The sequence below is a fragment of the Anguilla rostrata genome, chromosome 5 (assembly GCF_018555375.3).
Source record: "Anguilla rostrata isolate EN2019 chromosome 5, ASM1855537v3, whole genome shotgun sequence".
Classification (NCBI taxonomy): Eukaryota; Metazoa; Chordata; class Actinopteri; order Anguilliformes; family Anguillidae; genus Anguilla; species Anguilla rostrata.
In genome coordinates this window covers 39,449,855-39,583,024 of record NC_057937.1, presented here as the reverse complement: position 1 = coordinate 39,583,024, position 133,170 = coordinate 39,449,855, and the positions used below count along the sequence as shown (strand labels likewise).

Genomic DNA, 133,170 nt, shown 5'->3' with positions numbered 1-133,170 from the left:
GAAAATGTAAAAAAAAACTATGAGCTTCCAGCAATTACATTTTTTCCCCTAGTAGATAGCAAGTGCAGAACATTTGAATTTCTGTATATTCCAAAACAAGAGAAATACTTTTTTAAATAACATAACAGTAGTAATTCATGAATATGTTAGTGTGTGTGTGTATATATATATATTTTATATATATATATATATTATATATATATATATATATATATATATATATATATATATTATTTTTATTTTTTTTCAATTATGTAAGGGGGATTGTGAAAGACAATGTATGTAACCAATTAAATATATTTTGTATTGTTTAAGATCATAGTTATTTTAAAGGGTGATGCACAAAATTAACCATGCTCTTCTTTTTTTATAAGTACTCTTCCTGATCTGACCTTGTGTCCTGTGAATGTTTTTCATGATCGGAAGGGGATCAGTTGGATCTTCTGCATGCCACGTTCACAAAGATCCAAATCTAAACTTTGGCCAAGAGCTGTAAATATTCAATGAATACTTTGCTTCTCTCTAGAGGATGTCCAATACAAAAAAATAATACTTTACTGGATTAAACTGTATGCATCCCACTGAGAAATACTAGAAGCATAGTCTGCTAATGTAAAGATTCAGAGCTACAAAACAATGCCAAGAACATAAAAGCTACAACGTCGTTTTGTGACAATGTCATGTCAAGTTTCAAGCAAAGGCTTCTTGGCATCCAACTGTATTTGTGTGGCTGCTGTTGTTCCAGAAATGCCACACAAAGAAAGACTGAAATGGGTTTTGTCAATATTGTGTATGCTGTGAAATAGTGGCTTTACCATATTTTGGAGGTTTACCATGCTCCAATCAGTATGAACCAGCTAGCTCATTCTCATATCCAAGAGTTGATGAGATCATTGCTAAGTGTTGGTTTAGATCAAATACAGGGTACTATAGGCACTACGAATAGGTATTACAAATCCCATTTCAGGAACTAGATTACCTTTGCAAAAGACTTCTATCCCCATTTATAGAATGTTAAATTATTCACAAAAGCATCTGACATTTGATGTGCGCATTTAATAATCATTATGAAGACACATGCACACACGCATGCGTGCACACACACACTCACACACATGGTACATTCATATTCTACAAAATGTACAAATTCACATGCACTCATGCCCAGACAAATTTAGTATTATTTCAGACAAAAGAAACCTCAAAAACCTTTTGTATTCATATGAATTATCATGAAATAAAATCTTTATTGAAGTGTATGTTCATTTTATATAGTATTGCCCTTTTAAAAATACTTGCCTGTCAAATGTCATAATATACACTACAATTAACTGATTTTTAACACTGAAAATAATGCTGATGTATGTTCTGTACTTACATTGTAGTTGCTCCTGTGATATGCCTGTAGCTTGCAATCCTGTTTGAATTCTGCAAACTGCTGCTATTTTGAGAAATTAATGGTTAGCTGGTCTTAATTATTTGAATTATAAATGTATTATTATAATTACAATAATTGTAACCTCATAAAATAAGTTCAATTTTAAGATTATGTCAACCTGGCTTTTTCACCTTCATTGCATGGTTTTTTATTGACATAAAAAAACGATTTTCAAAAGAAATAAATACATTAAATATATGTTTTCAGTAACTGAAAAAATATTGCTTGTATGGATTACTCTATAACTTTCATTTATTTATTTATTCGATTTCTGGCCATTTAAAATCCTGACTCGGCGCGTTCTGCATATTTACCTACTAATACTCAATAGCAGATCATGAGAAAAACTTGCAACTCCAAGCTGGTGGGAGGTGCATCCTGGGAAAGAAACCAATATGGGGACCTGATCCAAGTCGCACCATGCAGCACTAACACCATGACTGACTGAGGGACAGGAACAATAATAACCATAAAACAATAATCAGATATTAAGAGTCACTTTGCGGATCCCCCCTGAACTACCGCTCTGTGAGTCAGTGCTTCCAGATCTATGCTCCAAGACAATGTGATTTTTTCTGTCCGTCCCTTTGCTTGAATGTGTGCCTGCTTTAGAAAGCTATCGGGGAAGTGCATCACTCCCAATTTTGCCGGATGATGGACAGGAATTACCCGACTTCCAGCTTCGCAGATCAGTTGGCTCCACCAGCACAGACCGCAGCTTGGGCCTACGAGCGCAGCACCGCAAGCATTAAGCCAAGGTAGGAGATGACGGGGAGGGCGGGTCATCGTCCAAGAAAATTCCGGTGATGGAGGGCCTAGCACAACAAACAAAATATGCCGAGTTGTAAAGTTAACGCGCTGTTTTATAAGACATTGGGTTTGGAAAACTTCCTCACTTTCAATTATTCAGACGAACGAACAACTTAGCTGGTTTAAAAAGAAGTGGTGGACTTACTGAAATCGGGTGCTAGCTAGCGACATTGTGTCTCCAGCATCGCGATTCTTGCAACTTAATTGCCATTAAGCGAAATGGAAAGTGTGCATTTGGATATATATGAAACGGTGAAATGCGCCAGCTTGATTGCCCGACACTGATCTGATTTCCTGTCTGTTCTGTTGACACATTTTTACGGTTTAACGCTAATTGTGAACTATATTCATAAAACGTCATTCCAGTTAAGTAAATTATGAACAAGTTGTCAAATTGTAGTTTTTCAAAGCGCAACTCGGTAGTACGTATACAGCTGTTTCACCGTTGCCATTTGGTTGTGTGTGTGCAATAGCCGATATTTTGTAATTCGGACTTTAGAATGTTTTGTGATCTTATGGGTTTTGTTTACATTTTGCCGTTTTTAACTAACGCAGTCATACGATCCGTTGTTGTCCTCATCTGTTATTTGAGTCGTAATTTTTCCTGAAACAATAATTCCAGCTCAATGTCTGGATATTATTGAGGTGGAACGCCCTATTATTGTTCTAATTTAGAGAGTCTTTCTTATGGACTTTCTTATGGACGGATAATGAATGAAAAGTGAATGCATATCATAATCATATAATATCTGTTGTGTACCATCATCCCTTTTTTATTTGTGCTGACCTACCGAAGTTCAACCGCATGATTAACGATATCGCAGAGTTGTTACCAGTATCGTATTTGGAATAATATGTATTTATTAAATATGTAATTCTTATTTTTTCCCACCACTCCACAACCGTAATATTATGTAAAAGTATCATAAACTGCGAGTCTTTTCTGTTGTTTAGAAATGCACTGCACTGATACATGATTGTGCCATATTCTATAAACTGTTTATGCAATATTCTTCTGAGTTTGCACCATAAGAAACATAAATTGTTACAGGAATATTAAATTATATGCTACTTTCCTTTATAAAAACAGAAATTTAATTGTTGTGTAATTGAACTAGCTGATAAATTGCTTCACTTTGATAAATAGCATGAGCTGTCAATGTTAAAGCCAAACACGATGACCATTGGCTTTAGCTGGGAAACTGAACAGTATGGATCGATGCCAGCCAGAGTTTGAACTCAGAAGAGTATATGAGCCTGCTGCAACAGTAGATGTCATCCACTACAGTCAGCATGAAAGTGTGATTGACCCCCTTTGCTCAGAACCTGAGTCTTTAGCACTGCAAGTCAACAGTCTTTGTTGTTCCATATGGACAGCAAGGGGCCTTGGCTTACAAATTGCAGCCAACGTTCCTTTGCTGCATATGCTTGTTTATGTATGTACTGTGTAACTACATTGGTCTGGGATGCCCATGCACCCTGTAAATGTTTTACACAAACACATTTCTTCTTGTTGACTTGCATGGTGCATCAACAGATTTCCGTTGGTTTGATGCCAATCTACTTCTGAACTCTTAAATGTGAAAATAAAGTTTAATTTGGATTTTTACATTTTTTAAAATTAATTAGAATGTTGTATAGTACCTGTTGTAGAACAGACACTACCTTTTCAGAGTGATGCCCAGATTGCTGTTTCATCAAACCACTCTCAGTATAGATAGTTTTGGTCGTCCCTGCCTGAACGGTAGTGGCCAACAGGAAATGACGCTTGTGTCTAACAGAACAGTTGTTGGAGTACTTTGTACTCAAAGGTAGGTTTTGCATCTCTGTCTGTAAAACTCAGTCAAAATTGTATTGGTAACAGTGGTGTGTGATAATACTGATGGGAGACCGTGTGTTTGATTCTAGTCAAGCAACAAGATGTGAGCCACTTCAAGCAGCCTAGTTCTGTAGCATTTCAATTTTATGCTAGTAATTTATGGCTTTGCCAATAAAAAAACATCCACGTTTCATGTATCATGTTCAAGCATAGTTGAATTGTGAATTTAAGACATCACTGGAAATGTAGAACTCACAGTTTCAGTACAGGTTAGTTGGTTTTAGTTCCCTGTCCTACACTAGAGCTTTGAGAAGCTGTTATTTGTTATTATACACCTATGTATTGTTAAAAGTAAAACAAGCAAAAACAAGTTGAACCTTAGGCCAGCCTGCTTCATCATTTCTCATATTGATCATATCTGCTACACATTGCAAATGTATCATTTAATGACAGCAAAGGATTATTGGACCTAGGTGTCTGGGTTCTGTCAGCTTATAGGATCTTCATTTGTACTGGTTTGTGAATGAATTTTTTACCTGAGGACACGCTATCACTGTAATATCCAATGGTAAATATTGGGTATTCACCCAACCTTTTACATTGAACTTGTCAACGTTAATTGGTTATCAGAAGTATTTTTAGCAAGGTACATTTGTGATTGATTTAGTCATGAGTTGTATTGTCATAACAGAAAGAGCCTGCTTCCCTTTTTGGTTTGTTTGCTTCCACGTGTAGGCGATATGTACCATATGCCTCACCAAGGCCACATGAAATATTTTGAGATGCCTGTCATACATAAGATTTCCTCTTAAAATTAAGTTCAGCAAAGTTGAGAAATTATAAACAGGCTTAACTAGATTGAAAATATGGTTTCATACTGAGGAGTTCTAATGTTTTTAAAGCTGTCAAGCAAAATGCAAAATTGTTGCTATTCATCACTTATGTAAAACTGAACGTGCAGTTTTGGTCACTCTTTATTAATTATTAACATTGTCAAGTGATTCTGGTTATGTTTCTTCTTTTGCATTGTTTCTATGTCTTCCATATCCAATTAACCTGGTCAGCGATCACATCTGTATTAAATGGATAACATCTGCACATTTTCCATGCCTTTATCGAGTCAGCCATTTCGGTTTCACGAGGCTTACGCGTTGGCTTAAATAAGAGAAAGCAAATACAAATTTGGGTGACTGTCACAGGTGTTCGGAATTTCTCAGTAACAGACTGTTCTTACTTTCCAAACATTCCATGCTTGTAACATCCCAATATCCCAGTTGCATTCATTCATTCATAATTTTGTTGACTTCATTTAATTCTGAATTATCGTTCACCAAAATATTATGTTAGAACAAGTGAAAAATTGCTCCATGAAACATTTTCCAGTGCATTTCAATGAATATTGAAAATGATATTTGATGAGATATGTGCAGTGCAGCTGCCACTCTGTTAGTTTGTTTGAGAAATAACATCTGCCAAATTAAATGGTAGAATCTGATGAGGGGTGCTTGGCACCAAATTTCTCAACTAATTAAACTAATTAATTCTTTCTTGGAATTCTTTTTAGTATTATGTGAAATGTTGGTAAATACCCACTGTCGAGGCTTTGAAATAGCCAAACAGTTAGGCCTAATTGGACTGAAAACATCTGAAGTGTTTTGGATGTGACACATACTGGCTGACATCTCATATTAAACAGCTGTTTCATATGAAGCTGGAAGGATTTAAATCTGTCGGAATTTGATATAAATGAATCGCTTCTCACAGGGCATTCTCTCTGAGCATGTGTGTTTACTGGCAAACCGTTTCATACAGATCCCCTCAAGAAGCTGTTTACACACAAGTGTATGGAAGAAAGTCATCACCATTTGGCAGACAAGCCTTTCTGTGTTTGTTGTTCTGCCTTGTGTAAATGCCACATAGCAAGTTCAAGTGTAATCTGGGTAACAATTAAATTTAACAAGGGTCTAATATGTCATAGTCAGAAGGTCACCAGGAATGACAGTAGGTATGCCACACTAGTGGAAAATGATCTTTCAATTTGGTGAGAGCTGTTAAAAAAATTGCATGTACAGTATTTTAATATTATTTATTTAGTACTTTGGGGTCCCTTCTGGCTTCATATGTGCTTCTCTGGAACAAGTGTGCAAATAAATATTTAATACAATTTGCAGATATTTCAGTATATTGTTATGAACTCACAGTTGTATTCAATATAAAACGTATATGTTCCAGAGACAAAAACACGGCAATATGGAAATTGTACAGGGCAGTGTTTCTGGAGTTCCTCCTCTAATATGTCTCATGTCAACAATCCTACAGCTCAACATATGGAGCAGCACCTCCAGAATCAGAGCTTCTCCAGCGGCAGACCTACGCTTCCAATCATCAACCCTCAACATTCGCCACTGCGCATCATCCCACAGGTAAGGCAACCAAGTGGGGCCATATGCCACGCGACTCCGGACGGTCGGGAATCCGCATCCCTGTATTCACGCCGAGTGTTGTCTACTGCCTCTCAGGGCTGTCTGGAATCTTCGATGCTGGTTTGCACGCTGCTAACAGTAGCACTACTGAAGCGTCAGTCATGAGCTTCCTCTCTGCTGTCGAGTCCCGTACCCCTCAGGCTGGACCTGCCTCTGCATCCCTCCTCCCCCAGTTCAGGACTCCCTCATGGCAGACCGGTATGCAGAGTGGGAATGTGCCTGTTTTTGCGTCCGTGGGCGCATGTTGGCTTGCGTGTGCATGTTTGCACGTGTGTACGTTGCGCTTTTTGCATCTGTGTCTTGTCTGTTTTTGTGTCTGTTTCATAAATGTATCTAATTCTTTGTTTTTGTTTTGTTGGCTTGTTTATGTGTCCGTAGTTTGGTTTCTGTATGCCTTTGCATGACTTTGCCTGGGTTTGAATTGGTATTGATGCACCTGAGAATATGCATATCCTTACTACTGTTGTGTTTGGTTTGACTGTCCCTGCCAGGTATGAATTCATCTGCTGCTACAGAACTTTTTGTCGCTGGAGCCCTGCCCACGGGAACAATCCCCACCCCTTACCAGCACCACAACAGCTTCTCCACCCGCAGTTTCTCAACTGCCCCATCGCTGGCACTTCAGGACGCCAGCTTCACCTCCTCCACAAATGGGATACTGTCTCCTCAAGATCCTATGCTGCAGATCAAGCCCGCCCAGGGGTCGGTGCCACCGGCTCTGCCTTTTGATCGTTTCAGCAGCACCCCTTTGAGCGCCAGCGTTCCGCCGCAGTCCTCTACGTACCGTTCGGCCCAGGAGTCGGCTCCCCACCTCCTGCAGCCTCAGTTTAGCCTGTTGCCCTCTGCCCTGAGTGGGGCCCAGGCAACCCCCCAGACGTATGGCACCTCAGTCTTCGCGGGCTCCCTTGAGAGAGCACTCCAGCGGGAATGTAGTGTCATCAAGCACCATCAGCGGCCTTCCAGTACCCAGTCAATGCAGTCACAGCTTTCCGGCAGCACCCAGCATTCCCTGCAGGGCTACATGGCTGGCGGTGGGGGCGAGATCACCTTCCAGAGCTCCCCCCGTGAGCCAGCCGTGTTGCCCTGCAGCCCCGAGGGAGAATCTACTCAGGTCAGCGACAGCAGACTGCAGCAGAAAACATCTCAGTCCACACTGGAGCAAACTCAGGCCTATCCTTCTTCCATCTCCTCGCCAACATTTTCATCCCCATCTGGTACAAAGAACAAAGACTGTTCCTCCAGACACACCCAGCAGACCCCAGAGGCTAACGAGCCCCACGGAAGCTCCCCAGATCTGCGGCCTCAGGGTTACCCCTCTCCCATCCAGAGGCAGAGTCCTGTCATTGCTGGGCAGCCCCAAACCTACACATCAGCACAGCTACCTAGCCTGATGCCAGTCAGCCCCCTACAGCACTATGTCACTTCACCAACTGTGCCCAACCAAGGCCAGGTTTGCTCTTCCAGCCAGTTGGAGAAGTTGCCTTCTTTCTACAAGACTCTGACCACTTTCTCTGGACAGTCTGTAAATGTAACTCCTGCAAGCCAGTCACTTGTCTATTCTTCTGGTCAGCAACAGGGGCTGCTTTCTGTTGGACGCAGTGAGGAGTATGGGGCCCAGGCACAGGGCAACTGCCAGGGGAATACTGCTCAGAGTTTTTCTTCCAGCCACTCTCAGACCCTGCCAACTGCAAGCTATTCTGCACAGTCCCAGGGACTGGCTACCGTAAGTCTCTCTCAGAGCTACACTTCAGGACATTCCCTCGTCCTGACCTCAGAGGCCCTCTCCTTCTCTTCCACTCGTGCCCAGAATTTACCCACGTCGAGTCCCACCCAGGAGTACATCCTAATGCAGCCTTCTCCCAGCATCAAAACAGAAAACACATTATCACCACAGCCTCAGAAATACTTGCCTCCTGTTCAGTCCCCGACTTTCTCCTTAGCTTCTCATTCTCAAGCCTTACAGAACAACCAGTCCTCAGCTGACTTGAAGCTGCCCTACAGCAAAAGGAAATTGGATGCCAGCACGTTTATCATCTCCAAACAGGAGGGAGATGAGTTTCCTGTTCAGGATTTGCAAGGATTGCAACAGTCCTCCCAAGATCCCACCACTCAGACCCTGGCTGCCTGTGACACTGGAGAACAGAACAAAGCTGGGCATGCAAACTCCAAGGTGGATGACCGATACAACTCACAGAGCGTGATCCGGAGCAGCATGCAGCCCGAGGACCAGATAATGGGCCTAGCACTGTCCGAATCTAAAAAAGATGAAAGGATGGTTTCCTTGAACCACCACAAACAGCATATGACCGCTGCCAGCACCAGCCAAGTGACCACAGACTCAAAGAGGAACTCTCCTCTGTTACAGTCTTCCCACGTAACCATAGGCACAGAGGAGCTTAATAAGCAGCACTCACTCCTGCAGGTTGTGCCCGAGTCGCAGCTGTCGCTAAACCATCAGATACAGGGTGCTAGTGCTCATCAACAGAGTCAGAACCACATGGTACAGCAGACTCAGTACATCCGCTTGCCCAGTGCCCAGGTCCTGCTGGAGCCCTCTCGAGACCTGCAGAGGATTCTGCTTCAGCAGCCCTTGTTTCATTCGGGGTTTGACTCAACTAAGTTATCAACCCAGATGCAGCAGATCCCTGTGCACTACCTGCAAATGGACGATCAGGCTATAGGACACAGTGACAGCCATAGCCAGCAGCAGGTGGTTCTTTCACAGGGCTCAGATGTCCTGAAGATGGGCATTGCCGAAGCCTCCAAGTCTGTCCAGCAGCAGCACCCACTGCCAAAAGAAAACTTTGGCCAAACAAACCAGCATGATGCAAAGCATCATTTTGCCTTGAGTTCCATCTGCTTCCCTGACTCTGTTCTGCTGGGGGACGACAGGAACATCCTGTCCAACGTGGATGACATTTTGGCTGCCACCGCAGCTGCCTGTGGAGTCACCCCTCAGGATTTTGTCAAGGCCACCTCCTCAGAAGGAGAGATACCTTCACTGGCTAACCCCATAGACTCAAAGGGTCACTTCCAGTTTGTGGACACAAGGCATATTTCTCCAAGCTTCTCATCATCACACCCCATCACTGCTAGCACCCATACTGTGGCCATGACACAAAACAGTGCTCATTTGAATATAGGCATCCACCAGTTGCCTAAGAGTGGAAGCTTGGAGCACCAAGCAATTGAGGTGTCAAATGTCTCAATGCAGCACGAATTGACTGGCTCTGCCTTCAGTTCTGGGCAGGACATAGGAGAGAGGGTAGTGGGCTCTCTACATAGGTCCAGGAGCATCAGCCAGGTGCCGCAGGGGGAGAAGAAGACTCTAGTTGAGGATGGAACTGTGGGATACAGCAATGGTTCTTTCAACCCCTGTGGGAGAAGCCTTAATGATGAGAGCACAACCTCCGAGAATGACCTTCAGCAAACTGCTGAGGAGTGCGACCCCATGGGGATTATGAACAAAACCAACCTGCCCAAGGACAGGGATCATGCTCAGAACCTAGGGCAGAAGACTGTAAAATTGGACCAGGCTGGCTCGGAATGTTCCACTAATAGTTTCTCAAAAAAGAAGGCAAAGTCCAAGGGTTCAAATAAGCTTGTGGGTGAGGATGAAAATGGTTACCCCAAATCAGCAAAGAGGAGTGGCCAGGGTAAGCGGCAGAACTCCAGAGGGAGTGAGACCAGCTCACCCTCCACCTCAGATTCCTGCTATGATGGCTATCAGCAGCAGGAGCGGATGCGGCAGAAGATCAGGGAGGTGGAGGAGAAGCAGCCAGAGGTCAAAACAGGATTCATCGGGTCCTTTTTGGACTTCCTGAAATCAGGACCCAAGCAGCAGTTCTCCTCTCCTCCAATAAGAATGCCCAATCGTTCCCGGAAGGCGCCTGCATCCTTCAAAAGGCCCTCCGGTCCCCTTCCTCTGACCTCCAAGCCACAGCCCTTGCCAGCACCATTGACGTCACCAGAAGCTGATGCTGTCAGTACCTGCAAGAGGCTTGATGAGGAACTGAAGAGGAACCTGGAGGCCTTGCCTTCTTTCTCCTCTGATGAGGATGATTCTGTGGGAAAGAACCAAGATCTTCAAAAGAGCATCACTTCTGCCCTTTCTGCATTGGATGACCCTTCAGAGAAGAAGAGTCATTTTGGTAAGACTACTTTAATTCAAAGTGGAAGATTAGTCATTCTCCTTTAGACATTTAATTCCTTTTCTTATTCTTGAAGTGAATGCTATCCATCATCACTGTCAATCAGTGTGCTGTTATAGTGAATTGTAGTCTATGAATACAACTTGGCTTTGCAAATCAGGTCATAAATATTCAATAATTTTCTTTTAATTTATGTTAAAAAATATATTATCTAAGCAGCCTCTGAAAGTTGTGGTTCGTTCCAATTAGTAAGCCATAACACTGTATTGTTTTAGCACACTACTAATATTTGTTATATTTTCTGGTGATTAAGACAGAGAATGCTGTCAATGCATGACCACTTCCCCTGAACGTAATTCCAGGTGTGACAGAGAAAAATAATTCAGGACTCATCATAAAGCAGGAACAATCTCACAACGTGCCTTCGTCAGGGCTAAAGACTGAAAAGCAGGGTCCAGTCACGTCTGTTGAGATGTCTGCACCAGAACAGTTGAAGGAGTTCCCTCCTGACCAGCTGGCCACACAGCTGAACTCTGTAGCCATAGAGGGCCTGACGGACGAGGATCTTTCGGACAGTGGCGGTGAGGGGATGTACCGCGAGCGGGACGAGTTTGTGGTAAAAATCGAGGATATCGAATGCTTGAAGGTGAGACTCTGTCCGGATGCATATTTCTTTACATAAGCCCAGCCACTGAAATCTTTTCAATAAGATTGCACTCTCAGAAATTAATTTGATCATCTTGACATATTTTTCCTCTTTATTCTGTGCAATAATGCAAAAGAGATATTGTTATGCACAGTGCAGAATAGGTCGTTGAGACCCTGCAAGAATAGACTGCACAAATTTTGAATGCCATTATAAATATGTATGTCATTCACATAATATTTACAGGAAAACGCACCTCGCTTGCTGAAATCTGTGTGTTGTTACACCATTTCAATCTAAATGTACTGTAGCTTGATTTGTTGTCTTAAAGGGAACCTCCACTAGAAAAAACGTTCTCAAAAGTCCTTTGTTTATAAACACAACTGAGCAATGCACTATGGGATCGCTGGCCCTTTGGCTCCCTTTTTGGGAGAGCTGGCTGTCCTTGGTATGCCACTGTAGGTTTCATGTTCCTTGCTATTAATGTATTTGCATTCAAGTGAATTTCTTGCATTCACATCAGTCATCTTCCCCTTCCAAAAGGGAGACTTTGGAACCAGAGTGCCAACAATCGCATAGTGCCTGTACAAATTATTTAAAAATCACAAAGATAATGACATGTAGCCATGGGTAGGAATGCTGATGTCAATATACTTTTAGTATCAAATTGCTACAAGTTTTTCCCACTTATTTCATAAGGAATGATTGTTTAACTCTTTGGAGTTTGTCATGTCAGGTATTGGATGTCTGTATTATGGTCTACAGAATGAATAATATATATATATATAGTATATATGTATATATATATATATATATATATATATATATATATATAATATATATATATATATATATAATTATATATATTCTCCACTAGATTAGCGCAGTTACATGTATATGAATACTGGGGGAGAATGCTGGTGCTCTTTGAGCAGAATCAGATTGCTTGCAGTAGCATTTTACAATGTGGGACAGTTAAACCGTTGTCTGTTTCTACATTGCACTTATTCTTTTCTGTTGCAATGTGTCATATTTCATGTTGGCAGATGACATTAACAGCAGGGCATGAGCCCCCTGCCATCTGGAAGGTACAGAAAGCCTTACTGCAGAAATTTGTGCCTGAGCTGAGGGACGGAACCCGAGTGTTTTCAGCCACTAACAGCGTACGTACAAAATAATACCCATGATCCACAAGGCCCACACTGACAGCTCTTGGAATATTTTGTATTATATGCTGCTGTGCTTTCCCATTTTGCATAATAATTTAGAGGATGCCATCTATAAAAGAGATGCAATAACTGATATACACAATTGGTATCATAGATTAATTCTGAATTTATTTATAATTGGCATAAACAATAGAACCGAGTATGTCTGTTGTTGTGATTGATGAAATTGTATGAATGTTACTTAAATAACTAACTTTGAGCTCTTTGGGAATATGGATCTGCTGTCCACTCTGTCCTGTAGTATTTAGGGTACTTTGGGGATGCAAAGACCTTGTACAGGAGAGTGTACGTGAAGTTCATCGACACTGTAAATAAGAGGGAGTACGTTCGGGTCTGCAGCAGGAAACCAAGGTGCAAACCCATGCACTCCATGAGGTATGAATTCTGCCACCTGAACCTGTGTACTTGTACTTAGCCCCAGTGATGGCCGCTGGGATTGATCTGGCCTTAAAGGAATAGTTCATAATTTTCAGTTGTCATTTAGCAGAAACATTTGAGCAAAGCCACTTACAAAAATGACTTTCTTAGGTTTTTGGATATTATTTCTGTTTTATTGTGTTTTTATCAATTGGCCTCGACAGCGGTTTATGTGCAATGGAGGATATTTCAGATGCAGAAATTTTGGGCAGTCAGCCAGCTATACAGTGGCTGATATAGGGGCACATTTGTTGGCACTGTTGGGTATCTAGTATTTAGGTTAAGCTTTTGAGAGAGATACCATGTATTGCATGGACCATGAACAAGTTTGCCGTGTCAAATCATACCTCTGTCTCGAAAGCCGCAACCTAAAAACTAGTCAGTTATCTGACAGCACATAACTGACTAAGATATTTACATCCTGAGGCATGTTCTGTGCATACAATTACAAGTACTGCACATGCTCCGCTTCATTTCATAGTCTCTTTTTTATCCTGTACCAGCCATAGATTAGTATATTTGTAGGTATTTTTCTAGTTTTGTTGAAACAAAGTACTCAAGTTAAAAACAAAGTACTGTTAAAATCTTACATCCACGGATGTATGTAATGTTCTATGGGGTGGGGGTTATGTGTTGTGTTTTTTTCTTATTATGTGTCTTGACTGTTTTGCTGTGATTGTTTGCTGTTCTGTCATGAGCACACTGAGGCAAATACAACTAAGTTGTATGGCAATAAATTATTGAATCTTGAATCAAGTATTTCATTGCTGTTTGGGCCAGAGGTTCCCACGCTAAGGCCCTGCTCGGCCAGAGAGCGGCGTCCGCTGCGGTGACCGACCCCTGTGCGCCGAAGCCTGCGTCCAGCAAGCCCCCCGCCAAACCCAAAGCGAAGCAGCCCAAGGTCAAGGCAGAGCCGCCACCCAAAAAGAGGAAGAAGTGGAAGGAGTTCTCCTCTTCGCCCACCGTGTTGTCCCCGGAGGCTGTGAGCGAAGACGATGGTCAGGCACTCCTCCTGTTCAGAGAGATTAAACTCTAAGTAGTTTTCAGATAAGTGTCCTGTATGTGTTTTAAGCTTGTTTTAGTTGCCAAGTGCTTGACAGCCTTAACCTCTTTGATAAAATATATTTATGTGGTTGTTAAATACATTTGTGCTTGTAAGGTTTAAGTCAAGTGTGCCTGGGCTAATTTGTTACACTTTGTTATACTATTATTGTACTGTACTTAAAAAGAGAGTTCAGAGTTCACTTTTACTTGTGCTGTGCTTATCAGCATGTTTTGTAATTGCGTGTCATCGTCGAAGCCAGATTTCAAAAATCGTTCCAACATTTCACGTTTTCTGTCATGAGGCGTGATTGGTCTGTGAGATTTAACTCCACTCCTGGTTGGTTTTTTCCAGAGTTTACTCCTCCAGTCCCCTTTGCCACACGCTTCCTCAACACCAGGACCATGAAGGAGGCCTTCAGGAGCTACGTGGAGCTGCTCATCGGCGTGGCCCTGGACGGCAGTGTGATGGAGACATTGGAGAAGGAGAATGGTGAGCACTGACGTGTCAGTTTGTTTCGCTGGGTGATCTGGTAAAACTATCATGTTATATGTTATTGACAGTATGACGGGATAGAGAAGTAAGAAGTAAACTAAAAGCCTACCATGCCTGTAAAAAAATAAGGATCAATCAAAATAATGTAATTAAATGAAGAAGTATATACTTCTAGGTAAGACTGGGTGATATACCACATCCATGATTATCAAAAGTTTTTAAGTGTATAATAACAATCATTGCTGCCATATGGCCTGTCAGATGTGTTTCCTCTTTTTAAGTAATCATACCTTGGTGCCAACTCCATTATGAGTTTCCGCAAACTTCTCCGTGCCTGTTGTTTGCAAAGTCATGTTTTTTAATGAAATGGTCATTCAGTGGAGTTTCATTCAAACCAGACAATTCACATTAAGTTTGTGTCACAAAAATCATAGCCTACTGTTGCAATGTGCAATTTTTAAAATTCCTTGGATGAATAACAATGAAATACCGTTGACGATGGTGCTGCAGAACCACATACTGCTGCGTGAATTTATAGTGGTAGTTATAGTCTACATAAAAATAAGGCCTGAAGATAGTGATAAAAACTAACTGTGAAAAGTTGGCATGCTCCTTTGAGTGGTGTTTCTTCAGATGCTTTATCAAATGCATTGTGTTGTTAGAAACTGTGCTAATGGCACCTCTTGAAACACTGGCACTGCAGATGTTGCGAGTGGCTGTAGGGCTGTTTTTTGGATTCCACTCTATGTACGTTGCACACAGCAGACATCGTTCCACATACCAACTCATTTCATGAACAACAGCCTCATTCGTAATGGCAGATGGGTAGTGCTTGTTCACGGGAGCAATACCGCATCCAGACAATTGATGTAAACAGAGTAAATGGACAGTCAGAAAGTACGGAGGCAAAGCTTTGCTACAGGCAAGAATTAATATGTCCCTTTCTTTGAATCAAAATCCTGAATATGCTGCAGATGAGCTCCTCCTTCCTCACATGAAAAGAGTAGACGGGATGATCACAGACAACAGGAGGAGGCTGCTGCCCAAACTGCGTGTGGGGCAGCTGTTTAAGGTGAGTCCCTCTGTTGGTCTGTTTTACGCCTGAAATTGAATTTATTTTTTAAAAACAGCACCAGTTTTTCCTGGCTGGAAAATATACAAAGATTCTGTCGGTATTTTCCCCTCACTTCTCGCTTCTTTTGCTTGTGCTTGAAATGTATTGTGGAACCTTCTGGAAAGATGGGGCCCAAGAGTAGCTTTGATATAAAACCATGCAACCTGATGTTGAGTTGTATAAATGCTTGATGGATGCTTGGGATGTTTAACATCTTAAATATTAATTCCTATTCAGTACTTTTTTACCATTTTAGTTTCAAGTATCTTTTCAAATACCATGCTGTGCTTTTTTTTTTTGGTCTTTGCCTAGCCAGCCATATTTGGTTAATGAATTTTGTATCATTCCTCCAACAGAATGCACTGGACAGCTTCCCAGAGCTGTCCGTGGTGGCAGAGTTGACAAAAGATGGCGAAACCCCTACCTTTAAAGTGCGGTTGAGTGGAAAAGCCTACCACAAGAAAACTATGAGACCTTCAAAAGCCTCAAGCAAATTACCCCTGGTAGGATTCTCAGACTTGTGTCTTATCCATGTAAAGCTTTACTCTGTTTTAAATTAAAGGGAAAAGGGTTCAATATTTTCTTATTGTCTTGTAGTTATGTTTATCCTGACAGCCATCTAATGTGGGGTGAAATTATGAAAAGGGTTTAATACATATACCGTGGATGAACAAGTCCTGTCATTGCATAGGGAAAGAGCACCACAATCACATTGCTTGTCTGAGGCTGTCAGAAATAGCCCCAAAACTGCATACCTTTCAGACATAGACAGTAACCTCATCAGTATCAACACCAAAATTACCAGTTTGCATGGAGTGATATACTGACCTCAATTGGCTCTTTGTCCATTTTTTTTTTACCCGAATGTGAACAAAAATCACAGCTATACATCAGCAGTTACAAGGTTTGTTCACTAGAGGGCACCAACATGTTGTCGTGAGAGCCACTTTCTTGCACTTGTCTGAGTCTTATCACAAAGCGTTAGGAGTCTGCAGAAAATTGCCTCCCACTCTATACTTATGTAAATATGGTGTTTCGCAGTGAACGTTCTGTTCCTCTTCTGAATGCAGTCGTGCTCTGTCCTTAGACGTTTTCACATTTCCTTGAATTATCCTTCCGCTTAAAGCCTCGCTTCAGGGGTTTCATGCAGTTCTGTTTACAAAATAAGAGCGTATAGCTGGGCTGCTTCCTGAATGTGCTGCAGGTGTTGTAAAGGAAAAACAAAACCTCTGTGACCTTTGCTACTCCCTACAGGAATACACAGTAGAGAAGGAGAAAACGCAGTGGTTTTCGCTCTACCATTCTCTCCAGCATTACAAGTACCACACCTTCCTGATTTGTAAAGACGAGGTAAGACTCTTCCACCCTATCTGCATTCATCACTTAAATGGCATCTTAAGAATTTTGCCCTGCGTTCTCAAAAGGAAAAAAAACCCATGTGCCCTGCCACGGAATGCGGCAGAACAGGTTACGGAATTTTCACTCAGCTGTGCCATAGAGGTCACACATGCAGAGCGGTCACGTCGCCTTGTCTCCCCCCCACCCCTCCGTCCCCCCCCCCCCCAGATCGCATCTCTTCAGACACAGGGCCGGGACCTGGGGCAAGAGGAGATGGTGCAGCTGTGCATGGGCGACGGCAAGTGGGTGGAGGGCCTCTTCGACAAGTTCGGCGAGCTGCTGACGCAGGTGCAGCAGACCTGCCTGTTGTAGCCGGAGCACGTTAGCGGCTAGCGGCGGACGGCTAGCCGGCCCGACGGAACTGCTGACTCGTCATCAAATTTTGTTAAAGCACTAATCAACACACAGTAAAGACCAAATCATTCACTGGTATGCAGTGGTGCCAGGTCTCACAAGCTCTTTGCATTTTCTCTTCAGTAATGGAAATGCTCGATTGCAAGGTGCTAAAAAGGCAGAGTAGAGTGATTTCACTCTGTTTTAGTTTTGTATTTTTTTATTTTTTGCTTTTTTTTTTTGTTCTTTTCATAGCTGGCCAACAGTTCTTTTCCATTTTATTTTTATGTATTTTATTGAAAGAACCGTGATGGATTAAACTGTTAACCATGCGCTAGAACAGAGCAACTTGCATAGGAATCAGTATATTTTCAATCAGACAAAAGTACCTTGCTACTTATCACCTTATCACAGTGCCAGTGATTGCGGTGATGGTGGAGATGTTTATATAGATATATATATGTGTGTGTGTGTGTGTGTGTGGGTGTGGGTGTACGCGCGTACATGTTAGTGTGCGTGCATGCGCGCGCGCGTGTGTATGTGTGTAAAACATCCATTTTTTCAATGGAGTGCCAAATTTATATAGAGTATTGTACATTTTGTAAAGAAAAGTGTTTTGCCATTACATCCTTTTATGAAAGAAATTGACATAATATAGATATCTAAATCTTTTATGCTTCAAAGACTCCTTTTATTATAACAATGGTTATAAATCTAAGTATGGAGTTGGTGCAATTCTAATACTGCTTTTTGTTATGTATTGTAATAAAATGCAATGACCTTAACTATTTTCATTGAGGAAAAAAAGAAATTGCCTTTATACTTTTCTTTTTCAAATGTACATTTTATCTCACTAAATTTTTCACAAAAGGAAATATTGTGGTCAAATTTGTTCCATACATATTTGTAATACGCTTTTCATTGTTTTCAAAAAAGAAGCCCTATACATTTGTATGTTGATTACCTATTGTAAACTATATATCTTGAAAATCTTCCTTTATTAATACAAGTATGTCTCAATTTTAAGCCGGATATGCACACAGTACTGGACTAGTTTTGCTTCTCAAGTGTAGCTGTGTTACACATTGCAATTATTTTCAGATATGTGAAAATAAATTTCTTACTAAACAAGAATATATTTAGGTATTGCTCATTTTGTCTCGTCCCAAGTTGTATTATTGTGCATGTATACATACAAGCATGTTGTAAATGTCATTATCCTGGTTTTATTGGTTGTCTGATGACACATTTTCTCTTTAACCACTGCTAATGTGATTCGTGATCTTCGGGCAGTTCACAACCACCATTTCCTGGCTTCTCAATGTGTTAACGGCTGACAGTGTGATGAGAAGTGGTGTCAGAGGTATTGCTGTAGCGCTGTGCCCTTCGGCTGCTCCCGAAGCAAGATGGCGACATGATGAATAATGAAACCCGGCGTGACTGCAGAGTATGTGTGCATGAGTCAGCCAGCTCTGCAGTGTCAAAGTCACGGTACACACCATGTTCCACAAAACCCCCGTGTTATCACCTGCTCCTTATCAGCTGAAGTGTGTAGATAAAGAACAGGTTGCATTGTTTGGTGTGAGAATGGATGGTGGAATTTTACCGTGATGAATTCATGAGTCGGCCTCCGCTACTAATCTTGTCAACACGCGTTTGGAGATTCCTTGAGGCTTATGCCTGCATTGGACACGCTGGACACACAAGAGTCATGTGGACAGAAGCGGATGTATACTGCGCTGTTATGCCTACTGACTGAGGTTTGCTGAAACGATGCAGGCTATACAAGGTGGGGTTTGTTATGCTAATGCAAGGAATGGGCTTCCACTGGATACAAAGGTTACACAAGTCCTGGGTTTGGAAAATGACAACTTGAATTCTGTTTGCATAGCATGACCCGAGTCCTTTTTTCCCCCCAGGTTTTTGCCTGATTCCTCACTCCATATGGGCAGGGAAAATAGGTTGTGCATGATACAGTTTCATTGGATGAAGGCTGACTTTACATGAAAGCAGAATTCTAATGTAAACAGTTGCACCTGTCCATAGGGGAATCTGACATGACCGATCTGATCTCGCTGACCAACACTAGCCTCTTTATCTGCGCTAACATTTCTTTTTGGTTTTTCCAATGCTTCCAATTCTAACTTAATGTCAGAATTAGTCTTTATAACTGCAGCTACTGTTGTACCACGTTGAAAGGGCCTATCTTGTCGTTGGCTCTCCCAAAGGCTATATGTTCCTCGAATCTTGGAAACCGCATTTTCGACATTTTCAGTGGTGGCTCATTTCATGCAAACTGTGTTCTCTTCCGCGCTCAAGAGACGGTGGGCTGGCCAACCAAATTTGAATAAACACAATGAAGCGGACTTCTCCGTCTGCACAAAAGCACTCTTGTTATCTAACATTTCTGAACAAATGAGGCTGCTGTCGGGAATGACAATGTCTACTTCAGCTGGGAGCTCGGGCTCCGAGTACGTTTGTTACGAGGAGAAATGGATGTTTGTTAAACTTTTTTGTTAAAAAAAGGTCAAGGATACAGCTAAAATTTATGAATATTAATTTTGCACATAGTTTTGTAAGTGGGCTAGAAATTGGAAGCTCTTTGTTGCTTGAATTGCATTCAGAGTCCACTGTACATGTAATTTTCTCTACAAATGACTACAATGGGTAGCTTTTGAAATATTGATGATTTTTTTTTCTCCATTAAATGAAGCTAAACTTATTTGGTTTTACAGGAGAATTCTATCATTGCAAATTGCGGTTTTGTGTATTTCAATGAGATGACATCCCAATCCTCTGCCAATGTAAATGCACATAATGGTCCCTCATACATGGCATTATTACTGAGATATTGCATTTGATTATTGCATTATTACATTTCTACTGTTCAAAATATGGTTTTATTTTGCAACAAATTTCCCTTTCAAAATTCCCTTTCATTTTTGACCAGTGCATTAACAAAAAACCTTCATAGATGAATTACTGTTAACATCACTCAGATCTTCTACTGCCAGAAGTATAAAAGCAACCCTAGATAATCAGCTCAGCTCCTCTTTCCACGTAGTGGCATTGAGTGATGTATGCAGATTTCTTCTATACAACATCTATAGAATCTTCCTCAATTACAAGTCTCCCTGCTTGCACCACTAAGCCCCAGCAGGTAATGTAGAATGCAGCCACGCAACTTGTCTACAATTTACCCAAGCATGCTCATGTCTCCTCACCTCATGGTAGAGCTCCACCATACCTCCAATCAATCTTGCAACCCTACACTAAGGTGATGGGCTCTCCCCTTCCTGCATGGCTGCTTGTCTTAGTCATGATGCTTGCCTGTACTGGCCTCACAATGATGGAACGAGCTTCCCACATTGGTCAGGACAGAATAATCTTGGCCATCTTCACTTCTTGGTTCCCCTCCTATCCCCACCACCTAACACTTGCACCTTTTGTACCAGTTCAGGGTATGGTATTTTAATTTTTTTATTTAATGTTTTTTTTAATGTTTTTGAACACTGCACACTGACCTCCCCTGGCTGACTTATTTCCCCTCAATCACTGGACTGACTTTTTCATGTTAATTTTCAAAGACATATCACCAGATCCATCTCACTCTTCAGGAAGAGACAGCGGATCACCTGTGTCCGGTAGTAAGCATGGTGGTTTTGTGCGATCTTTGTAGATATGTAAGCAAAAGAAATGCCGGATTTTTAGAAACAACTTGCTGCTTCAAAGCTTGTTCTGGCCGCAACAGAATACAGTTGTGTTTCATTTACAGTCTAAGCCTGGATCAGATAATTTGCTATGTGAATGTTATGTAACGTAATGTAATATTTTGAGCATTAAAACCATTCTCCAAATTCTGCTTGACCGACAGCTGAAAAGAAATGGCACTCATTAAGTGGCCTAAAGCACTGCCTAAACATGTGTAGTGATATGTTTCTGAAGCTGTCTAACTAACAGTGAATTCATCATTAGTGCAGTGGTTAGCGTAGCCACCTCTCCCACTGGAGACCAAGCTTAGATCCATGCCATAGGATTCGTACACATAAGAACTATCCTTAGTGTACCCTGCTTCTTAATAATTAATAAATGGAGTGTGGAATAGCGTTTGGAATCTGTTTGTAAAATTCATGTTTTCTTGGCTTCAGTGAGCTATTTTCACTAACCCCAGAAGTGAAACTAGTTGTTTACAGTATATTGCCACTAGTAAATGGAGATTCTTAAAATAGCATTGTCCAAGGTAGGTTGGAGGGGAGGAGTTGTATAACCTGTTTGGAATCACACGGGCGCATCTAAAGGAAGACACAACTTTACTGGAGACTTAGGCGTACCTGCTTTTGGCTACAAATACGTCGTTTTATTTACGTCGGTGTGTAATATCTAATAATAGTAGTTGGTGAGTTATAAAGGTGAGTTATAAAAACTTAAATATGTATGTATGTGGAATATATTTTTATATATCAATATCACAAACCCTCTGAGGTGTTCCTCAGGTGTTTCTTCCTTACCCCAGGGGTAGGAAGTAATTTACCATATTTTCCACCCACTGGATCTGGATATTCTGCTTGTTCAATTTTCTCTGGAAACAACTTCGCTCTGTGCTTTGCATCGTTTTCTTGAAACATGTGATTTAGGCATACGATTGAATGATTCATGCCTTTAAGGAAACATAGTCTTTGTTTAAATATTACTCATACTATTCGTTTGGGGCTGGTGTACTGTAGTTAAGATGAAGCGTGTTGTGATGGCACTCTAAGCCATGGGCTTGAGTTGGAGGTGGGATCCAGCAGTTATACCCTTGACAAGGAGAAATTCTTTACATCACCACTACAAAATTAAATAAAGCGTTACAAACTGGTTTGTAAGCATTAGTAGGAAAGTGATTTTCGCTTAAGAAATGTATAATAATCTTAATCAATAATCTTCTGGCATAGTTGCATTTTCTTCATGGTTACATTTTCTTTATTTTTTCCTTGCTGTTCTAAAACAGCACGGAACACTCCTCTGTTTGAGGTCGCGATCAGACTCTGCATCGGCTGTATTTGATGAAGGCAGATTCGCAGTACATGTGCTTTCAGAGAACAACAGAAGATTTGAGCCCGACGGCAGACCTATACACTCCTCCCCAGTGCTGCATTCCTTTGACGCAGCACCTGGAGAAAATGAGATTACAGGAAATGATGTAGCGGATCACTTCCTGCTCAAGCACTTCTGTTTTTACTTTTGACTGGCATTTTATCTTAGGTCAATGTTAATGCAAACATTATTTATTTATTTATTTATTTATTTATTTCAATCAAACAGGATGCCTGTGGGTCCGTATGCCACTGCTTCTATAGTGGTGCCACTGTTATAATTAACCTGATAGCTCAATGACTTTGGATTGAATCAAATCAATTTTGACTGATTATTGCATGTCAGAAACAATTATAATGACATGGTTCAGATTTGTTAAAGGGCTGAGAGCTTACACTTACACAATTCACCTTTTCATTTATATGTGGAAGTCAGAGTAGGTGGAAAAAGAGGTACTCAAAAGGCAAATAAATATAAGAATACAGTAAAAGTGTGGCCTGCACAAAAACAAAATAATTGCATGGAAAGTTCTATAATAAATTGTAAAAAAAAAAAAAAAAAACACAGACCACATTATTCTGGTTATATTTGCTCTGAGGTGCTAATTTATTAATTATTCATGTTATAATTTTATATCTCCCTTTGTCTGTAGAGAACTTCATGCTGTATTGCTTTAAAGGTGCTTATAGAAATAAAATAATCATTATAATTATTATTATTATTATTATTATTATTATTATTATTATTATTATTATTATTCCCAGATAGCCCAATTCTGCACCAATTCTGGCCTGAGGTCAGTGCTGCTGACACGTCTCAAAGTTGCTGGCTATCTGGATTATTCTTCTTCTTCTTGCTCTTCCTCTTCTTCTTCTTCTTCTTCTTCTTATTATTATTGCTGTTGTTGTTGTTGCTGTTGTATAACAATGGGCCTCATTCACAAAGCATGCATACGATGACATTTGATTGCAAACTGTATGTGGGAACGTTTCCACAAACATTTTGGCAGTCATCATTTTTTTCTTATCTGTATTTGTTCATGGCTGTTTCCTTATGCAAATCTCATGAACAGGATTGTGCAATTTACAGGCAGTTAGCATTCATCATTTCCTACACCTGGGATATGTACAAAAACAAAGGTCTGCACATCTGCCATGAATCCCTTTTTTTTTTCGTAAGAACATTTTTAAGAACAAAAGAAAAGTTTGGTGAATGAGGCCCAATAAGTGGGTTTTCTGTCCTTTTGTGGTTGTACAGTGCACCATTTGGCCTGTATGTATTGCAAAGTCACTACAGACCGTGAGCTATTTTATGTGAGATGTACAGTAGTTATGGAGGGGGAGCTGGTGTGAAATATTGACATGAGAGAATTTTAAAAGTAGGTCACAGAAGTACTAAGGGTCATAACTCTGACTGGTTGACCTGACAGTACTTTTCACAAAACATTAAGATGTTTAACTGTGCAAACGTTTGATCTGGTCACTGATCTGGCTCTGTCCACATTCATCATATGGACAGAGCAATTACAGAATCATCTCATGAGTACAGAGTTGAATGAAACTGACATGGTTTTCACCCACAGCTCTTCAGTTACCCCAGTAATAATGATAATGGATAACTGATTACATCAGTGCAAGCTGTTCTTGGTATCAATCCAATGGGAAATCTCAGTCCATTGTAAAGAGAGGCATTTGATGTAAATCAGCATAATCTAAAATACTTCTTGAAGTGAAAAGATTACCGGAACCAACGAAAATAAATTTGGCTATAATTTGCTTGATGACTCGTTGGTTCAGGTAATCCTTTTACTGCAAGAAGTACGAGTCAGATTACATCTAAAGTACGTTAAACGCTCAAAAAAGCAGAATTCAATTAATGTGCTGGAATAAAACTTGGCGCGAAGTAGTAAGAAAAGTAAGGGGAAGGACTTCTTAGCCCGGCGGCATCTTCCCCCATCTTACACAATGTGATTTTTTTTTCACAATGCTGATTCGATTAGTATTTTCAAAGGCTGCGCGGTTTCGGCGATTGCTCGATCAAAGGATAACACTTTTAGGGGTTATTTGCTGTCACTTGCATGCGGTATCAGTAGCTGTTGTGAGAGAGTTGACTGGTGTTACGTCACGCCCGCACAAACTGAGAAGTTGCGACTAACCAGGCGTGCAGTCATATGGGCACAGTGAGGGAGGATGCGGCGGTGGCTTTGAATCTCTCTGGAACTAATTCATGCTTAATGCACCGACCACCAAGTAAGTAAAATACTTATTGTTTGCAGTGAGCTGGGTACTTATCTAGTAGATAATATACTGCACCAGACACTTTAATTTGTATTTTAGAGCCATGTTACGTCAGAACATTATAATCAACAGGCACAGATAGATTTCTCTATGGCAGCCATTTAGATACATATGTCTCAAATGCAGTTGCTGGATCTAAAAAACATTTCTGAATAGCCTACAATACTGTCAAATTGCGCCATTGTCTGCTATCCTGTGTTGTATGTGAATTGAAAAGCGATTGTCTCATCTTGTTACATTTTGAAGATGATCTTAATGCAAGGCACTAATGATACATGTGGTCTGACTATAGTTGATTGGCTTACGTTCTCACAAAAATATGGAGAACTACACAGAATTGTCATAGTCCTCTTTTAACCTTCTAAATTAACAGTTGTATGCTCATTTTGGTTTTCCTGCCCACAAGCACTAGTTCCAAGCGACATTAATTAAGCTATATCCTTCGTTTAACTTTTTTTTTTTTTACAGTGTAAGCGCAGTTGCAGCGAAATGCATGGGCTTACATGCGAAACATTTTTATAGCCACCTTGTGTAAAATGCTTAATCAGTCAAGCCAGTTTTTGTGCGGAGAACAAAGAAATTGCGAGAAAACATGCTATTCACGCACCTGATATTTATTAATTATGTGTGTTACTTAACGACGAAATGTCGTCGAGATTTGTTCTTCAAATATTGGCATGAAAGTAATTATTTAATCTGGTGTATCAATGCGCTAAACACCTGCGGTATCATTATCTGTATTTTTCAAGTTTCTTGAGGAAATGATGAAGGCGTCCTCCCTACTCCCGTCGCGATTATTTACATGTCTGTTGTGCAAACAAGCCTCTCTCACTGTTGCTCTGGGCTCAGGGAACCAACCCCCCAAGGAAATAGGTCATGAAGTTGCAGTATGAATTCCAGTAGGACAACTTTTGCAAACTACTTCCCCAAGCCAATCACAGCCAAACAGGAATAAATGGGTAAATGCTGGTATAGAGGAGCAGTTCGGTCATATCCTACTCAACTCCGTGAAAAATAACAAGGATAGCTTGCCTTTGAATGTTTGAAAACCAGAGACTTATTTTCATACCTGGCTGCCAATGATTTCTCCGAGGATCAGAATAAGCTTTGTAAGTTTTCTTTTTATATCAAAGTTTTTTTTAAGATGTATGGGTGTAACACATTGCGTTAACATTCAGCAGAGCAACTGCTCTCAACATCTGCTGTGAAGATTGTTATGCAATCTTTAGTACATGCAAATGGGTTCTTGTAGTACAGAACATTCTCTCAGCTGGATGAGAAGAATGAAATTATTCAGGACATAGGTCAGCCTATTAAAACATTACTTATCAAGATAAATGGAGATAATTTCTCTTCCGTTAACCTGTATCCTGGTTCATACATAAGCAATGAACATGAGCAAGGTCTGATTAAAACACAGTTCAAATGCAATGGCTCCTTCATGACTGATCTGGTATGTGAAGAGTATTCATTCATATGACATAAGAGTGACACAAACTGTGAAAAGGCAGCGTCTGCAAAATAAATGCTGAACTGCTTGATTTCAAGTCTTTTTGTATCTGTACCTGTTGGCATAAGAAGGGCCCTTTTTTCAAATCAACAGACTGTTAACTTGAAATAAGGGCATCCACAGGTGACAAGATTGTCTAATTATGTAGTGGGTCTGTATGATTCTCTATGCATATGCAGCGATTCTACAGAATGGGATCGAGTCCACAGTGGAGAGACACAATGAGCATTATGCTCACAATGGGCCTCATTCACAAAACGTTTCTTAAATTATCCTTACTTTTGTTCTTAAGTGTTCCTACAAAAAAAAAATGACACGTGGAGACCTTTGTTTCTGTGCATATCCCAGGTGTATGAGATGATGAATGCTGCCTATTTGTAAATTCTACTTGCAATCCTGTTTATGTGATTAGCATAAGGGAATGACCATGAACAAATGTAGATAAGAAAAAAAGATGAATGCCAAAATGTTCTTGGCAACGTTCTTACCCACAGTTTACGACCAAATGTGATTGTACATGTTTTGTGAATGAGGCCCAATGTCATCACCGTATCAAACGTGATGTAATTTAGGTGATGTAGTGGTATAATCGTGTGACTTGTTTGCTGTTGGTTTTTGCCAAGGATGGTTTTTTCTTTGGAATATGTTGCCCATCCCATCCTCTCTGTGCTTCTGGTTTCCTTAGCAAAACAGGTCACATGGCAGAATAGTTCTTTTTCTCACCAACCTCCCCATAACTGTTTCTAAACCAATGCTATTGACCCAAAATGCTCAGCAGAGGCTCATCATTGGCTCTGAGGGGCACCTGCGAGACACTAGCTGAGTAAAACTCATCTCATTTATTTCCTGATTTGCTCTCAGGTCACGGGATGGCCAGCAAGCCCTTCCGGGCCACCTACATATGGAGTAGCATCATCAACCACCTTCAGTCGCAGGTGGAGGTAAAACGGAGGCGCCACAACCTCAAGTCCTACGATGACTGCTTCCTGGGCTCGGAGGCAGTGGAAGTCATCCTGGAACACATTAATCAGAACAGGTTTTTTGGAAATGATGAGATTCCCAGGGCAAAGGTGGTGCGTGTATGCCAGGCCCTCATGGAATGCAAGGTGTTTGAACCCGTGGGCACCAAAGTGTTTGGCAAGGAAAAGAAACAAGCCATATTTGAAGACAGTAGCTGCAGCCTGTACAGGTTCCTGAATGGACAGAGCCATGCCAAGAACAATCAAGAAAATGGATGCATTTCCCCTGTTGATCCTAGGATTATATACAGAACACATGCAAGACGGTAAAGTATTCCTAATATCTACAAATGGTGTTCTAGCCTGAAGAATCGGTTGTTGTGGTACAAAACCCCAACAAAATATAATTCAGTATATATCACCCCACCACCAAGGGAATATGTCATTGAGGTCAAATGTGGGTGAGAAAGGACATTCAGTTTCCCTGTGAAGGTGTAACTATCTGAGGCTGAGTGGAATGGGCTAGACAGTGGGCTTGTCCTATTGGTCAGCAGAGGAACTTGGAGAAAACAAAGCGCTATAAAACTGCCTATATAGCAGCCTCACAAAGTGATACACATCCCATTTTAGGAACTGTTTTGTAAATCAGATGCCTGTGTTTCAAACGCTTAACATCAGTTGGATCAGTTGATATAGGTACTAATCTAATCCTTGTGTAATATAATTAGCTCCCGAATTTAATGTATCCCTGTATGAGGGGTGTAGATTTGGCTAAACACAGACAAGGATGCTTTTTAATGCAAAGTAAGCATGTTGTGATTATGATAAAACAATGGGTTATGAACTTTTTGACTTTTATACCAAATTCTAGTGCTTTATAAGTAGATGCAATGTTTCTGAAATAAAAAGGCATGTTCTGTTTAAACAGAATAAATATGACACATTTTCTATTGGCAGAATTTATTACGTGTTCACTTTAATACTCAGTACTGGATGTATGGCCTTTATTCATATTACTTAATTGTTTTGGAGAAGCAAAAATATTTTTTGAGCAGCATAATAGTTTCATGATTGTCATATGTTTGCTGTAATCATTGGTTCTGACTTGAATTAATTTCCCTGTGACTCAATGCAAACCTGACTGTTTAAGAATCACAGTGTTCAATACTGAAATAGTTTTGGTTGTGAATTGGCAGGCAAGAAGAGCCAGTATATTTGAAATCCACACCTGTCAAAACTAGCCAGTCTTTGGATGACCTCCTGGGAAACAATGTGAATCCATCAAACATCCAACAGATGAAGATGAACCCGGGATTATCACAACCATGTAAGTTTGTGCTTTTCAGAGCTAAAAAAATTAACCTTAATCTCCTGACTGGTCTCTATTATCATCACTTCATTGCAACAAAGCAAGTGGAAAAGTTGAGTTTGAAGCATTTACAAAACCACAAATTAGATTGTAATGGCCATTAGGGAATGTTCAAGGTGGATTAAAATGGAATAACCACAACTATAAATAACCTTCTGAAATATTACTTTCTCAGTTTCTTGAATATGTTATTTCAACGGATTTGCAAGGGCTTACCTGTCAGACTAATTTAGCCAATTATAATTATCAGTGATCACTGGTAGTGTGGTACTCGGAAAACCTTTATGGAAATCCTTGGGCTGACCTTTTGGCTGATGGCTACTTGATCTTTCCTTCCTGCCCTGCAGTGGTGAATGAAGTATGGTGGGAGCAGACCGTCCTGAGGCTACTGCAGCTGGTAGAGCTCCCCCTGCTGGACAGCCTCTTGGAGAGCAGGGAAAGCCTTCAGCCTCCACTGCGCAGTATGGACAGTGACCCCGACTTGCTCTACACCAGCAACTACCTGGACCGGGAAATCCTGAAGGCCTTCAGTGACTCGCAGTATGTGCCAATTAGTTTTTCGGTCAATTCTTTTTTGTTGCATGGAGGCATGCTAATTGGCCTCTGCACAATGGCAGCTCTCTCACTCCATACAATGGTACAAAAAATGCACCTTTGACCCCGTGGTCTCAGAGCCACCCGGCACAGCTCAGGTCTGAACGTGCGCGCATGTCACCGTTACAGGGCTGACGGCTGGCTCTCGGCCGCGGTGGACTGCCTGGAGTTCCTGCCGGATCAGCTGGTGGTGGAGGTCAGCCGGGGCCTGCCCAAATGCACAGAGACCCCTCAGTGTAAGCGCCTGCTCTTCGAGGTCCTGGAGAAGCACTACAGCCAGCCCCACCACCCAGCCCTGCTCTCAGCCCGCCTGTTCGACGTCCACACCGGCATCGCGGACCTGCTGGGTAAGGGACACATTGTGCACTGGATACCCTGTTCGTTTTTCGGGGGGAGGGGCATCAGCCAAATTAGTTTTGAAATGTACGGGTACTAAATTATCGAAACTGTCATTTTCATTGTTCTAAACGGCAATACATTTCGACTTTCATATTTGATTATTTAAAATTAGTGGACATCACAGAATGTCTTTCCAGGCCCCTTTTGTTGCAAGTTTTATAATAGCAGGACAAGCCACTAAAACTGCTGGACATGCTTATGTAAATGTTTATTATAGATCTGGCTCTATGCACTGTTTATGGGACTTAGGCAGAGTCTTTTAGTACAGACAAATTCTGAAAAATATTACATTCTGTTCCATCTAGAGTAATTGCCTGTATAGTATATGGTAATAACTGGGGCAGAAGTGGAATGAAAATTGGTTCCTGTCTTCCTGAATGTGCATTGGAGTTGTTAAGACCCTTGATTGAGTGGGACCTTGAAATATCAGCAAACTTGAGCTCCCTAAGGAATAGGGTTGTTTTTATATCTGTTCTTCTGTGGGGCATAGTGCAGTGTTTAATCACTGTTAATCACAAATGTGACTTGCATCTGAAAGCATGTTCACCAGATGAATTTCTTAAGAAGAAACCAAACTAGATGTTGCCCAGATCCATGAATGGCCTTGTGAGTTAAAATTCTGTTCAGCACACTTTTTAATGTTAGGACAAGATAGTGTCAGTTGATACAGTAAAACTTAGTGACCATTGCCTAAACGAGGAAGAGATTCGATCCAGGCAGAGAGATGGTGATGTGGGTGGTATAATGTAGCCTTGTTAATGTTACGTGTTTGTCTCATGTCTGTCAGTGGTGGGATATTAGGAAGTCTGACTGAGCTCCTCCCTCTCCACCCACAACTCTTTGTAGCCTTTCAAACAAGCATCCATGAATGAAGGGCTTGTCTGTGTCATATGTTCGCTCTCAATGACAGCATACAGAGAGATAGCCATTTCTACTTTCGATTGCAGTGTACAGAGATAACTGTGTCCACTTTTGATTGCGGTGAACAGAGATAACTGTCCACTTTTGATTGCAGTGAGCAGATAACTTTCTACTTTTAATTGCAGTGAACTGAGATAAACTGTGCGCTTTTCATTGCAGTGTGCAGAGATGACTGCCCACTTTTGATTGCAGTGAACAGAGATAATTGTCCACTTCTGATTCCAGGGAACAGAAAGATAACCGTGTCCGCTTTCAATTGCAGTGAATGGGAAGATGGAGCAGGCTCTGGAGGCCTTGCAGCTGTGCCTGAATCTGCTGCACTCGCGCAACCAGGAGGAGCTGCGCAGGCTGCTGTCTTTCATGGCAGCGGCTGCAGACACCCGCGAGGTCCGACTGCACAAAGAGGTGAGGCCATGCGTGCAAGGGGTTAGCCGCTAGGCCGCCCGAGCCACCTGGTCAGTTCTGGATTTACATTCACCCAGCCTAGCGTGCTATTCCAACAGCGCAGACCATAGCTCTGTATGGGTCTTTTTTTTATACTTCAGAGCAAATAAATAGGATTCTGAATTTACATTACATGGGAATGTAAAAAAGAAGTCGTTTTTGTACACAAAAACATTTACGCACTGTGCAGTAACCTATGTATTTAATAGAAGAATATAGAGCCGTAATGCATTCTGCGTCTATTTCAGATTGAGAACAGGATGGCGGTGAAAAGGGCTTTCTCCAGAGCGATCGTCCACAGAAAACACCTGGCAAAGGGTAAAGTGGACCTCCTGGTGCTCTTTATGATGGACAATCATCGCGACGTCTTCAAGGTACTCTCACTCATTTTAATTGTTGATATAAACACAGAATTAGGCCTGCGCTCTGATATTAACGCTCGACGCATGATTCGGACAAAGTCTAAATCATAGTTGAAATCTTGTCATGTGCTGACTTGATAAGGAATAAAGTAAATAGCTTATTTCTGGGATCTTTCGGACGGTGCTTTCCCATACATTATTTATTCTTCACTATGCATGTGAGAAAGGATTGATGTGCACATCCCATTTTAGGCAGCCCCTTGAAATTAACCCTTTAAGTGCCCTTGTTGGATATTTATTTCTTGCCTCCTTTTACCACATAATAGAACTGCACTGTTTACACTGCGGAGGCTGCAGAGCCCAAGTCAAACAGTGGGCTTGAACATCAATGGAACATCATAAAGGATGCTCTTCTAGAGCAGTCTCTTTGGTCTGTTTACAGTATTCTTCCATTAAATTCTGTGGGACAGCATTTGAAGACAGGCATCTTTCTGCTGCATAGCAGTTTGGGGTATAAACAAGTCGATTCCTCTCCTTCTGTCCAATTAAATTTACCTGCTGCCTTTGGGGCAAAGAATTAGTCCTGGTTTTAGGGTCAGGTGACACTTGATAGGTTTCATGCTAGTCATTTTCTAAAGTTCTTGTCTTATCTTTTGCTCCAGATTCCAGGGTCTTTGCACAAATTGGTCAGTGATAAACTACAAAACATCACGAATGGGAAAAACCCGGATGACGCAACAGGTACGGCCCTATGGAAACCAACTGGTTCATTTGCCATGCGTAAAGCAGAACCATCAGCTATGTATATTTTGTAATTTTAGTCAGCATCAACAATGCAAGAGTTGAAAAGAGCACAGTGTGTTAGGAGCTACTGTGGGTCACCCTATTAAAGCGCTGTTCCAGTGTGAGGATGGGCCCAACAGTCTTTTATCTAATCTGAGGAACTGGCAGTGCCAGCTGTAGCATTGTCTAGGAAGGGAGGGAATCAGTTGGCTGGGATCACTGCGTCTGCAACCCCTGCTGGTCAGTCAGGTGCCCACAGTCTGGATTCTGAAGCTGCACATGAAATGTCTTCCTCTGACTCATGTCTGTGCAACATGTGCATGGACTGCATTTTGACACTATGTCTCAAAGCCAAGCTGGTCAGTGCTCTCCCAAATCGATAGCCAATCGATAGGCAATGAGTGAAGTTAGTGAATACAATTAAAAATTTGGAGAAAAATTTGGGGAAATGGGGAATAAAAACATAAAAAAGTCAGAATTTCTCATGAATGACAAGTGTTTTATCTATGGTCTTTTCAAGGTCCTTCCTTCTGTCAGCGAGTCACAGGAAAAGCATGCAGGGATAGCATTCAGAAAACCACGGAGGCCGAGCTGTTGGCACTACTCAGGACGATCCGTGAAAACCCAACACTGTCCGCCAAAGAGAAAAAACGCTTACTAGGGCAGTTTTACAAAGGCCATCCAGAAATTCTTGTACAGTATTTAGAAAATAGAATGTCTACTGTTGATGTATAATTGTACATGTTGTATATGTTGTATTTGTACCTGCTGTAAATGTTGTAAAGTGTTTTATGCAAAGATGTTAATGTGAAAAGACTTGAATAAATGTGTTTTTACTTGATTTGTACCCTGTGGACAGTGATCTATGGTCGTCTGTACCAAAAATTGTTCATATATATATACATTTTGAGTATTTGAAATAGAGCACATATATTTATCAGTCTTATTGGACTATGGGGATTGATATATTTCACACTTTTAAGGAAAGGTATGCAGCCTGTAGGAATCCTTTGGGTGATAGTTTCTTTACAAATCTATAAGCCTGCACCATTCCAGATGGAAAGCATAGATATAGACGCAAAGACTATTCTGCTTCACGTCTGTACAAAACATAGCGGTGAATGCAAAGGTTAAATGCAGAATTTTCTAAATATCTCAGTTCATGTCTGGAACTCAATTTGAGAATGGCCTTATTGACAGGGAGAGAAGGTGCTCTGTATCGTGAGCTGTACTGCTTATACAGCGCAGCATGAACACATTAGCCTTTCAACCGAGTCGAATGTCAGACAAATCTCACAATTCTCAACATATCTCGGATGACGGAGTGCCTATGCAATGCACATCGCTTGTCAGTATCAGGCAATTTCTAACACTGCAGCTGCAAAAGTAATGACTCCTGCAGCAGTAGTATAATGTCACACCTCCCCAGTGATTTATTAGTCAAAACTGTTTTAGATGTGGACATAAATATTAGAAAACTTTAGAAAATATAGAAAACTAATGCAGTAGTTTACATTGCCAACCACAAAATGGTTTAGTTTTCTCAGTCCAGCAAGGCACATTGTTTTTATGTTTCTACAAGAAACACTTGAACTGTATTCAACGATTTTGCCAGTGTGAGTTTTGTACGATGCTTAAACCAGCTGCTTAATAATTCTCATCTGGTCATATATGCATACATCATGCGCTCTTGGGCTGTTTTCATTACAAAAATTACTCAGTGATGATGGGAAATGAAGTCTATAGACACAGTAAAACTCTGTCCAAAGAAGAACTAGCGTCAGAAGCATTGGGAAATGAGCTAGCAAATGTAGGGAAAAAATCGGACTTAAAAAGGAGAACATTGAGGTTGGGGTCCCACGGGGTATTTGAATCTTGCCTGTAATTTGCAACTCAATGGATCAGATTTTAAGAGAAGCCCTGCTTTCACATTTGATTCTACTTTCTAAAATCCCTCCTGTGATCATTTCAGGATCAAGGGCAGGAATGCTGGTGTGCTGTGGACTGGTTCTGAGGTGTAAATCTGCCTGGCTGCTCGGTGGAATGATCTAGTGTAATTTAGAGAGTAATAAATTCAAAGGCCCTACATTTCCCCCATGCAAAACACAGAAAGATTTAGCATTTCAGGGCTAGCATGTCAGGGATAGTTATGCCTTGCGTCTGTGTGTGTGCGTGCGCTCGTGTAAGTTAATACCCACTGTGCAAGCCCAAGAATGTGTGCAGACAATGAGATATTCTTCTACCATTCGCAGCATTTATACATTGGGTTTTGAGCACTAAAATGCTGCACTCTTGTCCTACGGCCTTAAGGTCATTATCGCTGTTCAGCCTGTTTCTGCATAAATAGGTACATAGAAAGAACCCACAATTAAAAAAATATGTATGCAAATGGACAGGTTGAGCTGTGCGTGCAAGCTGTAAGGAGGCTGTTTGAGTCTGTGCTGTTGCCCCTCAGCCAATCAATTTGCTCCACCATGCCCTAAGTCACCAGGCTCTTTTTCCTGTAGCCAAGATACTAGTCCGTTCTGCTGCAGGGCAAGATGCCGCTGAGCCCCGGAATGTTCCAGCAGTGGGCCCTGAGCATTGTCAAGGTAGCTGTATTTACCCCTGAAGTGATGGGCAAACCTTACATCCCTTATAGTCTGGTGTGCGATACCAGCTTGCCTTCAGAATGATTTCCATTTTAATCCTGCAATTGACATACGCAAATTCCTGAGGAGAGTTGTGGAGTTTACAAATACTTTCCGGGCCAACTGCATAACGCATTCTGTACATTATGTAAATTATGTTATGCTTTTTCAGTGTAGGGCTTGCTATAGTAACTGAACAGCTGAGTCAGGTTGCAACCACTTTCGGTGCCTGTCAGATGCCCAAGATTTCAAGTGGATTGGGGGGTTTTCTTTATGGTAATGTATACATGGTAATATATGAATTTATTTATTATAAGCCATGTTTAACCTGAAGAATAATTACAACTCAGTCAACTGGTCCACACACCTATATTCTAAATATAACTTGGTATAATGCCAGGGATATTGCTGACTGTGAATTTCTATGTCTCTAAAATGCCTAGTTATCGTATAAATCCACATTTAGTAAATCTGAACACCAACAAGCCACAAAAATGCATTTAAATATACCGGTCAGCTAAAGAAAAATTAATTCTCGCAGGATTCATGCACACGGAAAGTTCACCTGAAACCTACATTCAATCTGAAAAGCAATTTCTTAAAATAAATTTCATGAAATGGCAAGTGTTGATTGTCTAAACATGACGTGAATTTGTTTGCCATTACTGTTTGCACTGTATTCCTGTTTTAAGCAGTGTTTAACAGTGTTTTATAAGCAGAAAACGGCATAGGATGCTCACTGGGTAGTACAGATCTGGTTAATGTAAAAGTATCCCCCCTCTCTCTGTTCCTATGCTTCCCTGTCTCTGTTTCTCTATCTCTCTCCACTTACCTCAAAACCCATAGTAATGTTTAACAGACCTGGAATTATCATCTTCTTTTCAAAGATTTGTTTCAGCTATGGCTTTGAAACAAAGATGGCTTTTTCTTGCAGTGATATCAAATGCCTGATTAATTTTCGTGGGGTATATAAAGAAAAAGTTGTACTTTTTGTGTTATTTGCAAAACCAAAGCACCTTTTTTAATCTATACTAGACCTTAAAAATTAGCAGGGGGGCACTTTTACACAGTACTGTACATAAAGCAGCAATGCCCCCTTGTGGTAACTCCTACAACTGCACTCTTATCTTTGCCCAGTGTTGTGTCTTATTGAAAAAAATCTGTTTTCATTAATCAAAAAAACCTTTCTTTCCTTTTTTGAAAACTCATTTTGGGTACTGATTAAAACAATATTTACAGCAGAGTTGTTATGAGGTATATGATAATGATTTACATTCGTTTTCAGTAAGATGGTTCCAAAATACTGACACTGATAAATGGCCTTCAAATTGGAATGGATGCTGGCTTTCGGGAAAAAAATATTTGTGTCACAAAATCAGATTTGTCTCTAGCCCGAAGGAAGAATAATTTGGAATCCAGAACCAGCAGTTTGTCTAGTAGAATACATTCCTTGCTAATGTGAAATGTCCGGCAGACCAATGCCTTCATATGCTTCAAAGTTTTTCATTTGTCATGGAAAATTTACAGTGGCTCGTAGCGTCAAGTGAATTTTGTGGTTTGTGCTATGTTAATTGGTAGCATTCTAAGCGCTTTACAGTTACAGTTTAAAAATACTTGCTTGTTAGGAAATTCAGCGGGTCTGTGGATTTCTGGAAGTTAAGATGAGACTAAGATGAGATGAAACTAAGTTAAGATGATTTGCTCAACATATCGATACATAACTAATTCATGTTCTAGGGCTCCAAATTTAATAGCCCTATTTCAGAATGTCATCCAATGCCTTATGCTAATGGATGAATCGGTAATATAAAGGACATTGAGCATGCCCTTTATAGGTCCTCCTTGAATAAAAAATGCTAGAATACAGGGAATTCATTCCTTTGTAGAGCATAGTTCACTCTCTGATACTGATATATCTCAAGGGAAATATAGTTTTAGTTAGACACTATGTGTCACTTTTCAATGCACTTTACACATACATAGTGTACGATAATGTTGACCATTATTTTAATTTAATTTAATGTTATTTTAATGTATTAACTAGTTCCAATTATAGTTTAAATTGTTGATCTACAAAGTACATAATGGAAGGTTCCTTGACTGGAACCTGCTATATCATAAGATATAATGTATAATTCTTAGCCAACCTCAATGTGTTTTGAAATAAAGTACACACAAAGGACTTCACACAAATAAAAGTCAGCAGCCACCACAATTTCGCCCGTTTTATTAAAAGGAAATGCGCTTGACTGCAAAGCACGATGAATCAACTTTGCCACACGTATCAGAAATACCTATGGCAAATGTGCACCATTGAGTCAAATCGAGGTTTCGAATGGGAACGATGTTTTTCAGGCCACGCAGTTTATAAATGAGAATGTTTTCTAAGGACAAAAACAGCGAGACTGTCGATGTGCGGGCACGGGAACAGAGGCTGGATCAGGCTCACTCACAAGTTCGTGCGAACCTGTTATGACCTCTGCCTGCTGGAAGTGGGAGCCGTCGGCCCAGAGGACCGGCCGCAGAGAGCATGCTCATCACAGGGCGCGTCTGGCACTTTGGCACAGCGGAGCAGCTCTCATTAAGGAGGACTGGGTCTTGTGCGGATGATGATTCTCACGGGGGGGAGAGGGAGCGGTAGGTTCTTTCCAGTCACAGAGAGGGGCACTGCATGTTCTGGGCGCGTGGGGCTGGGTGGGGTGGGGCGGGTTTGGTTGGGTTCAAGGAGTGGGGGGGGGGCTCACCGGATCCTCTTCTGCTGCCGCGCCCGGTAGATGTCGTGCACGGGGGGCGCGATGGCGCTCTTGTCCTCCTCCTCGTCGGAGTCGGCGCTGGGCCTCTTCAGGGACTTGCTGGGCGCGCCGTTGTTCTCCGTCGGGCCGTTCCCCTCGCCGGCCGACTCCGGCTGCCTCCCCGCGATCATCTCCAAGGCAACGTCCATCGCTGCGTGCAACAGAGGGATGGGAGGGGGTGGATGGAGGGGGACAGGCACAGAAGCTTTACATAGCAGCTGCCCATTTAGAGTGGGCACAGTATAATATTCTGACTGAAACACATAGCTGACTATGTTCACCATAAGAACCATAAGAACAGTCTTCATAATGTTGTATAGTGGCTGTACAGTGCATCACATTTAATAAATGGTTTGGAAACTCACTTTCTGGAAGTGTGCACCTTCTGAAAGTCTCCATCAACTCATCCACCTGCACGAAGGGACCCTACAAAACAGGAACCCCCAACTTCCTTAGACATTCATATTACAGCCCTACGTATTTAGAGGGAAATGTGCGCTTCTCCTACAGGAGGCCATTTTGGGCAGGGGAAAGGTCCAGGACAGGACAGGGTGGGGGTACTGACCGTGAAGCAGGTGGGCGGGGGCAGCAGCTTCATGAGGACCACAGCAGCAGGGGGAACAGGGAATACCCCCCCTGGAACAGGGTGGAGTCCTGGAGCTGGGGGGGTGGGGGGGGGAGGGGGCGGGGCAAAAGTTTCATGTTACAGCAGGCCTGCGGTTACTGACATCAGCAGTTAGGAAAAGCGCGGTCGTGACTGACCTATGAGCTCATGATATTTGCGACACGGTGCTTACGGGCCAAGTGGCGGGGCTGGAAGGGGATCATCTGATTGGTGTCGGGTTTGGGGTACTCCGGCTTTCTGTCCGCCTCGTCTTTCAGCGCGGGCGCAGATGGGGCGACCACCGTCTCCGGGATTAGCGCCGCCAGTTTGGCCCGGGACACGTCCTACCGCGGCCACAACCAAGGGGGGGTTTCATCGCACACGAGAGACCATTCGGGAAGCATCATCGCTCAAATTCAGCCAGCTCGCTAAACTCTGAGCCAGTTAAAAGCGAGTGAAACAAAAGCCGGACGCGCAGAGCAAAACCGAAACGCGAAACGTTGCCGATCGGACGCGCCTCCGCTCTGCGCGCCCCTGCAAATGGACTGCCCTGTGACTGGAGTGCCCTGACCTTTGACCCCCCATCAATAACGTGTAACCTTGTCCGACGCGGCTACGGGACGTAAATAGCCTTCTCGCCCTTCGCTCCTCGGATACGTTGACGCATTCCTACCTTGTAGCCCAGGGCTTTGAGCTCGCTGCCGGAGCAGGGGTAGAGGTCCATGAACTTGTATCTGTCCACCAGCAGGGCCGTCTCCTTCCCTTCGTACTCCTCTTTGAAGGCCATGAACCTCCGCCTCTCCACTTTCAGGATGCTGGCCAGGTCGCCGATGTTGCTTTCAAAGGCCAGGAAGCGGGCCCAAATCTCCCTAGGAACCCAAAACGCGCAAATAAAGGCGATATCGCGCTGCCATAAAACGTCGCACATTCTCGATGACACTCAGGCGAGAAAAACCTCCTTAACGTGACACGTGGCAAATTTACTACGCAAACATGACTGTTACGAAGGCGAAGGGGAGATATTTTCGGGGGAACGGATCGAGTTTGGAGACGGTTTACGGATTTGCGTTTAAAAATAAACAGGTCGTGGAGACGGCCATAAATCACGTAGCTGGTATCGGTTCTCGCCCGCGCGTCCTTTTCAGCGCGAGCGCTGGGGGACGGCGCTTACCCGGATTTCTCCGGTGACAGGCTCCCCGATGTCAGAACCCTCTCGAACAGAACCCGGGTGTTGTTGTCCTCTGCGAGAGAGAGAGAGGGAAACAGAACGTGAAAATAAGCAGACCGTTCCATTTTTGCCATTCCTTCTGAATGATGCTATCCTGCCCCTTCGGCTAAACTGAAAACTGGGGATCCGTTACAAACGACCCGTTTCGTTTGCCGCAGAGTGTCTCCCTGCTGCCTGAATGTAAATCAGAGAACAGTCAGCTGTTCAATAACACTACCGCCACATCGAATTCAGTGAGCGCTTAACTCAACGAACCACCACGGATTTCTCGATGACACAACATTCATTCTATGCTCAATGGAGCAGAAATCCAATGCATATACACAGACATATATTTCTTAAGGGGCGAATAAGGCTCATGTCCTTAAGTAACACATTGCATTATCTATAATTACACATAACTAACAATGAAAATGCACTTACCATTAAGGTGAGAAAGATAATCAATGTATGCCAGTATATACTCTGGAACATCTCCGTATTTCTTTAGGCCAAGTTCAAATATCTTAAAGGCCACTGATTTGTCCTGTGTAACACAACAATGAAGTAAATATTTTTGTAAATATTGTTTTACATGACAAATATGAGATGCAGGTAAATGACTAGCTAAGGCATAATCAAGGTTGCTGTCAAATAATACACATTTCATGCCTTTTCATTGTTGAGTGGGAGGGAGCGCACTGGTTTTAACAGCAAGATTAAATATCAAAGGATCCCATCAGCCAATTTCCTTTTAATTAAACGATACAATTTAACAGCTTTTATCATAACTATCACAACACTATCTTTTCTCCATTAGAAGCAGCATTCATGCTCCTGTTTCTAACCTCTGCACTGTTTTTAACTACCGTTGCACAGCTGTCTCTTTCTCCATTTGATGTCCGTAACTTGTTTGTCTACGGGCTTCTGTAACTGTGTAACTTTGTGTAACTTCAGGTCCCAAGCAAAAGAGATCTCAATGGGGGTTTTCCTGGTTAAATAAAGGTTAGATAAACTCAGCTTGGTAGAAGGAACACCTATAGGAACCAGGCCACGCAGTCGTGACCCGTGCCGGACCGGAATGGCGGCTTTGGCGCGGCGCGGCGCGGACTTCCGCGGCTCTCTCACCTTGCTGCAGTAGTACTCCATCAGGGCGGCCGACACGTAGACGTGGTGGCGCGTCCGCGCGTCCTCCCGGGCCTTCTTGAAGATGGTCCGGCCCGACTTGATCCCCTCGGCTCTCCTCGCGAACTTCATGTACTGGATGTAAACCTGCGATGGCAAGTTACTCTGGGTCATTGGAAGATGTGTCACAAAATGGCACGTGGGAAAGAAAAAAGAATTTGACGCGTGTTCGACATTTTAAAGCAATCATATGAAACGCTGTATCTGTGGCATGCGCTGAGCTAGTTAATGCACACGCAACTGAATTAAAAAAATGCATTCTATTATGGAACATAGGCTTTATTTTGTAAAAGCGAAAATGCATTTGCTCATTAAGCAGCCACGGGCTCAGAAAATACTTCTGAAAAGAATCCTGTGTTTTCCCTCATTGAGTCTTGCACTATTCAGAGAACTAATCTTCATAATAGAAACAGGCCCCATAAAATCTAAATACCATTGCTCAAAATAAATAAAATATAATCCATGTCCCTCAAGGATTATAAAGCTATCTTGGCTTTATTAAGAAGAAAAATCGCCAAATTTCCTGAGCTTGGCGATGCAAAATTTTAAAAGTCATTAAAGGAGCACACACAATATGAAATGTACTACATTTTAACACTGCGAGAAAAGAAGCTGGCCGTAGCTATGAGTAGAGAAAGCTGTGGAGCACATGAGGCCTTACCAGCGTTGGGTCAATGTCTTCTATGGCCAGGAGACGGTTGTATATGCTGTGCACCTTCTCGTGCTTCATTCGACTCTGGAAAACAGCAGAGGTTCAGGTCGGTCGGTCGGGAGGGCACGCTGCATTGGACCGCAAGCCGCGAGCGACAGGAGCGGCTCCGCCCCCGCCCCGTTTCCGTGGCGCTCACCTCCTCGTAGTCGGCGAAGGAGAAGTGGAGCAGCATGTTCTTCCTCAGCAGGGTTCCGATGGCGCGCTCGTAGATGTTGGCCGCCTCGTCGCTGAACAGCTTGGCGTTGTTCATGTCCTGGACGCGAAGGACAAAGGCCCGTTCGTTTGTCGGCCTTCGAGAGCGAACACATCCCCGGCCGGAACCCTCCCTCCCCGGACCACGCTAAGGCCAATCGTGTGCTGCCCTGCCAGGCTGCTGGCCACTCAGACCAGGCATGGGCATGCCTCCATGCCAGCCTGTGGCGCACACCCATACGCCAGGAAAGTATCTTAACATAAGCCACCCAACAACCCACGTTATTTACCGTTGTTTAAACTTTATTTAACAAGGTTGTGTCAAGTGAGAACTCAATTCTCATTTGCAGTGCAGACCTGCAACTCAAAGGAGACAAGATATGCAAGGCACTGCAATGGACCCCCACCCTGTAATGTTAGGGGGGGCTCGGGACACGTACCCCCTTTTCAGCCAGCAGTTTGCTGGACTGCTCCAGGTACTGCGCGGCCTCGTACCAGACGTCAGGGTGATGTCCCAGGACCAGCAGGCACTGTTCGTAGGCAAACATGACTGCAAGACAACACACAGCACAGCTTACTAAACGCTCCGCTCAACAGCATTGTGTCCGCGCTTTCACACAATGATTAACTCACTCAGCAGATGAGCTTATCTTGGACGACCTACACGTGTTCATCCAGCTGGATATTTACTGAGGAAAGTGCGGTAAAGCACCCTGTTAAAATGTACTTCAAAGCTCGCAAACTATTGGGTTCAAGGTCAGGTATGAACGCCAACATCAATCTGAGGCCACAAGAAGGCTGGGTCTCTTTCTAAGTTTAAAAAACCTTTCAACAAATCCTTACATTTATATTCAGCTAAAACATGCACAAAAAGAAGACTTTCTGGATTTTCAAAACTGGAAGAATAAATTATAGCCAGGCCTGCCACTGTTCTCAATCTTATAACAAGGAATAAATATCAAATTTCTACAACACTGTGAGTAAATTCTACATTAGCCAGGTAGGGGGCAGCATTTGGTCTCCAACTTCAGCTTCAGCATTTGTGCTTATATTAAATCCATCTATCAACCACAGCACCAGCAGAACAACTGATTATGCACCTCTAGATGAAATCAGAGGCAATGAAGACACATTCACAGAGGAAGACACGTCCATTAGGAAACAACTCATGTCGAGTGTTTAATGAAACCCACGTCCGGGAACACAAACCAGGACCCATTTCCTTCTGCAGCAATGACCTCAGACCATGAGGCGCTGAACGCTGGTCAGAGATGGGGCCATTAGGGGGCGGTCTCACCTCTCTTGGTGATGAGGGTCTGGTCCTCCGTTCGCAGCGGGTTGCTCTTCTCCCACTGGATGTACTTCTTCCACATCTCCACCTGCTGCGCTTCCTGGGGGGAGTTCTGGGGGGGCACCGACGGGGCGTTCCTGTCCAGGCCCTTCATCACCGTCTCGTACTCCTGTAGGCGGGGCCAACACACTCTTAACACTCGCTCAACAGGCATCTTTTAAGGGAACTCAGTGTAAACTACTCGACCTGTAAATAATGAGTATGTTACTTTTATTAAATGATAAAATAAAAACAGAAAAATAATAGAAATAATATGGAAATCATAACCATAATCCTATATAACTACTAACATCATACATAATAGAGTCAAATCAATACTTTGACATCACTTATGGTCTCAAATAGAGGGCCAAAACCACCCACAATAGATAACACACACACACACACACACCCACTCACACACACTTAAAAGTCTCTCTATCATTCACTACGGACAGTTGGGCAATGGTTATGAAATCATACTGAGATCCAGAAATCTGTCACTGGCAGTACAGTTATAATTTACTAATGTAGTGTGAGTAGACTCATGTTACACATCAATAGATACCGATCCAGACGGTAGTTTGAGTTGAAGGGAAGAAGCCGTGTTGCGGGAAAAGGGGTGAGAGGCCTTGCCTTTGCCACTCTCCTGGCGTTCATGTAGTCCCTGCTGCGGTCTTCGATCATTTTCTTAGCCAGATGCACATTGATCCCCTACCACAAAACCACACTTTTATCATCATAACAGCTGCACATATAGCAATCCACCTCCTCCTAAAGACGGGGCTCATTTTGAAGAGATTTAGTACGGGTGTGCTACGAGTGCTCACGGCGAGGCTTGGCACTGTAGAAGCTCTTTAGGCAGTAGGCAAAATGGCTTCCCTAAATGGCCTGTTCATGTCATTGTGCGTTCTTCATCATGTATTCTCATGTATGCTATTACCACGCTGTTTGTAATATATCACTCCTATGGGATCATATACAAAGTTCACCATCCATTGTGAATTGCATATATAGCATATATTTAGTTTATAATATTAATGTATGTACAGCAGAGCTACTCAAGCGCTACAATAGCATCATCCTGCCCACTGAAAAAGTGACAGTGGTGTTAGAGAGCCCCCCCCCCATCCCCCTGGTCTCGCGTGTCTGGTTGTGTCTTTCCGGGCCTGAGCTCACACCTCCTCGTACTTGCTGTAGTCCCTCCACAGCTGCTCGATGTTGATCATGGGGTTGACGCAGCCCCTCTGGTAGACCCGGCGCACGGCTGTGATTCGCTGGTTCTCCGCGTACGAGCCCACCGCCTCGCTGGGGACGGAGAGAAAATATCAGTTGAGTCACTTCCTTTGGGAACAGCCTGGCTATAGCCTCGTCTGCACACTATATGGCAGGCACACTTACACTCCTTTTAGGAAGTTTATGTAGTCCACCCATATCTGGAAAAAAAGAGAACAGACACATTTTTCAAAGTGAGACTGGCCCTAAAGGAGAGGTCGTAGATCATGTCTATTTGTGGCCATTTACCTGATATGACATGATCTCCATACCGATCTTGTCCAAGGCGAAATCATAGGCTTGTGCCATCTTCTCTCTGAAACGTTCAAAGGAATAATATTTCTGCATTACACCCTTAAAAACAGGAGAACTGCCTTTTATATACTGTATATAATATACAGTGAGCTTCATAATATTTGGGACAGTATTTTTTCTTGATTTGGCTTTTTACTCCACAATTATAGATTTGTAATCAATCCACAAATTCACATTTCTTCCCATGTGCTTAAAGTGCAGATTTTAACTTTTAATAAAGAGTATTTGTATACATTTTAGTTACACCACATAGAAATTACAGCACTTTTAATACATAGTCCCTCCCATAGCACTATAATATTTGCGACATAGGTGTTTCTGATTAGTCGGGTGTGTTCAATTGCTTCAAGTGCAGGTTTAAGACAGCTTTCAGTATCTGGTCTTTATTCTAGGCTTTTATTTTGCCTTTGGAGTCTGTTATTGTCATTTGTCAAGATGAGGACCTGAGCTGTGCTAACTAAAGTCAAGGAAGCCATTATGAGTCTGAGACATAAGACAAAAACAGGCAGAGACATGGGCCAAACCTTAGGCCTAGCAAAATCAACTGTTTGGAAGATCATTAAAAACAAAGCAAGCACTGGTGAGCTTAGTAATCACCTGGTAGGCCAAGGGAGACCTCTACAGTTAATGACCAAACAATTCTCACCATAAAGAAGGAAAAACACCTGTTTGACAGATCAAAAACACACTTCAGGAGGCAGGTGTGGATATGTTAGTAACTATTGTCCACAGAAGACTTCATAAACACAACTACAGAGGTTACACTACAAGGTGCAAACCAATAGTTAGCTGCAAAAACAGTAGCAGTTTGCTAACAAGTACCTAAAATAGCATGTAGGGTTCTGGAAAAAGGTCTTGAGGACAGATGAGACCAAGATTCACTTGCATCAGTGTGATGGCAAAGTGTATGGCTGCCACAGATACAGGCTCACTTGTCTTCACTAACAATGTAACTGCTGATAGCAGCAGCAGAATGAATTCTGAAGTGTACAGAAGTGTCTTATCCGCTCAAGTTCAAGCAAATGCCTCCAAACTCATTGGACACTGCTCCATCCTACAAGGCAATGATCCCAAACATGCTGCTAAAGCAACAAAGAAGATTTTAAAAGCCAAAAACTGGAAAATGCTTGACTGGCAATGTCATTCACCTGATCTGAATTTAATTTAACATGTGTTTCATATTTTGAAGAAGAGTTAAGGTAACTAGCCCACGAAACAAGTTGGAGCTGAAGATGGCTGCAGTACAGGCCTGGCAAAGCATCACCAGAGAAGATATTGAGCACCTGGTGATGTCTACGGGTCACGGACTTCAAGCACTCAATGCATGCAAAGGATAAGAAAAAAAAAAACCAAACATGACTGCTTTCATTTACACAACATTAATATGTCCCAAACATTATGGTGCCTAGAAATGGGGGAGGGGGCTATGTAAAGAATGTGCTGTGATTTTTACATGGTGAAACAAAAGTGTATAAAAACACCTTTAAGTAAAAGTTGAGAATGTGTACCTTAACCACATGTGAATAGAGGACAGAATTCAATCAAGAAAAAATATGCCTTTGTCCCAAACATTATGGAGCTTTCAGTATATAACCTACAGTGTAGTCCATAGATATTTGGACAGTGACACAATTTCTGCCATTTTGTCTCTGTATTCTAGCATGTTGAATTTGAAGTGAAACAATAAATGTGAGATTAAAGTGCAAACTGTGCAAAAAGCTTTAATTTGGGGGTATTTACATCCATATGAAGTGAATAATGTGGTGATTACAGCCCTTTTTATACATGGCTCCCCCTAATTTCTACTTTTCAGAAACCAGCCATTATATGCATACAAACAAACTCAAATCAACAAATCAAAATTAATTTTATTTGCTGGTAGACAGCAAATGGTTTCACCAGGCCAACAGAGACTGTGCTACTGAACAACCAATATTAAAGGGACTGCAAATGTACCACCTCTCCTCTCTCCAAGTGGCAGTCCTGAGTAATGGTACACATTCATAATAAGAATACTGCACTCCAAGGGAAGAATGACCCATCTTACTTGTAGCTTGGCAGCTTGCCCTTGGTCTCGCGGACGTAAGAAAGGTAGCACTTCCACAGATCGATGTGAAGCACTTTCATGAGACACCTCTGAAACAGCTACAAGGGGAGAGAAATACTCATCCTAAGTCGTGGAAGCGGTGCATTTTGAGGGTGTTTATGACAACCAGTGTCTTTTGTGCCGGAGGTCATTTTGTTATCCTCCATTCCATAAACAACAAAACAAAAGTGAAAGTATAAAGGGGGAACTTTTCTATCACGGTCAGGCTCGCTAAAAGCAAGGATCGGGCGGTTATTTAAAAAAAAAAAAACTAACGGCTTAAACGTGTCAGTCATGACGGAGACCATTATCGTGATTGGAAAGCGGGACCGCCGAAGACTAATAGAGGATTTCATATCGTGACGTGTTTGCTGTTGACCCGCTTGGTGGTGGTGAGGGAGACAGAAATGTCTCATATGCATGAAAATGAGAGTGGGGGAGGAGGAGGCACTCCCCGGAGAGGCTGCAAACAGAGCATGAGTCAGAACGGCGTCGGGCCCGACTGACGTGGGTGACATGCACTCGAGAGGAGGGTACACTTTGTTGTCTGGAGACGAGCTGCTTACGTCAACAGGCGTCCCCCCCCCCCCCCCCCCCCCACTCAAGCCCTTTACAAGCGTACCATCCCCCTCCATGGTGACAGTAGTCACACACAGAGACACCAACACAACTAAGCTCTAGAAAGACAGGGACCCCACGTAGCACAAACTTACACCTGGCACTGTTGGGTTCATTTAAGGGCGTAGTTTCAAACTCACATCCACTGAATTATTAGATTACAGTTAAAACCCACAGTTAGTGGAGTACAGAGATATTGACAAGTAAAACTACTGCATAGAACATGGGATCAAAATGAAATGATTATTTCCATCTTTGAAAAGAAAATTTTACTTATATTCACAGAAGGTGTGAGGCTGTATAGTACATAACCTTTTTGGATTACAGTTTCTTTTTCCAATACAGTTTCTGACAGGGTCCTTAGCTCCTTGGCTTATTAAGAGGTAAACAGTAATGGGAGAGACAAACTGACCTAATACCGCAAAGGTATGGGGAATCGAAGAGCAAAACATTTACGTGGTGTGAATGTTCTGAATGTTTATGACAAGCAGTCCATTAGTCACTCACCTTTTCAACTTTGTCATAGTTTTTAGCCTTGATCTGTGAACAGATTTTAAACACAGTGTTAATTATACCAGTAACCGTCTCAGAATGTATAATAATGAAAAATAATGTACACACATAACACCCACAATCCCACTCAGGTCAACAAAGTGAAGTTCACACAGTTCTTGTCATTTTATTCCAAGCAGAAAAATTTGCCAATGGTCCACACAGGAAGTCATGTTTTGTTATATTTTAAAAAATCATTCATTGTAACTGTATTGCCATTTTTATCAACTGTTACATTTTATGTCAAGCTTCTTTTTGAAATTGTGTGATTTTGTTTAGCACCAGGGACAGACAATTTTTTTTCTAAAGCAGTCCTTCTAAAGCAAGGACTATCCAGTGACTCAGAAACTAACAATCACTTGCTGGCACTTATAACCTCACATATGAGACACAACTCACTACTCTTTAATATTTTAAAACTATTTTCCTTTTTTATACTGGAACTGCTAGTTGTGTCTGGACTCATTGTCCAAGCTGAAGTCTAGGCTATATAGGACAGCAGTGCTCTGCATTTCCTGCAAGAAGACTGCAATGTGTGGAGACTAAATTATGTTTTTGGGTGAAACAGTTCAAATTGGAATCCGAATACTCCATAGATCAGCTGAAGAGTAAAGCAAGTGCCAGAACATACGGACCCACATTAAGCTTCCATTTTTGACATTAAATTGTAGTGTGTACAAAGTATATTGTATTAAGTATAGTCCAGTCAAGCGTTCATTACAACCTGAATCATACCCACATGATTGTGAAATCTGTCACCGAAGCAACTCGCTTTATGGGAAAAAACAGAACTGTTATGGTCTGTGGCTGTCATCGGTGGGAAGAATAGCTCTATCAGTAAGAGTGCACTACTGGGCTCTGCTCCTCCTTAGTGACACGGCAAGATGTGAGAGGTGTGACATCACTAGCTGAGAGGTGCCATGGCCCCAGCCTGGCTGGGTAAGCACTGCCACAGGACAACAAGACAGGCCACAAGCCCTCAGCCAACTAGAAGCAACCAGGTACTGGCTGCTACAGTGCAGACAAAGAACAAGTCCATAAGCCTATCCGTAATACACAGCACATAACTGCCACCCGAATATCAGTAAAAAACCAGACCGTTCAAACATCCCTAATTCAGATATAGGACCAACATCATATGAAATAACTATGCTTAAAGAACTGTCTCCTTGGGCAAAATAAACAAATTCACTGAGGATGTGGCATGCTCTACAACCTAGCAAATAAGTCAGCGAGTTGGAGAATACAAGTGCTGCAGTATGATTAGTGAGACTTCATCCCAAGACCCATCGTGCCATCAACATTCACTTCGCCAGTTAATGAGGGATAGGACTTAATTTCCTTCTCTACACTGAAAAACTACTGACAAAAATTATGGATTTAAGATTTACTGTGACCAGATCTGGGAAATAAACATTGAACACAAGAAGACAGGGCCTAAAGAGAATGTAAATCATGGGTGGCCATTTTTTCTGAACACTTTAATTTTGAGTAACATCAAGTGTTACTCTTTAAATTCCTTACACGGTATTGTGATTTTGCCATTTGCAGCAATGTATACAGTACACTTTTAAAATAAGATATGGGAGGGAAAATAATCTGCTCAAAATTTGCTGATGTGACAATTTGAAGGTACTAGGAGTCTGTGGGGAATGACTTGCTGTAAACAAAATTATGAGGTATGACTCAGCTTGTCAAGTTGAATCAGAGACAAGATATGAGAGAAGAGTGGAGGTGGCTACAGTATGTGATTACCCTGTCTGCTGGGAATTTTGCTGTGAAGTCTGTAATGCCCCTCATTACACCGCAGATTTTGGGATCCATGAGGTTCGGATATTGGCTTAAAATTTAATTATCGTTTCAGATTTGGCGAAATGGAATTCAAAAGTTCTCATTACTGTCACAATTCACTGTCATAGCTGGCATCAGCATGAGCAGAAACTGCCAACGTTTGCACATGAATATTAGGAATGATGATGATTGATTTCAGAACATGAGGACTGCGGATATTACACAGCGCATAATATGGGAAGATCTCACAGTAAACAAAAAAGATGGAAGTAGTAAAAGAACTCAAAAATCAACAAAAATCCACCTTCAATGATTAATGATTAAAAATGTTTAATTGTTCTTGTCCACAATGAAGAAATAGTATTACCTTGAGCTGACACTATACCGCAGACATTGCTCTTTTCTACTAATTCAAGTGCCAATGGCAGCTGCCAGAGGATGCATAGGCCTCACTGTGCCTTTAACTGGAAAGAACAAAGCTAATTTTGTTGTGCAAAACACACTGAACTGCATAAACAGGCTAATATATGCGTAGTTTGTGAACCAAAATGGCTGGGCACTGGCTTAGGGGCAACCATACTGTAAGTACATACATAAGGAACATCAGTTAGACTGAATCAAGGTTAATACAAATGAAGCATACCAGGCAGTGTTGTCACAGAGGATTTCACCATTTCCTCAAAGAAGCGCCAACATCAATATTTTAACAGTGGTGGCCAAATCCAATTTAGGTCCAGTGAAGGACTGAGAATGTTAGTTGAGATTTTGAAGATGATACATTTGATCTTTAAAAGGAATACTGTTAACAAAACATAATTAAAGATAAATATTTCAGACTGCTTTGTATTGGTGGAATACAGTTTAACAAGTATGGCTTGGATTGTCAAACTAACCTGTGAGTGAGGTACAATCATGTCGAGGAAGAAATGCAAGTCAATAACACTGACAGTGTGAGGAGAGTGACAGTGAGCTAGAAATACAGAGGCAGAACAAAGTAATAATAAAATAAGTTCTCTTTCGGCTATCGATATGGCGGTTCTGTGTACATTACATCACAAGCATTTAACAGACACTCTTATCCAGAGCGACTAACTACATATTTATTACATAGCATGTGAACAGCTGTTCCAGTTTTCACTATGCCATTGACATCAAGAGAGCCTGTTATTAAATTTTAAATGAATAAATATGGCCTGCAGCAATACAACCACACTATTAGTAAACTATTTGCATAATTGTTGACATTAAATACAATGTTTAACACGTACTTAGCCTGCTATCTTACTCCAGTACTCACGTTAGTCAATACTCCTGAATAGGCCTATAATATCAATGAGAACACAATGGAAAATTTGTTCCATATTTTAATTTATCTGAAATAATATCACTTCAAATCAATATTTTCTGTCAAATTATTGACCGATTTCTTTCATAAGGCAATTAGCCATGTAATAAGTGGAATAATCTACTCCGAGGTGGTCAGCTATCAAAAAATAATGACCATCGAGGAGGCAACGCCCCTCCACTTCCCATCATTACTTTTCGATAGCTGACCACCTCGCCATGGATTATCCCTTACGTATTCAGTAACATAGCCCATAAATGCAATAATGGCACCAAGTCTACGACATCAGCAAACATTTGGTGTCTTCTGTGTAAATTCCTTTCCCAGGCTTTCATTGCAGCCGATTTCAGTTGATATTTTCTTTTGGGGGTTTCTCTTTGCAGTCTCCTCTTCAGCAAGCGAAATGCATGCTCAATTTAAATTAAGTTTCCACTTTTTCCCACTGAGGAAGACTTTGGTTGCATAGGCAGTGTGTTTGGGGTCATTGTCTTGCTGCAGGACGAAGCACCAGCCAATAAGGTTGGAGAAATATCTTTCTATACAGCCAAATCTGTACACTTCATCCAAGAGCCACCATCCTCTGTTACATCAACATCAACACAGACAAGTGAGCCTGTTCCAGAAGCAGCCATACATTCCCAAGCCATGGCACTACCCCCTCCATACTTCACAGATCAGGTGGTATGCTTTGGATCATGGGCTTTTCCTTCCTTTATCCACACTTTCAGCTTTCCATTGCTTTAGTAAGGGTTTATTTTGATCTCATCTCTCCATAAAACATTTTTCCAGAACATCCCTGGCTTGTCTCTGCATTTTTCAGCTAATTTTAATCTGGCCTTTTGATTCTTGCTGCTCACGAGAGGTTTGCATCTTGCAGTGCAGCCACGATAATTCTTCTCTCTAAGTCTTCTGCATACAGTGGCTTGTGATATTTTCACCCCTGCCCTCTGGAGAATGCTGATGATGTCATGACCATTCTTTTGTGGGCCTGTTCACAGCACTTAGGCTTGGTCTATCATCAGCTGCAATTGTCTTCCTTGGCTGACCAGTGTTTATTTCTTTTTCAAAATTTTCCAAACTGCTGTTGATAAGCCCAGATTCTGTGCTATGCTTCTTAGTTCTTCTTTTCTCTCAATTTAAAGATTATTTGTTTTGAACCATAGTTAGTTATCTGAGGTTGCATGGTGGTATATGCCTCTAACTCCAAATTCAAACTCCTTTAGAAACAAAGGCTAAAACCGAGACTAGGTAATCACTGCTCTTTGACACACCAACAGTCCATGCAACAAAGACACAAAAAAAACACATGAGCAACAGTTAACACTCGTCAGTCATCCATTAATTTTGGACAGCTGAAAATGATGGGACTAAACACAAAACAGCTGTTTCCATAAAATGGTAAAACATATACACACATAAATACCAAGACATAGAAGCTGATTGTCTTTTGTCCCATATTCGTCTTTGATCTCAAATCCAAATGCCTTAAGTATATAGTAAAAATAAATTTCACTCTACCGTTACTATACTTTTGGAGAGAACTGCATACTAAGTTATAGGCCTACATTTGCTTGATTTTTAATCAAAATGACCCGCAAATGGAAAACTTATTGTAGTTTAGTCCCACAATTTGACATTATTTCCTTTCCAATTCTCTCAATTTACCACTACGGCATCCACACCTGTACATGGAGTACTTTAGGTGAAGCATGTGCACATCTCCAGGAGGCTTGTAACACAGTGACTATTTTACAAACTCCAGGCCACATAATACTACAGGAGCGCAAGCATCAACTGGAGACAAGAATTTATTCACAGAAAACTCCTGACCCATCATTCAGAGAAAATTCTACAATGACCTTAGAAATATTATCAAGCATGTGATATCTAGGGCCCAATTTAAAAAACCAAAAGAAACCCCAAAAAAAACATGGGAAGTGGGTTGTCAGGGTTTTGCATTTTATGCAAAACGGCAATCGGATTTCAATCTGGCTGATCAAAGACACAAATAACTACCAAGTGTAAATACAATGTGGTTAAATCTTATCCACGTACAACCTAGATACAAGTCGCATGAAACAAACAGGCGTAAATGAGGTCTAGGAGTCTCGGACCCAGCCTGGGCTCGTGGCTTTACCAGCCAAGCCACACAGGAGCCCTTTTCTGATACATTTGCAAAGCCAGTCCATTACAGGGGCTGAAGCAATGTGAAACAGAATGGGTTATTCTAATGAAAATGAACTGTATCAGTTACGTCACCTGCTGTTAAACGCTGAAATTGTTTGTGGAAGCTTTTGCCAATGGCGCATGCTTAGAGTTCCTATAAAGACACACTCATAAGATTGAGCAGATGCACTCTGAAATTACTGGCATGTCGATTGCAATGCTATGTACCATCCTATATTATTTGTCCAGTACTAAGACATATACAGTCATTAGCTAAAATGAAGTTGAGTTGTCAGACACTTCAAGGTGAAAAGGGCAGGTAAGAATACAGATGGGGATATTATATATGCAAGTAGGATTCTATCAACATTATCCCTCTAAATTTCACAATTAAATGCAAGAGCTAGTTCTTATCTTTATTTTCATCACCTAGGTTTGGCTAGTTCAGGGACCACCTACATTCACCAAATTGATATGAAGTAAAGGACTTGCACTTCATTAATTTATTTATAAAATAATAAATTAAATTAAAGTTAATTAAACATGTTGATTGAATCCAGGCTTTTGTGTGAAGCTGATGGTGGTGATGAGAATGTAATGACTGTACATATATAGCACACACTAAATTCTGAACAAAATATTATCATAGGATTTCCCCTATATGCCACAAAGAAAAAAGCAAGATTCAATAATTCAAAGTACAGTATTGAACAGATTATACTTTATTTATTTTACTTTTGCTTCTCTGCAGAGGACACAACTGTACAGTGACCAAATCAAAATCATTGGGAGAGACAAGCAGAATGCACTTACTGATAACCCACACACATTTTTTATGCAATATCTAAAATGAATCAGCAAAAATTGGTTAATAGTTACGCCATGACAAGACAGTAAATACACTACGTTTAAAGTTTAATGAGCAAATCAGTGCGGGCTTTTCTATAGCTATTTCAAGGGTCTGGCCAGTATGTCTGTCTGCTTCTCCAAAACAGCCGTGCATTCCACATGAAAAGGAAGCTCAGTTGTATGACAAAGGTAAGCATGTGAGATAAAGTGAGATTGGAGTTGAAAGTGCAAGGGACTCCAGGAGCTATTTATGCAATGGCTGGGTGATGGTGTATTGCCCTGTGCAACAAGTTGCGCAGCACAGTTCCCTGTGCATGTGAAAACAGAAGGGGACCGAAGACGGAGCCGTGGATTCACGTGGTTGAAGTGCCACAGTCCGAGGGGTGGGGGTGGGGGTGCGGGCGGGGGCAAGGTTGGCGGTGCAAAAATATTTTTTGGGCATACTGAAAAAATATTTCACTTTAATAACTTAAGCATTTCACTAAGTCAAAACCTTAAATCAATAACTGCAGTGCTATCACTATGGGAAAACAATGCAACATTCTAAATACTGCCTAGATCTCACAGGTGTTAAAAATGTTCCCTGGCAGATATTTGGAAAAACTATAGTTTTTTCACAACATATGTACTTGCATTAACTCAATGCATTGTCTGTTCTTTCTTACTTAAAATATAGCTGTTCTAAGGTCAAATCTGATTTGTCTGTCGTTTCTAGATGTAAATGTGCAGCACAGATGATGTGCAAGGATTCCAAGGGAGAAATAATGTAAAAGCGCCTCAGTCGGATGCCACTAGGGAGTCCAGAAATCATTACTTGATTCTAATGTAGTTACAAATGTGTGTAAAAAAAATACATTCCGTTCGTTCATACAATGTGAAAAATATGCTTTTAAAGCATACCTTTATTTGGCCAATTATAATTTCAGATTTAAATCCAATTGTAGCCTGAAATCAATATATATTTTGTGAAAGTACAAAAAAATGAAAACCCAATGAGACAATTAAGCATTTATTCTATTGTACCATATTTGTGACTACTTTCTGGCCCAACAGCAAAATAAAACTGAATTGTCCTTTCCATGAGCACCTGAGAATTTGCCAAAACCCAAATTTAGAAGTCACATAACTCACAAACCTACAAGTCCTGAGAGAACTAAGGCATCCATTACACCTTGTCCGTGTCTGTGAATGAACACAACCTTGGCTAAGTTAATCATGAAAAATGCATTTTCCCCTTTTTCTTTTTATGATTCTATTCTTCCCCCCAAATTGGAATATGAAATCTTTACAGTTGCACTTTATTGACTTGTCCCATCCTTGCAACGCCCATTATCAATTAAAGAGGGCACTTTACCATGCACTCTCTCTTAGAGGCAAGCACCAGTTGTTGCTTTTCATAATGAAATCCACAACAGTTGTGCAGTCAATGTACAGGACAACCATGCAGCTGGAGCAAGGAAATCTTACCATAAGAGGCATGATATACAATGAGGTTGGGGATACCCTGGTGACTGGGATCCTAAGTGAGCTTTAGGGTTTTCCAGCCAACACTAACATGGTCAGAATTTTGGTTGCATACAGACCGGCACTTCATTTTTCCAAATACTTACCAACTCAAAGAAGTTTAATTGAATTTCAGGCAAATAGCAATTTTGTATATAACCCAAGGTAAGCCAAAAATATTGAAAGAAGTTGCCTTAATCAGAAATATAGTTAATTAGTTATTACTGTGTGTGTGTATATATATATATATATATATATATATATATATATATATATATATGCAGATAAACCAAAATATTTATTGGCTCTGTACTCCACAATTTTAATTTGTACTGAAACAATTCTCTTGTGGTTAAAGTGCATATTCTCAGCTTTTATTTAAGGGTATTTTTTTTATTAACTTTTGTTTCACCATGTAGAGAAAACAGCCATTTTTACAGTCCCCCATTTCAGGGCACCATAATGTTTGGGACATATTAATGTTATGTAAATGAAAGTAATCATGCTTACTAATTTGTTGCATATCCATTGCATGCAATGACGGCTTGAAGTCGGACACAGACATTATCAGGTGCTGTGTATCTTCTCTGGTGATACTCTGCCAGGACCGTAAAGCAGCCATCTTCAGTTTCTGCTTGATTCGGGGGCTAGGTTGCTTGAAGTTTTCTCTTCAGCATAAGAAGCATGTTCAATTGGATTCAGGTCGGGTGAATGGCTTGGTCAGCCAAGAATTTTCCAGTTTTTGGCTTTGAAAGACAAGTGAGCCAGCACCTGTGGCAGCCATACATGTCCAAACCATAACACCCCTGCCACCATGTTTCACAGATAAGGGAGGGGCACTTCTTTTTCCAGCAAGTGATGCTCTTGCAATCACTCTTGATACAAGTGAGTCTTGGTCTCATCTGTCCATAATAACTTTTTCCAGAACTCCACAGACTCTTCCAGGTACCTCTTATCAAACAGTAACCTGGCCAGGGTTCTGCAGCTAACTAGTGGTTTGTATCTTGCTCTGTAGCTTCTGTAGTTCTGTCAGTAAAATGTTCTGTAGCCGGATGAGTTTCTGATCTGTCGGACAGATGTTTGGTGTTTGAATTTAATTTTGGTGAGAAATCTGTAGAGGTCTTCCTTAGCCTACCAGGCCCTTTGCGATTTCTGAGCTCAGCAGTGCGCTTTCTTCTTAATGATGTTCCAAACACTTGATTTTGGCAAGTCTAACATTTGGCATGTGTCTTTAACTTTTATTTTCTTATTTCTCAGCCTCATAATGGCTTCCTTGACTTTCCTTGGCACAACTCAGGTCCTCTTGTTGCAAACACCAATAACAGGCCAATCCAAAGGCAATCCAAAGCATAGAATCAAGACTAGATATTGAAAGCGCTCTTACACCTGCACTAAAGAAGCAACTTAACACACTTGGCTAATTATAAACACCTGTAAAGCCATTTGTCCCAAATGTCAAGGTGCCCTGAAACGGAGGACTGTGTATAAAAAAGTGCTGTGATTTCTACAAGGTGAAACCAAAATGTATAAATACCTTTAAACAAAAGCTAAGAATCTGCACTTTAGCCACATGTGAATTGTTTGACTACAAATCTAAAATTGTGGAGTACAGATCCAAATCAAGAAAAAAATGTCTACATCCCAAACACAATGGAGCTAGCGGTATAAATACATGAAAAAACTCAGAAAAGAAGGAAAATCAAAATAATGTCCTGGATTGCACGGTCTACTAATTAGACTAATGTAAGAGAGGCCAACTACAACTGACTGCTGGGCATGTTATCCCCCTTATCTAAAATAGTTTTAAAAAGTTGGATCTATGCAACAACAAAAAAAGAGGGAATGACACACATAGCAAAAATGAGGCAGTAACTAAATTCTTGAAATGCTGATATCACCTGAAATTGTTCAAGTAAAATAAAATATGTAAAAAACTAACAAAAGTTTAACTAAGGTGCCACAGAACTAAAATTTGCTAAGAAAATTGTGTACACTGTCAACAGGACACACTAAAATTAGGTTACGTATTGTAACTACTTAACAAATATAAAAAACAAATGTGTTGCCATTTTAAGTAATAAGTGGCAAATGTACTGGCAGTAGCATGAAAGCACAAAAGTGCACAAATAATCAAAATCTATCAGAAGTGTACATTAAGACACAACTAACATTATAAACATGGCTAACATGATCTTAAAGAAATGACACAGGAGGCAATAAATTGACACGACAAGTGAATAAAAGGCTAAAGCACTCCGATACCATTAAAATAGTTTTAATACTGTTGCAGATGAAACATGCAACAATGTTCATTTGACCCCATGAACTGCAGTGTAATACTGAGAAACGGACATGGTCCCTGGAACATTTACAGTCAGCTGCTGGAAAAGAAAGTGTTAGGCTCTACTCCCCTGCTGTTTTTTGACTGCTTAACATCACTTTGTCCAAGAAGTGTGAATTTCACAATGCTGATACTGATAGGATTCGGACACCCATGCATACATGCAGGTTGTGAAAGATTTAAAGATTTAAGTGGAAAAAAACACTCAACCTCAGCTTCAATGTATAGCTTCCAGAATCTGCCAGAACTTGGGAACTGGGCGACAAGTCGCTCATACGTCTTCCTTGCTTTGTCTATAGGTTGGTTCTACAAAGCAGAAGGCATTTAAACAGTTTACACCTTTTCACACAGACAATCCCATGTGATATATTTACATGATGTGGAGCCACGTTTCCTGTTAAGAGACCATCCCCATCCCACCCTTTCCCAACCCATTACCCCAGGTAGAAGGAAATGCAATCCTGTGCCACTAAACCTGTGCTTCTCGAATCAGTATGCTCCACGCGTCAAGGTCATATGGGTTTTCTTCCAACTTCTTTTCCGCTTTCTTCACTTTCTCTGGGATATACTCTGCAGCCTGTAAGAAAAGGACATGGACATAAGAAAACTGGAGACATAAGAAATACTAGAGAAGTGTACTATGGTAACAGTCAGAAAAGATTCTGAAAAGATGAACTGCCAATTAAAAATAGTCAAGTACTAAATTACGTTAATTTTATAAATAACCCTTCAAATTGCACCTCGTCGCAGCATTGTATGCAAATTGCTGCGAGAGACGCAAACGGTTTCTTAACGCTTAACCACGACAACTTCTGAACAAAGACATTCAAAATACTTTGTTGCCATATTCATTTCACTCAAGGCACTGCGTTTCCTTCAAACCCGCTTTTGCCAACTAACTGCAATACATGTGTGTTGCTGCTCATGCAACATTAAGAACAACGTAATTTGTTCCTCGACACAGAAAGCGTGCACTTTCTTGACACTGACAGAGTCATTTACGTTCACAATTAGCAGTAAAATAAAATTTCCAGGGCGACCACACGTCAGTATCAGCGGGACAAAGAAAGGGATACGAGTTAGAATGGCTGGCTAGCTATCACCTAACTAGCCTTTATATAGCTACGTTATACATAAACGAACCAACATTACACAAACAAGTAAACTAATAAAAATCAACTGCACAGTGTGACCCAAAATATCCAGTGCTAAATGCTGCGGGTAACATGATTTATTTGTTTGTTTGGTTTTTTTGTTGTTGTTTTTGTTATGAACCAACTCGTTGCAGGCAGCCCATAAAGGTTAACATTAGCTAATTAGCTAGCTACTTAGCTAACATTTCGTTAGACGTCTAGTGATATTTAGCTAGCTAACGTTTTGAGCGTACATGAATGCAACCAGGGCCGATAAAACGACACGAATGCTCTACATTTGCGACTGGTTTTGCATATTTATATCATTACAAAGAATAGGCGACGATAGCTATCCTGGCTAATTAGTAGACTAACGTTAGACTAGGCCTTGTTAGCCACCACCAACGTGAACACAAATGCAGTTCAAATACTTCACCTGGTCGGAGGTTCCTTCCGCAGACATTGTTAGTTCATTTAAAATGCGTAAAACACCGTTTAGTACTATGGAAATAATCTAAATATCAAACATAACGCTGCATAGGACTTTTTGTATACTATATCTATACGATAGCGCTGCCGCTACAGTTAGCTAGCTACTGTTCTGAGGAAAAATGGCGACTTTCAACCGCCTCAGTATCATGCCAGTGCTGTGGTCTCGGGCGCAGATTCGCAGATTTGTACATCATCATGCTGCTTCACCTCGGTGATACTATCCCATCTACATCATATGACGTTGAATCTGCGCAGAAATGTGCGCATTATGACGCCCCCGAAAAATATTAGAAGTTGGTGTTCCTTCCAGGTTATTTACATGGTTGTCTCCACACGGTCTTTTTTAGTTTTATGATACAGCGTAGGCTACATTGTTTTGATATCTTTATTGCAATTTAAGTGAAATCACAGCTATTTACGGAATCTTGAGTATCATATAATGCGTCGGAAAGAGTCTAATTTCTTATTATATTTTTAGAAAAAAGGTTTATTTACATCTGCTGTTTTGGAGAGCTGTTTTGCACCTGCAAATCTTAGGAACATGTTTGAGTTTTTTCACTTTTGTTTTCTGAACACCGACTTTTATATTTTAGCTGTCACAGTTTAAAATAATTTACAACGTGTTCCCTGACAATTTACAAATGCTAATGTTGCTTATATTTTTTGTTTTATTTCCAAAAAGTTATTAATTAAGTAATTAAAGAGAACATAGGCCGAATTCTGCTTAAGCATGTCTAAGTTTGTTAGTATTTTAATACCAAAGCTTTAAACGTCATTCCATGCTGCAGCATTGATATGGAATGCTGTTGAAGGTTTGTGTAATTGATTATTTGTTAATGTGTCAGCCTAAACTGACTTCTTGTTCTCAGCCTTACACGTTCACCCTTCACCTTCAGTCGCCCACCTGCCTTTATTTTACAACTGTCTGTGCTTCATAATGTGCACCATTGAGATAAAATAAAGGTACTTTACTTTTTCTTGAATATTACTTTATAGTTAACCGATGTAATGGGAACATTGAGAACATAATGGGTATCTTTTGGGGTTTCATATCATGGGTGCGGAGACCAGCTTGGGCTATGTTGCTGACAGATGCACTTGCTGACACAGGAAAAAGTCAACTGCCTGAGACTTTGAATACAAGGCATCTTTAGGGAAATTGAACAGAACCGGGTTGCTGCCTTGAAGCAAAACCAGGTTAAGTAATTACCTTTGATACCCTGCCTCAAAAATGTGTTCCCAGAGAATGAGGTGTTCATGTGAATCAAGTGGCACTCGGAGAGGACAGGCTCAGGGCTCTGAGAGGCAGCATGTGCTGAGTGGGGGGGAGGCACCTGACGCTGACAGGATTGTGGTTTCCATAGTGCGCTTCAGCCTGGAGCTAAACTCAAGAGTGTTTTGCTAGAGAAAAACAGACCATTGTGAATGAGGAGTATGCTGAAGTGGTTTAGGACTGGAAGAGGACACAAATAATAAAGAATAACGTGATAGTATTGGTTGAGGGGAATGGTAGCCAACGGTAGAGAAAACATAATCAACACCTTACCCTTCTTCAATCAGTGAATAATTAATGTAATCGTCTTTTATCTTATGTATTTCTCTTGATGATTGGTATTTTGGAGTGCAGTCCTGTTCACAAGTGGATTTTATAATTTGCCAAAACAAATTTCCCATCTGGAACAAGAGAGGTATTTATTGGCAGGAGAACCCAGAAATTGTCTTACAACATTTTAATAAACCTTTTAGTGTACACTGGAGCTTGTATTTTTAAGATCAAACTGAAGGTGACAAGGCAGCTTTTTGCCATACACTGTTAGAGAAGTAATGGGCTGACAGTCTTATCTCTGCCTCTTTCTTTTCGGTTTGCTTTTAACCCCATAAAGTGCCCACAACTATATGTTGCGTTTTTATGCAGGTTGACCAAAAGATAGCAGAAAGATAGCTTCCTAAAGCTCTGGTGCTTCAACATTGTTCCCTGTCTTTTGGATTGCGGAAGTTTCTTTTCTTTGTTTTGGTTTGTTTTGTACATGCTACGTACATAGACATAATTGCTAAACCATAACCTTTTGCTAACCAGACCTATAATCTACATATTGCGTCATCTCAGGGAGAATCAGAACGTCATAATGACCTGCAGACTTTGTGAATTTTGTGTAAGAGAGGGCCTTCTAAAATGTGTAATATGTGTCCTTTGCAAAATATCTTAATACCCTCCCCCCTCCCCTCTCCAACAGTACACACCAGTGCTGTGAAGGTAGTGGCTTGTTCCCCCCTAAATATCCAGTTTTTGCTAACCATTATTCTTTGTTGTTCTCTTTCGGAGCTAGCCAACAGAGTGGGATTGATGCACATCTGATCTAATGAAAATTGTGAAGAGAGGAGCTATACACAAACCGCAAACAACGTCATGTGTTTTTGGCATGTGACATTCAGCAGCACATGACAACGATGGACAACATTCCTCATACTCAAGTGAGCATTACACGTGTATGAAACCCCAAAACCCTGATGCATATCTGTTTCCACCACACCAAGGTAGATGTCCAGGTAGATATGGAAAAATGGTTGTTTCTTGCTCAATGCATTTGAGTAAGCCTTGTGTTGAGCACACAGGTCTCTCATGGTCTCATCTTAGTGGCAAAGTGTGGCAAATGCAGACAGGCTAGTCCAGCTTGCTGCTGTTTTCCTCCAGGTCAGATTAAACCATACCCAAACATGTTACTTCACCTCTTAACAACCACAAGGCTGCTGACACAAAGGTCAGCTGCAGCTACAACACTATGTAAAATATATAAATAGTACATTAGGTCTGGTGTGAAAATGTCTAAACAGGTTGTTTAAAATATTTTGGTGGTTTGGAGACCACCCAGATTTGGTCTGAGAGGAGAAGTGATCCTGGAGCTTTCCAGAAAACTGTGAGTGTAGGCTCAATGTTTATCATATTTCTGTATTCTCACTTAAGCATTGAGACACTGAGGACAGCTAAGGCCAAAACATGTCTGCCTCCAATGTCCATGATTAAGGGCTGTTGCCAAGATATTTACCAGGTATTAAATATATATATATATTAATTCTGAGTGTGGGCTCCAATCCTTCTTTTACTATATATGTTTAGGACACTTAAGCCGCGTTCCCACCAAAATTACCCGGAACTTTCAGTCCCAGGAACTACTTTACCAGGAACTAAAAGGTTCCTTCAGCCAGTGGTTGTCTGCGTTTCCACCGGGGTCTAAAGTACCGCGAAGATTAGGCAAATTAGCCCACTGACGTATGAAAAAGCAACGTTGTCGTCGGTCCGTCTGTCATATGATTTCTTCCGTAACCCCATACTACCACCGAAGTAGCCTACATTATTTTCTAATAACCGGACAGCCCGGAGGGTTTTATTCCACTTATACAACGGTGTACCAACAATGACTATATATGGTTACTTTTGTATTTATTGATTTTCATATATCCTCTCAAACACATTCATTATGTTTTTATGCGAACATTCGCTTTCATGTCTTGACATCCGAAGCGACAGAATGCATTCACATTTATATGTATAACTGGCAACAACAGCAGAAAACATGCACACGTTGTAAACAATTTGCTGTTTGATTACTTTCTCGTCGTCAATTCCATATAGGCTAATGGCAAAATGACAAGAATAGAACGAAAACTCGGACTTGCGTGAAAATGTAAATTTAGTAGTGGTACAGCCACCGTTTGCTTTCCTTCGAAGTTACTCCTAGCCGAGCAGCGAAGTGTGCCCTCCAGATGCGAACCATGCACCATAAATTAGTCCATAGTCTTCCTGGTCTTTTCGTGGAATTGAAAAATGGCAGTAAAATTACGGCAGTCTGAAAAAGCTAAAGGAAGATTACTAGAATTAACCTGTTATTTTACCCGGATAAAAAGTGCGGATGGTGATTTCCAGTTTGCTTGTACTGTATCACCAATGTTAATTAAGTTAACTACCGCATACCTCACATAACTGCATCAAACGTTGAGTCAATTACAACGGACTAACAAAGAAAATCCGGAAGAAATATTCAGCAACGAATTAATCCGTTTGAATGTTTTGGTAGCCTACGTAATATGCTGTCCCAGCACGATGCTTAGCATTTTATAAAACGAATACTAAGCAAGAAAACAACAGAAGAGCACACGTTATAATTCCAAGACGTTGACAGGCTATAACCAAAACTAGGCTACTGCGCCGCATAACATACAAGTTTGATTTGAAGTTATTATGAAAATTAATTGGTTTGCCGCTGCATATTTTCAAACATGGCGGGTAATGGCGGAAAATAAATACAACACAAATGCTGCGAGTACTCGACCAATCAGAAATGTTCAGCGCTACAAGCTCCACCCAAAAGGTTCCTGTACTTTCGGAAAGTACTACCCCCCGAGCAGGAACGTTTTGGGGGGTAAAACAAAGCCCCCAGAACTAAATTTAGACCCTAAGCCGCGTTTCCACCAAAATTACCCGGAACTTTCAGTCCCAGGAACTACTTTACCAGGAACTAAAAGGTTCCTTCAGCCAATGGTTGTCTGCGTTTCCACCGGGGTCTAAAGTACCGCGAAGATTAGGCAAATTAGCCCACTGACGTTGTCGTCGGTCCATCTGTCATATGATTTCTTCTGTAACGCCATACTACCACCGAAGTAGCCTACATTATTTTCTAATAACCGGGACAGCCCGAAGGGGTTTATTCCACTTATATACAACGCATTACCAACAATGACTATATATGGTTACTTTTGTATTTATTGATTTTCATATATCCTCTCAAACACATTCATTAACAGCAGAAAACATGTACACGTTGTAAACAATTTGCTGTTTTATTACTTTCTCGTCGTCAATTCCATATAGGCTAATCGCAAAATGACAAGAATAGAACGAAAACTCGGACTTGCGTGAAAATGTAAATTAGTAGTGGTACAGCCACCGTTTGCTTTCCTTCGAAGTTACTGCTAGCCGAGCAGCGAAGTGTGCCCTCCAGATGCGAACCATGCACCATAAATGAGTCCATAGTCTTCCTGGTCTTTTCGTGGAATTGAAAAATGGCAGTAAAATTGAGTAAAATTACGGCAGTCTGAAAAAGCTAAAGGGAAGATTACTAGAATTAACCTGTTATTTTACCCGGATAAAAAGTGCGGAAGGTGATTTCCAGTTTGCTTGTACTGTATCACCAATGTTAATTATGCAGAACTACCGCATACCTCACATAACTGTATCAAACGTTTTGAGTCAATTACAACGGGCTAACAAAGAAAATCCGTAAGAAAATATTCAGCAACCGAATTAATCCGTTTGAATGTTTTGGTAGCCTACGTAATATGCTGTCCCACCACGAATGCTTAGCATTTTATAAAACGAATACTAAAGCAAGAAAAGAACAGAAGAGCACACGTTATAATTCCAAGACGTTGACAGGCTATAACCAAAAGTAGGCTACTGCGCCGCATAACATACAAGTTTGATTTGAAGTTATTATGAAAATAAATTGGTTTGCCGCTGCATATTTTCAAACATGGCGGGTAATGGCGGAAAATAAATACAACACAAATGCTACGAGTACTCGACCAATCAGAAATGTTCAGCGCTGCAAGCTCCACCCAAAAGGTTCCTGTACTTTCGGAAAGTACTACCCCCCGAGCAGGAACGTTTTGGGGGGTAAAACAAAGCCCCCAGAACTAAATTTAGACCCTAGTTCCTGCGGTGGAAACGCACTGAGTTCCTCAAAAGGTTCCTAGTTCCGGGGTATAGTTCCTGCGGTGGAAACGCGGCTCTAGTTCCTGCGGTGGAAACGCACTGAGTTCCTCAAAAGGTTCCTAGTTCCGGGGTATAGTTCCTGCGGTGGAAACGCGGCTTTAGAAGTAGTATTTACCCACTTGAATGACTGTTTTATTCATTCTGGTTTATGAAGAAGATCAACACATGTTTGGGATATAAAAGTCACTCATTAGTTTGTTGCATGGAAAGGCATGCATGCTATTTGCATAGCACTGCACCACACTAACCTGTAGTGCTGTCCAGCAATACATTTTCCCAACAGCAGAGAGCAGAGGGGGTTGAGAGTACAGTTCTGTGGTTAAGTATGACAGGCTATGAGCAGACCGTAATAAACGATCTCAGAGCCGCTCATCCAAACAGGCTGAGACAAAAATCTCATTAGCTTGCTGTTACTTGCACATTGAGCAGGCTTACCTTGCAAATGATTAATGACAACAGGTGTGGAGGAGGCTGTGCCAGTGGGCTTCTCTATACATGTGAAGGCCATGATGCCAACTGCAGGCTGGTGTGAGGTGTCTCTCTTCTGGGCAGGCCCCTCCCACATAGCAGGTTGCCTCATTTCAACGTGTGATCTATTGGCATGAACCGAAAGCTGAGTGTGATCTGCAAAAATAGCACAAAGGAGAACCAACTACTTTCTCTTTTGCTCAAGGAATGCATACGTTATTTTGTTGTTCTATGCAAAGTTTTTCAAAATGAACAGCGTAGACCTTTTCTTTTTAGAAAAATTAACTTTTTTGGTCATTTTACAAGTTACAGTGTAACTTTCTTTGGACACTAAATGGAAACTCAAATGTTATTCCCTCAACTAGTAGTAACATGCTTCATATAATTGCATGTGGGGGATGAAATTGTTTAGCATTCCTCTTTAATGGAATTTTAAGGTACTACTGCTCAACCATGGTGATCGTCACAACATATAAAACACATGAAGCAATCTGACCTCAGTGTGCTTTGTTTTTGAATTTAAATGAACAAAATGGATGTCTTTTCAATGCTTAGAAATTATCCAATACAACAACAAAAAAAGCTGCACAAGTGACTTTAAATATATAATTTGTTTGTAGCAATGTCAAAAAAGCAATATTTTTCAAGCTTAAATTCTTAAATTCGAGGTGGTGTTGCCTATATACATCGGTACAATCTGAGGCAAGCAGTGACCATGCTTTAACAGAAATTCACTAGACTGTATTCATACACTTACGTTTTTGAAATAAAGAAGGCAATAATGTTATAAATGTGTCCTAACATAACAACATATGACCTTCTTAGTGTCACAGCAACCCAAGCAGAAGCAATTCTGTAGAAACAAAATCTCCATGTTGCTATGCAGACTTAGGATTTATTTGCCAGTAAGTGAGAATGGTTTTACACCTGTTTTACCAGCTGAATCCAAACTTTGTTTATTCCCAGCTGAGGCTAACAGTTGTCTGGTGGATTAGAAGCTGCTGTTCTGCAGTTGGCTGCCCAATACAAGCAGTGACTTATGACCCAGCAAAGCAGATTTTTTTTTATCCTACGCTAGTGCTTTTAGGCTGTCTGTGTAGATGCCTGGGTCACTTTTAACTGCAGTGTAAATCTAGTAAAGCACTTATATGTGCCTAAATATTGCAGAAAGGAAAAGTCGTCAGCTTTTTAATTATCAGGTAGTATGGAGCAAATGTAATATATTTTCACAAAAAAAAGTTAGTGCAAAATGTTCCAAGCATTTTTTGGAATGCTTCTCATAATCAGAAAGCAAAACACTTAGAGGTGCTCATCTATGTGACAAAATAAAACTCTGAATGTATGTTCTGCAAATTAGACATGCATTTATACGATTGAGAGCTATAATCATACTTTTTTTAGAGATGAATGTGGAATGGGAGTTATGAAAGTACTGTGTATATGGTCAGTCATGTTGGGGAACAAAAGGGATAAGACTGCACCCAGAGTTGTCAAAAACCAAACATTAATGCTGGGACTCTGTATATGATGTCCCTCGGGAAAAAGCATATATGTGGGTAAAAAGTATTCACATTCAGTAAGGGGTGGAAACTGCAGAGAGGAGCAGAAGACAGGTAATATTCCATTCTATTTGTATTTTGGATCAAACGAAATGTTCTACTGAAATTGTTAACATACCTCAGAGAAACTAAAAATTCCACACATAGGAAACTTTCTTTAAAAGAAATTCATTACATTACAATCACTTTGTGGATACTCTTATCCAGAGCAATGTACAGTAGTATAAATTCACTGATGAATTAGTGTGATGTTTTATGTATTGTAATAATTATTAGTGAATTGTTTCTTCCTCAGCAACATGTACTTGCAACTGATCCCATTTTGATGGATCTTAAATTTTAAAATATACTATTTTTAGATGATTGGGTCAAAATTCACCATTTAAAATATTTCTGAAAAATGTTTCAGCATTTCCTATTCCAGTACACAAAAGAATACCTGTGAGTCTTACCTTATAATTGCATTAGAAATACAGTGTTATGTAATGGTACATTTTTCTCCTTGGAAGAAAAATGTACATTGTCTTGAACAATGTGGTTTAAAATGCCTGAGCCATCCTGGTAGATTGGATACTTCTCAGCCTTAGCTCTTCTAATATGCCAAAATGAGAAATCTGTTGTTGCTGCTTCAAAGCATAGAAGCGGAATACACTAGCCCTAAAACTTTCTTTCAGTTGAACGAAAATGCCTTTCAACCACTGTAACAGTGCCTTTCAAAACTAGACCAAACAAAATTTAATACACAGTCATTTGTCTGCTTAAACCTGTTTTACAAACAAATGACAGAAAGACTAAGTAAACAGCTGGCTATGTTTCAATCCAAGCGCATGGCATTACGAAATTCTGTCTCAGACCAACTAAAAGGCCATTTGGCATTCTATGTTTGGCCAGCTGCTATGAATCTAATTGCTGTTACAGTACTTGTGTAAAAGTAAGTGCCCTGTCCTAAATTCTTGCATTTATTTTTACCACATTTTGAGTCAAATGGATATTTGATCATCACATAAGTCCTAGTGTATAGATAATATAGCAAACAGCACAAAAAAGAAAGGACTTCTGTGATGAGGAAACATACTTTTGATTCAGGGAGCAGTTACGTCTTCACAGTGTATGGAAAGTTACAATGAAAAAATACATCCTGTATGCCTTTTAAGGTTATTATGAATCATAATCCATTGATACGTGATTGTGGTGCACTCAAATCAAGCTGTTATCATATGTTGCTGGTCAATCATAATGCAGTTATTTGAATTGGATTGCTTTGTTTATCTTGCCCTATCTTGAAGTCATGGGGCCAGTAGTATTTACCATGGGTAGTTTTACAACACAAATTCTCATGAACACTACTTGTTCTGACCAGAGAAAAGGGCTCCTATATTGATAGAAAATACAATTATTGTCTCAAAAGTTACCTCTAATTCAGGGTTGGGTCAATATTATTGACTAAAGAATAAATCAATGTTGATATCAAGGAGAAATAAGTTAAAGAAATATACATATAATTACCTATTATTTAAGGGACTGTATTAATTGATGTCAGAAGGACTTACTTTATAATAAAGAGAAAACATAAATACAATTTCACATTGCCATGGCTGTATGTTTAATGCATTTATTTGCAGGAATTGTCATGGAGTCCTTCTGCCTTATGAATGTTCCCTTGTGTGCAATTATTTTTTTACCAAAGAGTCTACATTGCTACATTGCCTAAACCAATAAGAACAATGATACTTTGGAAATCAAATATTTTATTTCTCTGAACAGACTATCATTGTAGGGCAGCACTGGATAAAGAATATTCCCTGTAATTGTATATTTTATCAGGTTGGCATCATTGGAATTCCAGCTCTACTGAATGTGTTGAGACTTGAAGCCCACTCAGATGTGGTATTTTGTGATAAGACACACAAATCCTATGAACTACAACTGGATAATCTGATTAAATCAGGCTTTACAATCAACATGTTTAAGGAATGCATTATCCATAGAGCAAATCAGCCATTTGATTTGTAACTCACATGTCGTGTGTGTGTGTGTGTGAGAGTGTGTGCGTGTGCTCTTGCACACATGTGCGGGGAGCTGTGGACTGTGTAAAAAGATGTTTGTCATTACCCATTTTCAGTCATCAGTCTCATGTATAGTATTCTACTGTGGTAATAGAACCCATTCACATCTGTCAGTATTACTGATAGTTCTCATTAGGTACTGGATGCTCAGAATTTCAAATGAGTACACTCTTTGACAATTTATTATGTGTTCTATTGAAGGATATCTTGAGAAAAATTAGCCTGTTTCCTTGGAAACTTGCATATCAATATCACTCATCAAATGAACATCTTGTACAATGCAACTCGTCAGTGTTCAAGCAGTCTGATTATATTAATCAGATATTGGTCTTAACAACCACATGACTATGTCTGAGGCAATATGAATTTTACTGATTTGTTGGAAGATTGCTACAAATATTTGTAAAATAACAGTGTGAAATGTAAAATAACTAAATGAGGCTACACTTCACAATGTACCCACCATTTTGCCATAAACCATTGCAACAGTCTTAGAAGTAATCTGTGTTTAAGTGACTGCTTTAATTTATCAAAAGATACGATTACAACTTTTATTTTTGGTGTCTTGTGCTTTCTGCAAATTATGTTAGTGGATCAAAAAGGTATGCAAAATTGACTGCTGCTGGTTTTGTTTGCACTTATGTAACCTAGGCCTATCAAGCCATAGTAGCCTACTGTTAAGTCTATGTTTGGCTTTAGTACAAATTATACTTGCAGATTTTTGGTAAAACGAAATTGGATAAACAAAATACGCCTACAACGGTTCATTGTCAGACAACTTGGAAAAAAAAAAAAAAAAAAAAAAAAAAAATATATATATATATATATATATATATATAAACGTCAAAATGCTATTTAAACGCTTCATTTAAGTAACCAATGAAGGAGTCAGAGAAACTACCCAGTTTAATTATCTAATACTTCCAATGGTCTTACAGACGTAAACATAGGAGCATACTCGCCAGTCACGGAAAGCTGAAAAGATATACATTGTAATTGATATTCCACCACCCATTTGTGCCGTTTTTATGACTGTTATGGGGCACATACCAACATGTTATTATTACATACATTTTTGTTCCCTATGTCAACCGTCAGGCCAAAAAACACGCTTTGCTCAATATGCGCATCGTGTGTCCGCGTGGGTCCAGTGAAATCTGGGATCGATTTATCTGGTCTCGCGCCATGGGCAAACAAACATTCCATACGCAGCTGAGAGTGCAACCTGCCTAATTCAGACGGAGAGAACGGGAGGGATCGGAAAGACGTAGGGACAGACGGTCCCTTTTCAAAACAGGGAAAATGGGTTTTATCGCCCTTGCAACCAAGAGAAAAACAATCTTCAGTGAAACCAGAACTCTTTAACTACGCGAAGGGCTTGATCTGATTCCGTTGAATAATTTTATGCGTGAGTTCTTTGAAGTTTAAAATGTGGGTGATGGTGGTTTTGTCGAGAGCGAGGTCTCCCCTCCTGTTGTCCAGAACAAGATGGCAGCAGTGCAGGCAAACTGAGCATGGTATGGGTACGCTATAACTCCATAGCTAACATGTTCAGAGAAGCCGTGGATTCTATCACTTGTTATTGTGTGTGAAGGTAAGTCGTTTGACTCTCTATTTTTTGTTATTTGTGTGCTCAGTAGTGCATAGTTGGTTAAATGTCATACATTTTTAGTCTCCCTTATTCTAGCTGCCAACTGTCTGAATGTCTAGCTTGTTAGTTCGCTAGCTAGGTAGCAACATAACACTAACAGTGTGAAAATCTAATCGTTTTTAGTAGCTTATTGGCTAACAAAACAGTCGTGAACTCTCTCAATTTGAAGAAATTGGTGGTTGACTAGCTATATAACTTTGCTAGCCGCCTAGATGACGACAATGCCATTTGGCTGACTAGCTAACGCTAACGTTGCTAACTTGGCTAGCTAACTTAGTTTCTCGTTTACTTTACGTTTGTTGACTGGCTAGCCGTTGGATAACAAATCCGTTATTGCAAGCTAAGATGATTGGTACTACACATAACTAAGTTATGTAGATCTATGCACAAAACCATTTAGTTTCTAAGCTGACGTTATAGTTAGCTAGGTAGCTAGCTAAACGATTTTGCGTTGTTTTTATTTTCAGTATTGGTGTCCACAGGTTTTCTCATTTGGGTCCTGAAAGTGAAAACGTTAACAAACTGTCCTTGTCAACAAACAGCCTATAACTTTTACTATTACTATCTTGTCAGATTGTCATCCTACTGAAATTGCTTTTAGTTGTAACGTTAGATACAGTTAACTTAGCTAGTGCATTTATTTTTTTTAATGTTGACTTTTGAATAAGTTTAACGCCGAGTGTTTTAAATAGATAAACTCGCTTGGTAATCGTGACCTTGGAAAGTTGGTGTAAGTTGAATAATTCAATTAAGCATGGCTGTTGATACTCAGGCTAATACAATAATAAAACATAAGTTGTGTGAACTCAAGTAATTTTAAGTAATTTTTTATCTGAATCAAAGGAATTTTAAGTTAACAGAACTTAAACCAATTAAGCGACAGTAACTTAGAAAACATTTTAGCAGCTCTGATTTGTATTATGTTAACTTAATTCGGCCTAATATTCATACTATGAAATATTTTGTCTTGCTTTGCTCAAAAGGCAGTGGGTTTCCTCAAATTTTTGAGTAAGCTAAAATTTTGTTTTACAGTGTGCTTATTGTACAGTAAGTCAGAACAGTCAGCTTACATATGGCCCCTTTACACATTTTCTGAAAAGGTTACTGCAAGTGAACTGTAAAAAGTTAGACTTAAGAACCTTGTTGGACCTTTAAATTAATCTCATTTAAACATAAATAACTGTGACACCGTTAAGTGATTTTAAAATTTATTTTATGGTCACAATAACCAAACCAACAGATGTAGATAGCTGTTACCAATGTTAGCAAATAGATATCTGTTAGCAATGTTAGCAAATTTAGCAAGAAGTTGCTGACTGTACTTTGGTCACCTAATAAAAACAAAAGCATGTCATATCTGAAGCGGAACTGTCAAAACAAGGAACGAATGGGCTGTTTTGCATGTGAGGATTCAGATAACAGAAATGAGCACATCATTTTTTTGTAACTAGTTTATGTAATCCTGATGGCAGTAGCAGACTGTAGCTTGTAGCTTCTCCTCATAAATGAAGACAAATTGTTATCTGTTTGGTCATCACGGTAGACACCAAGTCCTTCAAAGTTTAATGTGAAGAGCCTGCAAAGAACTTACGTGGAGAAACAGTGATGTCGTGTTAGCACTGCTGTAGAAAGAAGGCAGACCCAGAGCCCAAACATCAGAAGTAATTGGTCACTTCATGGACAAATTATCCACCAACAGTGCTTTATAATAACTGCATGTCTGTTTCTAATATGAAAACTACAGTCATTCCTGACTGACTGTGACCCACATGTTTTTGTTTCTGGCTCCAATTTGTAACTCTACACGAGTAAGCAGAGGAGCTTATTTTGAGTTTACTAGTTAAATTAAGACCAGTTCAACATTTCAAAAACCAACAGCTAAGGATGAATATTTATGTTTGACATTCTGAAATCACATTTGTGTCACAATAATGTGTCAGCTAACAGGGAAGAGTGTATAAAAGCAGAAAGTCTTTTCTTTGCCCTTAATTAATGAAAGGAATTTATGACAAATGTGCATAAATGTACACGTGCCTGATTTCATGTCAAGTACTTCTGTGTTGGACTCTCTCTTCCAGACGTTTCAAATTAAAAGACCCCTTGCATTCCAGTAAATCTCGTGCAAGACCTGTGTTGACATGCTGTTGAAACTTCCATGTTTCACGACTTCTTGTTTTTCAGTGAGCATTGTTACAGAGGTTGTCTCTCCTGTTGTCAGGTGTCTCCACTGGCTTCCTGTTGCTTCATAGTTTTGAACTCTTCCGCTGTAAAGCAGCACATGCACACGCCACTGCCAGGTGCTGATATTCACGGGTGCGATGTTTGTGTTCATCTGAATTGGGTTTCACACGCATGAAATGGATATTTTTTCCTCCACTCTGCAAAACTACTCTGTAGGCACTTTTTATGAGGCATTACTGTAGGGTTCATTGGGTCGCTACCAGCTTTTATATAACAATGAGGAAATCCTCACTGTACTCCCTTTAGGAAAGGGTATTGCTTTTCTCCCATTTTATTCCCCTTGTTGTCGATACTGCAGTCCAGCGGCTAAGCTACCGCTTCTGCTGTGCTGTACGATTGTGCAGCCGATGCACCTGGCCCATGTAGATTGCACGCGTCCGATCCACCATAGAAGGCGCTATGGAGCGGTGAGCCACCCAACTTTACTCAGGGCTACCCTCCCAGGGCGTTGTTACGGTTAACCGTGCCTCGCCCAGTTCGTTTCACCCGTCGTAGCCGGGTATGACACGGCGCAAATTGGATCCGTGCTGTCGTGCATTTAATAAGCCACGCCACTCAGGATCCTCGCAGCGTTCCTCCTTAAACGGAATGAATCATCCCGGAATGAGGAGCGGAGAATGCCTCTAATTAGCCATTTCTACGCTTTTCATTTGTTCAGCAGCAACTTGCCACGACACGGAGCCCTATGCCGCGTCTCGTTTGTGATCTCAGGAAGTGTTTTTTAAGGAAACTTCTCATTGTGCGTAAGCCGACTGGCGCCGTAGAGCGTTTTGGCCCGGCCGGACGCCAGGCGCGATCCGTTTTTTACTCGACGCGAACCCACCCCCGTACTTTTATCTGCTGCCGGAGATTGAATCTGAGCCTCCGGGTTTACTGTAATGTCAAAATGGCTGGCAGACATTCTGCAGTTGTGGAATGTTGCTGTTGAGTCTGTCACACCCCTCTCGCTCTCCCTTTCTCTCTCTCTCTGCGGCCCGTGGAGAATCACATGAACGGCCTGCGATTTCGACGGGGCAATCAATAGTCGCGCTTGTTGCGATTCCGACTCCCGTTTGCTGCGTCTCCTCGAAAACTGGAGCACGCGGTCTGATTTGCTATGCACTAGATTTTTATTTCTGGACACTTAACGGTGCTTTGTTGGCGTCATGCGAACATGATACTCCGGGTCTTGTGAACACAATACGCATGCTTGTTAAATAAGGAACCCCTTATTAAGCTAAAGTTTCCCTGCTCTGATTCTTTTGTCCCCTTTCTTTGGGATACTGCAGTACTGCTGCCACAGCACAGAAAGAAAAATACAAAGCCATGTCATTTTGGCAAGTGCTCAGGTAATGGTTGTGGTTTGTGTGTTGTTCAGGTGATCACGGCAGTGGATTTGGTTGGCTAGCACGTCATGGCAGCTCGCTTTTCCCATTTGGTTTCCATGGCTTTGTTTACACCGTGTTTACTCGGTTGCTAGGCGAGGAGATGGTGGTCATTGGGTTGCCTGGCCTTTGTACGCCGATCATTCAGTCACCGTGTGCTAAGGCGGTGCTCTTTCGGCTGGCAGGTGGTGTCTGGGTGGCGTCCGTGCGTCCGAACGGTATCCAGGTGCTTATCGGTCGCGGCGCTGGGCTGCTGGGAACTCTTAGCTCAGTTAGGTAACGGTAGTCCTCCGTAGGTGTGTCAGGTGGCAGATGGTCGCTCCGGCCCACCGTCGCACGACGGCACGGCTCAGGGGGATTGTTTGTTCTGGGCCGTCTGAGTCTGCCACCGCATGCACAGGCCATGTGACCGTCGCCATGGTGCAGAGCTGGTTTGTAAGCCACACCAGCCTCTTAGTTTCTCCATATACATTTCCACCAGCTAAGGTTTTTAAAATTTTTATGTTTCCAATGCTGGAAAAGAACAATTTTGGAATTTTGTAAACTCAACATCAAATTATTCATTCATATCATTGAGCAAACCGAATTTGAAGTAATACACCTGATGGAAGATTAATATTGTTTATTAACTGTACAATGTGTACAGATCCATCCTAAAATCGTTTTGTAATTTACGCATGTATAAAATTCCAATGGCCTTTCGCATTGACCTTTGTCAGAGAACTCCTTGCGGCTGGTGGAGCGTTTCCATTCGAAGGGGGAAATTTTTTTTTAACTTGATGGTAATATGACAGAAATGTTCCACCACACTGGGGGTTTTTGAGAGCTCCCCTGTGGTTGGTCTTCGGGGCCGTATCGGGGGACGCCATCTTATCCGCCTGTTCCTGAGGGGGCTCGTTGAGATGGAAGCCCTGCGGCCGAGTCCCAGTCGAACGGCCTTCCGGTGCCGCGTGGTCGTAACGGAGAGCGTGCGATTTCAAACCATGACGTTTTTTTCCGAGCTCCCACCAAATCTAAAAATAATACCAAAAAAAAAAAACGGTTTGTTCATTTCGGCACAAGAGTGGATGTTTTGGAAATGTACCATTCCAGTTGCTTCCCTTGGCCTTTTCCTGTGTTTACTGCTAAAGGAGTCTTGGCATTTTTTCTCCTTTTTTTTTTTTTGCTCCGCCACAGAGAGATACACTGTGCAGAGTTTAAGGAGGCCTGCTGCTGCAGCAGCGGGGAGCTTCAGGAAGCCACTTCCCTGCAAGGCGGACGCATAAACGGCTCATATTTTGACCAGGTGTTTTTGTTCCCAATTAGCACTTCAGCACGGCGTCCATCGTTTGGACCCGCGCAACGGAGGGGAGCCTCCGGCTTTGAGAAATCTGTGGCCTTGCGCCGCTCCACTGGGGCGTTCGCACCTTTCGGGTGCTTTCTGCGACCCCCCCTCCCTCCCTCCACAACACCCCACACACCACCACAGGATTGTCCTGACTCAGTAAAAAGGTCAACAAGAAGCAATTACCAGCGGCCGTGGACCTTGAGTCGCGGTAACCTGACACCGCGCGAGGAGTTTCCACCTGGTGCAGGGGAGTGTCAGGCTACGGGCGGTAATAACAGCAGGCCTAGCAGCTGCCACGCATGCAAGCTCTAATTTATTGAAGGACTTTTATTTGCGCAGTTTTTTTCCTCATTGGTGTGTGACGCTGACGACGGGCCTGGTCCCCACCGCTCACGCCCGGTCCTTTAAACGGAACATTCCGGCGGTTTCCGTCCCTCAGGCTCACGCCAGACCGGCCCGGATTTATCTTATCTGGAAAAGCGCGGAGGCTTTGGCCTCTCCCCACGTCACCGCGCAGCTTGACGGATGTGGCTTAGCGAGCGTGACGCACGGCGAGTCCCCGTCCTGCGAGGGGGGCAGCGCGCTAACGCTTAGCGCCTGAGCCGCGGCCGTTTAGCCGCGAGGAGATACGGGGGGGGGGGCGGTTTCTGAGAACCGAGCGCGCCTGCCCCTGGTAGCACCTCTCGTCTGGCTTAGCGACCGTCCCCTCATGAATTTGGCATGCGGTGTGTAGGGACAAACTTAGGAACTAGGAACAAACGAGACCTGGTCGAATTGACCAGCGAGTCTTCATTTGTCCCCAACATATGGTTCTGCGCATTGGGGCATTTGGAATCGCTGGGCAGAACGTCTGATAAGATACCAGCCGCTTTCGACCGCAGCAGCGGGCTTTGAAAGCGGGTGCGATTACTTAGACCGGTCAGCCGGTACACATCGTGCGCACCGCATTTTTGTTAAACATTAAAAAAGCTCCCTCCTAGCAAAAATGTAAACCGACCCCCCCTCCTTTTCTCTCTCTGGTGCAAAAACAAAGTTTCCCTTGTTGCTAAAACGGCCCTTTTCCTGGTCGATGCGGATCCCGTGAGGATCTCTGCGTGCCTTTGTGCGGGAACATAAATACTTCAACGCCGAAACGAGGCCTCTCTCTGCTGTCCTTTGTGTCTCTCCATGGCCTCTCTCTCTCGTGTCCAGCGTCCTGTGAGCCCCGCGGCCGCTGGGTTAATATTTACTGGACGCGCGCTGCCGACGGAGCGGCCGAGCGAGGCGCCTCCCCGAAGCCGCTCGTCTGATAGACTAACAGACAGCCGGGCTCCGTTCCCGGCCTGCTAGCGCCCGAGGCTAGTCTCGTTTTTTTCTTTCTCTCTCTCTCTGTCTGTCGGTGAACCGCCGTACCAGCTGGTGGCTTTTGCCCACAGACTGGGCGCAGCACGTAGAACTTCTGATAAAAAACATTTTGGCACGGGCGCCTGCGTGCCAGCAGGGAACGGAACGGGGTTGCGGGCAGTCGACGGGTTTGCTTCTCGCTGATAAAAACAACCCAGCCCATCTCTCTCTCCCTCCCTCCCTCTCTTTCTGTCTCTCTCTCTCTCTCTCCACAGTTCAGTGTGGGGCTGCTGCTTGCACACCTCCTCCTTGCTGAGCGCTTGTTCCGGGCTGTTTGCCCTCAGACCAGCTCGTCTGCAGAGCCTGGCTTTTGCGGGCGGGTTCGGAAACGGCTCTCCATCGGCGAACGTCGGAGATCGAGCCTCTCCGTCCGGTCCGGGTGGGTGGGCCTCGCTTACCGTCCGCACGGGGGGAAAAGCCGGGACTGATCCCCCCCCCCCCCCACCGCTTCCTCCAGCCGCGAGAGTGCAGCCCGTCGACGGCGAGGAGCGGTTTTCTGCGGGGGGAACAATGCGCCGTATTTGTGCCGGCCCCCGGCCGTGAGCGCGCGACACAGACTGCAGCACCCTCTTTCCCGCGAGCGCGGTTATTCTTGGCTGCCGCGCGGAGCTAGCCCACACAGCGAGCGGCTGCGGCCAGCTGGATGTGTAAGACTCTCTGATTGACTCAGTCGCTGGGAGAGTGGAAGTCCCTGACACAGAGCTGACACAATTTACTGGAGATAACCCCCCCCCCCCCCCCCAACACCTTTTTTTTAAACGTATACATAACATGACCGAGTCTGGAAAGCCCGGATTTGCGCGCTAAGTGATCCAAAACTAAAATTATTCTTTGTTTCAGTATGCTTTCAGATTTACTAGAGAATTTTTAAAGAGAGGCTTGGGAATATCCACGTCGGACATATTCGAATAACGAATGAAAGTGACATGTATTTCACGTCCCTCGAAAAGCCCTGTGTGAAGAACCCTCCCATTCTCTCCTGAGATCTTTGGTCATCTTTAGTCATCTGCAGTGGGGAAACCCCGGTGTAGGTCAGGTTTCTCCTAAATTTACAGGTTTCTTTCCAGCGCTCGGGGAGGTTTAGCTCATCAGAAAATGGCCGTCGCTGAGAACGTGTGTTATTTGACGCCCACTGGTGAAACTTACCTGCCTGCGGTCAGGGTTTTCCGCAGGTTTTGGTTAGGATGCGACTGCCCTCGGCGCCACCGCGGTTGACTGCAGAACGCCGGCGGGAGAGCTCGCGCCAGTCGGCGTCGTCGCGTCGCTCGCGTTTTTCCGTCTTCTGAAAGCGCAGCTGTCAGCTGTTTTGGCTTCGCGGCGCGGAAGTGAGCCGGCCGCCTCTTGCTTCACGTCCGATGCTCTTCGCGGAGCACGCTGTATTTCAGGGCAAAAAAAAAAAAACAACCTTAAAAACAACAAAAAAAAAGTGACAGAAGGTTGAGTTGCAAAGTCTGCCCCACAAAGAGGAAATTGGCTGTGGTCTGGGTCACGTGGCCTCCTGTTGAGTAGCAGAGCCTTATCTAAGTTCCCTTTGACTCAGGCTGCCGCTTGGGCTCTTGCGAGCGAAGCAGCCTGACGTGGACGTTCTCTCTCGCAAGATGCCTGATCGATCGGTTCTACGTTGAGGGTCCCTCGCTTCTCTTTCGGGCTCACGCCCTAAATTGGGTTGAGGAACGTAAAATGGAGGACCAAAAAGAGGAGAGAAAGGTAGGCTCTTGGTTGTTTCGTTTATGCGATACGTGCTTTTGCAGCACGTAGCGTCGTCAGACTAATTGTGAAACGGGAGCCGTTGTCGAGCGTTGGCTTTCGAGTAAGGTCGCGCCTCGTTACTGGAGTTCGTGGCGGTGCCTAAATCTGAAACTATGCCCGACGCCGCGGTTTCTCGAGAAGGTAATCGATGATTCTGCCGCAGCAGTACGGCGAGTTGTCTTCCATTGTCGAATGGGCTACTTGTTTGATTCAGGCTAACGTTGCCAGGTACGCTGCGGCTCCTTCCGCGGCTCCGGCAGAACTGGGTTGGCGGGCACGCCAGCAGCTGCGGAGACGGTTCAGCGTGCCAGGGGCACCGCGGGCGCGGCCCCAAACTGCAACCCAACCGAAATTAAATACGGTTTGCCACGCCGTTTGCCCCATTTTCTGTCTAAATATTTTGGCTGTAGAGAAACGCGCGAGTGTCACATTGCTGTGGGAAATGAGGAAACGGGCCAAGGCGCTGTTGTCGGGAGGCACTCTTTACAGAAGCTGGCTCGCCGCGCCGCTGCGGGCAGCGTAACACTCATTACCCAACCTTCCCCGCTCCGAGGGTCATGTGATCCCAGTCGCCAATTCCCCCCTGAGGCCTCAAGGTTTCTGCTGGGAAGCCGGCCATAAAAGGTCAGGTGAAGCCAGTTAGCGGTTTGAGGCCCCTTCCCGCAGTAGCAGATGGGGGAAAAAGCAGGCCCCCCTTGGACGCCGCGCGTGTTTTTCCATCCGGGACGGCCGCGTCCGCGCGATGACGCCCCCCCCCCGCGCGCTCGAGGCCCGGCGCGGGATTCTCGAGGCCGTGGAATCTGCGTGCGTGTCGGAGCGGACCCGGGGGAAAAAAAAACAAAAAGACGGCGCTGCACTTATCTGTGTTTGCGATGTGCCAACAGCAGGGCGGCATTGCCTAAGCTCCTGCCCGCCTTATGAAATCTCACATGCAAACATTACAAAATGAGTTTGCATGAAAAATAGCTTTTTTCCTCATCCAGTACTTTTCCAGCGGCGGCTCTTGACGGATTGCGCGTCGGTGCTGAAATGTGATTAGACGCTACCGCGTGGCTCGGATCTGGAGCGGCGCGCAGTCAGACATTTTAGATATTAAAGGCAGTGACAATAGGAGATGAATCGGAGTTTAATATTGCGCTGTGCTAATAGCTGATCGTTGGTCTTCATTATAAACGAACATCCTTGCGATGGCAATGCGCGTCCAGTGAATTTGTGGTCATATTCTGTGATTGAATTGAATGTGGCCTGTGTGAGTAATCCCAACATCAGCTGACCTGGGATCCTTAATTCGATATCCTACTCTGGTGCATTTCCTGTATGCACGACACGGGAAGTGTTTAATCAAATTGCAGTTGAGCAAGAATTCATTTTCTGTGTGCCCACTGGGTGAATTTTGAAAACGTGTGCATGGAGCCGGTTTGAGATTGCACTAATTCCAGCCTTTTTTTTTCTGTTCCCCCACAGGTATGGCCTCACAAGTCTTAGTCTACCCACCACATGTTTATCAGACCCAGTCAAGTGCCTTTTGTAGAGTGAAGAAACTGAAAGTCGAGCCCAGCAGCTGCGTTTACCATGAGAGAGCCCACCCGCGGACCTATTTGAATGGTAGAACCCTCGGCATCGCCAAGCCCACCAAAAGCGTTTGTTCGTTTCAGACTAAGGACTCGACGGGCGCCAGACCCCGAGACGGGCCGGAGCTTCCGCCTCAGGCGGCGTCTTTGAGCGGCGCGCACCGCGAGCAGCAGCAGCCCCAGGAAGGGGCGGTCCCCTCGCAGGGCAAGGGGCGGAGCCTGCAGCAGGAGGGCGGGGAAGGCGGCAGCGGAGCCGCGAGAGAGCGAGGCGGAGACGGTGACCGGAGCAGCGGGGGAAGAGGGGGAGGGGGAGGAGGGGGAGGGGGCGGAGACAAGGCGGCGGACGAGGACGGCGGCGGCGGCGGCGGCGGCGCAGGTTTGAACTCGGCTCTCGGTCCGCAGAGATGCGGGCTGAAACGTAAGAGCGAGGAGTTGGACAGCCGGGAGAGCGCCATGCAGATAGTGGAGGACCTGTCCATGTTGCCTGCGATGTTGCAAACCAGTGTGGCCAACCCGGGGGCGGGGGTGGGGGTGGGGGCGGGAGCCGGGGTGGGGGGCGGGCCCTCTAAGCAGGGCGGGGCGGGGGGCGGGGACGGGGACTACCAGCTGGTGCAGCACGAGGTGCTGTGCTCCATGAAGAACACTTACGAGGTGCTGGACTTCCTGGGCCGGGGGACTTTCGGCCAGGTGGTGAAGTGCTGGAAGCGGGGCACGAGCGAGGTGGTGGCCATCAAGATCCTGAAGAACCACCCGTCGTACGCGCGGCAGGGCCAGATCGAGGTGGGCATCCTGGCGCGGCTGAGCGGCGAGAACGCCGACGAGAACAACCTGGTGCGGGCCTTCGAGTGCTTCCAGCACCGCAGCCACACCTGCCTGGTGTTCGAGATGCTGGAGCAGAACCTGTACGACTTCCTCAAGCAGAACAAGTTCAGCCCGCTGCCGCTCAAGGTGATCCGGCCCGTGCTGCAGCAGGTGGCCACCGCGCTCAGGAAGCTGAAGAGCCTGGGCCTCATCCACGCCGACCTCAAGCCCGAGAACATCATGCTGGTGGACCCCGTGCGCCAGCCCTACCGGGTCAAGGTCATCGACTTCGGCTCGGCCAGCCACGTCTCCAAGGCCGTGTGCTCCACGTACCTGCAGTCGCGCTACTACAGGTGAGGCGCTCCGCCGGGCGCGGGCTTCGGCGGGGCTCGTGGCGCTCCCGACTCAGCGGCTGTGGGACCCAGCGTAGGCGTGTCCGTGACAATTGCTTTTGTGTTGATGCTGCTTCAGAAAGCTGTGATGCGTTCAGCCTTGCTCTCTCTCTCTCCCAGTTGTGGAGCTCTACGCGATTCTCGTCGGCCTATCGTAGGGCAACGTTTTTGAAAGTAGCGTTACGTGGGCCTCAGCGTCGCTCAGCCTTTGTGATGCTTCTCGGCTTTTTCTTGAAGATGATAATGTGTGTGTGTTTCGCTCGCTCTTTCGAAACCGTTTATAGGTACAGTGAAGCTAAAACTAGGCCACGGGCGAGGAAGCTGAAACTTTTGATGTAAACAACATCCTGTACTACGAGAAGCCATTTAGTGACCGCAGAGAAAACGTAACTTCATAATTTTCCTGGCAGGAGGTAAACGCCGCACCGCTTTACTGGCACTGAGACGATCTTAAGCCGAGCGACGTATGCTATTTTTACGCAGTGTCCTTTTATACAGCCTTTATGGATGCATTCTGAAGCGTCCAACGGCAGTTCCCCACCTGGGGAATCAACCCTGCCAACCTTCTGAGTTCCGAGCCCAGTTCCTGAGTCATTATGCTACGCCGCTAGCGCCATTCAGGTTTCCCGCTCTGCGCGAGAAAGGAGACAAGAGGGGATGAAGATCAGTTCTGTTTATTTGCGCTCAAGAACTCACCTGTCAGTAAAGCTGGATTCAGTGGAAAAAAAATTGAACGCTATCTAAGATAAATTGAATTGACACAGATGTGAATGCAAGTATACTGTCTGGTCTGCTCATTTGTAAGCTTTATAGAAAACAGTCCTCAATGTTTTATGGACTCTTAAGGGGATCTGGTTTTAAGAGGCGATTGGAATCTGAAAATGTAGGCTAGAACATGAAGTCAATTCAAAGCGCAACTCTTCACTGATTGCGTGATCGCATTCCAGCTCCTGCCCGTGGCCAGACGGTCGCGCCCGAACGTGTGGCGTTACATAACCGCGGAGCAGATACGTCTGCACGCACAAGGAACGCTTCTAATGTCTCGCGTGCTTCTGGATCGGCGAATGGAAAATCGTCTGCAGGAATTCTTCTTTCGCTACCCTTTCTGTTTACGCGGGCACATTAAAAGCGCATAGAACGCTAGGCCTGCCGTTACGTAACTTCCAGGAACGACCTATTTTAACCCAGCCGCCTCCTCGAGACATTCCTCGCTCGGAAAAGAACATTCCCAGGGCCAGTTCTGTGCTCGCGCGCGTATGCAGCTGGACTAGTTGTGCCGGAGAAGAGCATCGCAGATGAGGCCGCTTCGGTGCAGGAAACCCTGTCATCGCAGGTTTTTTTAAGAGATCCGTATCTGCATCGTGTAGATCCGTATCTGTATGGGAAGGAGGGCTGTTCCTGCGTCCCTCTGCGTAGGTGTGAGGGGTTCTGGTTCGCGGGCGGTTACCGTTAGCGCTCTGACGGGAAGGCTGGTTCGCGGGAGGCTCCGCCCCTCCCTCGCTGTGCCTCGTCGGAGCGCTGCGGTGGCGGCAGCGGCAGCAGCAGCAGAGGCCGTCTCCGGGCCTCCCTCCCGTCTCTAATTAAAGCGGGCCCTCTGTAATTAAGGCCTGCCCGCGTTCTACCAGGAAAAGCCTTTTATGCCTGCAGGTCTGGAAGAAAGGATTTTCGCTTCACCTCTTTCGACGAGCAGCGAGGAAAAACGGGCGCGAGCCGCGCGCCTTTTTCCAGTTGAAGGTCCGCCTCTCGCCCCCCCTCGCCTCCCAGCCTCGAACATTTGTGGGGGGTTAGACGTCCCTTATCTGGCGCGCGTTACATAACGCGAGGCTGCGGTTCGTCGGCACGGCCGCGTTCTGACGTCTGGGGCGAGGTCATGCGCCGCGCAGATAAAAAAAAAACGAAAAGAACAAGCGCACACTGTGTGCTTTTCGCCGCCCGTTTATTGGCGGGGTCCAGCGCGAAAGCGAGACGAAGGTCCCCTGGCCTCCGGTTTGCGAGGGTAGATAAGAGCAGGCGTTTGTGCGTTTAACCCTGTAGTCAGTTCTCCTTTCCTTCGATGACGTGCGCGCCGCGTCTCTGTTTTGTTCATGGAGGTTAGCCTTGAAACTCGGAATGATGTGGCGTTGTGTACTGGAATGATATTCTATTTACATTGGAGGGGAAGTTAAACGATACTCATTTCAGAAATCTGAGCGTGGGTTAATTGTGTTTGCGTGCTGGGGACAGCAGTTCATTGGTTGCATGTCAGTTCATTGCTCATTGTAGCCATACGCTACCTCTTTCGAGCAGCAGGGATTATGTAGCCCGTAGCCACGCGAGTACGTAATGCCATTGCAGTTTCACGTGTTGTGCAGAACAGTATTACAGATTGCATTCACTTAAACGTTTGAATGCTTAGTACATTTGCTTTCTGCAGTTTTTAAGGAGGCACAGGTTGTAGGAGTCAGTGAGGGTCAGTGGTCAGACTGCACTGGAGTCTGTTGTGCCAGTGATGAGTGATGGGGGCTGGGGCCAGAGAGTCTTTCCGGAACAATCCGGAACGCAAACGTGCGGTGTGCATCTTAGACAGTTAGGCCCGGGGCGTCTGGATGGCGACCGTTTTACTCCCGTCAGGAGAGAGTGCCCTGTAAACCCGTCCGGTTTTCCACGGGCACATTCGCCCGCCCGCCGCCGCGACGCACTGCAGGGAACCGCGCTCGCTTCCCCGACGCGCGTGAGCGCCTCAGCCGCCGCCGGGACCCAGCCCGAGCGACTTTGTTCAATCCAGCGCTCGGACCCCGCTTCCTCTTCCTGTCCCACGCTGCCCTTCTCCACATCCCCTGCCAGGAAATGCAATTTACAAATTTTTTTCCCCCCCCATAAACCCCCCCCCCGGTCTGGTCCTCTGCACTGAGAAGGTTAAACTCGTCCCTTCGGTCATTCCGTTTAAAGCCGCGCTCCGTTTCCAACATCTCAGCGCTCACGCCTCGCGTCCGGGAGCGTCTGTTCCCCGCGTGCGATTCCCTCCCTCTCCGCGTCGGCCGTTAAGCTGAGCGAGCCGGCGCCCTCCTGCCCCCGCTGCTCCCGCTGCTCTGCTCTCTGCAGCATTAGGCGTAATGAGCAGCGGGGGGAGTGCAGACACCCCCCCCCTCCCCCTGATTTAATTGCATTGTCCTGCTGAATGCGGGAGATTTATAGGTTAGCTCGGGCAGTCGGGATGGCGTGCGGGGGGGCGGAGGCTCCGCCACAGCGGCCCGCCCGCGTGCCAGGATGTGGTGCGCGCGTATCCGCGCTGCTGCGGCGTATCTGCGCGGCTCATCTGCGTTCATCTGCTGTGCCCGGGCTGAACCGCTCTGTGTGCTGCTGAACACTCTGCCTTTTAAAATAAATAAATAATAATAAAATGGTGGGCACGCATGTGTTTCGTGTGCAGCGGCTCGGGTTTGAATTGAGTTGACGCATGGGACGCGGTTTCAAAATTGTGCTAAGCGGCGCGCTCTTCCACAATTAGTGTTTTAATTCTCTAAAGAAGAATTCTCTATAGGGGCGACATAGCTCAGGAGGTAAGAGCGGTTGTCTGGCAGTCAGAGGGTTGCCAGTTCGATCCCCCTGGGCGTGTTGAAGTGTCCCTGAGCAAGACACCTAACCCCTAACTGCTCTGGTGAATGAGAGGCATCAATTGTAAAGCGCTTTGGATAAAAGCGCTATATAAATGCAGTCCATTTACCATTTAAGAAGAGGAAGCCTAGTGTGAAAGATCAGGGCAGCGCTTGACACTAATTTTGTTTTGACAAAGAGAAGGTCGCGGAAGGGAACAGTTTCAAACGAAACTTCTAAAGCCCCTCCCCCCCCCCGTCCGAATGCAGGGAGCTTGTGTACTTGCGCCCTTTTTCGCTGACGCCCTCTCAGTGGCCGGTGGGTGAGCGCGTGCGGTTCACATGTGTCGGTGGCTGCGGAGGTGTAATGTGGGTCAGCTAACCCTGAAAGGCAGAAAACGGGTCAGGTGACGCGGTGGCGCACGAACCTCGCGGGGTCGCTTCGCCTTTTTCACCGGCACGGTCCTCCGCTCTCCGCTCTGGTCCTCCTCACGTCCGTTCGCCGGACCAGGATGCTTTGCAGCGGTGAAGTCGTGGGTTAGGTAACAGGCCTGGCCGGCTCTATTGTTACAGTTCATCTGCGTTTTTCAAAGGTGCGGGGCGGGGCGGGTGGGTGTGAGACAGCGTCTGTTGCTGTTTTGCCCTGTTCTGTGCGGTCCGCTCGCGAGGGGTGAACTGACGTCGCGTTTGAATAATTGACGCGGCGTGCTCGGTGACCCAGACGGCAGTGTCGTAACGGGATCGCACGCAAACCCAAGCTCTCGGGTCACACGCTTTCTGTAGGAAGACATTAGTCATAACAGCTCCAGTAGCCTCTCGTTCATGGGATCTATTGAAACTCATTTGTGTTGCCCTGGGAAGTAAAACACTGCAGCACACACAACCAGACATTGGGGGGGGGGGAAGCAACATAGGCAGGATAGGCTTTCACTGCACTAGGTTTGTTGTTCATAATTTTTTTGATGTTCCCATTATGTGTAGCATGCTCAAAGTTTGTGTGCGCTCAAAATGATTTTGGAGTGGCTGGTTTGTTAAGTTGAACCTGCAGTGAGAGGTGGCCACGCGTGATGTCCAGGCTCAATAAAGAGAATCCCTTCTTATTCACTATAACACCGGAATGTTCTTGCTATGAAAGAAGCAGGTGGCGGTGTCAAGAGTTCAAGCACCTACAGAATAGACGGCAAGGCTTGGACACAATGACTTCCTCTTCTGTCGCTTCCTGTGACCTTTGGTGAAGCCGTTCCATCGGTACTTCAGTCACGTACACGTCGGAGTAATTATCGTAAGGACAGCTTTGCCGCGTCCCTTCGCCTCTTGTGTCATTTGGCCTACCGCGCCCGGCTGTGCGATGTGACTGCGGGCCCGTGAGGCGATGCAGACGTGAAGTGGCGAAGGCCCGGTTGGCCCCTCTGTTTATTTTCTCTGTTTTTTACGTTCAGAAAGCGGACCTCCGGGGTTCCTCAGCAGGGCGAGTTGGAGCTCGGCTTGGCCGGACCTGAGAGCGAGAGAGAGAAGCGAAAGTGGCGGTATTGAGAGAACGCGAACACGGAACCAAACGCGAAACCGCGCGCGCTCATTACCGTCCAGCTGTTTAACCGCTTCGCTCTCGCGCGTTCCTGCGCGTCTTCGTGACACGCGACGCCGTCGCCCGCCGGCCGCCTCGCTTACGATAAAGGCTCAGCGCTTCGGGAAACGGCTCACGTAGAGCGGCGCTCCGCGTGACGTCGAAAGGAAGTGGAGCTCGGCGCGCGTCAGCGCAGAGCGTCTAATTTCGCACCTCTGTTTATCGCTAAAATCTAGCGCTGGCGTGTGATTGGGGGGGACCACTAAAAAAACGCTGGTGGAAATACCCTTTTAAGGATCTGCGCTAGCGTAGCCACCCTTTGACCAGCTCGGAAATTTCTTGCTTAATGAAATTTAGTGTTTCATTCGGTAGGGGACATTTCACAAAATCCTGGGGGGGGGGGGAAGGAGGAACATACCACTGTCAGGGCCGAAAAGGGGGAAGTGCATTTTGTACGTGAAATGGGAAAAGTTCCACAGAGACAGTTTGCTGTGTACTCTCCGAAAACAGATCAATGGGACGACTTCCGAGCGACTTGCTCGATTTGCGCGGTGGAAGGCGCTGACGCGTTCTCTGTGTTTTTAATCGTTCGTTTGGCCGGCTCCGTGGAGCGGGCCGCGTCTTCACCGGCGCAGCCGTCGATCGGGGTCGATGCGGGCCGTTGTTTTCGCCCTCGGCTTCCGAGCCCGTTCGCGGCAGTCGGCTTGGGCGCACGATTCCCATCTTACGCTTCGACCGTCTCCGCCTCCCCCGATTAGGTCATCCCGAGCCGAGGTTTCCGTCTTCAAAAGGAAGCACAGGAAGTGCATTCCCGACGTCCTGCTGTCTGGTTTACCGCGGTCGAGCGAGCGGGGTGAGTCAGAAGGCCGGGGGGGAGGGGGGCGCGCCCCAGAAACGCCGCGCATGATAGCGATACGGCCCGCTGCGGTCGCCGCCTCTCCTCTGAGGGCAACAGCCGAGCATACCTCCTCGAAATAGCCAATGGGACGGGGGCCAGGGCTTGTTGACTACTATAGAAGGAGAGGCCTCTGGCAGCGGGAGTGAAATAAGGCAGAACGAAATGCTAGCGAGGCCATTCTCTCCTTCAAGGTCAGCATGTTCCCGTGTAGGTTGCTCTCTCTCTCCTGCTCGCCTGCAGGAGGGAACACTAGAGGGTGGAATATAAGTGAAGGATGTCGGAGCCCTTTTTTAACCCGAAGGCAGCGTCTTCTAAGCCCCCCCTCCCCTCCCTAGTCCTTTAAAAGTTTTGGGTTTTGTTTGGTTTCCATGGTGGAAAAAACAGCCTCGTTACCGTTTACGAGGTGGTAATTAGTTCAATGTTTTCTTCTTTGCGTATCCCACCCTGCTTAACTCATTTTCCTGCAGTCCTGCTAGAAACCTCTCCTCATTTATTTCTCCCAACCTTGTAAACAGACATTTTAAAATTCATGCAGGAGAGAGGCTGAAGTTTGGAGACGCACCAGAAGCGCGCCCCTCCTCCCACGCCCCGCCGCATAGCCGCGCAGCAGTTTCAGAAGGGCAGAAGTGTGATCCGTCACATTAAAAGCCTTTTTTCCTGCTCGTGTCCCCGGCCCAGAGTTGTCCCGTCGCGGTTTTGTGTCGAGTAAGATGTTACGCGCTCACGAATTTGGCTCGGCCGAAGAGACAAAGGAAACGTGGGCCGGAGTTGTTTCAGCATTGTTTCGGGCCGCTAGCGCAGTCGTCCGTTTCCGTGTCCCCCTCGTCCGGCCGACCCTCTCCCCGCCGGCATTTTTTTTGGCTGCGCACCCCGGGGCCGACACCCGATGGCCTCGCCGCCGCACTTCAGCAGGGGCCGGAGGTGCGCGCGCGTGTTCCTCTGTTGGGAAGCCGTGTCCCCGGTGAATAATTCAGACCCCCCCCGCCGCTCTCGCGTGTCCCTCCCCCCCGCGGTGTCGGGTCTCCCGGGCCCCGGGTCCGCTCGGTGCGGGCTCCGCGCGTCCGCTTGGAAAGCGCCCGATCGATAATGCGCTCGCCCGCGAGCCCTGTGGGGGAGAAACGAGGACGCGCAAACGAACTGTCCTGAGAGAGGTGGGGACGCATCGTTCGCGATGCCCTCAGCGGTTTCGTTCCCCCGTCCTTATTTCCTAAATCGTTTGCGGTACCTTGGCTTTCTAGAATGCAATCGAATGGCTCTGATGGTTTCGATGTAGATCCATACTTAATAGTATGTGTGTGAGTAAGGGATAGCGTGCGTGATTAGATTACTGAGTGACACGTGTTCCTTATCAGATGGTTCACCCATCGGGTGAGTTTCGGTCTCGGTCTAGATACTCTAGCGTAGACAGCGATGTTGCGTTTCTTTATCTTTTTGTCAAGCGATAATTTCTCTATGTAAAAGTAATCTTTAAAAAGTGGCAGATTAACAGGGACTGCTTGTCTTCGAGCAGAGCTGCGTATTGACTGCTGCTGAACAGACTGGGTGGTAAAGCGAGCACTCCCTCGCTGTCCGGTCGCATCACGTTTCCTCCCTGCGGTGGTGCTCGGGGTTCGGAGAAACCGTCCGGCCGGCCATGAATTATTCATGAGCGTTAATAATATATGTGGCGGGCGGGGGCTGTATTGGGTTTTGTTGTCAGGTGTCAGAGAGAATACCCAGGGATCTACTGATCTGGGGAAAGCCTGTGCCAGCAGGCGATAAGAACATGTGTCCTCTGAGTCCTGCCCCTCCCTGCTTTGTCGCAGGATTTTGGGGGGTGGGGGATGGGGGCTCAGTGCCCTGCAAGGCCTCTTATCCTCCTTATTTTTGGCAGAAATAAGGGTGCGGCCGTGTTTCTCCAGTGTGTGTGGTTGCTAACAGAAACGCATGCGCTGTGAACGCTAGACTGCTGACCACTAATGTTACTATCTCAAAAAAAAAAAAAAAAAGATTTCACAACTCAAATCGATGACACCAGGCAATGACTCAAGTGAGTAAAATGATAATGATTCTGTGGCTTTTTGGTTTGCATGCAAATAGTTTAGTAAGTCCTGAATCCTGTCCTGTGGAAGTAGGCTGACTCTGACTGGTGTCATGGGGCAAGCTGGTTCCTGTTTTGGGTAGGATCTGTTAGAAACGGTAGCTTTGGCTGAAAGTGGATGTTTGTGTGTTCCCTCTCCCTTGGTCTCCTTCCTGTTAGTCAGCTCGGGACATTGTGCATTGTAAACAGAGAATACCACAGTTTTAACTGGCAGGCAAGCTGGCCACATGCATGCTCTGTCCACCCCTGCATCCCGTTTTCCTGTTTTATGCCGCTCCTGTTCGCTCTTGATCACTGTAAAATAACGTCTTGGCGGTTGAACGGATATGTACCTTCATATCTGTCTCGCTAACCTAGTAGCTAGTTATTTTGTCTTCTTGGAGCTATTCAATCAAGCGTACTGGTAACTGAAGGACTGATGGAGGCTCTTGCTAAATAGTACCAAGTTACTTGACCGCTAAGGACATCTGACTTTGCACTGTTTTGCCAGTGATTAAAGGGGTAATTGCACTCACTGTTTCAGCCAGGCTCCGCCTGCTACACAATTCTGAAAAAATGCATCTCTGGGTGGGTGGAGTAGGTGTGTCCATCTCATTTGCGTAGGGTATTCCATATGTATATTATTTGTACAGAGTAGGCTCGTGAAACATGGATCAAACCCGCAAAGCTTTGCAGATCAAACATAAACCAAAATTCTGCAATTAAGTGGCCTATTTCTTGCCTCAGATGTTTCAATAAACACATTTTAGTGGGTTGTTTAGGTGGAGTATGAGAGAGTTTATGAACAGGTGGCCATGTTTCTCCAGTTTGAAAACCGAAACCAGTCTAGCCAATCAGGTGCCAGCAGTGTTTTATCGTATTAAAAAGCAAATGGACAAATTTGTGGGCAGCAACGATTTTCCAACTTGGACATCTTGATTGACATTACATGACGTAATAGTATGGGTACTGGGATATCATGATTGGGGCGGGGCCAGAGCGGAATGAAGAAGGTATTTTTCGTATGTTAGAGGGCAACACCAAGATGTTTTCTACCAGTTATTTTCTGATAAAATAATATTTCAGAAGTGCTGAAATTACAGAACGGATTAAAATGTTCAATTTGTGAAGTAGGCATACAAACACGTTTACAGCTTTAAAGAAGTGAACCATGGTGTAATTACGTTTTAAGGACATACTGTTCTGTCCTTTCTGGAATACGTAGGCACGGTAGGAACTTGGCATGGCCTCTAACATGTAGGGCTTCAAGAATTGACGCAGCAGCTTTTTTTTTTGCAATTCCAATGTTGCAAACTGCACGTTTTGGCGTGGGCTGTTGAAAGCGCCCTCTTCCTGTTACCTTTGTAAACGGAGAGTAGGAAAGAGGTGAGGCCAGGGCCTTTTTTTTTTTTTTTTCCAGGAACTGAGCTCGTGTAAAAAAAAAAAAAAAAAAATCTGGTCACATCTGTAAATTTCAACCAGATGTGTTGCGAGGCTTTTTGTTTTTGTTTGGATGGAGCGGGCGCGGGGACCTCACTTTTTTTTTTGCCACGGCGGAATTCGGGGGCGCTCCTCGAAGCGCCGGGGTCGGAAAGTGAAATGACAGAGCGCGGATGCGGTGAACGGGGGGAGCGGGGCGGGGAGGCGGCGGCGACGTGGTCGAAAGGGCCCGGCCCTGTCTGAAATGCCCGTTACGTTTCCATCTGCTTCGCCCCCCTCTCAACCAGGAAGAGGAGAGCCGTGGGGAATTCCAGCCTCCGCGGGCACGGAGGGGCTTTACCTGCGGGATGTTTACCCAGCGCTTTCATTGGCTGGCAATACTGCGAGCGACGGCGTTATCTGCAAAGCCGTAAACTGAAAGGTTGTTTAGTGGGTTTTGTCATTCCCTGTTAACTCTGTTAATATCCTCTTGCTTATTCTCTCCTGGCTTTAATATGTTTTGTTTGGTCTGGGTATCGTATCTTTTTTTGGAGTTGCTTAGTGGCTGTGTTTGTAACCGTGGCTCCTCCTGAGCTGTGGATATGCTGTTGGAAGCGCTGCTGGGCAAGGCCCGCTGTGGACTCGACAAACTGGCTTACGCGCTTTGCGATGATCTACATGCAAAAAAGCCAAAGGTTAGGCAGCCGTTGGAAGTCGTTCATCACCGCCTCTGTTATTCACGTTTCACCTGGTTTCCTCGCGGCCTCGAACGCGCGCGGCCCCCGATCCCCAGCGTCCTCGCTCCTCCGGCTCGTCCCGCCGCTCACAGCGGAGGCCTCTGTTCTCGCCCGCGGTCCGGGGGCGCGCCGGGGCCGACCCCGGGCCCAGCTTACAGACCGCTAACGCCGCCGCCGCCGCCGCGCAGCGCAGCGCTTTTCCGAGAACCCCTACGGGGCCGCGGGACTCAGAAACCGCGTCTTTCGTCTCCCTCCGTCGCCCGGGCTTTGATGCGAGACGCAGCGCGGTTTGAGACACCCGGCTGGAAAAAAATATCTGTGAACCGTTCCATCCCTAGTGATAAAAAAAAAAAGCCCCGAGGCGGTTTAAAGAGGGGGTGTTTTGCGTCATCAGCCTGCCGGCCTCCGCACCGCGCTGCGATTGGTCCGCAGTCGGGGTCCGCGCTCTGGGCGCCGCGGCAGCGGCGAGCCGCACACATTGGAGAGGGCGGCCAGCTCTGCGGTCTGTGAATTATTCACGTTTGTGCTTTGGGCCTGGGGGGGGATGGGGGGGAGAGAGTTTTGTTTACAGGGCGGGAGAGAGGCTACCTGGAGGGAGGGGGAACGCCCGCACACACCCGTTTGAAACCGTCAGGCACCAGTGTGCAGAACGCGCCGCACCAGGAGCCACACACCGACAGACCGTAGTTCGGTACATCCTCTCACGTTAAATTTAGCCGCAGCGCTTCCGGAGTCTTACGAGAGCGGCAACGTGTGAGGAAGTGTGAGAACATCTGCCTGCCTCCCTCCCGTTTCTAGCGCTGCTGTTACGTTGGGTGTGTCTGAGCGCGGTGCACGTCGGCTCTGCTCTCCGGGCTCCTCAGCCCCCCGGTCGTTTAATTTGCAGTCACCTACGAGGAGGGAGGCATGCGTGCGGAGCGTGAGGTCGTGCCCGTGTGCGTGCTCGACCCAACGCCGGCAGGCATGCCTAGAATTTCACCGGAGCACGCGGGGAGGGGAGCAGCCGGATAGCGTTTCGCTGCCGAACTACGTAAGCCGCCCGGACCAGAAGAATCTTGTTTGTTATTACAACAGTGTGAGAAAATGTGAGAGAAGTCTTTTTGGTCCCCGGGGTCCTGGAGGGAGAATGTTGCGGTACTACTGCTTCAGCTGTCTGGAGTGCACCGAGGAGTCGGGCGCACACGCTGTTCTCTCTCGCGTCAGAAGAACAGGGAACATTTTCCAAGATGTTTCCTGTGTCAGATCCGAACGTCAGCTCCTCCTTCTGACTTTGGGTTGATTTTTGTATTTTTTTTACATTTTTTTTTTTTTTTTTTTTAAAGCTTCTTCATTCTGCTGCCTCGATTGAAGGCCTGTTTTATTGATACATTTCAAAAGAAATTCTCTCTCTTTCGACTGTCTTAAGCCTAAAGGTTGTATGCATCCTTAGGCTTTCTGCTCTTGCAGCAAAGTTTCTGTTAGTCTGAAGCAGCCCAGGGTGGAGCTTACATTGCCGGTGTCCAAACTTTTTTAGAAAAAATGCTGCTTGTCTTAGCCTAAGTGATGCCATTGCCAAATTCAGCCTGGCCCATCATAACATGAGAATTGAATTTCTTAGAAGCAGTGTTTGCAGAGAATCGCAGAAGAAGCCATTAACATTTAGTGTCTCTCAAAGAGGCGAGGCCTAGTCATTCCCAACCTCAAAAGAATGCCTGCACGTCTCATAATCTAGAATTGTTGTGCTCACCGAGTCATTTGAGTCATGTTGCTGGCATTTAAGGTTCTCCCATGTTGAAATATTAGAACTTTTTTCTCCATAGCTGATTATAAACAGTGGCCGTGACACTGGTCCTGTGGTCTTCAGTGCTTCTGGTGTGCTGGGTGATTTTGCAGCGTGGTTATTTTCCAGTTATTCATGCGGCCGGTGTGAAGTGTCCCAACTTCACCGCTAGAGCTGTGCAGAAGTTTGTGGCCGTGTCTGGCGACTCTGTTTCGAGCAGTTTGTCGATTGTAAAATGTCCCCCGTATTTTTTTATAGCAGTCAGTGATGGAAAAAAATGTCAATCCAGACGTTTAAGACGGTGGTTATTTTGTCCCAGACTACCTGTGACATGCCAAATCCTGTATTCGGCTACAACTACGGCTACTATTCGGCTATTAAATCATTAGGTTATTTTGTCGGTGAGTGTATTCAGTTTTAGATCTAGAAAATATCTTATTGGCTGAGTTTTCTTTCTCATCATTTCTGTGGGATGAGTTTGGTGGTTCTCCATCGATTGGGTTCATTGGAAAGGCTTCCTGACTGTACCATTCAGTGTTTTGAAATGGAAGTGCAGCATGAATTTCTGCAGTTTCCTCCATTACCTGCCGTGGCACTCCAGCTCTTATTGAGCCGCTGTTTACTGTCTCTTCTTTAGCTACAGCGGCCTACGCCGTGATGGAAATAAAGCAGTACTTCAGAATGCGTTCTGCACAGCTGTGTTTAGCGTGAATGGCTTTGGTACTGTATTTAAAGGGATAGTCCAACCTTTTTTTGGAAATGAGCTTTTTGCCATAGTTAAGGCAATAAGCAAAACTAGTAGACTCTCTGATCTCTACGGGCTGCATGCTAACTATGCTACCACTGTGAATGGCTACAGATGGAAGTAATTTAGCTCTGCTAAGTTAAGTGAAGGAAATACAAGCGTGAGTTAGGGGTTGCTAGGCATGCGTGTCCCGGACTGTAAACATGCATTCTCACTGCCTCTCCCCCCTGCAGCTAATAGTTCTGCTTACCTGGCAGCCCCAAACTCAGGCTTCGAGCAGCACTGCACAGCTGCTAATCACTGTGCTCGGTAGATAAAGTACATGTTTATTTGTCAGTTATAGATCTGAACTTAGCTGCCTCTAAAACAACGGAGATCTCATCTTTCTGTTTTTATTTTTACTTGTCATAAAGACGCAACATGCAAGTGTAAAAAAAAACTCAGCTTTCGGTGATGTTGGGAGGTGTGTTTCTGTCTCTAATTAGCAAAGCTAACGTCGCTGCAAACTGCAGCCATTCATAGCGGTAGCTCAGTTAGCATGCGGCCTGTAGATGTTGTCTAATATTTTTGTACTGGATGCACTGGGATGAAATTGATATTGCCGTTATCATCTTAACTATATATAAGATAGCGATAAGCAATTTTTTCCAAAATGTTGTACTGTACCTTTAAGGATAATTGTTGAACTTTACCAGCTCTTCTCCCTGGTTAATGCCCTTTCCTTCTGATATTTTCAGCAATCTTCCTAACACGTCAGCACGTTGAAACTAGTGCTTTGTTCAGTGCGGGTCTCTTCCAACGCGTGGCTCGGAGCCAGAACTCTGTCTTTGTGCAAAGTGCAGCGTAACAGATGTGGCCCTGATGACTTCTCCCTATCGTGGCGTTGCGAGAATTCCCAAGAACAGCGTCAACGAGTCCATTTGGTTTTGCATCGGGATTCTTTCCTCTAGTTGCCGTTGTCCTACAGTCGCCCTGTTATTCGGTGCGGTGAGCGATGCCTTATGACGACGAAGCACGCGAGTTTAAATGAATAGAAGCCATGTCACTGGAATTAAGTGTCCAGCCCCGTACAGGGGCATCAGTCAAGCGCACTATTAATAATGAAAGCGGTATTAAATATTGACTAGGCCCTACTCGCCCCACTGATCAAAGGAAGAAGTTGGGTGCCGTGCGAGAGTTTGATGGCGGAATTATTTCTGTTTCAAGTTGAATAGTGGCGAGTAGTTTTCAGTTCTGACAAAGCAGGCATCATCATCTGCACTTCCTAATGAAGAGGCCATTTCCTCCAAAGAGGAGGGCGGAAGTTAGAGATGGGCAAAGTTAGTCCAAGTTGTGCTGTGCTGTGATTTTAGGGGGAAGTGAGCCGTGGTGCTTTACAGTATGGGGGAGAAGGGTGCAATAGTGCTGATATGTGACGGGAAGCCACCGGTTTTGCTAGGTTCCGTGACCAAAAGTATAACCGCATCAGATGAGCGCATTGTCCCCAAACCACGTAGCTTTGTTTGTTTCTGCATGGTCAGTAATTCATCTGAAGACTATAAAAGTCTTTGGGGACTACATGTAGTTTTTTTGTCCGGAGTCAGATGCCTGTTCTCTGCGCGCAGTCCAGACCGGGCTCGCTGAAGGCAGCTAGCTCTGCCTACGCGGCTCGCGGGTCGCCTCTCCTCCCCCCCCCCCCCCCCCGCCGGCCCGAACGACGCACGCCCGCTCCGCCCGCTGCCAGCTTTCAGCGCCGAATAGCTGGGTGCGCTCCCCGCAACCGCCACCCTGGCAGACCTGGGAGGCCAGGGGGTTCTTCTGCCGTTATTTTTAGCGAGCCGCGGGCCGGGACCTGAATAATGATCGCTGTTTCGGCGGCGGCGGCGGCTTTCACACTGGGCTAAGCGTCCGGGCTGGCGCTGGTCCAGAGTCCAGAGGAGCCGTCCCGCTGGGGAGGGGGGTAAAAGGCACGCTTTTCCACGCCGCTTTCATACCCTCGCTTAAGCACGGCGGGTGGTCTCTGTCCCTCAGCTAAAACAAACCACCTTCAGTATTTTTCCACTGGAATTTGATAAAAATAGAAAATTGTATTCATTCGGATATGGGCTATGTATGTATTTTTGGTTCATATTTATACATGTGTAAATGATTCATATTTATAAATGTGTAAATTGAGTCACTACAAAATCTTTTTCCCCACCATTTAAGAGAGAATTTTAAAGGACTGGTGTCAAGTAAACTGAACTCTTGGAGAACTGGCAGACTTAACGTGCTGCTGATGAGGTCCGTTTCTCTGTTTATGCCAGTCCCCTTTTCACGACTTAAAACTCTCTCCTTTGCCAGAAAAGCGCTGCGCGGCGTTGGGTTTTCAGTTAAGCAGTCGCTTGAAAGCTTAGACAAGGGGCCGCACGTCCCGGAAGGGTTTTGAAGGAGGCACTGTCGAATGGTACTCATGGTTCCAGAAAAGTCTTTGAAGTTGGTACATTTTTTTCCATGCCAAGGTTTTTCCGTGTTCCACGGTGTGCCTCTTAAAATCTTTTGAAACTGCAGAAAGAACAACACGCAGGCAAGCCCTCCGAGCCACATGGCTTCCTGAAGTCCACCACTGGTTATCCTAGCCTGTACCCGTACACAATATTTTAGCATCAAACTATTGACTGTTACTTCTTCTAACATTGCTAAAAAGGTACTTCTACTGTTATGCAAGTTACAGTTTGTCTGGTTAGGCTATGTCTCATGTTCAGGTCTATTTAGCAGAACTTTCAAGTGACATGGAGAATCTGTATTTAGTTTTGTAATGCTGTGGATGGCTTCCCCCCTGCCCCCTGATCTGGGAATTTCACAAGCCCCTGTTTAGTGAGAAACCTGATATGGTTATTCTTTTTTCGCACTTTGCTTGCATAAGTAGACCCAAATCTCTTGGGTTTTTTCCTAGTGGCTCGTAAAGATTTCCCCTCGATGGACTGCAGATGGAAAACAGGCCCGGTGTTATGTAGCACGTTAGCCGGCCTCCATGGTGATGTGTACCATCGGTATGTCAGAAGGGGCGTCCAGTCCAACCTGGAGCTTCACTTCAGACTCCAAAAGCTATTTTTCTATGCTGTCCAATCCCCAAGAGAACACATTATTTTTTAAAAACTACTTACACCTGTAGTGTGTCCTCATAAAATAGCCATTAAAGCTGTTCCTCCGTTTCTCTGTCACTGAAGGACGGCCCTGCGGGGCTGGGAGACATTCTGTTTTCCATTGACTTGGATCCTCCCACAGGTGTTGGGATACTCACTGAAAACTGGCTCGTGTCCCAGTGTCAGATGCAGCGTTTCGGCTTTTATTAGCCTACATAGAACGAACAATGAACTCATAGACATGGAACCATAGCACTAACACTCGTATAGCAAACTGAGAGGAATTTCGCCCTTGCCCACTTTGCCCAGAAGAGTCAGCTACATTGATTCTGACCACTTGCCTTAGCTTCCTCATTGTCACCTTCACCAGCCTGTCTCTTTTTTGAGAAAAATTTTAACAAACTCATCTGAAAGTTTAGTCAAATATGGTTTGTCTCAACCAAATATAATTTCCAGGTATGCAACTTCGGCTAAACTGGCTAGACTAAGGTGGCATTTAGCAAGGTATCTCACGTGAGCTAAATGATATTCATCTATGTTAAAACATTGAGCTGACTAAGTTACAAAAATGGCTTAAGCTTCAGAAGTAAATTACACTAAGATTTAATAAGCTAGTTTTTCTGCCTTCTCCACATCTTTATCCAATAGCGATCGTCGAAAGACGATCACCCCACAAGCCAAACGCACCCGCCTCCGGAAAATATGCGTTTGTTTCAAGACACAGGCGGAACTGGGCGTGGCATTCATTCTGTCCATCAAGCCAGCGATAGTGCACACGTTTATGACCGGGATATGTCTAGCCAATAAGCAGGGATACCTAGAAGGCTTGCACCCACGGGCAAGCCACGTAAGGATTGCTGCCAAGATAAGAAGTCAACAATGCACGCCACGATTTCAGCAGCGGTGAAAATTCTGGAAGGACAATGACGAATGTTGTGGAAACACTGCAGGTGGCAGGCTGGATCTCCCACGGAAGGGCGGTTCTGAGAACCGACACACCCGATACCCTCTGGCGCTTGCCAGTCCGAGGCTTGTTAGGTAATGGGGCGCTCGGAGGCGGTGCTATTACAGTGTGCAAGCTGGCACTTATTAACTTGTGCCTTGATGCCTCTGGTGCGCGGCACAAGGCTAACAGAATTACATTACAGGCATTTGGCAGACGCTCTTGTCCGGAGAGACGCTCAACAAAGTGTATAACAATTGCAAAGCTTTTGTCCGATATGAATCTGGGTGGGTTTGGGAAGGCCTAAAGCACACTGGGCTTGAAGTGGAATCCAAGGCAAAAGCCCAACCATAAGGAACAATTGGGTCGGCGCCTGTCTTGTGTCTTAAAACCGTCACGTCGATGCAAGGGGCCAGGTCTGTCAACACACCGTAACCACCTTGGGTTGACTTCTAAACCGTGTGAGCCGTAATTTACGCGAAGCTAAATAAAGGCGATCTGAAGTTGCCGAGTGACGTCGCCCAGCATCTGTGCACGGGCCGCCGCCAGCACATTATCCGCGGGTACAGTAATACCTGCCGAGAAGTTCACGGTTCAGACGCTTTGGATTTTGGCTGTGCGGAACCACAGTTAGGTTTCGCTTAAAATTCACAGCTGTGCCTTACCCAGCAACCTACCCGGGACCCAAACACCGGTCTGTTTATGATTTTCGTCATTATTGTGCTTGACAGTAGCCTTCATGCTGTGAACTTATTTTCATAACCGTAGCCTTTTAACTGGAAACCTCCATTGATTTACTGACTGTATATCAGCCCTTTGTGGAGGTGGGGAACCTGAGATGCCGTTTCATATGGTACACGCTGTAAATCGGTCAAACTTGCCCGTTTGATATTTGAAACTAGTTTATAATTACAGGCCCTGTAACTGTCTTGCTTATACTGCTGCCAGTGCTGCCGTACATTAGTGGGTATGGTAACTCTATCTACTCTATGTAAATGATACGTAACTCTGACCCTCTGCTGCTCGGTAGCCACTTTTTGGCTTCTTGACACCAGAATAACATGAACACTGTGCAACTGAGCAGCCTTGTACCGTTGCACGTAGCGGATGAAGCACTGTGAACCCCAGGCACATTGGTGAACATAGTCAGAGTTCCTTTCCTTTAACCATTGCCCAGGAAACACATTTATTTATTTATTTATTTATTTTGAGAAAAAATTGTTTTATTTGTCAACAGAATCGTGTCACGTTGGCCAAAGTTCTGTGTTGGCATGGCAACACCAACTTATTTGAATCCCACGACTGCAATCACTGTGACCTGACACTTGGTCGCAGCCAGGCCAATCAAATTGAAGAGAGCATGTGTCTGTCTAGTGAAATATGTTCGTAGTGCCCTCTTATAGTCTTTAGAATTGTTGAACAATGCAACCGTAAAATCCAGTAACGTAACGTTCATTAATTTTATATAAGCTTTTTGTTTGTTCCATTCTTGAATACAGTTCTGTGATACAGTTCCATTTTTCGAAAGAATATGTTGGAAATAGGACTGCGGTTTAAAAAAAACGGTGAACATGCTTGCACAGTGTGTTTGGTTAACCCTGCTTCGCAGTGGACACGTTTAATGAGTGTTGCGTGGCAACCAATGTCGGCTTTGTCAGGCTGCAATGATGTTGTCTGAACATCCATGTAATTAGTCCGCAGTTTGTGCTTACGCACTGTGGGTCAGTCACACGTGGGCCGCGGGGTCCTAAGCCTGTGGCCTCTTCAGGTGGACTCGAGTTCCACAGTGTCTTCGATACACCATTAACGGCCCTGTTGGTTCATTACATTACATTACATTACAGGCATTTAGCAGACGCTCTTATCCAGAGCGACTTACACAACTTTTTTACATAGCATTTTACATTGTATCCATTTATACAGCTGGATATATACTGAAGCAATTTCGGTTAAGTACCTTGCTCAGGGGAAAACGGCAGTGTCCTACCCGGGAATCGAACCTGCGACCTTTCGGTTACAAGCCCAGTTCCTTACCCACTGTGCTACACTCCGTCCCACTCGGTTCTCATGAACACGTCGGGTGTGATAGCAATTTTCTTATTTAATCTTTATGTAAACCGGAAAGCCCCATTGCCCGATACCATGGTATTTAATGCCTGACACTCTTTCAGTGTACTTTCCATCTAGAGTGGTGATTTTCAGTTCATCAAATGAGTGAGAATGACACCTAGGAAACACTAGACTTCAGTTTTGCCTGCATTGAGAACCAGCTGCACACCAGAAAGTGCAGACTGAATAGAATTAAAAGCATTCTGAAGAGATCAGGATCATATCTGTCACTGAGAATTGATAGAAGGCTTTCAGAGATATCTTAAAATCACCATAGACCATATCTTAAAAACAAACCAAGTTTTCTGAGAATGTTTTAGTATTCAGTAAAGGAATATTACTATATCTCATCGTGTCAGTCTTACAGTTTATACTCTTATTCAGAAAAACTTTCTGTTATAAAGCTGCATAATTACGCTGCTAGAAAAATGGTTCTCGGTTGGTAAGCCTGTTCTCTAATCTAATCTGGACTGAATGGCACTGCACTGGTGTAATAATACGAGAAAGGGTGAAAACACCGCGTTCAGTACGTTTCAAACTCCAGGGATCGGCAGAACAGTTGCTGCGGTTAATTATGTAAGCGTGCTATGTTTAAAAGCGGCGCACTGCTGAACGCTATGCGCCGCGACAGTCCTGTTCCCCCCCCACAGAAAGCTCTCCGGTGAAAGGGCCTAGCGCGCTTCAGCGCTGGAACTGGCGGCTCACAGGGCCACAAAGCGCTACGCTAACAGCCAGCCAGCCTGCCAGCCAGCCAGCCATAGTGCTAGCGCACGCCGCGCGCCGCGCGCTGCTTCTGGAAAGCCGGGCCCGTGCCAGGGGGCCTTTTAATGCAGACGCTGGAATTCGGCCCTGAATGGCTCGCCCGCCCGCCCGCCCCTCGCTGAGGTTCGCCACCCGCCGCTTGGCAGAGACAAACACGGGGGTCACGTGGGCGCATCCGCGTCCGAGCTCAGAGCGCTCTTATCACCTCAGCCTTTTTTATCAGGCAGTTCATCGTCATATGTATAGCACTTTTCTATGTGCGAGCAGGCAGCGACCGCGCGGTTGACCGTGTAGCTTTCTTTAATCGTACTTTCTGTTCCCTTGCGGTCGTCGGTGAGAGCGAGAGGGGCCCGGCCTACCCGTGCGTGCAGCGCGCCCTCGCACGAAAACGGAGCGTGGAAACCTCGATATTTCGGTGCCACAGGAAGAGAAACGGCTGCGGTGCGAGCAGACGTGTCGCGGGTTTTGCGCAACGAGAAGTCGCAGGTGCTGCAGGCGCGCGAACAGACCCCGGTCCCTCGCGTTTTTTATCGGGGCCCGTCTCCTGCTTCGAGCCGAGCGGTGCGCCGCGGGACGCGAGCGTCACCGCTTACCCCGCCGTTACCGTGGCAACCTGACACGCTGAAACCCGATCGAATGAAACTCGACGAAGCGCTGCTCGGGCTGCTTCTGCGACTGGCCCGGATAAGTCCCTCGCCCGCTCCCCTCCGCGGTTTACGGGAACCAATACCGCTGCTGAAATATGCACGCTCCTGTGCGCTCCGTCTAAAAACGCTCTCGGGTTTTTGCGGGTTTAGGGAAGTTCGAGAGGCCTTGTGTTCTGCTGGTGGGGAAGTGATAGAGGCCATAAGTGGAATCCACTTACACGAAACAAAAGCCCCCACCTGCTCTGTCTGTTGCTGAAGCTTTGGGGGGGGGGGGGCTCCGGGGCGCAGTGGAAACTCGCGATACGTAGCCTAGCGTGTGTTTAAGCGTGTGTTTAGGCAGTGTGTTTAGCGTGCGCTTCTCGCCCGGGTTCAGGGCGGCTGCACGTGTTCCGTCTGCTCAGCTGCTTCCTCTCAGGCAGGCAGGCGCTACGCGAGAAAACCGCCGTAGGCCCCCCCCACCCGCGCCCCCCCCCACCCCCCGGCTCTCTGGCTGCTAAGGTACAGAGAGTTCGTTTGTGGCGCACACCAGCTGAGAGGGGCGGGGCGGGGTGGAGGGGGAAGGGGGGGTTGAGAACTCTCTTTTGGTTTGTTTTAGTAATTCCCCTTCCCCCAACAGGCTTGTTTCCTGCTCTCTCGTATTTGTTTTCTCGGTTGCCGTTGTCAGCGAGCTGAGCGAGCGAGGAGGGGTCATCGGGTTTTTGCAGCTCCGGCTCTGGGGGGTGGGGGGTTGCGAGTTTTCTCAGGACGGCCAAAGCCCCTGCGAGGCCTCAGGAAGGCCCCGAGCGTAGCGGCCAGAGTTCAGGTCCTCCGTCACGGCCGTTTCTCTGGAGACGAGGCCGCGGAGGCCCCGCTTCAGTTCCTGCTTCAGTTCCCGCTTCAGGGACAGCTGCGTGCGTCCGTCCCCCAGGGAGCCGCGACCTCGTAGGGTTCCCATAAAGCCAGAAAACGGCTAACAAATGCTAACTATATGATTCAGGCAGAAATGGCGCCCGTTTCTTTTTCCTTCGGGCACTGTCAGAAAGGGCGAGGACCCCAGCGCCTGTCCAGACCCGGGACTTTGCGTCCCTCGCTCTCCCTCCGCTCTTCCCCGGTGCTGCGAAGCACCCGTCGCCCTGCGGACGTCGCCCCGCTCTTCCGACGATGTGACCGCTCTCAGGCCCCGCGGCGTTCGGACGGAACGTTCCGGATTCCGGGCCGGTAGTGCAGCTGCGTGGAGGAAAGGGGGGGGGGGGGGAAGCAGCTTCCTGTTATCCACGTCTGCGCGCCCGCACGTGTGCGGTTTCTCGCGTTGGGCCTTGAACGCCCGTCGGCCCTGCCCTTGGCGCGGGACGCTCTAAATCAGGCGCTCAGATAAGGTGCAAGGCCACTGTCCACCTCAGATTTGCGTGCTTCACAGAGTAACACCGATCGGGGATGTTTAGCCTCGACGGGACGGCGAGGAAAGATCGATTTCCTGCACGTTAATGGCTAGACAGCCCTTTGCTCCCACTGGAGAATTTTTGTTTTAAAAAAAATGGTTTAACGTTCTTTTTTTTCTTTTTGGGCCCTTCTCATCGTTTTTTTTCTAAGCTTAGCCGCTAGCTGTTTTCGCTGCGGTGTCCTGCTCCCTTTATCAGGAGACGGTCCGTTTTCCAGTGTCTGACTCGCTCCCCGCCACAGAATGACGTGCGTTTAATGTCTGCTTTGCATTTTTTGTGAGGTTACGTAAGCCAGATGTCCTGCGGCGTTTTTTTCTCGACATGGAAATTCAGGAGTTTTTGCTGTGAAATCGTTCTCTTCCCGTGTAGGCAAGTTTTGACTTTTGCGTAACCGTCCTTGGTTCCAAAGGTATGCCACGCATGTTTTTCTTCAACATACACATACGTGATTTTGGCACGTATGGATTAAAAGCTGTTAAAAAGCAGCGTTGTCTTCCTTCTCAGCTTGGCTTTAGGATTACAGACAAATGAAAGACTGGCCTGGATTAATGTAATTTTTAGTTCTGAGGCATCCTGTGAGAAGTTGATAATACTCTCACAGTTTTAATGCGTTGCAGGAAACCCTCGTCTAAGTGGCAGTACTCCAGAGGGGTTTGTAAATGGGATGGGAAAAAATGGAGGAAACGTGCTTCTGAAAACCCAGCTTCCTGTCCCATGGAATACACCAGAGATGCATTTGGGGGGGGGGGGGGGGGGGGGATACTCGGTCACCACCGGCCTTGTATTCATAAGGCTCCCCTCAGTTTATGAGAAAGTCCTCCTCTGCGTCTTCGCTCCAGTAATCAAAGCCCTTCTATGGTGCTGCTTCTGACCCCCCACCCCCAGTGACCCGTCTATTTGCACGACATCTCTCCCTGTCAAACGGAGGCTCCTCTCTCTCTCTATCTCGGCCCAGCTGCTCTCTCACCGCCGCCCCCTCGCGCGTAACCTACGCCGTCGCCGGGAGAGAAGCCGCCCCCCCCCGCCCCGTCTCGTCCGGAGAGCGAGCGGCCGGGGCGGCTCCGGTCCGAGGGCCGGTCGGCACGCCGAAACCTTCGCGCGCTTCCGAAGCGCCGCCAGGAATAACCCTTCGACGCCCGGCGGGAGATAGGCGGGACGCTTTTAGGGGGCGCTATAAATAGCCGCGGCGGCTTTTTTGGAATCCGCGCGCCGGGCTTTTCTGGGCTTTGTGTACGCCCCTGAATGCGGGGGAAGGGTGGAGTCGGGGGGGGGGCCTTCGGGAGCGAGGTTTTGAGCTCCAGTTGTTGCGTGGACCGCGGCGGCCGCCGTTCCTGTTGCGTTTCCTCGCGGCTTTCCGAGCCCACACTCGGAGTTTGGATTTCGTTCAAACCCATAAGCGCTGCGTGAGAGTCCCTTTTGTGTTGGGGCTTGCAAGGGGTCACTTCCCGCCTCTGTATAATCGGGGTATAATTACGGGAGGAGGCCAAGCGCTTCTCGCTGGGGAAGTTCTCCCTGACGCGTGTAATTTGGCCAACGTCCAACCGATGATGTCATCGAAGCGTAATGGGCAGCAGCTAAGCTATGTTTGCTTTCTGTTTCACGCGTTCCCCTAGCAACCGTTCCGAAGAGCGCCCGTCCAGGTGGCCTGCTTACCTGGCGGCGCGGCGCGTGGCGCGGGAAGGGGATAGCGGGCGCTAGCGGCACCTTCCTGTTATTCCCCACCTTTCCGGGAAAGGCCCCCCCCTCTTCGAGCGCGAAACGCGCGGGTGTGTCGCTCCAGGGCCTGAAAGACGAGTCCGAGACTGAGCCGGGGGGCGGACTTGTTTACCGTAGGTTACCTGGACGCTCCCGTGAGCGCGGGCTTTTCTTCCTCCGAGCAGATGTTGCAGTCTCGGCTTTCGCGGGCCTTAGGGCTGCTTCCTGCTCCATTACGGCTCGTTAAAAAGCATTATGGGAGATTTAAGGGCGGGGCGGGTGCCGGAATGAGCCAGAAGCTCGGGAACTTGTTTGAACGTTTGCCGTGTTAATATTTGCGCTCCTGATCTTCTCCCCGCTGCACGCAGGTCGCGGGTGATTTTAACGCAGAGCAGCTGGCCTCTCTCTGCCGGCCGTAAGTAATGTCTTGTTTAGTAACAGGAACCCCAGGCTGACAGCTCTCTCTCTCTCTCTCTCTCTCTCTCTTTTTTCCCCCCTCCTTCTCGCAGAGCGCCGGAGATAATTTTGGGGTTGCCGTTTTGTGAAGCCATAGACATGTGGTCGCTGGGCTGCGTGATCGCCGAGCTGTTCCTGGGCTGGCCGCTGTACCCCGGAGCGCTGGAGTACGATCAGGTAACCGTCTCCTCTCAGCGTGCCAAACGGACGAAAGCAGAGCCCTCGCCCTCATGCGCTTAATATTGAATGCTTCTTGGTAATTGATTACTCATGCCTGCCTTCTGAGGAAGTGACCCTAGCGGATGACCAGTCATCCCGAGGCTAGGGTTCTAGTTTCTTTTTTTGATGTCCTATTCCTGTTTTTTTTTTTTTTTTTTTTTTTAAATAAAGTTTTTTTTTTTATTCCCCTTTATTTCTTCACTGTATGGAAAGTCTGGCTGTAATTATTGGTTTTGTCCTCCCGGAGGGCTCATGCCATTGCTCACATCCTCAGAAAGGCTGTCTGCTGCCCGGCCCTTCCTGTCACTCTGCAGTTCAGCAGCTGAGACACACAGCTGCTGCGCTGGAGGGCTGCGCAGCCAAAGCAGCTGGTGCAGGCAGACTGCGGGCGCCAGAGGAGAGTACCCTGCCGGCTGCGCAGCGCTGCGGCCCACTGCATTTCTGGTTACGCACCACGGTTCATATCACTGCGCTGAGACCCCGCGCCTGAGCTGGATGAGCTACCCAGCAGCACCTCTCCTTTTGTCCCCAGTTCACTTAAACCCACCCCCCCCCCCCACGCTTTCCAGATCTGTCCAGGCTTCCTCATGCCCTCTTCCACGGAACACTCGTTCCAAAACAATCTGCAACAATGGCATCCAAGAACAGTCCAGAGTAACCAAAATTTATGAGCTGTTCAGCGGCAACAGTATCCAGGGTGGCCAGGCCACAAACACCCCCCCCCCCCCCCCCCCCCCATTTCTCCAATGAGTTGGGGCTGGTCACGCCCATGGGCACGACAGAGGCTCTGCAAAGATGGAGGGCAGGGTGGGGGTGTGATGGACGGGCCCCCCCCGGCGCTGATGAACTCGCCCGGTTCCACAGGGCCTCCGAATCGTCGCTCTGGGAGGGACGGGTCTCGCGGCGTAGCTGCCCCAGAGCCGTATTGATCCCCAGAGCTCTCCGGTTGACAGCGAAGCGTTTTTACGGCCTGCCGTTTCTCATCCTCCTCAGCTGGGGAGATAACTGGTCACCCCTCAAATTGATTTAGCGAGCGCCCCGGGAGAAATGAACCCGCGTTGGGCCGGGAGGACAGTATCAACGGCGGGGGGAGGAGGGGGCAGCGGAGCAGGAGCGCAGCATGGAAAGAGCCGCCCTGCCCCGGCGTCAAGCCCCACGTCCCTCCGGCGGCAAGAGAGGCGCTAGCGTACGCGGCGTTCTGACAGGAAGATGCGCGACGTTAGCCGCGCGTTAGCCTCGCGTTAGCCTCGCGTTAGCCTCGCGTTAGCCTCACGTTAGCTTCCCGTTAGCCTCGCGTTAGCCTCGCGTTAGCCTCACGTTAGCTTCCCGTTAGTTTCCCGTTAGCCTCCCTTGCCGCACGGCCCGTGGGCTGGGCTCCCTCCTCTGAATGGGGCGCGAGAGGCGTCTCAGGGGTTTGGCAAGGGGTTTGGTTCCCTCTGAGTACCCTGCAAACCGCCCGTCAGACACCTTTCCCCAGGGTTCATCTCATTAGCGGGGGAACATACATAACGTGCAGCAGCATTAGTGCACGAGTGATACTTCTAAACTAAACTACAAAACTTTTCATCCCACCACATCCCACGACTATTTACAGAACTGGCTCGCTGAAGCCTCTAAGAGGGAAGGGTATAACAAAAACAAAATTATGCAAACAAACTGTGACGAAACACGACAAAACAAAGAGAAATATAGTAATGAAAAAATAGCAGCTTGATATTGGAGATTGGGACAGTCTAAACAAACCGAGCACAGATTTATATCCCCCAAACAAAATATGGAAGTCAGGGTCGTTTGAAACGCAAGCTGAGCAAATGATGCAAAATACATAAAGAGGGTCTGGTTTAGTGTACATCATGATTAAGAAAAAGGGGGGGGATGAAGGATAAGAAGGGGATGAAAAAAATGGTCGGAAGCAGTTAGGAGAGATGGGGAGATAATGTGCGAGTGATACAGATGGCCACAGTATGCAGCGGGGGGAGGAGACAAGCAGCCTGAGCATCTCCACATCCATCCGAAGCATCGGTGAGAACGGGCCGAGAACCTCTTTACATCCCCAGCAGAAACGCGATAAAGCCCCTGAAACTGCCGCGCAGAGGACAGGAAGTGGGGATCGCGACGAGACTAACGCGGCGGAACCGCTTCTCGGCGGTAACGGCCGATGCTGGGAGAGACGTCTGGTGCCCGCGGTAGCCTGGAAGATCTCCCAAGGCCGACAAGCGGGAGGCGGTTCAGCTCGTTCGATGCCGCCGCCGTTTGTTACGTTTAGACGTGCGACGCGCGTCCGTTTACTTTCACGACTCGCTCGTCCGCCGACACGCGGATCTGGTGCGCCGGCGTTTCGGCGTCCTCTGTTCTCGTAGCCGAACGCGTCGCTGACTGCGTCTCGCTTTGATGGTCGCGTGCTTGACGTCTCCTGTTTTTGATTCGACCGGAGCCCTGTCCGTTTAAAGCCGTCGTAAGGGCGGTACGGGAGGCGGGGGGCGGAGTTCTGGGTGGTGTGGGGCGGGGCGTCGCCCTTGGGGCTCGGCCACACTTTCAGTCAGTCAGTCAGGCGGGGGGTGACCAGCGCTTTGCTGACTGGCCAGTCCTGGACCCTGCGCTGTCCAGTGAGGCAGAATGTATTTATAACTGAAAGCCAGGGTCATCCCCCCTGCCTCGCCTCTGCCAGAGAGAGAGGGGGACAGAGAAAGAGAAAGAGACAGAGAGAGGGGGAGAAGGAGTGAGACAGAGAGAGAGAGAGAGAGAGAGAAAGACTGAACGACAGAGAGAGAAAGAAAGAGACAGAGAGAGAGGGTGACAGAGAAAGAGAAAGAGACAGAGAGAGGGGGAGAGAGAGTGAGACAGACAGAGAGGAGAGAGAGAGAGAGACCGAGTGACAGAGAAAGAAAGAGCCAGAGAGAATGAGGCAGACAGAGAAAGAGACACACTTTCTGCACACAGAAACACCCTGCACACCTCATCCTGGTGCACACATGCACGCACTCGCACACGCACACACCCCTCACTTTGCAGGCATTCCAGACGCCCTCGCCGCCGTAACCTGTCAGCCCTGCCCCCCTCCCCCCTCGGGGCACCAGCGCATTTACCGCACCCCGCCCCCCTGCAGCCGTTGCCCTGAGAAACGGGGCGTTTCCCCCCTCTCGCGCGGCTGCAGGCCGCTTCTTGCGCCCGACGCCTCCCAGGGACACGCCCCGGTCCGGGAAGCCGGCGTTTTTTTTCCGACGTCGGCGCCCCTAGTGGCGGGAGAGCGGTGGCGCGGGGCCGGCGGCAGCGGAGGAGAGAGCCCATGAGCAAAATGCCAGGGAGCGGCGAGAAAGGTCACGCAGCCGGGAGGCCCCTGACGGATGGGCGGGTGTGAGTTTCACCCGGTTATTTTTACACGGAAACGGGAGGCCCCCTTTTCTCAGAGGGACGAGGGTTTCAAACACGGGTTCGAGGACCCCCAACCCCGCCATGCGTGTTTTTTGCAGAAGGCGGCGCCGCGGTGCGTGCCGGGGCGCAGAAAATTTCGTTGTTTCGGCCCGTTCCCCGCCTCCGTGGCTGTGGTTCAGGGGAACTGGAGAAAAACTCCTCGTTCTCAAGGACGTTTTCGCGGCTCAGAGTACGTCAAGTCCTGGCCTCATATCCTCGGCTCTTTGGCTCTCTCTCTCAGAGCGTTATGAGCTGAATAAATCGTGTGGCCTTTCATTTATTTGCTGAGAGGCTGAGGCTGCGCTCAGGGTAAAGCAGGTGTTACTCTGGGTGCTTCTGGGTGCTGACTTTTAATGTGCCGCTTGGCTTGGATCCCGCAGGGTGAGCAGAGCCAGGCTTTTAGAGAGAATCACGCTTGTACACGCTCTCTAGAATCAGTGGAGGGTGCTGGCCTCAAGAGAACAGGCCGACCAATCAGCGTTTCCAGATTCAGGGAGCGACTGGCAGTGGAGAAAAAAGCCAACCACGGGGTGTTTAAAGCTATGAATTGTGGGAAAGGTGCGGACGGTAAAGGCGTGAAACGCGTGACGGGGAGGACAGACAGAGCACGCTTGTCTCTCGGTTTGAGAAGCGCTCCTCGAGCGGCTGGGTGCTCAGCGCTCACCGTGCTAGGCTCGCCGCGAGCGCGGCCGGCCCTCACTGGGGTCCTTGTTCCTTTTCCCTTCCGAGCGACCGTAAATCAGAGGAGCCCGGGGGATCCTCCCGCGTCCGCCCCCCCCCCCCCCTTTCATTCGCTGGCCCGCCCGCCCGTCCGTCCCGCGTCCGCACAGCGAGGCGGGAAGCCTCTTTCCGGTCGGGGGCCCCCGCGCCCTGGTACGAGTTTGGAGTAGAGCGTGGGGGTAGGGGGTAGGGGGTGGGGTGGGGTGGGGGGGGTGTCCGCAGCGCGAGAGCTTCCCGGCTCGATAGAGCGCGGCATTCTGGGGGGAGATGGCCGGGAGTCTCGGAATGCCGACGCGCTTACCTCACCCTTCCCAACGCGGGAGAGCGGCTTAGCGGAGCCCTTCCGTCCGACGCGCCGGCGTCAGAGGGGGTTGGGGTGACGGGGCCACGCCCTCGGCCAACGAATCACCGCCCGCCGTCTTCGAACCCTGTTCACCGGGGTTTGGCCCGTTACGTATGTCCAACCTGGGAGCACAAACAGTTGAGAGAAGTACCTTCTGAAATATTAACAACAATAAGCAGTAAGAACACACTGTCCCAAGTAGCTCTTGCCCTTTCAGTATTAAGTTTTGTATCCCAAAATTTGGCTGTTTCACTCCTTAACCTTTCAGAACTGTTATTTATTTAGTCTTGTGCATGAACAAGTTTGATTTTAGTCAACGTGTTGTTGATTAGTTAACAACTGACCTCATGTAGGGTGGTTGTTGAGCCATTGCGTTCATGCCTCTCAAGCAACTTTTTCTACATTTACAACATTGTACTGGATGATTTCAGGTAGTTTCCATACAAAATCTACAAAACCTTTGAACCTTTGTCTCTTGTTGTTTCATTATTTTTTTAGTTTTCAGCCGAATAACTACGTGTTCTACGAATGAGTGTAGAATGAATGCCCAACTGGCATTGGGGTTGGGTTTAAACTAGTTTTTGATGAGATTCAGTTATTTAACTATGTGTTATGTAAATGGTGCATGTTGATGATATTCCATGTACCGACATTCAGGTAGAGCAGCTATATGCAAATGGGGGTGGGGACGTGCTGTTTTAAAGGCGGTGGTGAGTTCTGGTGTCACCGCGGGAGAACGAACGACGACGAACGAATGCCAAATGGCCAAATCCCTTTCTCTCTCCCTCCCCCCTCAGATTCGCTACATCTCTCAGACGCAGGGGCTGCCGGGCGAGCAGGTCCTGAACGCGGGGACGAAGACGGCCCGCTTCTTCTGCCGGGAGTCGGACTCCCCGTACGCGGCCTGGAGGCTGAAGGCGAGCCCCCCCCTCCCCCCCCGTCCCGTCCCACCGTTCACACACACGTGCACGTGCACACACACGCACACGCCCAACCGTTCCGTCTTCCTTACGGGACACGCCTCTCTGACACACAGACGAGCGCACCTGCTCACCCCCACACACACACACACACACACACATACACACACACACACCTGGCGAGCCACTCCCACGCGAAGCCGTTCCGGCTCCCGCCCGGGGCGGAGCTGAAGAGCTGGAATTGCGGCGTCGCCGCTGGGGCAGACACCCGCTCCGCCCCTGAGCCCACGGCGAGCCAACATGGCGGGGAGTTTCCCGCAGGCGCTCGCCGCGGCTCAGCTCTGTTAGACGAGAAAGGGCGGTCCCCCCGAACCCGTAGCTTTAAGACTAACTCACACAGTGCTTGGGTACCTGAGCCCTGTCGTAGCTAAAGAGGGGAGTTTTGGGAATTTTGGGTTGGCTCCAGCCCCATACAGCCCACAGCATTTTCACACATTAGACTGAAGCTTTGAACTGACGATAACCCACAGAACCAGCCCTTGTTTTTTTTTTTTTTTTTGTTTGTTTTGTTTTTTTCTTTCCCTCCCAGTCAAACCTTTCATTTTCTCTGCAGACGACGGAGGAGCACGAGGCGGAGACAGGGATGAAGTCAAAGGAAGCCAGGAAGTACATCTTCAGCTGTTTGGATGATATAGCGCATGTAAGTGTCTCCAGAGCAGCGGAGCCCTAGGTTTGAACCCAGACTCTGAATTTGCACTGTCACTGAGTTCAGCTGTCTGCTGTCTGAATATATACATTAAGCTACACATGCTATGCTAGAAAATATTTTCCATGTGAACAATGCGACTAAACCAGGAAATGGACTGTCTACGGCTATATCAGTCATGTAGAAACGGGGTCGCGTATTAATTTGAGCCGTGGCTTTTCGCCGTCCTTCACATTTGAACGTTCATCGCGGACGGGTCGCGTAGCAGAAGGACGATGCGTTAAAAACCCGGCCGTCTGCGTCCGCAGGTGAACATGGTGATGAATATGGAAGGAAGTGACTCGATGGCGGAGAAGGCGGACCGCGGAGAGTTTGTGGGCCTGCTGAAGAAGATGTTGCTGATCGACGCGGAGCAGAGGATCGTCCCGGCCGAGGTCCTGGGCCACCCCTTTGTCAACATGCAGCACCTCCTGGACTTCCCCCACAGCAACCAGTACGTCCCCCTGCACCCCCCCCCCCCCCCTTCCCCAGGGACCATGGCGACCGCTAACGCTGTGACGCAATACATTACCAACCAAGTTTATCCGCTGGCTATTAAGAAAAATGAGCTGAGCTAGCTTAGCACTGCTTGCTGCAGTGCACTTGTTATGCAGCGATCGTACATGAAAACGAGCCTTTGGCTAACGGTGGTGTGGTGTTAAGAAAAGCATTTGCTCTAATGATGTACATAATTCCTGAAAACCTTACAAAGGAAATACATTTGTTAACGGTTTTAATGTCCAGAATTGTATGTTGGATGTCAGACTTAAACACACCGCTTCTTCTTTCCTGAGTTGTTGCATGATACTGACTGTTTATTGGAAATGTTTGCATTTAAGCAAATGTGAATGCAGATCAACTAGCGCTAGGAATTGGTAGCAGATTGCTGTTAAAAACTTGCTGGCCTTGTGCCCTGAATTCAGACCTCACATTAGCATGCTGCTAAACTGCATTTAAAGGTCATAGCATAGCCGTGGTTATAGCATAGCTATATTGGACTCTTATTGGACCCCCTTCGCCTTCTGTCTCGGCAGCGTCAAATCCTGCTTCCACATCATGGACCTGTGCAGGTTACGGCCCAGCGCCTACGACGTCCTCAACCGGAACAAGGCGCCGTTCATGAGGCCCGTCGCCCCCGGCAACCCGGGCAACCTCCCCGTGGCCTTCAACAAGATGGGCGCCGTTCACACTCAAGTAAGGGGCCGACCGGCCAGCCATCGACGCGCTTTTTGCTCGACCCCGCGGTCCAGGTGGCCGTTCGTCCCTGCGTGGCGTGTGCCTTCTCCAAGGAGACGGCCCTCCAGGGCGGAGTTACTCGCGCGTTAGTTAGTTAGGCCCCGCCTTTTGACAGCAGGGACAGACGGCCATTTGCTGAGAACGGGCCAGAGAACAAGAAGTGGGGAAGATGGCTTCTGACTCTGCCGTCTTTGCCAACACCTGTATCCAGTCATTTCCTGTGCGATTGATACCGATCGAAGATTAAAGGCCTCAGAGCACTGCGGTGGCAGAGGCTCCGTGTCGGTTCTGCCTGCCATACCTCTGTCAGTCACAGCAGATACATGTTTGAAAGTTGAGGTTCCCGCGTTAGCTAATTAACTATCATTAATAGCGATTTGACCGCTGCTTTGTCTTGACATTTGTGTGTATGAATTCAAATGAATTCAAATGAAGCCTGTTAATTAAATACAGTTTTCTGTGTGTTTGCTTGTATGCACCAGTAGTGACTGCTATCGTTTCGATCGGTTGCGCCAACATTTCTTCCTGTGCCGTTATTGCAAAACGAGGCATGAAAATTCTACGGCGGTGGCGAAATAGTCTCCTCACAAAGCCGGCCTGTTAACGTTGAGAAGCGGAGGACCTTTCATCATCCTCAGCTGGGAATTTTGCTGGTTTTGAAACCAGGGAAGAACGAGTGTTTTCAGGTTGCCATGGCTGTTGTGATTCCAGAGACGTGGAAGGGGAGGGGCCCCCTCATGACTCAAAGTGTGCGATCACGTGCAGGTTGCCCGTGGACACCGCCAATCGGTTCGTTTTTCGCACAGGGAGCGGCGACCTTTGATCCGAGCGCACGCGCCTCGCTCTTTGATCATCGCTCTGTTGGCCTCAGTGAAGTCATGAAGTCACTGCCCCTTTTTTTTTTTTTTTTTTTTGCTACTGTGTTGCCACCTACTGGTGCGTGATGGTCATGTCAGGTCCTTTCCGTACTGTTACCGTTTGCTCACACGGTGCTTTCTAATGGCTGCTTGTGATGTTTTTAGTGTTGCCAGTTAGTAAATAAGCTCGTGCGTTTCCTGATCCTGTTCGCTCCTCTTCCCCTTTCCAGGCGTTGGCGCCGTCCGCTCCCTCTGTGATGCACCCTGGGATACCGTTGCAGACAGGAAGTGCTCAGTTTGGGTGCAGTGACTCATTTCAGCAAACGCTCATCCTCTGCCCTCCTACTATTCAAGGTACAGCCCCTTTTACCAAGCATTCTATGCAGAAGGGAGCTGGACAGCCTCACACAATATCATATGTTTACATATTATAAACCTTGTGAAAATATTGATGGCTTCTGGTATATACGCTTTCAATACAATTTCAGGGGAAAATGGGGCAACTATAGTGGAACTAAGTGTGATTATATAGAAGCAAAAGTGTGTTTACCCCGCTGCACTCTGGGATGGTTCATAAAATGCAAATCAGAAGCCGAGGTGTGCAGTTACATGCCTGTACACTCCTGCAGGAATCCCTCCCAACCCGAGCAAGCCTGCTGGCTATGCCGTCAGGATGGAGAACACTGTACCGCTCGTGACCCAAGCCCCGCCTGTTCAGCCCTTACAGATACGACCGGGAGTCATTCCACAGGTGAGTGACACATTCAGGGCTCGTTAGCGGGAGACTAATTCACGGATGATTGCACAGGTGAGGTCATTCACACGTGGCGATTACACTGGTGAGAGACACGTTCGTTGATCAGTGCACAGGAGAGAGACTCGGGAGTCATTATACAGGAGAGAGACTCGGGAGTCATTAGCCAGGAGAGAGACTCGGGAGTCATTACCCAGGAGAGTGACTCGGGAGTCATTACCCAGGAGAGTGACTCGAGAGTCATTACCCAGGAGAGAGACTCGGGAGTCATTACCCAGGAGAGTGACTCGGGAGTCATTACCCAGGAGAGTGACTCGAGAGTCATTACCCAGGAGAGTGACTCGAGAGTCATTACCCAGGAGAGTGACTCGAGAGTCATTACCCAGGAGAGAGACTCGGGAGTCATTACCCAGGAGAGTGACTCGAGAGTCATTAGCCAGGAGAGTGACTCGGGAGTCATTAGCCAGGAGAGAGACTCGGGAGTCATTACCCAGGAGAGTGACTCGAGAGTCATTACCCAGGAGAGAGACTCGGGAGTCATTACCCAGGAGAGTGACTCGAGAGTCATTACCCAGGAGAGAGACTCGGGAGTCATTACCCAGGAGAGTGACTCGAGAGTCATTACCCAGGAGAGTGACTCGCGAGTCGTTAACCAGTAGCGTGACACAGGAGAGAGACTCAGGAGTCATTACCCAGGAGAGAGACTCGGGAGTCGTTAACCAGTAGCGTGACTCAGGAGTCATTACTCTGGAGAGCGAGGGGTTCAGGAATCGGCACAAATAAGAGAGACGCGCTAATGTCCTTGTGTCCTGCAGCAGACATGGTCCAACCGGGCCCAGCAGATTCTGGTTCCAGCCTGGCAGCAGGTGGCGCAGGTGGCACCCCCGCCCACCACGCTGGCGTCGGACACTGTGGCCGGCCCACAGAGACTGGGGGACTGGAGGTGAGGACAGGGAGGGCTGCCAAATCAGAACGAACCCTAATCCTGGTCCATTCGAATCCTATCCTTCTCGGCTGTAGCGTCGCTTTTGTACTGTTAAACTCGGCAGGGACGTCAGCACATTTTACTGGGGATTTTAACTCTCGGCACCGTTCCGTGTGCTTACAGCAAAATGCGACCGCACGGCAACCATTACGGCACCATGATGCCCCAGCCTCTTCTAGCCAACCAGATGGGCATGTCGGCCCAGCCAATCAACATCGGCATCGCGCACGTTGTGTGGCCCCAGCCGCACGCTAACAAGAGGAGCAAGCCCTGTCAGAACAGGTGAGCCGGTCTGCAAAGCACGTCTTCTCTCACAGTACTTTCTTACATTTGCACAAAATGCACAATTGTTACAATGCTCTACAGTTTTATGAAAAGACTGTATAAAGGCCAGGATTTAAATGAAAAATGTACACCATTATATTAATTATTCCGTAAGACGGCTGGAATCTCACTTGATTAACACAACCTAATTAGAAGTTAGACTTCAAAATCTGATGCGTTCTTAAGTTGTTTGTTAACCCTGAATATGCAGCACAGTATTCCAGCAGTTCCAGCTTTAACGTCCCTTTTGCCTTACATCGCTCATCGCTGCAGAAGCAACAACTTCCTGCACAACACCAACGTCCAGAATTCGGCATGCCAGTCCCCAAAGGTACCGGACGCCGGGAAGGTCGCGAAGGAGCAGCCCTGCCCGGAGGCGGGGCCAGAGGCGGAGCCTGAGGCGCAGGAGCGGGAGAGGCGGAGCTACTGCAAGGCGGGGCAGGACCCTGAGGAGCTGACCATATCCCACAAGCAGCGGCAGACGGTGATCATCGCCGACTCGCCCAGCCCCGCCGGCAGCGTCATCACCATCAGCAGCGACACGGACGCCGAGGAGGAGGAGGAGAGCGGCCCGAGGCACTCGCTGGGGGAGTGAGTCACCCTTCGGCGCCCTTTCGTCACCCGGACGCCCTTTGCGTTATGTCATCGTTTGCCCTGGTCACATCGTACACATTAAACTGTGTGCACAGCGGCTAAGTGCCATTAGCACCTCGTGGTGTCTCGCCCTGGGTTTTAGCCTGCGACATCGTGAACACGCACACTGCCTCGAAACAGCCTAGCCTGTTAGCCTGCACTCATTAATCCAGTGCACTCGGGGTCAAGTAAATATAGCCGCTTGCATTACTGTGCAATAAAACATTGCAGTGATTTAGAAGAGCGCACGGTGCGTTCTGAAAGCGTTGAACCAGATGTGCTTTCAACCAGGCCGATGCAATATCGGCTAACGTTGGCAAACAAGTTCAGACCTTTTCTGTTCGCTGTGAGTGTTAATGTTCGGAAGTTGGCAGCAGACAAAAATAGCTGCCGTAGAGCACGTTTACAAGTTTGGTGTTACAGTGCATTTCAATAAATGTGATATTTGCTCATAAAAACAGGACTGCAGGTAATCAGTGGTGAAAATTGTTCCCCTCCTCTTGTGTCCTTCTTAATTGAATCGTCACCGGTTCACAAATTAGGACCTTCGGTTTGAATGTGTTCAGCAGTAACTCTTACAAGGTACCGCCGTTTGCCCCAAACATTGACCACACATCAGGTCTGTTGCAGACCTGGGTCAAATACGTACTTGTTTTGGGTTCATACTTTTCTGTGCTCTGTTGATCTTGCCTGGTGTAATTGAGCCTGCCAGTATGACCAGAAGGCAGGGCTTGCACTTTTTCAGAGTATTTCATTGGTTCCAATACACCAGACAAGATCAGTAAAGCGTAGTAAAAGTATTTGAATCCAAAACAAATGCGTATTTGACCCATGTCTGCCGTTTTGCTGGCTCCTCCTCTCGGTTGTAAAGTTGTGCATTCAAATTATGGCCTGGAATGTGTTGAGGCTAGCATGGGCTGTAGCTAGCTTGTTTGACCCGCGTGGCCGTTTCCTCCCCCCCGCAGGTGCAAAGGCAGCCCGGACTGCGAGGCGTGCCAGAGCACCCTGAACATGGAGCGCGTGTGCTCCCTCAGCAGCCCCGACAGCACCCTGAGCACCAGCTCCTCCGCCTCCGCGCAGTCCAGCCCCTCCCCCTGCAAGAGGCCCAACAGGTACGGCCGAACCCCCGCCCCGCCCCGCTCCTGCCCCAACACGCTTAGTAAAGTATGTGACGCGTCTGCTCGTTATTGCTTTAGCAGTGCGCTAACCGTGTGTACGAATGGTGCTGCTTAGCTTTGGTTTAGCACCAGTGCGTGGATGTGCGACAGTTTTTCCTGGATTTATTTTAATTAACCAGGCTTTAACTGGAACTGTGCTTATAAAGTACTTCAGATTCGTTTTTTTTTAGTCAGTATGTTAGAACTATTCTTATGAAATCCTTTATATGAGTTCCTTTGTTTCATTATGCTTAAGCTTGTTAGTTTTTTTTCTACAGTATATACATAGAAAATGTACAACCAAACAGTGACAAAGAACTTTTCTGTTTGAACTTCTAATTCTGTTTGTTTTAATTCGTAGTCATCAGCAAATCTAGTTTTCTCTGAGTTAGATTTGCTAGCATTGTTGTGACATGATTTGGAGCGTGATGTTCGTTGGTCTGCCTCACGCGGGATTACGCAACTAGATTTGCAGTGCCGCATAGTGAATTCTGAGTGCGATTGCTCTGGCCTGTCCCCCCAGCATGTCGGACGAGGAGCAGGAGAGCGGCTGCGACACGGTGGACGGCTCGCCGGCCTCGGACTCCTCGGGCCCGAACGAGAGCCCCTTCATGGAGAGCCGCTACATCAGCGACGGCAACCGGAACCGGGAGCCCCGCCCCGCCCGCATCGCCCCGGCGACCGAGCCCGGCAAGCCCGCCGTGCGCACCATGGTGGTCCCGCCCATGCGCGTGCACAACAACAACTCCATCGCCGACGAGCACGTGGTCAACACAGGTGACTACGCCGCCCGCGCTGTGAAATGGCCGCATTGTGGAAAAAACCGGCCGCCATTCCGGCTCCTGTAAAGGTCACGCAGCCGGTGAATGAAGCCTGCTTCCTGCAATCTGTAATGCTAAAGCATGACTGCCCAGCCCTGTTCTGTCGTCATGTAGGTTTCCATTTCAACCCTAATAAGGTAACGTAAGGTTAGCCCTGCACATCCTTTGTGGTTCACAGACGCACTGCTCGATCGTGTTTGTGACGTGTCGTGGGCGGGTAATGCTGTGAAAGTGGATTAGAGCTGCTGTCAGTGGGTCAGATGCAATCACCGGTGCTAATGTCTGCTTTGCAGGTCACATGACTTGGACAGGGGATTGCCCCTCCTTTATAAGTCTGAGAGGCTATAACAGGTGAATGCGGGGGGGCTGCTGCTACGGTCAGCCTGGTTTCCGTACGGTTTTTTGAGTGGATGCAATCAGTAACTGGTTCCCTTGTAAATCTCTCCTGCTCTTGTTTTCCGTTCGCTCTGGTTTGCCCGTAACTGAGCCTACAGTGAGAGATATATTACGCTGCCGTATCCCACCATACGGCCAGAAACTCCATTCGAAATGCATGTTATAAAGCTGAGTGTCCGTCGCGGCTGCATAATGCTCTCATAACCGTTGATTGTGGACCTTCATACGCGGTCGTCGTCGCTCGTGAAAACGAGACCTCTCCGCGGTGTGTGCGGGTTTGTGCGTGTTTTTTTTTTACACGAATGCTTACGTCAAGCATTATGAAGCATTATGCAGGTTTCGCGAAAGGCTTCATGCGAGCCTTGTAGCATGCATCGAAGACGCACATCAATCACCGTGACCTTTGGTTGACCCCACGGCCATTGGGATTGTGCTATTTCCAAACCCACTGAATGGCAGGTAATATATACGGCACTGTTGACGGGGTGACTGTAAAGTTTGAAATTGATATGCCCTGATATTGCGTTTCGTGAAAACGGCTCCCCGTCCCCCTTGGAGCATTCGCACATTTCTGAAACTAATCCGCACGTAAGCCCCAGCGCAGCTATATCTGCTTCGCAGGGGGGGTATTTTTAGAAAACAGTTTCGTTTACAGCTATAAAGAAGTTTGCGGTTAGTTTCCAATTGGCTTTCATCACCCCTGATATTACTTTAAATGGGTCTTCTTAGAAATAAAACAGAAGTTACACTACACTTCCCCCCCCCCCCTCCCATTAGTCAGTTAGGGCAAATTAAAGCCGGAATTGAACCGAACCTTCTACTCGCCGGCTAATCGCGTTAAAAGCCTAGCGCCAGACGCGGCTTCTCCGCTCGCGAGCGAGGGGAGGTGTCGTTGGAGCCGAAGCCGCCGCTGGCGCTGGGTCTTTTTTGGCGACCGAGGCGCTGGGTCGGAAGCGTTCCGGTTGGTTCCGGCTCGCGGCGTGCCTGCCCCGGTTGACTTGTTCAGAGCGAAGCGGTCGGTTCGCTCCCCTTCGACCTCCTCTTAACGTGTTTCGTCCGCCCCGTCCCCCCCCCCCCAGCCTTAGACTCCTCTTGCCAGTCCAAGGGGCGCTGCGGGCCCGGGCGTCAGAACCACCACTCCACCCCCCTCCTCAACCGCCAGCACAAGATGACCTCGGCATTCCAGCAGCAACACCTGGGCTTTGGGCAGGTGAGCGCCCCTCCCCCCCCCTCCTCACGCGTCCGGCCGGATCAAACCGCAGCGCTGCGTTGACCTGAAGGAAGAGCGGATTTATCCCGAGGTCATCTTACTGACATATGGCTGAGATCATTCCCAGCCGTTGTTGCGCGTGGTCTGTTCTGAAAACCTCTATGCACAGCATAATGTCCGATCACAGACCACGTCCTCATGTTGTTAGCGTGGTGTACAGTTCGCATGCATTTTTGCTTGTATTTCAAAACGATGTGTGTCAGTATGATGAGTCATAGCCCATATCAATGTCTGATCGAATAGCTGGCTATGAGTGAATAGAGGTACCTGAACACCTCTTCCTCCTCCTGCTCCTCCTCCTCCTCCTCCTCCTCCTCGTCTTCCTCTTCCTCCTCCCCGTGCAGGTCCAGCACTACGCCTCCTGCCACCAGGAGTGGAACGGAAACTACAGCCACCGGCGGCAGCAGGCCTACATCCCGCCCACGGTGCACGGGCACACCTTCACCCTGCCCCAGGGCAGCCCCAACCACACTACGGCGCACCCGCCGCACCCGGCCCTGCTCCCGTACCCGCCCTCGGGGCCCCTGGTGACGGCCGCGCCCGTGGCCCACATGCTGGCCTCGCCCTGCACCACGCGGCCCATGCTGCCGCCCGCCTACGGCATCTCGCACCCGGGCGGCATCGTGCACCAGGTGACCGTGGGCATCAACCACCGGCTGCTGCCCTCGCCCACCGTCCACCAGAGCCAGTTCAAGCCCCTCTTCCCGCCCCACTCCTACATCGCCTCGCCCGCCTACGCCGGCTTCCCCCTCAGCCCCACCAAACTCAGCCAGTACCCCTACATCTGAGCGGCGGGGCGACGGCGGGGGGGGGCGGCGGGCGCGTGGGCCACCACCCCCCCGCCCGCCGCCGGGGCCCCGGAGCGAGGCGAGCGCCGGCGCCGGGGAGCGGAGACGGCGCGGTTTCGGTAGCCGAAGCTGTGGCGCGGCAGAAATGGCTACTTCGGAATCATGCAGACCCGGGTGCAATCGAAACTTCGAGCTTTAAAGAGTTCTGGGGAGAAAGAGAAAAGAACGAAACTCACTTTTAATGTGTTTTTTGCACATTTGTTATACCTTCTCATTGGAATCTTCTACGGTAACTCCAAAACAGGGGCATAACAGGGGCAGGAGTCACATTTTTGCACCCTCTATTTTTCTATATTGCCTTCTAACTTGTGCAAGACACACATAACACGTGTAAAGCCATCCCAGTATCCAGATTTAGAGCAACAGATGCACATGTGTTCCCCCCCCCCCCCGCCCTCCGTGCAGTGTGTTTGTTTAACTATTTGTATTTTTTCAGTGTCTTCGGTGTTTTCAATGTGGAGTCAATTAATGGAAAAGGCTGTTCCTCACACTGCATGTCTTGCATGGGCGAAAAATTTAATGGAAAAGATGCCTCGACGTTGCTCTTATCGTTCGTGTCCTGAAACTCGCTGCATCGTAAACTCGTTCCCACACATAGTGCCTTAAATATCAGAGGTTAATGTCAATGTTACCAATATATAAATGTAATGGACTGCAGCACTTGAAATTCAAACCTGTTGGTGCATTTTGTGTATGTGTATATATATTCACCCATATATATGCATAGATACGATGTATCACCTAGAGCAATGCTTACTTTTGCGTTCGGTGTATATCTGAGAAACACAAGCGAGTTTTTGGTTTTTGTCGAGACAGCATGCTTTGCTGTAGCAGACGCTTGCTGTTCAGTTTTTGTTTTCCTTTTTCTTTTCCCGACTGAACTAGTGTGCAAAGAGCAAACGTTGAATATTACTTAATATTTGATAATCAATTTCTATTTAGTATACTCTTACTACTAACAGTATTTATACTGTTCACTGAACTGCAATACAATCTAAATAATTGATTTGTTTTTTTATTTTAGAGTTTGGGGTTTTTTGAGATATTTAGAAGTGTGATGGGCATGGCTTTGGCTAGATAAAGACAAAAATGCAGATTGCTCTTTGATTCGTAGTAGTGGGTTCATCTGGGCTTGAGCAAACCATGCAGTATTTGATATAGATTTGTGTGCATGTGTGTGTGCGTGTGCGCGTGCGTGTGGTTTGTGTGTGTGTGTGTGTGTGGTTGTGTGCACTTGCGTGTGTGTATTTGTATGTGTCTACATGCACATGTGCACGTGTGTGCATACATATGTGTGTGTGTGTATTTGTGTTTACACTCACACACACACATATATACACACACACAAATACGTACATACGTACATGCATGCATGCATACACACGCATACACATGCATATATCATATAATAGTTATTTAGTGTTAAAGCTTGAAATGGTGTGTTATATTGTGTGCAATTTTTCATTTATGCATGATGAAATTTTACTTATTTTCCCTTTTATTATACCATTTGTTATGGCTTGTTGGTGTCGACTGCTTATTTCATACATTCCGTCAGGGAGAATATATATATATGCTGTGTGCATTTTTTCGGTTTGGTTTAGTATGTGCGTAAAGTTTCGTCTTTACTTTAAATGAAGTTGCTTTTGCAGCACCAAAGACTGTAATTCATTTCCTAAGCAAGTGAGCTATTCCTCCTGCATAGACCTCAAGTATACTGTAGATTTAGAGATGGGGTTAATATAAAAAAAAGGTATTCAAAATGGTTGAGGCTATGTTTAGCTTTTGGGCGAGTAATATGTTGTATCATTTATCTTGAATGTATCATAGATAAGCTGCTATATAATGATTGCCACTTCAAATAGCTGTGAAATTAGGTGATTAACTTAGTTCCTACTTAGCGATCTTATTTTTGTATAGGTCTAATTACCTGAAATAGAAGTGGGTTTTTGATTTTAATATTTTGCTTTCATGTTTGGAGTGTCATTGTAACTACTGTATTGCAAATGATGGAAGTTAGTTGAATTTGTTGTTTTGGGGATGTGATTTTCTTTTTCTTTTTTTGCATCAGTATTTTATCTTCATTAACCCTTGGGCTCATCACTGCATATAAATGGATGTATTGATGTAACTTAATTTTTGTATGTTTTCATATTGGCATTTTGTAGACGTGTGTAAGGCTATAGCTTGCAGGATTGACTTAACTTTTCATTATGGCAGTTATATACTAACATACTGATACGGTTTACAGCAACACTGTATTCTATATTTATCAGTCAGTACAGTTGCAAAGGAAATGCCATGGCATTCTTCAGAACATTTCTTTATAATACACCACTAAGCACTTGTATAACTGTCAATAAGCTATAACTGGGGTCGGTTTAGGTGGGAATCATTGGCCTTTTTTTCCTAATGGAAATGAATTTGCAGTGTTCTGTTGAAAACGTTTGTCGATGACATGAATTTTGTGCGAGCAGTTTGTTTCAGCCCTTTAAAACACGACGCCCACATTGCGATGGACAGTTGTACATTTACGTTTTCTACGGATCCTTTGTACGTGTTCCGTGTAATCACAGATCAAAATTGTGCTTCAGACGCGTTTCCTTTGTATGTGTTCAATGTAATCTCAAATCAAAGTTGTGTTTCGTATGCGTTTCAGAAACAACTTTTTAAGTCACACCAAACGAAACCAATCACTTCAACCAAATAGAGAGTCGGTCTGTTTAAGGACGAGGAAGGAATCTCTGTTTTACGCGATTTCGCCACCCCTCCAGTTCTTTACGTTGTTGACAGTGTAAGCAGCACTGTGTTTGTGCCTTGAGTATAGGTGGGTCACTCGCTGAAGGATTGCTGATCCACCCCGCCCACCAGGAGCTGGGGGTTAAGCAACAATCCGATACAATACAAACCGACCGTGACGTAGGCTACAGCGCTACTCCAAAAGTGGCAGTTCGACCAAATAAACGAATATATAAAATACGCTCTCGTGCCATTCGGCGTCATTCCAGGGATGGAAAATACTACTTTTGCAGGCTGTCTTTAAAGCAGGGTGGCACAGGCCGTACAGGACCGTGGTCATTTAGGACATCTGTTATTTTAAGACACATTTCCTGTCTACAAAGTCTCAGCACGTTGCGACAGCCCATCGAGAAGGCACTTTAAGGCGTTTGACTTTTACCAACCCGTTTTAGGAAAAATAACTCCGCCAGCAAGTCAGCTGCAGTATTCTAATTTTTCCCGTAGCGACATTCTGCCGTCAAGTGTTCTTAGCTTGTCTGTAGTTATCGCTGTAAGTTATCGTTCGGTTTAGAAAACCCCTTCACATTTAAATTACTACTTAAACGCTGTATCAAATTAGTTTCTAATGCGGAACACACGAAACTTGGAAAATAACGATAAAATGTTTCTTCCCGGTCCTCGTGAGAAATTATCTTGGTTGTTATAGGCTACACAGTCAGGGAAATTTGTTCAATGTTCTTATCACCCAGAACATCCAAGTCTCATTCAGAAAGCTTTACATATGCACTGTGAATGTACACGTGGAGTTTAAGGAATTTATGACTTACCTGCTTAAGAGTAAGTCCTCCTTGGATTTTAATTGCTCATTGATAAACAACTTTTGCCTTTGTTAAACGACCTTTAATGCTCTGAAAGGACCACAACCATTGCAAGGGTTAATCAATGCCTTGATGGTAGCTGGTGTCAAAACAACACATTGGTCTAAATAAATATTAGGAAGGTCTACAACTGCAGCTTGCAAGAAGCTCTTCATTACTAGTTACAAAATCTAATTCATTTCAATCTGTTGCACCTTGATCTGAAGGAAACAGAAAGCTGGGTCTATAGTTGGCATTTCATTGCAGAAAAGGAAACAAAACTTATGAACTTGACAAATCACATGCTGTGTTATTTGTACTCTAATATGTATGTGGAATTTTAACTGTTTCTGTGTAATGGTATTTACCAGCAAATATGCCTGCACAAAATCTCCATGTTAGCCAAAACTTACCATAGGTGCAAAGTAAATCAGTTGATTATGTTTGTACAGACAGTAATCCTAGTTCAATTTAACCATCTGAAAAGGTTTTTAAAATCTGATAATACAACATTGCGTTGAAAACCGAATTACTTTTTTTTTTTTTTTACATGAAATATACCAAACACTGCAGTTTTTAAACGTCCCTTATTTATTTTTTTTGCAGAATTCTATGTATCTGATTGGTGTTATTTTAAAAATGGAGTTAATTCAGGGTCTTTGTATTAATCCAATGTGCTACTGTATTAATCTTAAATCCTTACTACTTGGTTTGATTTGATTTTGATCTGTTTTTACAATTTCCCTTTTTTATTTTCAAATTAGCTGTGTTAGCAAAAGTTAATTCACACTGCAAGTTATGGAGTAATCTATTTAGATACACAGCAAATAGACTTGATTACTAAGTTTGAACCGTTACTGTTTTAATATTTGTGGCTTTCCTTTTTGTTTTTATTTGCTTTTGATTTTATGCTACAGTAGTTTGCCATGTAGCAATTGCACTGTGCAATATTTACAATATGAGGACTGGGAAAATAAATTTCTGGATGTAATGTCTCTTACAGTTTGCGATAGTATTTCTCTCTAGTTCTCAGTGATTTTAATGTGACCAAGCCTTATGTACTTTGTCACAAAAAGCGGGTTTTCCAGGTGACTCTTATGGTGAGTGTCAAAATAAGAATTTATGGTGTATTATTGTCAAGATTCACTTTGAATTAAAAAATATCTATTGCTGCAGCAAACTGACATGCTATGTTCTTTTGACTGAGTTTTGCATAGGAGAGGGCACGGTTTGTTTCTTTTCAGACTGCTAGTCTTACTTTCACGACCCCCTCAAGCCAAAACATTGACTGAGCTAAAAGGGATTAGAGAAGTACATCGACAGTGATTTCATAATATCACAGCATATTTTTCATTTCATGAAACCAAAGTGTACCCATCACATTCTTCTCCCATTATTATAACATTACAATGGTGTGATATAATGCCACCTCATTATGAGTAGGTTGTATGGTAATTCAGTGCTTTTCCATATTGAAATATATTTTCAAAACCAACTGCATATTTACAGTACTTTGAAGTATACCATTTCTGTAAGAAAGCTAATGTCTTACAGTAATACTGTAATGTGACGTGGATTTTTATCTGCAATGACAAAAGCTTAATTACAACATTCTAGATGTGGTAACGCTATTTAAGTGGCCCTATATAAGAAGTATATCACTTCATAAATTGTATGTAGCACTTTCACAAGCTCTGCGTAAACATTCATAAGAGATCATGTCAGTAACCTTCACTAAGCATATAGTGTGTCACGTGACTGCTGATGCAGCAAATGTCATTACCATGATGCAAGAGGTTCTTATGTGGACAACCATAAATTGGCATGGCAAGTTTCATGTAACTACAGATGAAGTCAATCACATTGGCATGTCATACCATGTCTGATTGGGCAACTGCTGTCCCCAGGATCTGCTTGCATAAAGCATTCATGTTACACTTATATAAGTTCTACATGATGCTGTCCTTGGTTAAAATGGCACTATGATTGTTGACTGACTGCCATTACAATCCTATCTTTCAGACGCTGGGTATCTTTTTTGGTGATGCACTACCCGGTCTGCACTGCAGCCGTCTTCAGTTCTTGTTTCTGGGGTGTTTTGCCTTCAGTCTTGTCTTCAAGTGAAATGCATGGATTCAGGATATGTGATTGACTTTGCCAGTCAAGAGCATTCAACTTTTCGGCCCTGGAAAAACTCCTTGGTTGCTTTAGCAGTTAGTTTGGGCTCATTGTCCTGCTGCAAGATGAAGTGCTGTCCAATGCGTTTTGAGGGATTCGGTTGGACCTGAGCAAAGATGTTTCTGGACTCTTCAGAATTCATCTTGCTGCTGTCCGCAGTCACATCACCAATGGAAACACGTGAGCCAGTTCCAGTGGCAGCCATACTGTCCAAGCCATAACATTACACAATGTCACATATGAAGGGAGTGCTGGATCATGAGCAGTTCCTTTATATCTCCACAGTTTCCTTTTTCCATCACTTTGGTATAGGTTAATACTTGTCCCATGTGTCCATAAGACTTTGTTCCAGAACCCTTAAGTTTTTTTATGTACCTTTTAGGAAACTAATTTGGCTGTTCCGCTCTTGAGGATTACCAGTGGTTTGCATCTTATGGTGAACCCTCTGAGGTTATGCTGGTGTAGTCTGCTCTTTAGGGTAGTCTTTGACATCTTTGCCAACATCCCGGAGAGTGCTATTGATCTGTTCGACAGTCAAAAAGGGGTTTTTCCTCACAACTGAAAAATTTTCTTTGATCATCCACTACTGTGGTCTACCGGGTTCTTTGCTATCTCTGAGCTTACCAGGGTGTTCTTGATTGTTAACAGCGTATCAAACACTTGATTTTGACATGCCCAATGTTTTAGCTATGTCTAATTGATTTATTCAAATTGTTTTGCCTCCTGTTGCCCTGCTTTACTGGCATTGACAGTTATTTGGTGCTCATTGAGAGACAACAGCAACAGACTCGAAATGCAAATTCCACACCTAGAATCAACTCTAGACCTTTTGTTAGCTTCCTTGTATATAAAATAATGATGCAAAGGTTCCCCATTACTTTTGTTCCTGTAAAATGGGTTACTATCTATTAAAAGGGCTATAATTCCAGATCATTTGATATTGATGTAAATGCCCTAGAAGTAAAGCTGTGACAGTCCGCACTTTAACTTTGCAGTATATTCATTACTTTATTTCAAATCCAATGTGCTGGAGTACAGAACCAAGACAAAATAATAGTAATTGTCACTGCCCCAGTACTTTTGCATCTACCTGAAATTACATAATCTTGTTAATCTTGCCATAGTTGCAAGATCTGAATACTGTAGATGCTAGTTGTCTATAGACCTTTTGGTTATGGATTGTTGTGTGATGTAAGAAGGGTTTGATGACACTCATCTCAATCATCTATGATTTGAGAATTTAAAACTGAAGCAACATGCTTAATTCATCCTGAATTTTTAAAGCAAATTACTAGTTTTTGTGAAATTGGGAGACATTTTGTCTAGTTAATTGAAAAGTAAAACCAAAAAGTGAAGCAGGATGTTGTTTCAACACAACATTGCCACCTTGTGGGTATAACCAGTAATGGATTAATGCATTTTTTTTTAACATCAACATAACAAGGTTGAATCATTGATTGATCTTCCCCTCTCACAGTTTAGCTGACTTAGACATTCCATGAATCAGCGCATTGTACCATCATATATGACTGAAGTACTTACCTGAAGAGAGAAAGGAGAAATAAATAAGGGGGCATACAATGACATCAAATCAAAACTACTGTATGTTTGCACCAAAGACAGTCTGACAGAACGTGGCATAAAAACTCACACAAAAATAATGGAAAAAATCTTTTACAAGTACTTTGAATATTCTCCATCATAATTTCAGCTGCACCAGTCAGCCTGAAGCAGCCGCCCAAACAAATGGAGTAATTTCCCTTCACTGTAAGCCTGGTTGAGGTACGAGGTAGGGATGACTACTTTTCTGTCTGATGAATGTCTTATCCTGCAGTAATGGACTAATATGTCACGAAGGGAGGAAGCACCTCGATATATATAATGTGAAGATGAGGGAGGCATAGCTATGATATGTTATTCAAGGAATACTGAAAATGCAAATATGATCATTGGACCTTGTGCATATGTTGACATGGAAATTGCATATGTATATATATATATATATATATATATATATATATATATATATATGAATAATACACAAAAAATAAATAAAACACATGAATTCAAACATTGAATCAATATTGCTACAAACATGCCAGTGTGAAAAGGTATCACATGGCATTTTTTATTATGAAAAAATGGAGGATTGCAACTTTAAGTGGTATATGTATCTGGGCTCAGTCTTTTATTGTGTGCATGTACTATATGTAATTGCTATACTGTAAGTGAATGTGTTATTGTTGAATGAGAGAAAAATTTGATAAAATACAAGTCATAAAAAACTATTGCACCACAGTACACCAGGGTGCAGCACAATTCAGTTAGAAGTGAGTTACTATTTGCATATGCTGAGTCCCATGCTTCTACAACGGTCCGGATACGTAATATTCCTGAAATAGTTTAGGGAATTTGTTATTTGAACATGGCCCAAAATGAATTCCAAGAGAAAAACAGGCCAAGTGCTATATACAAGCACGTAATGAATGTTACATTGCTTTTTTGTTTTTATACAACTGACATCAAAGCTGACATTGATATTAAACAATAAACATACAAAAACCTGGTAGGTAATTCATGTTCAATTTTATAGTAGACTACATCAGTATATTCAGAAATGGGAGTTTCAGATCTTTTCTAGAGTGTATTTCGCTAATGGTTTACAATTATTATAATAAGTTATATTAAAAAAGCGAAGCTGTAACCTTGGCGTGTTGCAAGCTGTAACACTGGCGAGGTGGTATTTTCATCATGCATTTTGAAGCACCCGAGTTCTTTGGTAATTTTCTGACTTGTCGTGTGCCGATGAGACACTGCTGGGGGTGTGCCAGTCAAGACTGAGCAGTGGACTGCATTTGTGGTGCAGCTCATTGCAATTTTCTGGCCCGTCTGGTTAGCGATTTCCACACTCGCCACCTGACTGCTCAGACCAGGTCTACGGCAAAGGGTCTAAATCGCAGCCCAGCAGAGGGTGGATTGCTAATTTCAGGGCTTTCCCATGCAAAGCGTGTATGATCACAACCTATTCAAAAGCCAATCAACAGTTTTTGTGGATCATATGCTGTCTAATTTGACATTGTAAAAATCCTACAAGCAGGAAAAATGCATACTTTGCATTTATGGTTCATTGTTCTTTTTTTTTTTTTTTTTTTACATTTTAATTCCTTTATTTATTTCTGTTTTCAATAGTTTATGACTGTTCTTATACTGAACTCTGGTCCCAGGGTGCTGTATTCTTATACCCATCTATAATACGAAGAATGACAGTAAACACAACTTGAGCTTGAGGAATCTTTTAATTTAAATTATGTGCCTGTTGCTAAAATAAATGTGTGCCATAATGCAACAAAAGTAACATTCTGTGACTATTTCCAAAAAAGTTATCTTCATAAAAGGCTTAACAATTAACTAATTAGGCTGGTTACATCCACATATGTATCAGTAGTAGGCCTAATATAAAAGTGGCTATTATTAAATGATTTGTTCATGACAACCCTGCAAATTAAGGAGGCTATTTGTAGAGACAATTCAATGAACATTTGACAAATCGCTCAGGAGAAGAATTAGCCTGTTTGGTACGGGAGAAAAAGCTCTGTTATATTTCTCTGAATTCTTTGGTCATATGTCTATTTGGATGACTATATTTTAATTTGTAAGCATAATGGAGTAGGGGATAGTAAATAAATGTTTGGATTTTGCTTGTTTACTCAGAGAATATTTAGCCTAGCACTATAAAATTTTACTTCAAACATCTTTGACATATCAGTAGTCATTAGCTGTTTAAATTACATTCATATTATAATTGGGTCAGATACAATTAAAATCAAAGTACACACAGTCCAATGTTACAATCATACCACCTAGTCCATATTATTATAACAGAGGTGCGGAATAATTGTAACAGTAAAGTAAAATGCCCTGTAATATTTGTAGACAGGTGTTTTTCTCTCACATCAAGGAAATACATTTCCAATGGCAATATGAGACTAGCCATGTGGCTTATGAAGCATGGGGCTGTATTAATAAAAAAAAAAAAAAGACTGCATAAAAATTTATGCACATGCAAATTCGTAACTTATCATGAAGTGAATCGAGGCAACATGTGGAAAGTTGCTTTTGTTTGTATTAACATCCCGGTAAGCTTCTACAAAGCAAATAGCCTACCATACAGACCAAACTGGTGTGTGCTTATTATAACTGCCTGACCAGGTGGCTGTTTCTTTCCCATTAATCACTTGGAGCATCCAGATGTCGTCAACGCAGCAAGAAAATTAGCTGTGTTGAATTTATCTGTATATATATATATATATATATATATATATATATATATATATATATATATAAATATATGGCCAGGGAGTCATGCCTAATTCCTTACTATCATTCTTTCTCTCCTATCCTATGACCAATTGTGCAGACTGGTGCAGTCACTTCAAGGCCAGATAAGGTAAACAGCGGAGAGTTTGAAGATCACAGTGGTGAGAAGTAATTGGTGGATACCTTCTATGGGGCCTTCTGACTGTTGTCAATAAATGATGGATGTATGAGGAAGTTTATTAAGAGTTCTCTTGGTCTGACCAGGAAGTGCTCTCCCTGTGTGCGCACATTGATAAATTGTCACTTATTGAACCTGCAATGTCCATCTCCTCCCTGAGTCTGGTCCTGGGGTGTTGGTCACTGCATCAACTTGGTGTCACAAACAGGATACTGCTGCAAAGGTACAACTGAGATGCAGCAACTGAGGGCGAGTATGGTGTTATGTTATTATTCTCACTAGTTGGTGCTATAGGAAGACTGTATCTCAGTGGATGCTCTGTATATTTCGCCAGGATCAAAAGATCTGAAAGCTAACAAATTTACATATTAAAGTTGCCCTATGTTGCTGGAAGCAGGGTTAAGCACTATGATATTATCATTAAAAGATTCATTGTTTTAGCCTCTTTATACATTCATCAAACATGAATATGTTAAGAGGTATTCCAGCTCAGTCCTTGAATTGCCATAAAATTGTAGACAAATAATTGTTAAATACATCTAATTTTAATCTCCACCTTCAGGAAAAAAATTTTCCATGTAACAAAACCAAATCTTGGTGTTGGTTTCTGCTTGAAATTGGAACTTGTTTCCATTCATAGTTTGATTGCAGAAGCACTGAATGTCTGAGTTGAGCTATCTCAGGACACTGGAGTCCTGGCCACTAGAGGGCTTGTGTGAAGAGGTTAAGGTAAGGGGCACAACCGACCCTGAGGATGGGGTTAGTTGTTTCATTAATTTCATTATGTTTGAAATGCACCTTTCACATTAATGATTGAATTAAATGAGCATCAACAAAGGTTAATAGACTGTATTAAAGTTGTTAATCTGAACATTACATAAATTAGTTGGCTAACATGTATGTTAAGTCATGTTGTGAAAACATTATGGCCTATATTTGGGCCCCGTCTTCGCAGCTAAGCTTTTTTGACTTATTTTAGCTTGTGCTTAATACCCTGATTGTCAGGCTAATACTTTATTGGTAGTCCACAGATTATAGTTTAAAATGTGTTACGATTAAGTCGCAGCTAAACAAGGATGGTAGTTGAAAAATTGCGATGGCGTAAAAATGTACCCCCGTGTCTATTGCCAAAGCTTCTTCCTTACATCTCTGTAACAAAGAGATAACCAGGTGTTTATTTAACTGCCTAAACAACTTTCTCTAAGATCTGTCTTTAATCCCCTAAATAATCCCCTAAAGACCCCCTCCTCTCAAAAATATATTTTTTAATGGTTAACTCCTCTCGGAAGCATGACTTCCTCCATACAGATTCATTTTTGTGCATAATTGTTACCAGAGCCCCTTTTCACATTCTTCCACTGTCGATGGCGCTTCAATATACTTCCCTGAAATCTGAATTGGAAACATACACGTATGAGAGAAATTTGTGTCATCACAAATATCTCAAACCCATCATGGTGCACTAGGCAAAGATATGAGAATTACAGGAGAGCGATGTGGTATACTGAAACCTTAACACATAGAATTCTGACTAGTTAGTGACGTTGTGAGAGTCGGTGTGTTGGACATGGCAGACCACGCAGTTTTAGAATGCAATCCCGAGGTTGCAACTTCATTCCACTGGTAACCAAAATAGCCCATTCTAAAACAAAAATGGATGGAATTTGTTAAAAAAAATCATGTGGATTTGCATATTCGTATAGATTCTGATATTCTCCCCAAGGGTAAAGGTTTGGTGATACTACTAAGCCATTTTTGGTAGTTTGTTGAACATTTTTGGTGGAAAAACCATCAACCCATCCATCTATTATCTATACCCACTTATC

General features: G+C 45.0%; 4 protein-coding genes across 5 annotated transcripts; 3 read left to right on the top strand and 1 right to left on the bottom strand.

The window, feature by feature from the left end:
- Positions 1 to 1,788: 1,788 nt before the first annotated feature.
- On the top strand, positions 1,789 to 18,511 carry LOC135255256 (glutamine and serine-rich protein 1-like). Its single transcript, XM_064336163.1, has 13 exons — positions 1,789 to 2,196; positions 6,387 to 6,490; positions 6,587 to 6,748; positions 7,042 to 10,701; positions 11,064 to 11,347; positions 12,394 to 12,510; positions 12,818 to 12,951; positions 13,774 to 13,991; positions 14,390 to 14,527; positions 15,505 to 15,602; positions 16,001 to 16,147; positions 16,899 to 16,994; positions 17,211 to 18,511. Exons 1-13 carry the CDS (start codon positions 2,090 to 2,092, stop codon positions 17,352 to 17,354), a joined length of 5,409 nt encoding a protein of 1,802 aa, XP_064192233.1. The 5' UTR covers positions 1,789 to 2,089; the 3' UTR covers positions 17,355 to 18,511.
- A 5,993-nt stretch (positions 18,512 to 24,504) lies between these two features.
- Positions 24,505 to 32,930, top strand: LOC135255255 (DEP domain-containing protein 7-like). Of its 2 annotated transcripts, none has more exons than XM_064336161.1 (9): positions 24,505 to 24,700; positions 27,120 to 27,543; positions 28,414 to 28,544; positions 28,934 to 29,126; positions 29,310 to 29,527; positions 30,763 to 30,905; positions 31,193 to 31,318; positions 31,969 to 32,047; positions 32,610 to 32,930. In XM_064336161.1, exons 1-9 carry the CDS (start codon positions 24,622 to 24,624, stop codon positions 32,822 to 32,824), a joined length of 1,608 nt encoding a protein of 535 aa, XP_064192231.1. In that variant the 5' UTR covers positions 24,505 to 24,621; the 3' UTR covers positions 32,825 to 32,930. The 2 variants fall into 2 exon arrangements, with proteins under 2 accessions (XP_064192231.1, XP_064192232.1); XM_064336162.1 differs by lacking the exon at positions 24,505 to 24,700 and adding an exon at positions 25,442 to 25,857.
- Positions 32,931 to 36,926: 3,996 nt separating this feature from the next.
- LOC135255254 (cleavage stimulation factor subunit 3-like) lies at positions 36,927 to 59,406 on the bottom strand. The gene is made up of 21 exons (XM_064336160.1): positions 59,152 to 59,406; positions 58,058 to 58,159; positions 57,793 to 57,888; positions 47,543 to 47,575; positions 46,379 to 46,476; positions 44,266 to 44,332; positions 44,143 to 44,177; positions 43,923 to 44,049; positions 43,378 to 43,455; positions 42,709 to 42,871; positions 41,852 to 41,961; positions 41,356 to 41,472; positions 41,169 to 41,243; positions 40,451 to 40,594; positions 39,767 to 39,869; positions 39,287 to 39,356; positions 38,789 to 38,984; positions 38,309 to 38,459; positions 38,077 to 38,171; positions 37,877 to 37,937; positions 36,927 to 37,662 (listed from the first exon to the last, which is right to left on the bottom strand). Exons 1-21 carry the CDS (start codon positions 59,176 to 59,178, stop codon positions 37,460 to 37,462), a joined length of 2,151 nt encoding a protein of 716 aa, XP_064192230.1. The 5' UTR covers positions 59,179 to 59,406; the 3' UTR covers positions 36,927 to 37,459.
- A 10,881-nt stretch (positions 59,407 to 70,287) lies between these two features.
- Positions 70,288 to 121,146, top strand: LOC135255253 (homeodomain-interacting protein kinase 3-like). The gene is given in 17 exon segments (XM_064336159.1): positions 70,288 to 70,614; positions 70,616 to 70,664; positions 80,250 to 81,510; positions 105,490 to 105,613; positions 110,927 to 111,046; positions 111,663 to 111,749; positions 112,064 to 112,248; positions 112,829 to 112,988; positions 114,118 to 114,241; positions 114,517 to 114,638; positions 115,460 to 115,584; positions 115,750 to 115,908; positions 116,224 to 116,541; positions 117,549 to 117,695; positions 118,264 to 118,517; positions 120,037 to 120,167; positions 120,572 to 121,146. Coding segments are annotated over 17 exon segments (3,840 nt in total). The 5' UTR covers positions 70,288 to 70,584; the 3' UTR covers positions 121,016 to 121,146.
- Positions 121,147 to 133,170: the final 12,024 nt, after the last annotated feature.

What these genes read in the sequence shown, in the direction of transcription:
- LOC135255256 (XM_064336163.1), top strand. Translation starts at nt 2,090, where the DNA reads ATGATGGACAGGAATTACCCGACTTCCAGCTTCGCAGATCAGTTGGCT. An exon ending in AGAGAAGAAGAGTCATTTTG is followed by an intron (nt 10,702 to 11,063) that starts GTAAGACTACTT and finishes ACGTAATTCCAG; the next exon opens with GTGTGACAGAGAAAAATAAT. An exon ending in TCCTGATTTGTAAAGACGAG is followed by an intron (nt 16,995 to 17,210) that starts GTAAGACTCTTC and finishes CCCCCCCCCCAG; the next exon opens with ATCGCATCTCTTCAGACACA.
- LOC135255255 (XM_064336161.1), top strand. Translation starts at nt 24,622, where the DNA reads ATGGGCACAGTGAGGGAGGATGCGGCGGTGGCTTTGAATCTCTCTGGA. An exon ending in CTTAATGCACCGACCACCAA is followed by an intron (nt 24,701 to 27,119) that starts GTAAGTAAAATA and finishes ATTTGCTCTCAG; the next exon opens with GTCACGGGATGGCCAGCAAG. An exon ending in AGGTCCGACTGCACAAAGAG is followed by an intron (nt 30,906 to 31,192) that starts GTGAGGCCATGC and finishes CGTCTATTTCAG; the next exon opens with ATTGAGAACAGGATGGCGGT.
- LOC135255254 (XM_064336160.1), bottom strand. Translation starts at nt 59,178, where the DNA reads ATGTCTGCGGAAGGAACCTCCGACCAG. An exon ending in ACTATGACAAAGTTGAAAAG is followed by an intron (nt 46,477 to 47,542) that starts GTGAGTGACTAA and finishes CTCCCCTTGTAG; the next exon opens with CTGTTTCAGAGGTGTCTCAT. An exon ending in ATAAACTTCCTAAAAGGAGT is followed by an intron (nt 44,050 to 44,142) that starts GTAAGTGTGCCT and finishes CTCCGTCCCCAG; the next exon opens with CGAGGCGGTGGGCTCGTACG.